The 144,179-nt window shown below is 41.9% G+C and overlaps 1 protein-coding gene across 2 annotated transcripts; it reads left to right on the top strand.

Annotated features, from left to right (window-relative positions):
* The first annotated feature begins 2,914 nt into the window (after window positions 1-2,914).
* On the top strand, window positions 2,915-62,015 carry LOC137299549 (mesoderm induction early response protein 2-like). Of its 2 annotated transcripts, XM_067968366.1 has the most exons (14): window positions 2,915-3,079; window positions 22,151-22,230; window positions 24,192-24,276; window positions 32,366-32,487; window positions 33,173-33,307; window positions 34,671-34,794; window positions 41,237-41,325; window positions 46,208-46,280; window positions 50,703-50,854; window positions 51,962-52,043; window positions 54,077-54,171; window positions 55,427-55,554; window positions 60,608-60,738; window positions 61,235-62,015. In XM_067968366.1, the coding sequence occupies exons 2-14, from the start codon at window positions 22,162-22,164 to the stop codon at window positions 61,702-61,704; spliced, it is 1,755 nt and encodes a 584-aa protein (XP_067824467.1). In that variant the 5' UTR covers window positions 2,915-3,079; window positions 22,151-22,161; the 3' UTR covers window positions 61,705-62,015. The 2 variants fall into 2 exon arrangements, with proteins under 2 accessions (XP_067824467.1, XP_067824468.1); XM_067968367.1 differs by lacking the exon at window positions 22,151-22,230.
* Window positions 62,016-144,179: the final 82,164 nt, after the last annotated feature.

Genomic DNA, 144,179 nt, shown 5'->3' on the forward strand with positions numbered 1-144,179 from the left:
AGATCGATAGAGTTTTGCTAGCCAAGGGTATTAAGGGACAGGGAGCCAAGGTGGGTGGATGGAGTTAGGATACAGGGCAGCCATGATCTCACTGAATGGTGGAACAGGCTCGAGGGGCTTAATGGCCTACTCCTGTTCCTATGTTCCTATTCTTTGCACTTTTGAATGCTCTTTCATTTAGTTTTATGTTATCTCTCACCTCTTTTGTCGACTAAGGGTGTTTTATTTGGTAAGTAGAGCTCTTGCCCCTTAGGGGTGCAGACTGGTCCTGTATTAAGCTTTATTATTTTTTGAACACCCCGCACTGTTCATCTGTAGTTTTACTCGATAACGGTTTTGACCAGTTTGCTGTAGTCAGTCTCTGACTCATCCCGTTAAAGTTACCAGAATCAAGAATCTTAGTAACTGTGTTACATTTCTCCTTTTCAAACCTAACATTGAATTTGATCATATTATGATCACTGTTAGATAAATGTTCCCTTATTGTTAGATTATTAATTAAGTCTGGCTCATTACTCATTACTAAATCTAGAATGGCCTCTTGTTGGTTCTAGAACATATTGCTCCAGAAAACTATCTTGAATACACTCAATAAATTCACTACCTTTCTGTCTTGAGTTACTCTGCTCTTCCCAATCTATATGAAAATTAAAGTCTCCCATTAAAACAAATCTGGTTTTAGCTACAAGCTGCTAATCGCTGAATTAATACATTCTGCCACTTCATTGCTGCTATCGGGAGAGATATATATCTCTCTCCCGGCCTTCAAAAATGTACTCGAAATCTATCTATTCGACCATGCTTTTGGTCACCTCTAACTTTTTTTGACTTGGCAACTGTGAAATGCCTTGGGATGCTTTATGACATTAAATGTGTTATACAAGTGCAAGTCATTGTCCTTCATATATCTTTTTCTAGGATGATTTTTAGCAGGCAAGGGAAACAAATATTGCCCTGTGTGTAGGACAAGTGTTGCACTCAGCTTTTTATCTTAAATATTCATAGTCAGTTAGCAAAGAAGCTTTTTTCTTACCATTGGGGATACCCATTAATTGTGGTTGGAATAAAAATATCATCTATATACCTCAAACCTTCAAAGAAAGATAAGTTATAAACAGATCTGTAAAGTCTCTCTTATGAAACTGGGAGTGACATTTGTTTTAATTTGATAACCTATTTGATGTATATCACTCTTTAAAAAATCTATTTGTTTAAATGGGTTACTGACATTTGTGATTGTTGCTTTGGTATTGTTAAAAAAAAACTTTATAAACAGTTTAAATAGATTTGCAACCTGTCTCCCTCTGTTATCATAATTTTACTCCCAGCATGTTGACATCTGTGTTATATTAACAGAGTTACAGTTTAAATGGATTTCTAGCATATATCATATTTCTTGCTTTGTCCCTTCAGAAAAGTAACATTTAAGTCTTCCTTTGTCAAAGTTGGCTTCCAACTTAAACTATGTGGAATCTTGGGTAAAGTTTCTAAAAGTGTATTTTGAATATTAAGAGTTTTGAGTTGTGTTGTTTCGACCACAGAGTTCCACAGCTCCTTCCTGGATGATTTAATATTTCTCTTATATCCTCCTCTTCAAATGTATATGAACTTGTATTTAAAGATGAATTTTACCAGAACATCTGGAGTTACTGGTTCTCATGTAAATAATCCTACATTACAGCAGTGACTACACTTCAAAACTACTTCACTGGTTGTAAAGAACTTTGGGTCCTGAGGTTGTGAAAGGCACTATTTCAATGCAAGTCTTTCTTTTGTGGAATGACCTCTAAAACTTATGGGGAATCAATGTTGCCCTTTGTTGGTATTGATTGTTGTATTGTTTATTAACTTGCTAAATTAAATGTTACAAAAAAGCATTGTCCATTTGATTCTGTGGAGTTTTTTTGAGTAAAAAAGATCAAAATAGTGGAACCAAAGTTGGGGTAGCGGGTTTGTCATTTGAAGCGAGCCACAATGTTTGGTTACAGAGTGACCTATTTTGATGCTCCTCGTCCTTAAACACAGTTTCGTTCTGATTGAGGGTTCCAATGAAATGTTAACCTCTCTTTTCAGGTGCTAACAGATTTGCTTCCAATATTTTTAATCTCCAGCCTTTCCAGTTTCTCTCTTCTAAACAAAAAAAAATCTTGATTGGGGATCACAAACCAATTGTATTGGTGGTTCTGAAAATAAATTGGGTCTCTCACGGTGAGGTGAGTTAGAAAAGGGGGGACACTTTTTTTGTTTGGTTTTTCGGATGGTGACACTGGGGCAACCCAGTGTCTCCTTATGGGTTATTTCAGGGAAAAAAATACTGATAATAGTAAAGATGATGTGGAGATGCCGGTGATGGACTGGGGTGGACAAATGTAAGGAGTCTTACAACACCAGGTTATAGTCCAACAGTATTATTTGAAATCACAAGCTTCCTCCGAAAGCTTGTGATTTCAAATAATACTGTTGGACTATAACCTGGTGTTGTAAGACTCTTTACATAATGTGGAGATGCCGGTGATGGACTGGGGTTGACAATTGTAAACAATTTTTCAACACCAAGTTATAGTCCAGCAATTTTATTTTAAATTCACAAGCTTTCGGAGGCTACCTCCTTCGTCAGGTGAACGATGTGAAAATTACATCATAGTAAAACAAAGCAACCCAAGTGGGTCCTGCTAAAGACTCGAGAGAAAGGAAGACAACTACACAGCAAGGAGGAGGAAAGGAGACTTGTCCGGTTGTCCCTTTAAACGCAATAAAGGCAAGTCCACCGCCCCAGTGACACACCCCCTCCAACCTCTGCTCCTCTCCTGTAATCCTCCAGCACTCCCTCCCACCGCCAGCAGCGGCGCTGTCCAGCAGCACACTACTTAACATCCGGGAACCGGCGTTCGGATTTCCCAGGCAGAGACAGAAACAATATGGCGGAGGTGAGGCGGCGAAAGAGCTGATTTTACCCTGATGTGATTTAATGACTGCGCCGCGTTTTTACTGGCTACCGAGCGGCCGGCTGTTGAGGTATAGATCGAGGTAGCGGCGCTTGAGCCGCTGGGGTTGGTGAATTTGGAGTCGGCGGGTGCAGGTATTAACGGCGAGTGATTTTTTTTTAAATTTTGTTTTGGGGGGGGGGGGGGGGGGTGTATGTGTGTGTGTGTATGTGTGTGTGTGTGCGCCCCGTGGGTGGGTGGGGTGTGAGGAGGGGGGCGGGGATGGGGGGTGGGTTTGAGCGCCTGTCCCGGCCCGGCTCAGCTCAACCTGACAGCTACCGGCGCCCACTGCGCCTGCGCGCCAGCGTACTCAGTTTTTGTAAACTTAGTGCCACATTGCCCCAGAGGCGCCGAGAAAGCAACTGTGCCGGAATTAGCCTCGGGGTTTCCATTTATTCCAACCTGGTGCATATCTGCACTCCTTTTTTTATTTGAGTGCACACCCTTGCAGAAGTGTAAGAAAGCTGAGGATTTCTCGATGGAACACAGAAAATGCTGGAAACACTCCGCAGGTCGGTGACCTGAAACGTTGCTTCCCTTGTTTCTCACTCCACATGCTGCCTGACCGGCTGAGTATTTCCAGCATTTTCTGTTTTTATTTCAGATTTCCAGCATTCTCACCGTATTTTGCTTTTTAAAATTTCTTGATCGATGTCTTTTTGCTAGTTTCTTATATTGGACGGCCACATATGTGGTATTCTCTTTCTCTTTCCCCATTGTGCATATGCAGAATGCAATCCAGTGGATGATCCAATGTACTCTGATGTGTTTATATATAAACACATGTATTTATTGCAATCATACTTAATTGCAAGGAGGGATTTTACTGTTGCAAAATTCAATTACAACAGGAGGAAAATTGAGCTGTCCAAACCCTTCTCCCAGTTCGTTTTCAGACCGTCGTACACCATCTCTAAACTGGCCGTATGGAGTCTACATTACAAGTCCATTGTGCATTGGCAGAAGTTGAAGCGTTGGTTGTCTTTTTAAAAATATATTTAATATGGTGTGTCTATTCGCCCAGAACTTCGAAACAGTTTTATAGTTTTGAAAACTCGGCAGGGCTGTCGGTTTGTGATTTGATCTGTTTTGATGGCTTTATTTCTGCCGCTAGATTCCACTATCGTATGCTGCTACAGTATGCAAAGCAATGCCAGCTTTGCCTGAGTCTGGTACAACGGCAGTGTAATATAGGACATTATTCCATCACAATTGTATGTGGTGAACTGTATCCAATGGTCGGGTAAATGACGTAATGTAAGTAAGATGGAAATGCTAGTTTAACTGAAATGAGTGCGTCAAACAGCTGAAATACACATCGAACGGAAGATTGTTGTTGAGTTTGAAAAACTCAGTTTTAAATAGACCAAAGTTTTTTTTAAAAAAGGGAGCGTTAGAACGGGAAGCTAGGAAGAAACTGGGAGGTGCGACTGAACGGCAAGCAATGCAGAAGCATATGAGAGCCGACTTTTGAAGGTGAAATAACTCTGCATTGCAAAGTAAGGATGAGAATAGTCTCAATTATTTTAATTAGCAAAATGGTAACAACCCCACATAGTCTCAGTTTATTATTTCCCAAAAGACTAACCATGTAGCTCTTATCAAAAACCGTGTCTTCATGGAATGTTACCTCCAAGCCAGCCATTCGTGTTAACGGGTAAAAGAAGCACTGGGTGCAATGAGGCATAGACCTGTTAGGAATTAAATATTCCTTTCAAAAATACAAATTGCAAGTTCCTACAAGGTGAGTGATCCCTGAATAATGGTTGCAGTTTCTCATGGAAAAAAAACTAAACAAATTCTCAACAGTGAAGACTATCCATGTGCATCGGTTTGAGTGCACATCCTTGCAGAAGTATAAGAAAGCTGAGAATTTCTTGATCGAGATCTATTAGTTAGTTTCTTACCAAATATTGGACAGCCACATATGTAGTAGTCTTTTTCTCTCCCTCCCCATTGTCCATATGCAGAATGTAATCCAGTGGATGATCCAATATACTCTGATCTTCAAAAGAAAACTGGAGCAGCCGATAGTTTACTGATGTCTTTTCAGAAATGTAGTGGATTCAGAACAAAAAGAAGCGCAATCAGTATGATTGTGTTGATGTACGATAACAAAGGGAGAATGATTAACACAAAGGAAGGATGCGACAAAATACAGGAAGACATTAATAAACTTGTAGAATGGGCATGTAAATGGCAAATGAATTTCAATATAGACAATTGTGAGTTGGTGCATTTTGGTAGAAAGAATAAGGAGGCCACATGCTGCTTGGATAATAAGAGTCTAAATGTAGTAGAGGAGCAGAGATCTAGGGGGACAGATACACAAATCACTAAAAGTAGCAACGCAGGTTAATAAGGCCATTAAAAAGTTAAACCAAGCAGTGGAGTTCATTTCTAGAGGAATAGAATTGAAAAGCTATGTTAAACTTGTACAGAACCTTGGTTAGATCACACTTGGAGTACTGTACACATTTCTAGTCTCATGTTTCTATATTTGTTAATGCTAAAGGGATCAAGGGATATGAGGAAAAAGTGGGAACAGGGTACTGAGTTAGACGATCAGCCATGATAATTTTGAATGGCGGAACAGGCCCAAAGGGCCGAATGGCCTACTCTTGCTCCTATTTTCTATGTTTCTATAAAAGGTGCAAAAAAAATTCACAAGGATGTTATCAACTGAGAGAATATACTTATCAGGAAACGCTTAACAGGCTGGGGCCTGAAAGAGAAGGCCGAGTGATGACCTGATAGAGGTCTTTAAAATAATGAAAGGGTGGCCATAGAGCAAATGTTTCCACTTGTGGGGGTGTCCAAAACTAGAGGTCATAAATAGAATATAGTCACTAATAAATCTAAGAGAATTCAGGAGAAACTACTTTACCCATAGACTGGTAAGAATGTGGAATGTACTACCATTAGGTGCAGTTGAGGCAAATAGCATAGATGCATTTAAGGGGAAGCTAGATAAGCACATGAGGGAGAAACGAATAGAAGGTTTTGCTGATAGTTAGATGAAGAGGGGAGGGAGGTGGAGCTTAAATGCTGGCAGAGACAAGTTGGGCCGAATGGCCTGTGCTGTAGACTCTATGTAAGAAAAATGCAGAGAACAGTCTGGAATTCTACTTAGACATTTGATAAAGTCGGCAGATTTTGATTGCAGAAATTGCAGTCCACGTATGGACGTCTGGAAAAGGTTATGCAGATTGTTCACCAACTACAAGAGTGTATACTTGAGAGATTGTGTGTAGATGATGTCCTTTCCAAATCATTTAACATCTTCAAAGAATCAAGCCGGTTGTGTTCTTATACTGAGCCTCTTTGGTCTCTTTACAGCAGTGATTAATGTCACAAAAGATTGGAATGCAGTCATTCACCAGGTTTCGTGCATCTGGAAAGCTCTTCAGTGAGCAGACTGCATGGTTTGACCAAGGTTAGTGAGGAGCACATTCATGGACTCCTGTTTGCTGATGACTGCAATTGAAGCACATACCCATGCACAGAATTGTAGCAGTAGTGAAGAATTATGGGCTTATCACAAATCAAAAGAAAACAGGTGATGTACCAACCTGCACCCAATAAATAACGGGCCAGAAATCGCAGTGGTGAGGCAATGCTCACTGCAGCTCCTGTGAATTTAATTAACGAAAATACTTACTGCGGGCTCTGTGGCGTCCAATTGCTTGAATTTGAACTTGAAACAAAATGTGCGGTGTGTGCTATCAACCCAGCCTCTGTGCAACGTGAGTTGCCGCCGGGCTGGAAACATCTGTGAGGAGAATTCACACTCACAAAATCTGTCAGAAAGAGAAGTCGCACCCACAGATTCAGGCTGCATTGCTCAAGCATGCAAGCAGACTTCATTCATTTAAAGTTAGTATTCTGGATGTCATTGTAAATTTAAAAAAAAAAAATTTTTTTAATAAAATACCAAAGAAATATTTGACTAAAATGAGAGAAGGAAAAAATGTTAATTTTTTTGACCAAAAACTATTAAGTATGGAGTGATATGAGACTCCACATTTTTAAAAGTTCATTTTTAATTGTTTGGCAGTCATTAAGATGAAATGCACTTTTAAAACTTGGTTTAGACCTTGTATTTTTATGTGTACCTGTTTAGTGGTGTAATTAGTTACTTTCCAGCTGGGCAGATAAGCAAGTTTGCACTTTTTCAATGATTTCTCTGATTGCAGCGAGTGATGTCCCTTTAATTCAAATGTAAGGAATCTTACAACATCAGGTTATCCACACTGGCATCTCCACATCATGGCCTTTAATTCAAAGCTGTCATACTGCCAGTGAACCAGTAGGAGCGAGTTCACGATTTCCGCATTTTACTGCGCATGTGCAAACGTGGGAACTTGCTCCTTCAATTCACCACTAAAAGGAGAACGCTGTTGAGCTTTACCATTAACTCTGGAGCGATTTCTGGCCCATTATGTCAAACCATCAACATCAACGATGCTGGACTGAATACAGTTAACAGAGTTTGTCTATCTGGGAAGTTTTCAGTTGAACACTGCTCTCACTGATCAGAAAGTGTTTTCACATCAAAAAGGACATTTGCTGTTTTCAGCCTGTCAAAGCAGAGAGGCTAGGCTCAGCATGGTATAACGTTAAACATCAAACTCAAAGTCTATTACAGAGTTCTGATCTCACCTTTGTTCTACCTGGTAATACTACTGTGACATCAAAGAATTCATCAAGTTTCAGCTGTGCCACCTCAGATCCCTTGTGCATATCAAATGGCAGGACCACATTGCCAGTTGTGAGGTGCTGAAATGTGGAAAATCAAGTAACATTGAGACGATGCTAGTAAGATCACAGCTGCACTAAGCAGGGCATCTTGTTTGGATGAATTGCAGCAGACTTCCCAAGGATGTTGTGCACAACCAGCTCAAACATGGCAAGTGTTCTTGGAGTTGGCAAAGGAAGCACAACTTGAAGCTGTAGGGCATACTTCTGCGACACCAACCAAGAAGGTGTTCACTGATACACACAGAACAAAAGATTCTTGAAATGGAGCAAGGGAAACAGCATCTACAGCAATGTGAGTAATAACCAGATGACCGAATCGGGACTTTGGTATGCACATGCTTTGGGAAGCTCTGTGCTTCACGGATTGGACTAAACAATGATGAAAAATGACTAACTCTTGACCAGCCATCTGTCGTTGAAGAAGTATCAACCACAGTCGATGAAAGTGAGTGGAACTTATCTTGAGATTGTATCCCTTTATCAAGTTTCAGCCAGGCTCAGTTACATGAAGTCTAAAGCACAGAAGCAGGCCATTCGGCCCAACTGGTCTATGCTGGCGTTAATGCACCACATGAGCCTCCTCCCTCCCTACTTCATCTAACCCTATCAGCATACCCTTCAATTCCTTTCTTCCTCGTGTGCTTATCTAGCTTCCCCTTAAGTGCATCTATGCTATTTGCCTCAATTACTCAACATTCTTACAACTCTTTGGGTAAAGAAATTTTGCCTGAATTCCCTATTCGATTTATTATCAATCTTATATTGATGACCTCTAGTTTTGGACTCCCCCACAAGTGGGAACATTTTCTCTCTGTCTACCCTTTCATTATCTTAAAGACTTCGATCAGGTCACCCCTCAGCCTTTTCTTTTCTGGAGAAAAGAGCCCCAGCCTGTATATTCTATACTCTTGAAAGGATATACCCCAGTATATCCTTTCAAGAGTATAGAAAGTACAGGGATGATGTAAAAAAGGAAATAAGGAAAGCAAAGAGGGCATGAAAAAATATTAGCTAGTAAGATTAAAGAAAACCCAAAGATGTTTTATCAGTACATTAAGAACAAGAGGATAACTAAGGAAAAGGTGGGATCTATCAGGGATGATAAGGGTGACTTGTGTGTAGAAGCAGAGGATGTGGGTAGGGTTTTAAATGAATATTTTGTCTCCGTATTCACAAAGGAAAGGGATGATCCGGACGTAGTAGTTAAAGAGGAGAGGTGTGAAATATTGGATAAGGTAAACATAACAAGAGAGGACGTCCTAGAGGGTCTGGAATCCTTGGAAGTTGATAAGTCACCAGGGCCAGATGGATTGTTTCCTAGGCTATTGTAGGAAGCCAGGGAGGAAATAGCGGATGCTCTGAGGATCATTTTCCAATCCTCGCTAGATACAGGGGAGGTACTGGAAGACTGCAAACGTAGTACCATTGTTTAAAAAGGGGTAGGAGGGAAAGGCCGAACAATTATAGGCCGGTCAGTCTTACGTCGGTGGTGGGCAAACTATTAGTCAATACTGAGAGATAGGATAAACTGTCACTTGGAATGGTTTAATCAGGGATAGTCAGCATGGATTTGTTCAGGGAAGGTCATGCCTTACAAATCTGATTGAATTCTTTGAGGAAGTGACCAGGAGGATTGATGAGGGTAGTGCAGTGGATGTTGTCCACATGGATTTTAGTAAGGCATTTGACAAGGACATGGTAGACGGGTCAGAAAGGTAAAAGCCCCTGGGATGCAGGGAAATGTGGCGAATTGGATCCAACATTGGCTCAGGAAACAAAGGGTAAAAGTCGATGGATGTCTTTGCGAATGGAAATCCGTTTCCAGTGGTGTGCCACAGGGCTCAAAGTTGGGTCCCTTGCTGTTTGTGGTATATATTAATGATATGGACTTGAATGTAGGGGGCATGATTGGCAAATTTGCAGATGACACAAAAATTGGCTGTGTAGTTGATAGTGAAGAGGATAGCTGTAGACTCCAAGAAGATAGCAATGTGTTGGTGGAGTGGGTGGAAAAGTGGCAAATAGAGTTCAACCCGGAGAAGTGTGAGGTAATGCACTTAGGGAGGGCAAACAGTAAAATGGAATATGCAGTAAACGGGAATATATTGCGAGAGGTAGAGGAAGTGAGAGACCTTGGAGTGCATGTGCACAGGTCCCTGAAGGTGGAGTATTGTGCGCAGTTCTGGTCACCACATTACATTACAGGAAGGACGTGATTGCTTTGGAGAGAGTGCAGAGAAGATTTACAAGAATGTTGCCAGGGCTTGAAAACTGCAGCTACGAGGAGAGATTGGATAAGCTGGGGTTGTTTTCCTTGGAGCAGAGGAGGCTGAGGGGAGACTTGATTGAGATGTACAAAATTATGAGGGGCCCAGATAGAGTAGACAGGAAGTACCTGTTTCCCCTAGCGGAGAGTTCAAGAACTAGAGCACATAGATTTAAGCTGATTGGTGGAAGGATTAGAGGGCACATGAGGAAAAGCTTTTTTACCCAGAGGGTGGTGGGTGTATGGAATTCGCTGCCCGAATTGGTGGTAGAGGCAGGGACCCTCAACTCTTTTTTAAAAAGTACCTGGACCTGCACGTAAAGTGCTGTAAGCTGAAGGGCTACGGACCAGGTGCTGGAAGGTGGGATTAGAATGGGCACCTGGTTGTTCTTCAAGCTGGCACGGATACGATGGGCCGAACGGCCCCCTTCTGTGCTGTGTTTTCTGTGGTTCTAATTCTGGTATCATCCTTGTGAATCTTTTTTGCACCTTCTCCAATGCCTCTATATCCTTTCTATAATATGGAGACCATAACTGTGCACAGTACTCCGTGGTCTAACCAAAGTTCTATATAAGTTTAACAACTTCTGTGCTTTTCAATTCTATCCCTCTATAAATGAACCCCAGTGCTTTGTTTGCCTTTTTATGACCTTGTTACCCTGCATCGTTACTTTTAGTGATTTGTGTATCTGTACCCCGAGATCCCTTTGCTCCTCTTTCCCATTTGGATTCTTATTATCCAAGCAATATGTGGCCTCCTGTTTCTTCCTACCAAAATGCACCACCTCACACTTATCTATATTGAAATTCATTTGCCAATTATACACCCATTCTGCAAGTTTGTTAATGTCTTCTTGCATTTTGACACATTCTTCCTTTTGTATTAACTAAACCCCACCCCCCGCCAAATTTCGTGTTGTCCACAAATTTTGAACATTTACTTCCGATTCCCGAGTCCAAATAATTAATGTAAATTGTGAACAATAGTGTTCCGGCACCGATCCCTGTGGAACAGCACTTCCCACCTTTTGCCAGTTAGTCGCTACCCTTAACCCCTACTCTATTTTCTGTTTAGTAGCCAGCTTGCTATCCATTCTGCTACCTGTCCCCTGACTCCAATTGCTCTGACCTTAGTCATGATTCTACAGTGCGGTACCTTATCAAAGGCCTTTTGACAATCTAAATGTGTTAGATCTACTGCATTACCCTTGTCTACTCTTTCTGTTACTTCTTCAAAGAATTCAGTAAGGTTGGTCAAGCATGACTTTCCCTTCTGAAATCCGTGCTGACTACTCTTATATTTTCATTTTCTCGATGTTTTTCAATTACATCTTTGAGTAAAGATTCCATTATTTTTCCTACCACCGACGTTAAGCTAATTGGTCTATTGTCCGCTGGACTGGTTCTATCTCCCTTTTTAAATATAGGAATCACATTAGCTGTCCGCCAGTCCTCTGGCACTATTCCCTTTTCTAATTAATTTTTATAAAAAGGTAATAGTGCCTCTGCTATCTCTTCCCTAACATCTTTTAGTATGTGCGGATGCAATCCATCTGGACCAGGGATTTTATCCTCAAGTTTGATTAGTTTATCAATTATCTCCCACCTTTCTATCTTAAATGTGTTTATATCTTTTTTTGATCTCTTCTTCTAATGTCATACCCACCTTGATGATCTCCCTGGTAAATACTGAGGCAAAGTAATTATTTAATATTTCTGCCATTTCGCTGTCATTACCTGTGAGTTTGTCTTGTGAATCCCTTGGTAGCCCTATCCCTGTCCTGATTTTTCTTTTGTTATGTGTCTGTAGAATATTTAATTTATTTTGATATTCCTTGATAATTTAATTTCATAGTTGCTCTTTGCTTTCCTAATTGTTTTTTTGACCTCCTTCCTAATCTCTTCGTATTCTGTTTTGTCATCCTCTCCTTTGTTGTCTGTGTGCTTAGAGTATGCCTTTTTCTTTAGTTTCAGTTTTACTCATCACTTTATTCATCCATGGTGTTTCATTATTGGCTAGTTTCCTCTTTTTTAGAGGAATATATTTCTCCTGAACTCTCTTGATTACAGTTTTAAATAGTTCCCACTGCTGTTCTATCTCTGTCTGTCAAAATGTTTTCCCAGTTTACCTTCCCTAGTTCCATTCTCATCCCCCCCAAAATGAGCTTTTTTCCAATCTATTACTTCGGTCTTTGCCTGTCTTTAATGTCTTTCTCGATCATTATTTTAAACCTTATTATGTTATGATCGCTACTACTTAGATGTTCCCAATGCTTACTTCTCTTACCTGTTCTGGTTGCTTTCCCATTACTAGGTCCAGTAGTGATTCCTCTCTTGTTGGGCTTCTCACATTCTGGGTAAGAAAGGAGTCCTGTATACACTGTAAAAACTCCATTCCCTTTGCTTACCTCTTGCCAGTTTATTTAGGGGTCGTTGAAATCGCCCATGATTATTATTCAATGTCTTTTACTCATTTCATAGATTTGCCTACATATTTCTTCCTCCACTTCCCTTCCACTATTAGGTGGTCTGTAGAATACCCCTATTAACGTGATTGATTCCTTCTTATCCTTTGTCTCAATCCGTATAGATTCTCTTTCTATCTTAATATTGCTTATGTCCCTTTTTTCTTTTGTCATTGTTATCTCTTATTAGTACAGCTACTCCACCCCCCTTCTCTCCTTATTCTTTCTAAACATGTTATATCTTGCAATATTTAATTGCTAGTCCTGTTCCTTATGTAGCCATGTTTTAGGTATCCCCACTACACCTGGCTCCTCGCTACAGATTATTGCCTTCAGTTTCCCCCGTTCTGTTTTGGATGCTGTGTACATTGCTGTACAAGCAATTTAATTTGTTTTTAATAATTGTTCCCCTCACTTTATTTTTTAACAATTGTTTTGTACTTATGTTCTATAACTCTGTTTGTGACCCTTGTTCCTTACCTTGGTCTGACTTTTGTGCTCATCTTCTATTTATTTAATCTTTAGACTTATGTTATTTTCACCAGGTCCCTCCCCGTCTTACTAGTTTAAAGCTCTATCCGCAGCCCTATTTATCTTTTCCGCTGGGACACTGGTCCCAGTTCGGTTCAGGTGGAGCCCGTCCCAGCAGTACAGCTCAATTCTTGTCCCAGTACTGGTACCAGTGTGCCACGAAATGGAACCCCTCCTTCCCACACCAGTCTTTCAGTCACACATTCACCTTCCTGGACTGCCTATCCTTATGCCAATTAGCACGTGGCTCGGGTAGTAATCCCGAAATTACCACTTGTGACATCCTGTTTTTTAATTTAATTCCTAATGTCTGATATTCATTTAGCAGAACCACCTCCCCTTTTTTCCCTATGTCATTGGTCCCAACGTGAACCATAATAACTGAATCTTCCCTCTCCCTTTTCAAGTTCCTCTCCAGTTGTTCCAAGATATCCTTTACCTTTGCACCAGGTAAGCAACACACCCTTCTGGACACAGTGGCGACTGCAGAGGATGCTATCTATCCCCCTAAATATTGAATCCTCTATGACTACAACCTTTCTATTCTGCTCTCTTTACTGCACCCCCGTACTGCCGCTTACACCACAATGTCATGGTTAGCATTCTGGCTGTCCACCCCACAACTTGCATCCTTATCCTCACAGGTGGCAAGTACATTGTACCTGTTGGATAGGACCAGTGTCTGCGGGACCTCCTTCTCCACCTCCCCTTGGTTCCCCTTACCCTACTGACTCACAGTCCCTTCCTGCACCTGTGCTGTATTCTGGAGAAAAATATCCAGATATTCCTCCCCCTCCCTTATCGGAGTGTCTCTAACTCGCACTCCAGCTCAATGACTCTGAGCTGGAGTGTCTCAAGGCAGAGACATTTCCTGCAGATGTGGCAATTTGGGATTGTCTCACTGCCTGCAAACTCCCACGTATCACCGTCCCGACACTGCCAGATTTGCACTTATTAAGCCGTTTATTGATGATAAACTGTAGCATTTCAGCACTTCAGAGTCAAATTAAAAAAAATATCTGGAGTAAGTGAGCTTAACAAAAGAGAATATTTTCAAGTATCACAGAATTCAGAGGCTTAAGCTTTGACTGAGGTATGCCAGCTAGTCCATGAAGACTGAGAAGAATGTCAACAAAACATTAGGTACAAACTGGTAAAAGGCAAGTCAGGGCTAATGTCAGGAAACACTTCTTCATGCAGGTTGACCAATAGCTGGAATTGTTTTTAGGTCGGATAGTTGATTGCTGTGATCAGGGAGATCAGAGGCTTCTATTGAAACAAGGGCGAGAAGGGTTGAATGGATTTTGTATGGGATAGTGGAAGCAAAAACTCCTGAATCATTCAAGAAACAGTCAAATAGTGTAATTGGGGAGGGATGTAAATGACTGTGAAAGGATGGGCTAGTTGGGCTGAATGACCTCCCTCAACTGCACTTACTTTTATGAAGGACTATACTACCCTCAACTTTAATATCACCAGGATATTTCAGGAAACCACGGGGACAACTTAAAAATTAGCAATTGCTCGTTTGGCTGTTGAAAAACGTAATGCATTATTGCCCATTTAGTGAAAGAATGACAGAATTCTGGATATGTTAAAAATTAATTTCATTTGTGTAGTTCTAGTGTTCCTTTTGCTGTCACATTTGCCCATTTAGTGTCATGAATTTCTCCATTTTGGTTGTAAATGTGCCCAACTACTAAATATTACTCTCAGTTGAGGAAGTAGCACTGGCAGTCAACAACACAACCAACCAGCAAGCTGCAGGGGATACAGAAGGTACACTACCTAAATCTGTGACTTATCCTGATGCATGAGCAGCCATGTCTGGAATCTGTAACTTGAATGCTATCTGGCTGATTATTTGCTGCTCCATGTGTGCAACTGGTGGAGGGCTTTCCTCATTCTGTCCACTGATCATTGTGACTTGTGAATGATCATATTCTCAGTGGCAGGCTGTGGTGCAGTAGACCACTGCTTCAAGTCACCACTCATGGGAGATTGCAGTGCAGATCTGGGTGTTGGACTCACTACCCAGACCAGCAACTGTTGTGTGCAATGAAGTAGGTAACCTTTGAAGTGCGGTGCTACTGCTTAACAGCATTGGCTTGACAACAGGCTACTAAGGTCTGTATCGTATTAGAGCTCTGCACGGGTACTCAGCATGCTGGGTGTCTACCCTGACCTCTCAAACAAACTCTGCTATATCTTTCTCACAAGTACTTGGTGCCTTACTTTAAGCTTTCTCCTCAACATTACTAGGACTTTTTCCATGGTTGTGTGTATCTCTAGTGGTGACGTTTGGTTCTCAGGTGTTTGGTGCTCTTCAGATGGTAGTCCTCTGTGTGTTCTTTTTGCTTTAAGATAGAGCAGATAGTGCTTGAAGCACACTTGTCCATTTTTGTATTATTTGATTACATGCACTATTATGTACGTGTGCAAAATCAATGGGTAAGGACATGTTAAAGTAGTTTGCATAATCTGCTGTATTCACTTCTAAAACATTATTCGCTATATCCCTGCTAAAATGCCTCTTTCAGTAAAGCAGTTTTTTTTTGTTTTACTTCCCTTGAAGAAGTGTAATGATACTTGTTTATGTTAAACTATTGTAGCAGGTTTTATTAAGGAACTGTGGACAATAGGCGTATCCTAATAGGAATTTCAATATCTCCCAGTCAACCTAGGATTGTTTGTAAAGTATTGCTGGTGTCTAATGCTTATTTCTTTTCTGGCAAAGTATCTAAAAGAAATTTTGAGTCAAATTTGTCACAATCTTCAGGCTCCCAGTAAAGGTGAATGGGAAATCTTTACCATGCCCAGATACAGTAATACAATCTGAAAGCAGAACCTGGAGAGGAAGTTGCTATAGAGTGAAATGGCAAAGGAACCCAATCGTTCTTTTAAAAAAGTATTCTTAGGATGTGGGTGACACTGGCAAGTCAGCATTTATTGTCCAACCCTAGTTACGCTGTGAAGTTGGTGGTGGGCCTTCTTGAAACGTTGCGGTCCTGTGCTCCCTGTATAACGTCAGGTAGCGAATTCCAGAATTTTGACCCAGTAACAATGAAGGAATAGCAGTATATGTCCAAGTAGCTTGGCGTATGACTTGGAGGTGACCTTGTATATTCTCCAATATCTAGAGTGACAATTGTAGAATTAGTACAATTTATTAAATGTACAAATGCAGACTGATCGTCACTGCACTTCAAAACTAATTCATTACTAGTGAAGTGCTTTGATACATTATATGATAATCATAGAATGGTTGCAGCACAGAAGGAGGCCATTCGGCTCATCGAGCCAACTCTTTGTAAGAGCAATCCAGTTAGTCCCATTCCCCCGCTCTTTCCCCATAACCCTGCGAATTTTTTCCCTTCAAGTATTTATCCAATTTCTTTTTGAAAGCCACGGTTGAATCTGCTTCCACCACTCTTTCAGGCAGCGCATTCCAGATCATAACCACCTGCTGCATAAAAAAGTTTTTTCTCATGTCGGCCTTGGTTCTTTTGCCACTCACCTTAAATCCGTGTCCTCCAGTTCCTGATCCCTCCGCCAATGGGAACAGCCTCCCTTCATCTACCCTATCCAAACCCTTCATGATTTTGAACATGTCTATCAAATCTCCTCTCAACCTTCTCTGTTCCAAAGAGAACAACCCCAGCTTATCCAGTCTATCCATGTAACTAAAGTTCCTCATCCCTTGAATCATTCCAGTAAACCTCTTCTGCAGCCCCTCTAAGGCCTTCACACCTCCCTAAAGAGCGGTGCCCAGAATTGGACACAATACTCCAGTTGTGGCCAAACCAGTGTTTTATCAAGGTTCAACATAACTTCGTTGCTTTTGTACTCTATGCCTCTATTTATAAAGCCCAGGATACTGTATGCTTTTTTAACTGCTTTCTCAACCTGTCCTGCCACCTTCAAAGATTTGTGCACATATACCCCCAGGTCTCCCTGTTCCTGCACCCCCTTTTAGAATTGTACCATTTAGTTTTTATTGCCGCTCCTCGTTTTTCCTGCCAAAATATATCACTTCCCACGTGCCCACCCATTCCACCAGCCTGCCTATGTCCTCTTGAAGTCTATCACTATCCTCCTCACTGTTTACTACACTTCCAAGCTTTGTGTCATCTGTAAATTTTGAAATTGTGCCTTATACGCCCAAGTCACTAATATATATCATAAAAAGCAGTGGTCCTAGTACTGACCCCTGGGGAACACCACTGTACACCTTCCTCCAGTCTGAAAAACAACTGTTCATTACTACTCTCTGTTTCCTGTCACTTAGCCAATTTTGTGTCCATGCTGCCACTACCCCTTTTATTCCTTGTGCTTCAATTTTGCTGCCAAGCCTATTAAGTGGCACTTTATCAAACGCCTTTTGAAAGTCCATACACACATCAGCCGCATTGCCCTCATCATCTCTCTCTGTTACTGTTGTTGCTGTTACCTCATCAAAAAACTCAATCAAGTTAGTTAAACACAATTTGCCTTTAACAAATCCGTGCTGGCTTTCCTTTATTAATCCACATTTGCCCAAGTGACTTTTAATTTTGTCCCGGATTATCATTTCTAAAAGCTTCCCCACCACTGAAGTTAAATTGACTGGCCTGTCGTTGCCGGGTTTATCCTTGCACCCTTTTTTGAACAAGGGTGTAACATTTGCAATTTTCTAGTCCTCTGACACCACCCCCCTATCTAAGGAGGATTGGAAGATTATGGCCAGCACCTCTCCAATTTCCACACTTACTTTCCTCAGCAACCTAGGATGTATCCCATCTGGACCATGTGACTTACCTGCTTTAAGTACAGCCAGCCTTTCCAGTACGTCCTCTTTATCAATTTTTAGTCCATCCAGTATCTCAACTACTTCCTCTTTTACTGTGACTTTGGCAGCATCTTCTTCCTTGGTAAAGACAGATGCAAAGTACTAATTTTGTACCCCAGCCATGCCTCCATGTCTAGATCTCCTTTTTGGTTCCTAATCGGCCCACCCCTCCTCTTACTACTTGTTTACTATTGCATTCTATAAATACAAGTTCCTTTTCTTTCTGCATGTTAACTATGGGATTACTGTAGGATCAAAATTGCAGTGTGCAATATGGTGAATCTTGAACAACCAATTTAGAAACATGGCTGTAATACTGAATTTGATTTGTTATGACTACCTTGCCATTCACAGCCCACTTTACGCATGACGAAGTTTGGACAGATGAACACAATGGCCACTTCAACCATTTTATTCAAAATATAATTTTTTAATTGTTCTCTAGTTGAAATTATCCTCCTCAACAGTGCAAGGATCGGAATAGCTCTTTGGTTTTTATACAGCATGCCTTTAATCAGTCATATAATGAAAGGTGTGATAATATGATGGTTAGACTTCCTGTCATAGACATAGAGACATTAGCTAATATACCATGTCATACAAGTCATTATTTGTAGAGTTAGTGTTAAACTGTCATCGAATCATAAAATCTTGCAGCACAGTATGAGGCCATTCGGCCCATCATGCATGTGCTGACTCTTTGGAAAAAGTTATCCTATTAGTCCTACTTCCCTGCTCTTTCCCCATAGCCGTGCAAAATTTTCCTTTTCATGTATATGTCCAATTCTCTTTTTGAAAGTTACTATTGAATCTGCTTCCACCACCCCATCAGTCATATCCTATAATGCACTTGTATGTTTTATAAACTTTTTCTTTTACTCTGGTATTTATAGTCAATCAAAAGCAGGCAGTCAAGTTTTATTTTCATTTTTGATTTAAAATATTTCATATTTACCCCCAATCGGTTCTGCCTTTGGGGCATTTGAGGTGATAAATGTCATAGGCTGACTATCGTTGCTGACTGGGGAACAAGGTCAGACAGCAGATGATGGAAACAAGCAGCCCTGAGCTACTTGGCCTGCTTATGTGCAAATTGATAGCCCTGGCAGGGTAGAAACACCATTCCATAAAGGCCAACTGACAGGCATTTTTGGGATGAATGTGCTTTACTGACCTGAGGAACTAGAGTTTTCCTATCATAAACTTCCCAATCCCCTGAGGAGGTGGGGGGTGTGGAGAGGGAGATAAATGATGGGCCCGATATTACCGTGGCGGGGGGTCGATTGGGTGCGTGGGTAACGCGCCCGGTGAAATCAGTCTGTCCCGCATGCAATCGCAGGCTGATTGGATCCACTTACCTGTTCTTCCGGGTTCCCCGCTGCTAAGCTGCACGGTGGGCGGACTGCGCATGCGCAGTAAGGTCTGTCAGCTGGAGGAGCTCAATTTAAAGGGGCAGTCCTCCACTGACTGATGCTGCAATAAATAGGAAAAGTTACAGCATGGAGCAGCCCAGGGGGAAGGCTGCTGCTCCCAGGTTAATGATGCCTCACTCCAGCTGTTAATGGATGGGGTGAGGAGGAGGGGGAGGACAGAGATCTTCCCCGCCCCCCCGGTGGGCGAGAGGAAGCGGCCTGCCTCTGCCACCAAGAAGGCCTGGCTTGAGGTGGCAGAGGAGCTCATCTGCACCACCAACGTATCGCGCACCTGCATACAGTGCAGGAGGCGCTGCAGTGACCTGAGTAGGTCAGCCAAAGTGAGTACACTTACTCATTCCCCTACACTCCGTCTGCCACATCACCGCCCCCACCCCACATCTCCTTCTGCACAGCCCACACTACTGTCACATCACTCCTCACACCCACTCAAACCTCATCCTCATCTTACCTGCTCTTACTCACCTCGCCAGTACTCATCCCGCCACTACCACTCAACCCAATCCTCATACAATCTCATAGCTCTATCTCATACTCACCCTCTCGTGCATCTCTTTCACAGTCAGCCTCACTCAACCTGCCACTACCTGTGCTGCAGCCACAGGGCATGCATCACATATGTACAGTAGGAAGCGTAAGGCAAACGTGTTGTGCGCATGAAGGGGATGCACAAGGGTGTTTGAGCGTTTGTCATGGTTTTTACTTATATTTGATTTCTGATCAACTCACATTACATATTATATTGTCACCACTACTGCCACGTCATTGCGAATCTTGTCTGTTTTGTGCAATAATGCCCTTTCCTGAGGATCGCTATGAAGACCCACAACTGGTGCCACCCATTGTGTCACTGCAGAGTGGGTGTAGATGTACTTGCAGGGCTCTTTTGTGCAGATGACTGAGACGTCGGCGATGTCCCCGGTGGTACCCTGGAAGGATGCGGAGGAGAAGTTGTTGAGGGCAGTGGTGACTTTGACAGCGACAGGTAAGAAGATGGTGCTCGGGCCAGCCGGGAGCAGCTCGGCATGAAGGAGGCTGCAGATGTCCACGACTGCATGTCGAGTGACTCTGAGCCTCCATGTACACTCCTGCTCAGAGAGGTCCAGGAAGCTGAGCCTCGGTCTGTGGATTCTGTGACGAGGGTAGTGCCCTCTGCATCGCATCTCTCTCTGCGGTTGCCCTCCCTCCTGCTGTGCAGGTGGATGTGTCACAGCACTGTGTTGTGGAGCTCCACATGTCAGAGGTAGATGGCGTGGCCGGCGAGGCTGGTGATGCTGTTCGCCCTCCGAGGAGGTCATGACTGCAGCTACAGCGGCCCCCATCCGGAAGATGTACATCTGAGGGGGTCTGCAAGGTAGGTACATGTGTCTAGACACCGGGGTAAGTGTGCAAGTTGGTGAATTTTATTGTTAGGAGGAGGGTGGTGGAGGCCAAACTTTGTCCCAAGTGACAGAGTGGCCTCCTGCAATGAGTGTCTCTCCCCCCTGTCAAATGGACCTTTGCAGCTGCCACAGGCTGATGGCTGCAACACGTCCATTTCAACTGGGAGTGTTTCCCCCAGTACGGGAAACAGTCACAGTTGTTTGCAAAATCCCACCCCTCCTAAAATATCATGTTCATCGGGTCTCTAAACGACCTGAAATACCTAAATAAATACCTTAAGTGGCACCCCGCCGGCTTTAATTGCTGGCGGGAGTCCCACATCCGGGGGCTGCGCGCACATGAGTGCGTCAGTGGGAAACCCGGAAGTGGGTGGGTTGGAGCCGGGCTCCCGACCCACCCCGGGAATCCCCGATTTTCGTGGACCCAGCCACCAACGCACCCGATCGCGGGTGCTAAAATCGAGCCCAAAAGATGTTTCTTTGGCCTTCAAGATGAGGTGACTGGCAACAGAAGTTCAAACTAAGTCCTGTGGCAGACTCAGTAACCCAGTATGCACACCAGGCAGGTCTGTAGTACTCCAGGGCACATTGATTGACCAATTAGTCAGGCCTACTAATAGGACCTGGAGGATAAACATGTTACTGAAGCTGGGATTCTTACCAGTCTGCTCCAGATTCTTTAAAAACCAGTGCCCCAACGGGTAAGGTGTCTTATCGGGATAAGCAGTAGGAAGCATGCCATGTTTTCATTTGGTAATCTATATGGTATTAGCAGTTAACCATACACGCACTTTGGTCGGGGAGGGGGAGGGGGGAGCGGTGGTGGAGATGGTAGATGGGATGTATCCCTAATAGGTGTCTATATTAGGCAAACAGAAATTTCTCAGCTTGCTTCAGAGACTCAAAAACATGGTGATGGGTTGCCACATATGTCAGATACTTAGCTGACCTTAAAACAAAAGGCATTCCTCAGCTCTGCGAAACACATTTGCCAGCCATTTTATGCTCGAGAGGTCCTTGACCAATCCTGCTGTGTTCAGAACAAATCTCGGCAGGTACCAATTTTCAGAATGAGGGTGGTGTTCCCAATTGTCTGATGACAGACTGGAACTGAAAACTGCAAGTGATGTGCACCATAGGGAACTCTTTGCTTGATGTCAGTGGATATCTTTTCTGCCACAAAATGCTGGTTATTTGAGATCTTTGTGGAACAATTACTCTGCAAAGGTAGACCAGTGTTTGAACCTAACACTGCTGGACAGCTATGGGGTAAGTACTTCTCTTTACAGTTTCTTTCCCTCTAATTTGCTATTTATGTGGCCGTATTTTATTCCCTGCTGGTAACTGTACAAAGTTGGCTCCAAATTCACAGCATGCTGCACACTTCAGCTTGAGAATTTCATTGTGTAGAATAACTGTCTTAAAATTATTTCAATCTTGTTTAAATGGACCATATTAATAGTGAGTAAAATAGTTAAAATCCTAACTTTTTTTCAGCAGGTATGCAATAAATGTATTGTCAGGCCATGTGTTCAGATATGCTTTTAACAGCCGAGGGCTTAGCGACAGCTGTTCAAGATGTACGTATGGGTTCACTTTGATTTGTGCAACTTCTAACTTTGTAAAAGTACTGACTTATTAATCCTGCTGGTTCCACATTAACCTCTTAACATGCAGGGAATGCAAAAATTTGTTTCTTTAAGCCTTTCAAAGTGGTCAAACAAAAACCCACCAAACTCTTAACTTCTCAGCAGTTCCTGCAATAGTTGATTCCTCTGACATTTTAAAACCTGTTCTTTACAATTTCTTTTACAATTTGTAGTTATGTCTTTGTGCTATAGTAGGATAGGGAGACAGAAGGTAGATTAGAAAATGGGCCACTAGTGTGGCTCATTGACTATTTCTTTACCAATTTGTGTTTGATTTAAAAATGATGGGCTACTACAATTAAAATTATCAGATTAATGACTGTGACTTTTTGAGTTCATGATCTGCCACAAATAGAGTCGCAGATATTTAATACATAAGTTGTCGGTCATGAGTGGCATTAAGTGGGGTGGGGCGGGGCGGGGAGAGGGGTGGTAAACGATTTCAACCCATTGAGATGTGTGGAGCTTACATTATGAGCAGCAGCTCATAGCCCTCTTGTTATAAGTTGGTGTGCTGTGTAACCAAGTAACCAAACGCTGCATCTATCTCCAAGATTCTAAATTTTAAAACTGAAGCACTTTGTTTACCCGCTGTGGTGGGTGCTAGCTGGCTTCTGGATAACTTGTAGAAATTGCATGCCTCCCAGACCAAAGAGTGCCCCGGGGGGGGGGGGGGGATTTGTGGGCGCCAAACCCGGATGGGAAGTAGGCGAGTTGCGCAACCCTAATGAGGCCAGTTGAAGCCTCTTCCGGGTTTGGCGTCCGGCAGTCAGCCTGATTTACTCTGGGTCAAACGCGGAAGTTGGACCAAGACAATGCGCTCAATTTTAAAAGCCAAGTCTGGGGGTGGCGGTGGGGGGGGGGGGGGCGGGGGGCAAAGAAAATCGGAGAAATCCGGAGCGGGAGCGAATCCCGGCTCCAACCTGCCGACTTCCGCGTTTGACCCAGAGTCATCTGGGTGCACGCGCCATTCCAGAACCCGGAAGTCCCGCCAGCAGTTAAAGCCGCAGTACGATATTTAAAACAGCAAAAATAAACTACCTTAAGTACCTCCGGTAGATTTTTTTTGCCTTTTGGGCAGTTAAAACTATTTTGAACTTAGCGGGGGGCTTTTCCACAGCTTCCGATTCATGAGGCGTAAAGGGCCGGATCGGTGAAAAATAAATTAAATAAAATTATATTTCACATTGTAAACAAAAATAAACACACCTTCCAAAAATGTCATCTGCAACCCCCCCCCACCGTGTCCAATGTCTCTTTCTCTCCCAACGGCCGATGAGGTCACCTTTTTTTCACACCCCCCCCCCCCCCCCCCCCCCAGATGTGCAGTTCCTGTCGGCAGCCAGCCTGTCAATCAGGAAGAGGCTTTAATTCGCCTCATTAGGGTTGCGCAACTCGCCTACTTCTCATCAGGTTTGGCGCCCACAAATCCCCCCCCAGGGCACTCTTTCCACCGGCCTTTCAAAATTGAGCACAATAAACTTCACAGAGTGGACAATTTAAGTGACATGCAACTAAGAGATACAAGAGTCATTACTTTTATATCATGCATGCTGAAAAACCAAGGACAGGTTGCTATTGAAGGTTTAGGGGTATCTTGGCTAAGTCAGGTTTTCTAATTGGAGGGAGTTCTCTCCAAGTTGAGGCACATTTCTTTCAATCTTCGCTCCTACACTATGGAGCTGCTCAGTTGATTGTTTTATTGTGCTTGTGACTTTGGTAGTGTTAAGATTACTGTTAAATGTGGAAGGTCTCTTCCTCAATTCTGCTATAAATGTATTGCAAACTAGTCCTTCAATATCTGATGTATTTAGCAACAATTTTTTATAATACATTGAAAATTTGAGATATAAAATGGATAAAGCTAATTGTTTCTCATTTTATTTCTTTAGGCCTCTGTTGGTAGACAGAGTCCACGAGTGTTATATCGAACACAGAATCTATGTTCCTTAGAAAACGGGCTTCAGTCTGGAGGAGGTATAGTATACTAATAGTTTGAGATCAGTTGTGACTTATTAAAGGTTATTGAATTTCACTTTTTGTTCAAAGAATTTTCCTTTTAGCCAAAAAAACCACACTTTTGCTGACAGTGATTCTCGAATAGGCTTTCCCTCCCTGGCAGGCTGTTCTGGTGATATCAATTCTGGAGAATGTCTCCATTGTAAACATACGGGTTGAAACATCTGCTAGCCTGGGAATAACTTTGGAGTTATTCAGCCTCTGGAATCTACATTAAATGGCAAATGAAGAAGGTTCACTCTGAGGGATAGTAATTGGTGGAGTCTGTCATGCTCTTTATGGTCTCCCACTGTTTGAGTTATTCATGAGCAATATGATGATCAGTATTCTTGCAGTGTTATAACTTTTGCTAATAATAAGCAATTTTTCCAGGTGATGAGAAAAAAAAATTCTGAAATTTTAGTTAAAATGCTCAGATTGTGCCCCAAAATCTGTAGAAACCCTCAGATGCTGTGACTATGGTGGATGGTGCTGTCGTTCACTCCGAAGGAGGGCATTCATCTGCTTCTAGACTGAATCTATTTTCCCGCCCATCTTGGAGTCATCTGTCTCCAATTCTTGATCTGTCAAGCTGCATGTCACTCTCTATCCCAGCCCCATGCAAACTGGCCCTCCCTGCTCCTGCCCAGATGAAAATTTGAGTCTGGGGATGACAAAGTTATGGATATCGGTTTCAGTAGCGGAAGAGTGAGATGGCACAGAGGTGGGTGACACTATTGAGGTGGAAGTAGGTAGTCTTGGTGAAGGGTATGATGTGCGAAGTTAAGCTCTGCTTTTGGTTGACATGGATGTCAAGGTTTGTTACTGTCTGGTTCAGCCTGAGCAGGTAGCTGGGAGAGGGCTGGAGCCAATGACCAGGGAATGGTGGGAGCTGAAAATCATGGCTTCGATCTTCCATGACTTGGAGGAAATTTTGACTGATCCACAAATTGATGTTGATTAGGCAGACTGTTAGAACAGAAATGGTTGTGGGGCCAAGGGAAATAGGGGAAAAGTAGAGCTGGGTGTCAAGAATAACGCGCGTGGAAGCTGACCTCTGACACCGAGTGATATCATATAAAGGAGGGGACTGCGGAGGTGATGGGTTGTAGGAAAGAGAAGCCATTGCTGGAGCTGCACTGCCTGCATTAAAATAGGGTGAAAATGGAACCACCCAAAGCAGCCCCACGCATCCGGACAGTGGAGGAGAGGCAATGGAGGAGAATAGAGTAGTCGACTGTATGGAGTGCTGTGGATAGGTTGAAGAAGACAAAGAATCACCACAGTCAGAAATTGTTGTTCATTACTTTGACCAGAGTGGTCTTGGTGCTCAGAATAGTGGTAGGGAGAATCTCTAATTATGGATTATTGTACTCCATATAGCATGCTGTAAACACATCATCTCTGATTCCTCAAGGCAGCAATTAGTGGACTAGAAGGTGAAGCTCCATAGTTCTATAAGATCAACATTACACCTTCAAAGAAAGATGTAGCTAGGCTAATAATTATGGAAGTGGAGATGGTGTCAGCAACTGTGGAATAGTGTCATTTTGATTGTCCATCAGATGACTAATGGCAAGAAATAGTTGGTGCTCAATCTGCTCACTTGGGACTGCTAGTGAGACAAGGCAGTGAATGTTTTGTTACATTGATGAGGTTAGGAGATTAGCAATTTGTATTTGTAGAATGTCCTCAAGTAGGAGAATATTGCAGGATGCTTAATAATGAAGAGAAAGTGGACCAAGTGGCAATGAGAGAGAATGTGGGAGGTGGAACCCAAAAGTAGAAATTGAAGGGAAAGGTTTTTGAGAAACTTTTGAAGGAAGTGAGTGATATGACAAGGGAGAGTGATTTCGGAAGAGAATTCCAAAGGGCACACGCGTGATTTTTGAAAAATGAGCCACCCATGGTAGAGAGAGTAGGAAACAAACAATAAATGAGAGGAGAGCAGGATGCATGGTAGAACTTGTGGTTGGAGATGATCATTTTGCTAAGAAGGAGCAAGGCAATGTAAGGATTTGTAAATGTAGACAAGGAATTTGACATCAGTGCTAGGAAAGAGTAAAGCCATGGAAGGATTTGCAAATGAGGGCAAGGATCTTGGCATAATTACGCTAGGGAACAGGGAACTAGTAGAGTTTGGCAAGGACAGTGGTAATGGGAATGCACCAAAAGACGTGAGCCACAGAGTTTTGGCTTATTTGCCACCATACCCTATCAGCAACTTTAGAAATGTTATGGGGTAATGCTTTAATGTCATGTTAAGAATAGAATCACTTTCTTGTCCTTTAAATATGAGAGCACAACTGTTTATTTGCACAAAAGTGAGATTTCTGATTATACATCATCAACAGTAGAAGATGAAAAAAACATACCGGAAATAGTGGGGAACCAAGGGTCTAATGAGAGTGAAGAATTTAAAGTAATTAAGATTAGTAAAGAAGCAGCACTGGAGAAATTAATGGGACTAAAAGCCAACAAATCCCCAGGACCTGATGGCCTACGTCCTAGGGTTTCAAAAGAGGTGGCTGCAAAGATAGTGGATGCATTGGTTTTGATCTTCCAGAATTCCCTATATTCTTGAACGATCCCCATAGCTTGGAAGGAAGCAAATGTAACTCCGCTATTCAAGAAAGGAGGGAGAGAGCAAACAGGAAACGACAGGCCAGTTAGCCTGACATCAGAAGTAGGGAGAATGTTAGAATCTATTACTAAAGATGTAGTAACAGGGCATTTAGAAAATCATAATATGATTAGGCAGAGTCAACACGTTTTTATGAAAGGGAAATCGTGTTTGATCAATTTTTTTTTGAGGGTGTAGCAACGGGTAGATAAGGGGGAACCAGTGGATGTAGTAAATTTGGATTTTCAAAAGGCATTCGATAGGGTGCCACACAAGGTTGTTACACAAGATTAGGGCTCATGGGATTAGGGGTAATATATTAGCATGGATTGAGGATTGGTTAATGGACAGAAAACAGAGTAGGAATAAACAGGTCATTTTTGGGTTGGCAGGTTGTAACTTGTGGGGTGCCGCAAGGATCTGTGCTTGGGTCTCAGCTATTTACAACATATATCAATGACTTAGATGAGGGGACCAAGTGTAATGTATCCAAGTTTGCTGCTGATGCAAAGCTGTGAGGAGGACGCAGAGACTGCAAAGGGATACAGACAGGCTAAGTGAGTGGGCGAGAAGGTGGCAGATGGAGTATAATGTGGGGAAATATGAAATTATCCACTTTGGTAGAAAGAATAAAAAAGCAGAATATTTTTTAAAAGATGAGATACTGAGAAATATTGGTAGTCAGAGGGATTTGGGTGTCCTTGTGCACGAATCACAGAAAGTTAACATGCAAGCAATTAGGAAAGCATATAGTATGTTGGCCTTTATTGAAAGGGGTTTGGAGTATAAGAGTATGGAGGTCTTGCTGCAATTATATAGGGCTCTGGTGAGACCACACCTGGAGTACTGTGTACAGTTTTGGCCTCCTTACCTAAGGAAGGATATACTTGCCTTAGAGGCGGTGCAATGAAGGTTCACTGGATTGATTCCTGGGATGAGAGGGTTGTCCGAAGAGGAGAGATTAAGTAGAATGTGCCTATATTCTCTGGAGTTTAAAAGAATGAGAGGTGATCTCATTGAAACGTATAAGATTCTGAGAGGGCTTGACAAGGTAAATGCTGAGAGGCTGTTTCCCCTGGCAAGAGAGTCTAGAACTAGGGGTCATAGCATCAAGATAAGGGGTCGGCCATTTAGGACCGAGATGAGGAGGAATTTCTTCACATAGAGGGTTGTGAATCATGGGAATTCTCTACCCCAGAGGGCTGTGGATGCTCAGTCGTTGAGTATATTCAAGACTGAGCCTGATAAATTCTTGGACACTAAATGAATCAAGGAATGTAGCAGCAGAAATTGAGATGTTTGACGAACAGGGACACGGGCCTAACTTTGATCGGTGTGTTATTTGCAGTCTTCCACTTGGAGGAAATATGCAAGACTTTTGATTTTTCTCAATTTCAATTGTGATTCATGTAATTCACGAGTAATTTCTTGCGTGCGTGTGTGAGTATATAATCTTTTTCCTTTCTTGGGTGGACTAGGGAATAAGGAAATTTTCATAAAATCATAGAATCATGGAATGATACAACATAGAAGGAGATGATTCAGCCCATCATGCCTATGCCGACTCTTTGAAAGAGCTATCCAATTAGTCCCACTCCCCTGCTCTTTCCCTATAACCCTGCAAATTTTTCCCTTCCAAGTACTTCTGAAAGTTATTATTGAATCTGCTTCCACCACCCTTTCATGATGTGGAGATGCCGGTGATGGACTGGGGTGGACAAATGTAAGGAGTCTTACAATACCAGGTTATAGTCCAACAGCTTTATTTGAAATCACAAGCTTTTGGAGGCTTCCTCCTTCGACTCACGTGACGAAGGAGGAAGCCTCCGAAAGCTTGTGATTTCAAATAAAGCTGTTGGACTATAACCTGGTGTTGTAAGACTCCTTACATTTGACCACCCTTTCAGGCAGTGCATTCCAGATTATAACAACTCTGTGTAAAATTTTTTTCCTCACGTCATCTCTGGTTCTTTTGCCAATTATCTTAAATCAGTGCCTTCTGGTTAGTGACCCTTCTGCCACTGGAAACAGTTTCTCCTTATTTACTCTACTCTATTTACTCCCTTTATGATTTTGAACACCTCTATCAAATCTCCCTTTTACCTTCTCTGCTCTAAGGAGAACAACCCCAGTTTCTCTAGTCTGTCCATGTAGCTGAAGTCTTTCATCCCTGGTCATGGTGTGGAGATGCCGGTGATGGACTGGGGTTGACAATTGTAAACAATTTTACAACACCAAGTTATAGTCCAGCAATTTTATTTTAAATTCACAAGCTTTCGGAGGCTTCCTCCTTCCTCGGGTGAACGTTGTTGGAAATGAAATCCTCGAAATGAAATCGCATTTATAAATCACAGAACAATGCTTGGTGATTACAGACAGTTTTTTCAACTGCCCGTTGCCAAGGCAATCAGTGTGCAGACAGACAGGTGTAACCTGCAAGGTCTCCGAATATACAAATCACCAAAAAAAAGAGATAGAGAGGTAGAAATATAGAAAAGACAGCAACTGACCCGTTATATTAAAAACAGATAACATTTGTTCGCTGGTGGGGTAACGTGTAGCGTGACATGAACCCAAGATCCCGGTTGAGGCCGTCCTCATGGGTGCGGAACTTGGCTATCAATTTCTGCTCGACGATTTTGCGTTGTCGTGTGTCTCGAAGGCCGCCTTGGAGTACGCTTACCCGAAGGTCGGTGGATGAATGTCCATGACTGCTGAAGTGTTCCCCGACTGGGAGGGAACCCTCCTGTTTGGTGATTGTTGCGCGGTGTCCGTTCATCCGTTGTCGCAGGGTCTGCATGGTCTCGCCAATGTACCATGCTCTGGGGCATCCTTTCCTGCAACGTATTAGGTAGACAACGTTGGCCGAGTCACATGAGTATGAACCATGCACCTGGTGGGTGGTGTCCTCTCGTGTGATGGTGGTATCTGTGTCGATGATCTGGCATGTCTTGCACAGGTTACCGTGGCAGGGTTGTGTGGTGTCGTGAACACCTCGCTATGGCCATCCCCACACCTCCACTACTCGCCTTTAAACAGCCACCCAACCTCAAACAGACCATCGTTCGCAGCAAACTACCTAGCTTTCAGGAGAACAGCGTCCACGACACCACACAACCCTGCCACGGTAACCTCTGCAAGACATGCCAGATCATCGACACAGATACCACCATCACACGAGAGGACACCACCCACCAGGTGCATGGTTCATACTCCTGTGACTCGGCCAACGTTGTCTACCTCATACGTTGCAGGAAAGGATGCCCCAGAGCATGGTACATTGGCGAGACCATGCAGACCCTGCGACAACGGATGAACGGACACCGCGCAACAATCGCCAAACAGGAGGGTTCCCTCCCAGTCGGAGAACACTTCAGCAGTCAAGGACATTCAGCCACCGACCTTCGGGTAAGCGTACTCCAAGGCGGCCTTCGAGACACACGACAACGTAAAATCGTCGAGCAGAAATTGATAGCCAAGTTCCGCACCCATGAGGACGGCCTCAACCGGGATCTTGGGTTCATGTCACGCTACACGTTACCCCACCAGCGAACAAATGTTATCTGTTTTTAATATAACGGGTCAGTTGCTGTCTTTTCTATGTTTCTACCTCTCTATCTCTTTTCTTTGGTGATTTGTATATTCGGAGACCTTGTAGGTAACACCTGTCTGTCTGCACACTGATTGCCTTGGCAACGGGCAGTTGAAAAAACTGTCTGTAATCACCAAGCATTGTTCTGTGATTTATAAAATGCGATTTCATTTCGAGGATTTCATTTCCACAACGTTCACCTGAGGAAGGAGGAAGCCTCCGAAAGCTTGTGAATTTAAAATAAAATTGCTGGACTATAGCTTGGTGTTGTAAAATTGTTTACAATTGTCATCCCTGGTCATATTCTAGTAATTCTCCTCTGCATCCTTCCCAAAGTGTGGTGCCCAGAATTGGCCACAATGCTCTAGCTGGGGCCTAACTAGTGTTTTGTAAAGGTTTAACATAACTTCCTTGCTTTTGTACTCTATGCCTTTATTTATAAAGCCAAGGATCCTGTATGCCTTTTTAACAGCCTTTTCAACTTGTCCTGCTACCTTCAAAGATGTACACCCCCAGTTCTCTGCCTCCACCCCCTTAAAAATTGTATCAGTTTGTTTATACTGTTACCAGAATGAATCACTTCACACTTCTGAGGTAAATTTCATCTGCCATGTGTCTGCTGATTTCACCAGTCTGTCTATGTCCTCATGACGTCTGTTACTATCTTCTTCACTGTTTACTACATTTCAGAGTTTTGTGTCATCGGCAAACTTTGAAATTATGCCCTGTGCACCCAAGCCCAGGTAATCAAGATATATATCAAAAAGAGCAATGGTCCCAACACCGATCCCTGGGGACACCACTGCACACTTCCCTCCAGTCTGAAAAACAACCATTTACCACTACACTGCTTTCTGTCCCTTAGGAACATAGGAATAGTAGTAGACTATTTAGCCCCTCCAGCCTGTTCTGCTAATTTCGTATCCCCACAGCCACTGCCCCTTTAATCCCATGGGCTTCAATTTTGCTAACAAGTCTATTATTTGGTACTTTATCAAATGCCTTTTGAAAGTCCATATACACAACGTCAACCGCACTACCCTCATCAACCCTTTCCATTACTAGAGATGAGATTTCTGTCAGTGCTGCTCTCTCATATTTCTCTGTGCAGCTGCAATATTATGAAGTACTTTCACAATCTTAATTTGTTTGCTCCACTTCGGCATGTTTATTCTTGCTGGCATGTATCCTTTTAGAAGCATCTAGCTTTTGCAGTCGGTTTTCCTCACGGCCACTATTGCAAATGCAACCCTATTTACCGATCTACTGAATTTTAGTCCCTGTTGGAGGGAAGCAGTGCTAATGTTTAAGGAATCCTGAACTGTTCTATATAAATTTTGGTTCTAGCATGTCACACTTCAGATAGAACATTAACTGAACACAAATGAACACTTTTAACTGTCAGATAAACTGGCCTCTTCCCAAGTTGAGGAGCTATGCAGCTACCAATTGAGAACACTGTCCAAAAGTAATTAACCTGTAATTTACTTCAGCATGTGCTGTGCACCTCAGCATTCGCCTTAAAGGGGCACACCAGGGTAGTAGCTAAACGCCTCAAGTGTGCTCCAAATCATAGACTACCTTTGTACATTGTAGTGAGAGAAAGGTTATTGCTAGAAATATAAGATTACATTTCTAAAAATCAGCTTTTACATTATCAATCTTATAACTACCAAAATGTACATGTTGAGAATGTGTTTTTAAAAAAAATTGAAGATCAGTTAACCAATTTTTGCATATTACTGCTTTATATCCATTAGTTCCTAACTCGGATTGAATTGTGTATTTCTTTTTAGGCTGTACTAATGTGTACAAGAGAATATGTAACTGTTAAATTTGTTTTGGTCTTTTAGCTGGCTCAATGGGCTCAGCAGATCACAGATTCAATTTGGCCGATATCCTGTCTCACAATTACAGTCCTCAGGAAGAAGAGGAGACACCTGAGGCAGATAAATCATTTGAGGATCTGGAAAGGGTAAATTCATCATTAAGAATTTTTAAACTTTTAAATTCTGAATGCCGTACAAGTATAAGCCTAATTTTGATCAGTAGCTAGATCTGAATGAATATCAACCATATGACTCTGAAAAATGTTGGTGTATGCTATGATCTGTTACTCGTTTCACTTTTGTTTCCACTCTCCTACCACTCCCTCAGTCTGAGCAATGAAAATCATTTGTGCATGGTTATGCATCATAGCAACAAGATATATTTGAAAAAGATAGTTAAACTACTGGATTCTTTGAATGTATTTCTTTGACAATTGAAGGCAGGTAGAAGAGTTCACTCGATGTTCAGCACTTCAGTAACTCGATCCAATTGTTCACAGACAACTATAGTGTACTCTGAATAACTGTCTTTTTTGCACTTAAAAATGGAATCATCCAATAACTTGAATTAATTAACATGATAGCACAGCAAAGTGGGAATTCAGAGCTAAAAAGTAGTTAACAGATCATTTGAATTAAGTATAGACCGTATTTTGCAAAATTGTTAAGTAAAGACTAGAAATGTGATTTCATCCAGTCTTGTGGGGTTTCACTCCTCTTGTGTCATATGTTCTTTTAAAGTTGTGGTGTATTATTTGCATTCAAAAGCCTTGAAACGGTGGGAAATAAGGAATCATGGTTCATGAATATTTATTTTTATCTCTTATGAAGGAAAGTGATGTGCCTCTCGAAGAACTTCTAGCACTTTATGGCTATGAAGCATCCGATCCAATCTCGGAGCATGAAAGTGAGGGCAGCTCTCCCAGCGAGCTTGCTGATAACTTGCCGGATATGACCCTGGATAAGGTCAGCATTTCTTGTTCTGTTGAGAGTTAAGATGATCTGACCTTTTTTAAGCAATCAACCAATCGTTACTGATGTTTGCTTTCACTTTTATAATAAGCTAGTGGTTCTCCCTTGATATTGCTCATTAATGAAAAAAGGAAAACTTAGAAGTTCGCAAGAGATCTGGTGCGAGGAGTGATGGAAGTGGATGGTGAAGTGTTTTTCGATGTGTTACTGAAAAATCTGAATCACTGATCACAAAGTGACTTTTTTTGTGCTATGGGCACATTTAAAGTTTGTATGCTATGATCAAGACTCTAAGTATAGGTAGTAGATTGCAATGTTCATGCCTGATTAAATGTGGAATAATGTTTGTTGGTAAAGATGCTGACTGCATCTGAATCTACACCTTTACACAAAGGAATGTGCAGCTTCTATGCCACTTTCTCTCGTCTAACAACTCTGATGCAGTCTTAGCATCAAATTTAATGTAATCCCAATGGTTTCTTTTTGAACCTGCAGTGGGAATGCAAAAAACATTGCTTGGCAATTTTCACCATTTTTTTTACTTTTTTAGCAGCACCAATTAAAATATTTCTGAGTCTGTCTATATGCGTAAAATGCTGGATAGTCATTTCTCAGCTACCTTGTCAGTTGAAAATACCAACCAACAGTTTAAATTTAACATGCAAGTAAAATGTTTTTTTTTAAAAAAAACAAATGCTAGAAATCTGAGGGAGGGTAAGGAAATGTTGAAAATAAACAGCAGGTTGAGCAGTTCTTATGGGCCACACCTGAAACATTAACCTGTCTTTCTCTTTCAGGTGTTGATTGACCTGTTGTGCATTTGCAGCAGTTCTATTTTAAGACATGTAAAATGTACTTTTTTTAATCAAAACAAGAAGGCTTAAGTGCTTCATGCCTGGCAGTGAGTTTGAACCGCTGTCTCTTAATCTTGTGATTAACATTCAATAAACCACATGCGCTTTGTTCTTGTGGCTTAACTGCCTTATGCTTCCTTGAATTGCTGTCTTGTAGTTTGACTCCAGCAATCTATTGGCCTATATGAGACAAGACTCTCTAAATTTATTGCATAATTGGTTATCAAGCTCAATAAATTCTATTAAATTGATCTTGCCAACAGAGTCTTTCAATGCATATCTTATTTATAAAGAGTGTTCCATTTCAAGTAATCGAGGAAAAATGTATGGTGGTGGTTTGTTTTCATCATTAGTCACAGCAATAGATAATGTAAGTTTGTAAATTGCAATAGGAACTCCAGCCCTGAATATGAAGACTTGGCTTTATTCAGTGAATATAAGCAAACTGCTGAAACATAAGTAACTAAATACATAAATAATAAACCTCTGCCTTTTGTTGACAGGAGCAAATAGCTAAAGATCTTCTTTCTGGAGAAGAGGAGGAAGAAACCCAGTCTTCAGCAGATGATTTGACTCCATCAGTCACTTCCCATGAGGCATCTGATCTCTTTCCTCACCCTCTGAGATGTAAGTTGTGTAACGTGATAGTTCACAAGATCCGTATGGATGGGGAAGGCCATTCAACCCATCTTAATTCATCCATCCAGAACAACTCTATACTCTTTCTCCCCCCACACCCCCCACTTCTCTCCATTGCTGCATCTAATTGTTTCTTAAATGATTCCATGGTTTAGCTTCCACCACTCTGCCAGGAAGTCCATTCTAAGTGTTGACCACTTGGCATAAAAGAGAGCCTCTGATATCATTCTTAAAGTTACCTTTTAGTAGTTTGAACCTGTGTCCCCATAACCAAAACTTTTCCTTTTCCATTACCTCAAGTCATTTGAGTTGGAATGAATTAAATTTGACCTATAACAGTTTGCATACCAAGAAAAGAGGGAGAAAGCCAGAATGATGTCCTAGTAAAAATAATTTAGGAAAAACTCCTTACAACCTACATTATTTAACCCTGACTGGTTATATTCCACGTGTCACCTTTGACTTTAACAACACAAGAACCACTTGGGTAACAGTCTTCTCTACCTGAAATATATCAGTCCATCTCCCTTGCCCATTGTAATTTTTACTTTCTTTCTCATTTTCCAGTAAGATGTTAATAACAGTGAATCCTTTTCAGATCCCAGGAGCCTGTCTTTCACATTTTGAAACCCCATTAAAATTTTCTGTTCAACTGCCTGTGCTGATTTTTGTTCCATATGTTGATCACCCTTTGCTAAAGAACATTTATCTTGAATCTATGCAGCCTGGTTCTGAAGTTCTGTATAAATCAGAAAAATGGGTCAATTTCCAACTTTTTAAACCCCTAATGGGGTAGATGTTGAGAGGCTGTTTGCTCTAGCTGGAGAGTCTAGAACTAGGGGGCATAGTTTCAGGATAAGGGAGTCAGTCATTTAGGACTGAGATGTGGAGAAATGTCTTCATTCAGAGGATTGTGAATCTTTGGAATTCTCTACCCCAGAGGGCTGTGGATGCTCAGTCACTGAGTAAATTCAATTGTAAACAATTTTACAACACCAAGTTATAGTCCAGCAATTTTATTTTAAATTCACAAGCTTTCGGAGGCTACCTCCTTCCTCAGGTGAACGATGCGGAAATGAAGTCCTCGAAATGAAGTCGCATTTATAATTCACAGAACAATGCTGGTGATAACAGACAGTTTTTTCAACTGCCCGTTGCCAAGGCAATCAGTGTGCAGACAGACAGGTGTTACCTGCCAGGTCTCAGAATATACAAATCACCAAAAAAAACAACAAACAAAAAAAAACAGAGATAGAGAGGTAGAAACATAGAAAAGACAGCAACTGACCCGTTATATTAAAAACAGATAACATTTGTTCGCTGGTGGGGTAACGTGTAGCGTGACATGAACCCAAGATCCCGGTTGAGGCCGTCCTCATGGGTGCGGAACTTGGCTATCAATTTCTGCTCGAAATCTATCTATCTCAAGGCTGAGATAGATAGATTTTTGGACTTTAAGGGAATCAAGGGATTTGGGGATCGGGTGGGAAAGTGGAGTTGAGGTCAAAGATCAGCCATGATTTTATTGAATGGTGGAGCAGGCTCGAGGGGCCCACGGCCTACTCCTGCTCCTATTTCTTATGTTCTTCCTAATCCAGAAAAATTCTATTAATTTTCGGCTTAATCTTGTCTCCTGGAGAAAGAAATGTTCCAGCAGTTGGTCTTCACAACTCAGCCCTCTAAGTACTGGTATTGTGGTCCTCGTTGCATGCCCTCAGATTATCATAATATCTGTTCTGAAGTAGGACACCAAACTGGTCACAGTATTCCAGATGTAGTCTTAATAAGGCCTTGTACAATTTTCAAATCACTTCTTTCAATTTATGTCATATCCTTATAAATTTAAAACAATTGAGTTGGTTAATATCCATCCAGTTTGACTGACCGACTGTCCAATTTGAGTGATGTGATTGGTCTGTGGTTGCAGCATGGCCATTAAATCTGAGCTTTCATTGGTTACAATATCCTCTTTGGTGCTGCTAAACATATACTTGGCAGTAACCAGCAAAATGTGAGATTCAATACCTTTTGACCACCATCTTCCTCCAAATACTTATTCTGAACTCTTTCTCAGCCCCTTCTGACTTACATCCACGAGTCCTGTGTGGTCTTTTCACTATATTTTTACCCTTTTTTTAAAAAAAAGAATGAGTAGCTTTGGGTCGGACTAAATGTGAAAATCATAAGAGGGGCCTAACCAGGTCAATAGAGCTTAGAGCAGGTTCATGAAAAAAAATGGAAAACATTTGAGTGTGTGATTGATTAGCTATGGGAGGGTTCTTGCAGGAAGCAAGTTTTTAAAAAACCAAGTAGGAAAGAATGTAAAGAAAAAATGTGAGAGGAGAAAGAGGAAGTGACTGGGAAGAGAAGGAAGAATCTCCAAAAATATACTGTGACCCTAGGTTATTGGGTAGGGGTTCTCAAATGAGAAACGCAGGATAAGGTTTCTGAGTACGAAACCCTTTTACTAGTTGCATTATTCAAGAATATCAATCATGTGAGCATTCAAATTTTTAGGAACAGGAAACTCCCATTATGCCCAACAAGTTCATCCCTTTCTTCTAGATCAGTCCCATCTAAATCACCATATTCCTCATTCGTTGCTTTTTCCAGAAACTCATCTAATTTAGAAAAGTGCACATTTTTTAATGTTGAGTGACAGCAGATCACTTACTGTGATGCCCTAATAATCAAATAACCTCCCAGCAGTCACTGTCAACATTTGCACATGAATGGCATTTGGGAAAGAAGGTAATGATAGAATCATAGAAAGTTACGGCACAGAAGGCGGCTATTCGGCCCATCGTGTCCATGTCAGCAGAAAAAGAGCTATCCAGCTTAATCCCACTTTCCAGCACTTGGTTCATAGCCCTGTCGGTTACAGCACTTCAAGTGATCATCCAAGTACTTTTTAAATGAGTTGAGAGTTTCTGCCTCTACCACCCTTTCAGGCAGTGAGTTCCAGACCCTCACCACCTTCTGGGTGAAAAAATTTCTCCTCAGCTCCCCTCTAATCATTCTACCAATTACTTTAAATCTCTGCCCCCTGATCACTGACCCCTCTCCTAAGGGAAATAGGTTCTCCCTATCTATAGAAAATAGGAGCAGGAGCAGGCCATTAGACCCTTTGAGCCTGCTCCACCATTCAGTATGATCATGGCTGATCTTCTATCTCAATACCATATTTCCACTCTCTCCCCATACCCCTTGATGCCGTTTGTGTCTAGAAATCTATCTATCTCCTTAAATATATTCAGTGACTTGGCCTCCACAGCCTTCTGTGGTAGGAAATTCCACAGGTTCACCACCCTCTGAATGAAGACGATCCACTCTATCTAGTCCCGTCATAATTTTATATACCTCAATTAAATCTCCCTTCAGCCTCCTTTGTTCCAAAGAAAACAACCCCAGCCTATCCAATCTTTTCTCATAGCTAAAATTCTCCAGCCCTAGCAACATGCTCGTAAATTTCCTCTGCACCCTCTCTAGTGCAATCACATCTTTCCTGTACTATGGTGACCAGAACTGTACGCAGTACTCAAGCTGTGGCCTAACAGTGTTTTATACAGTTCTAGTATAACCTTCCTGCTCTTATATTCCATGCCTCATGGAACCATGCTGCAGAATGAGGAACCACCTCCAGGAGATGAGTGAAATTTTGAAGCTGGGTTGAACCTATTCTCATGGAGGGAAGGGGGTAAAAACTTTAAGCATGAAATTCGTGATTTAAGCAGGAAAATGTTTCTTCGAAACCACATGTTTTAAGGCTGCCCACACCTTTGTTAGTGGACTATTAAATTAGGGTTCTTTCCCTGCATAATTTTCATTAGAGGAATTTCCCCCAATATTGGTAGTCTTAATTTAATATTGTCCTTTAGTTCTGTGGTCACATTAAAACACTGAAAGGCAGCTAATAATGTGAGCAGGTTATTTGACTTCCTCAATTATCTTTTTCTTTGGTGAAAAACAGAGTAGACCTCTGAACTTCTCTTCAAACTGAATTTTAAGTCCTTATGTCATATTACTTTGGGTTATTTCATCTGTAGATGATTAACATTTTAATACTCTTAATAAAATGTATTTTCACCTCATATATGTAGCATAATTTTAGTAGAAGATGCCTCAAGCACAATACAAGTAAATATACTTCATGTGTATATTTAGTTAAACATCTACCATTGTTCAGTGCAAAACTTTGCAGTTTTTTCCCTTTCACCAAAGTTTGGAATTCTGGCATGAGTTTATTAGAGGCGGCACATCTTCGTGTAGCTTCTAGGTTTTTGTCCAGCAGTTGCAAGCGGTACTTTGACGTCTGTTGGAGCTGCTCGTTATTGGTTGGGCTTGTTTTTTCCTGCTGGCCTGGATTGGTTACTCTGGTCAAACTAACCACGTGTCAGCTTCCCTCGCCATACAGTGTTGCAGACACCGCTCCTTCTAGCCCTAAATCTAAATCATTGATCAGCAACATGAACAGAACCCTTTTACTCACTTCCATCCACTCTGAGAAAGTGGCCTTAACTCCTACTCTTTGTTTTCTTCCTTCTAATTAGCTTTTAATCCCATTTTCTACCCTTCCCCTAATTCCACGCTCCTTAATTTTTGCCAATTGTCTCCTGTGTGGTACCTTGTCAAAGGCTTTCTAAAAGTCCATGTACACCACATCCACTGCATTTCCCTCATCCACCATATCCATCACCTCCTCAAAGAATTCTGTCAGGCTTGTCGCTTATAATTATTTTCTCTATTTGGCTATTTAGTAATTTCATTAGAGATTCTAAAATTTTCCCCACCACAAATTTCAAACTAACTGTCCTATAATTACTGGGGTTGCGCTGTCTTCCTTGTTGAAAATGGATATTACTTGGCCACTCTCCAGCTTTCACTAAATAGAACCCTGAAATATAATTTCTAGGGCCTCTGTTATTTCTTCCCATGTTTGAGTATTTTTTATTTTTATAAAAATTTCTCCCCTCCCATTTCCTCCTAAAGGCATTGATCCCTTGCTATGAAGTGGTTCCACTTGTGCCTGTCAGCCTCTGATATCGCTCTAAGTGATCATTGTTCATGTGCAAATCTAAACAGTGAATGTCGTTTTGGTAGTCAACTGCAGAGGGCATCATAGCTGATATCAGTGGGCATTGCTATATAATGATCAGGAACGTGAAACCTGGCTGATTTCACCCCCCCCCCCCCCCCCACAAACCCCTGATCCAGGGGAACTGTGACCAATTGTAATGTCCTTATGCCACCTCCCAGCTGAGATCAGCTACCTCAGAGCTACCAAGAAATAAACGTGGCAACTTGCTGGATTGTGTGGCCTAGAACCAAACGAAAGGAAAGATTTTTTGGGGGGTGGAAGAAAAAGGGAATATTTGATGATTTAACTGTACCCATTCAATTGTCAGAGGCGGTACTTCTCTAGTTAATCTGGATTGGATTCAAGCCCAGATCATGGAAGTCAAGACCAAGGTATAACTTGCACTGCTACCCAGCTTACTTAAGCTGTCTTCAGCTTTTGAGTTCTTTTCCTGACCTTGGCATGAGCTGAAAATTCAGCTTCAAGTTTAGAGAGGCAAAACTGCAGTTTCAAGAAAACCTCCCTTCATCCAAGAGTTATTAGGTTTTCACTAAATATAATGATTGACTTCTTGAATTATTTTTTAAATGGCCAGTATTGATCTTGATGCAGATTTTTTTTAGGGAGTGGGGGAGACTGAGTGGAGAAGAAATTTTAGGGTGAGAACATCAAGATTTAGAAAAAAGCAATCACAGCTTAAATTGCGATCGTTAAGCTGGGTATAATAAACCAATTAATAATACGCAGTATTCACCGGTCACAGGTTGTATGGAAAGGAAATCCCAGTAGTCCCTTGCACACCTTACAAATGTCAGTCTAATGTCCATTAATGGAAAGATACCAGTTACTACTGATTCCCCTTAACTTTGGAAACCTGTTTCTATGACTTTTAGCCCACATTAAGTGTGTGTGTTTTGTTTGGAATCACACCTTATGAAACAGTCCACAGCTTGCATCTTGGTTCAGCAATTAATTTTTTTTAAAACAAGAAGCCTTGATTGATGAACCATTGCTGGTTGGTTAAGAATAGTCTGAGTGATTTCTGAAGCCTTCAATGAAGTATGTGAGGATGGAGGAAGATGACAAATGCTCAGTTCAGTTTGTGTCTAAATGAGTAATACATATTGCTTTAACTATAAAACATCGAAATGCTGTTTGTATTATTTATACATTACAACATGAAAGTTCTCAGGATCAAAAAAAATTCTTGTTCAGAAAAGTTACTGCGTTTCCAGAAATGAATTTTTACACCAGTGAATTACTCAGCTGCATGTAATCAAAATTTATAATTGTTACATCTCTAATTAAATATTTAGTTCAATGTATAAATGATTAGCTTTATTTTGTTTCCAGCTAATTCTATTGAGGATGATAAGGAACTGTCATTATCGGAAGAGGACTCTGAAGAAGATGATTCCATTTTGTCAAATGACTGTAAAAAGGTTAGTGCCTATAGACCAGTTGTAGTTTATCTATCCCTCCCTTCATCATCTGAAAACTTGTCATTGCATAGGTCCAGATAGGTTACCACCAGTGGAGGACAGCTGTCACAGTATAGCTTTAAGTACTGAGTTATGTTTATTTTAAAAACCTGCTTTTTCTTTTTTTCTTGCCACAAACTTTCCATTTTGCTTTATTGTTTCACTTTCATCTCCTTTCTCTCTGTCCACTTTTGCTGTCTCTTGATAACATGGACAAGTTCCACTTACAGCGTTCTGTATCAAGTCTACTTTATACACGTACAGCTTGCTATTAAGTGCCACAGATCGCAGACAAGACTTTGCTGTTAAAATAACGGTGAGGCTAATGGCGCTTGCCATTATTTATGCGTAAATGATACAACAACTTCAGGCGAGGAGCAGATGCTGGGTTAAACGTGAATATCCAAAAGTTGCTGTCCGAGTTACGCTGCTCCGCCGTTAGCTTCGTGAAAACGGCATTTCACTGTCTGCCTCACCATTGACATGCATTGAATGTCATGAAGTTGTTACATTTACATGGTAGATACGAACTAAACTCACTACAGAAAGTTAAGTCTTGTCATTACAAACGTAAGTTCCCTTTTAATGACATAATTGTTAATTACTGCCAATCAACCTCTCTGTCACTGAAAATTAACTTTTACAAGTGTGGAGTCTCATTCCTTCAGGTATTAATTGTTGGAGATTTTAAAAATGTCATTTAAAAAAAATTTAAACTTTTCCTGTTTATTTTCTCAATCCAATCTTTCTTTACCTCTCTCCTTCTGTACCTGATTTGACATTGAACTCACCCACTCTAATTTACACTTCCTTCTCCGTACTTCCGCTGTTTATTTCTCAGTCCTTCAATCTCATTAGTTAAGGAGATATACAGTTGGTTGCCCTGTTCACTCAGGTCCCTGATGCCCTGTTTCCCTCGCAGCGCCGTTATCAGCTCGCACTTTCAGCAACTTAGTGGGCAAAAAATATTTTGAGCTGAAGGATGCAGGGGCAAGTCTAACTAACGGCAGATACCGTTCGATGCCCTGCTGTAGCAAAATCTGGCCCCACGTTAATTTCCAGCCTGTCATTAACAATTAGTCTGTACCCCTCCTGATGTTGCACTTGGTTAAGACAGTGTGTAGCTGAGTTATACAGATCGGAAAATCTCTGGTTCAATTCCTAGTATGTGCTGAGTTAACTAATCCCAACTGGGATGTCAGTAGGGGCATCGCAATTGGCCTAAGTGACCCTGGGCTAAGTAGAGGAAAATCAGCCAACTTCCCTCTTGGTTGCTGTCCAGTGACCTCTGCTGGAAAGGGCACTTGAGTCTATTGAATGATGACCGGATTGGTCTTGGCTGTGATGTCTCCTTTTCCCATGGATGGATAGCCTGCCGAAATTGACTATTTAGTCATGGACATGAAAAATGGTTATTTGGTGAGGCATTGGAGGATGCCCTCTGCCTGTTGAATTGTACCCCAAAAGGAGCCAGCAAGTCCATTTGGGAGGCGGCGGTGGGGGGGATGGATATTGAGCCAATAGAGAAAGTATAGCGCAAGTTCACTAAGATGGTGCCTGGTATGAGAAAATACAAATACAAAGAAAGACTTCAAAAATTGGGCCTTTTTTCGTTAGAACAGAAGAGATTACTGGCTTATTTGATAGAAGTGTTTACAATTATGGAGATGTGACAGAGTAGATTGAAACAAACTATTTCCAGAGGTTGAGGGGTCTAGGACAAAAGGACATAGATACAACATTAAATGTAAGGGATTTAGGACAGAAAGGATGAGAATTTTTTTTTTTTTTAAAAGAGTTGAGACTGGAATGCACTAGGAATTAGTGATTGAAGCAGAGACCGTGTCAACATTTAAGAATATGTTGGATAGGTGGTTGAAGGAAAGGAGGAAAAAGGGATATGAGATTAAGACGACTTACTGCTCGTGTGGAGGATAAACACCAACGCGGACTAGTTAGGCCAAACGGCCTGTTTCCATGTTGTAATTCTATGGAACAGACCTGCAGAGAAGTTAGGACTTGTTTTATTGCTGAGTTATGACATAGCAGCTATAGGAAGGGTGTATGCAGCAAAAGAGAAAAAGGTTAAAATAATGTTGTTAGAACTAAGTAATGGTAAGAGTGGCAAGTTATTCATTGGTAACCGATGTTAGGGAGCTCTATAAATCAGAAAGGAGGTGTGTGGAACATAACAATGTACTACCCTCAACATTTCAAAAACCCACCGGTTGAGTGAACAAATTGAAGGGGCAAATTGAAGAGTGGAATTAGAATACAGAACAAATTCCCTGAGGTAGTCAAGGATGGTTTCCTCACACAAATAAGGCAAGCTACTAGAGCAGAAGCTGTGGTGGATTAGTGTTTAGCCATTTACCAGAACTGGTTATTACCCAGGAGGTTGATGACCATTAATACATTAGATTTTATATTTCTGACAAAGCTAGTGGCAAAAAAGCAATTTAGTGGTACAGAAATTTCAAAATTCAAGTTTTGGGGTTATAAGATACAATCTTTATTTATTGGGAAACCGGACTTCAAAATAGAAGAGAAGAAAAATATTTAAGGCTATTATTCAGGATGAGGAAAGAATTTTTTTTCTTTTTTAAAAAAATTAAAAATAGGTATGGCAAGACTTGCATCACAGGAGGTTAGAAGGAACATTATAGAAGTAAAAATGCTTCAAATATACCAGGAAATATTTCTATAAAATTAGGAGGTTTGGGGTTTTTAGAAAACGTAACCGAGAATGGCTAGAGTCCTCAAGGAATTAAAGATTTAGTGATGCCTGGGCTGATATTTTTCAGAGCTCCATTAATGAGGATAATAAATATATTTTAAAAAGTAGTTATTACAAACTTATTAGCCTAATGCCCAAAATGGGAAGCAGATACTTGAGAACATTCTACAGGCGCTCTATAAATGAGCTTTTAAGGAACACTGGTATGATAATATAGTTTGCTTGGATTTTCAAAAATGTTTGAAACTTTCCTCAGCATCTAAGGTGGGTAATATTTTTACTTCATTGTGATATATTGCTCCAGTAAATGTGCTTTATTACAGCAACGGGTCTCTTTTAGGCTGCAGCAGGACACAATAAACATCAAAAACCAAATTCCTGGTACCAGACTACTCATGAGCAAAGAATTCCTAGACTATGCACATGTTCTCTAAACCTAACAGTGCATGGTTCATTTTGCCTATGCAGCAGGTATTTATGGTATAAGTTGATAGAAAAAGTTTATTTCTTCAGTAACAATGTAAATCTTTAAGTTAAATCTGATTATCAGGGTTCTCCTGTGAGGAGAGATTGAGTAGAATGGACCTATACTCTCTGGAGTTTAGAAGAATGAGAGGTGATTTCATCGAAATATATAAGATTCTGAGAGGGCTTTACAGGGTGAGGCTGTATCCCCTGGCGGGAGAGTCCAGAATTAGGGGACATAGTCTCAGGACAAGGGGTTGACTATTTAGGACTGAGATGAGGAGAAATTTCTTCACTCAGAGGGTTGTGAATCTTTGGAATTCTCTACCCCTGAGGGCTGTGGATGCTCTGTCGGTGAGTATATTCAAGGTTGAGATCGATAGATATTTGGACTCTAAAGGAATCAAGGGATATGGGGATCGGACGGGAAAGTGGAATTGAAGTCTAAGATCAGCCATGATCTTATTGAATGGCGGGGTAGTTTCAAGGGGCTGTATGGTCTACTCCTGCTCCTATTTCTTATGTACTTATCTTTGTATCCTTGTAGGACAAGGACCTGTGTGGTTTTTGTTTATACTTTCACAACCACAAATCCCATGTTACAGGTTGGGATCTGTCATCAATATCTTCTCGGGTTCAGTAGTGTCAGTCACTACCATAAGCTGTGCGAGTGTCTTACTTTCATGGGAGTTGACTTGCACTGCAGCATATCTGCAGCCTACTTTTTTTTTCTCTTAATCTCTCCTCTCTTCACAGACAGATAGGGATCAAAGAACTGTCCAACACTATGGATGTGAGGTGTTATTTATTATTTAGAAGGCTAACCAATTTCTTGCTGTTTAATCTCTGGGAAAAACAGATCCTGTGTAGCATATTAACCACCTTTCAACTAGGTGCCCTTCTTTAGACTTGTGAGAATATACTTTGCTTAAAAAAAAAATTATTAAAAGTAAGGATTTGAAAAAAAAACTCTGTGGAAAAATGGGCAAAATGCCTAGAAACACGACACAATTGTTACGATGAAATGAAGTCACTTATGGAAATAGTGTCACTTAGCATAATAACCCTGTTCATATAATTAACTCTTTTTTCAAATGGCATTTGTTCAAATAGAATTTAGTAATGAAAATGCAGAAACACTTATGCCTTTGGTCCACAGGGAAATAAAAATGGTAACCTTGTTGAAATGATGTGTAGCTGTAATGTCTGCCAAGAGTATTTTTTAAATTGATCAAGGTATACAACTTTAATTTGGCTGATTGTATTCTTAAAATATGATCCCATTGGGAAGAATTGTTATTTATTATGAGATCGAGATCATTGGAGTAAGTTGTGCTTTAGATGTGTGGATATCGTACAGCTGAACATACTGCTGTGGAAACTATCCTACAATATAGAAGAGGGTGGTTTCTCCAATGGGACTAGGAGCCAGCATTGAAGAAAAAAAGCTCGAGTGATTGCAACTTGCCCCTATGTATACTGCTGCGTCAAAGTATAAACTTGCTCTTGATGAAGATTCTTAATGGTGTAATTGGCTTTGGTCAAAAATTGTTGCAATTTAGATCTTTAGGTTGAGACTTGAGAATGTAGTTTACACCTTGAAGGATAACTTGCCAAAATTTGTACTTTGGTTTCTTTCAGGAGATTATGGTTGGACCTCAGTATCAAGCCCCTATTCCACCACTTATCAGCAGATATAGGCAAAATGAAAAAGGTAAGGACAAGAGAGAGTATACAAGTTCACCCTTACTGGCATTTTCTCACATCCCTTTCATAGTCCTCTAGACTTAAATGTCTAATCCTCCCTTTATGTAATGCATTGTTTGAAATATATACATCCACATTGATCCGCAGTAGTTTAGTTGAATATTCTATCAGAATTATCAAAGTTTTAACAAAAATCTAGGTCTTTGTATAAGTTTCTGACTTGTGTGTTTTCCATATCTCGCAGGGCAGTATATTAGGGTCATACTGAATAATCTCAGTTTGTAAAGATTATGTTTTAATGTCAGTACATAATATGTGATGTGCAGTATATTAAAAATACAATTTAATGCTTTGCTATCACAGTAGGGCCAACAGATTTCAGTACTCTCCAGTTGCCTTTCTGATATGATGTCTTGCATGAATCAAAATTTCTTTCAACTCAATGTTGAGAAAACAGAAGACTCCTGTCAACTCGTACATACCGCTCCTCAACTCCACCAACTTCCTTAATTGCCAGCTCAAGCTATGTTCAGTGATGCAGAAACTTGGCATATTGCCTGCATTGAGAACTTAGCTTCCTTGCCCACATCAGTTCTGTTAACAACACCATCTTCTCCCACCTTCGAAATATCACCCATTTCCGCCACTGCCTCTTCCCACAGTGCCGTTGAGGCTCGAACCATCTTGAGGTGTGATTACTGATACTCACCTAGCTGGCCCCAACGTTTCCACCTTCCAATCCTTCACATTGTTACAAACCCTCGTTCTTGCCTGCAGTGAGCCGCTTACTTTCATCACTCTGTTTCTTGCCACGCTCCGCTTGCTCCCTGAGCCCTCTATTGATTTCTAAATTTCCATTCTTCAAATATCTCCACAGCCTCGCCCACCCTACCTCAACGATCTCCTTCAGACCTATGTTGTTGCTTGCACTATTCACTCCTCTGACACTGATCTACTTTGTTCTCTGTCCTCTACATTCACCATTGGTAGCCACTCTTTAGGCCACCATGCCTCTGCCTTCTGTAATTTCCTCCTTAAATCCTTCTGCATTACCTCCTGCCTTCCTGCTTTCAAAAACGTTCTCAAAATATTCGTCTTCAGCCAATCTTTCAGTGGCATCGCTTAGTTCCATCTACTGGTTCTTCTCTCTCGTTCGGTGTCCATTTGTCTCTTCGCACAATAAAGCATTCTGAAACGTCTTTCCAATGTGAAAAATGTTTTATGAATGAATGTTTCTGTTGTTGAATGACCAAATTGAATGCTTAGAATTGCCACGCCAATTGGTTTGATGGTTCGTTTATTATTTTTCTGCTGAAAATATCTGGGTTTAGTGCTATACTGCATGTGTGTAAAGAATTTTGATTAACCGTCAAAAGATGTATGAATGTCTGCATGGAAATATTGCTTTACAAGTTTGTTCAGGCAGCCATTCATATAGTTGAATGAGCTAGAGATTTAACCTAGGCCTTTATGTTAAAATGGAGTACAATTTCTTTAAGTCTGTGCCTTTTTACATAACAAAAATCCTGTTTTGTTGAGTTAGTAATAAGATCTAAGAAGCCAAAAGGGCATGTTGAATAAACATTTTACAGCCATTACATTTCATTTGGCCAAGCTCAATAGTTACAATATTGCTAAGTGCCTGTTAGTGGTGATGGTAAGCTTTCAGATCTTGCTGTGGTTGTACACTGCCAGCACACACTGATACTAAAGTATCATTCTCATTTTATTTTGTGTGCCTCTACATAACTTCAACACTTCAAAAATGACTGTTACATAAATGACCCATTATTCAAAACATTATTAGCATTCTGTGGCTCATGATAGCATTTTAGACTTTTTAACTTTCCTTTTTATTCCAATTCATACAATTGTATTTAGAAGTATGATGCTTGTTCATATTCATTTTTAATTCTGTTGTAATAATTTGGTGCAGTCTTTCTGAAACTAAATACTTGACTCAGTAGAATAATTCTTGATGTCTCTTTTTGCACAGACACAAGTGGGCCGAAATGACCTCCCTTCTGTAAACTGGTTTGCAGTTTAAGCTGTAAATTTCTTTGGTTCTAACACTAGCCCTAGATGCAGAAAGTTACAATCACCAAAATTCCTTATTCTTCCACTGCATGAGGTTATGCACATGGCTGAGATTTAATCTGACATCAGTTGAGATTGTGTATCAATTTTTGCAGTACAGTTAATAGGCTGTATGTTGACTTCTTACTTTCATCCACTGGGTGGTAGCAATTAGTCAGTTTCTGTACAAAATGTAAATTTCACAGCAGAAAAAGAAAATTTTAACATCCAATGAGTAGGCTTTGCAGTTTTAATGTGGCAGTGAACATTTACTTTGACCAGAAGAGTCTCCAGAGAGCGGTGACATTGTTTCTGCAGTTAGCATGCTGCTTTGTAGTGTACAGTATACATCTACACTGACTCTACATTACATTTTTCTCCTTTTTTTCAGCCTTGCTGGTGTCCTGCACAGTGGGTGTTGTTGGCCCTTATCTAGGTTTCTCAAAATAAATGAAATGCCAGAGGTTTCCCCCCCCCCCTCTCCTAAATAGTCATCCTACAGGAGAGAAGAGAAAACAACTGGGAAAGGGAAAACAATTTCTAAAAATATAAGCCTGGTTGCTGTAACAATACATCCCAAGCAGGAAGCAACAACATTAGTAGTCAGACCAACAGTTTTCTATTTTGATCAGATATGGCCTCTAAATTATGGGTAGTGAAACATGGTAGATACAGGGCAGTGGAGTCAACTTCTGTTGAAGCAGGCCACTGAACCCAAAATGATATCTGCCCCAAACTTGATTTGTAACAGGGATTTTCCTGATTCAATTTACTCAGTACCAAATAGGCATTGAATTTGCCCACTGAACAATTGGGAGAGCTCTGAAACATGCATTTACTCTCCAAGTGACAACAGTAAAAGTCTTGACTAGCTTGCTGACTCGTGGATTTCTTTTTAGATAGGATTCTAAATACGAATGGGAACTAAATAAAGGTGATTTTTTTTTATATATACCGTAGGCTAAAATAACCAACATCAAGTATATTGTTACTTGTTTGTACTGAATAACTTGCGGACATACTAATTTTAGTTAAAGCAAGTCAGTCATGTTATTTAACCTGTTGCTCACTCTTTGCCTCAGCTCTGGGGAGATAATTAGCAGATTTTTCTAAACACTTTCCATTCTTTTGAATGTTTTCGAATGGCTACACAAATTTAAGCAAAACCCCTATGTTTTGAATGCACCAAGAAAGTCCTGTAAATCCTACTAATTTCTTCATGGTTGATTTTCAAGATGGTGGCCACTCGCTTCTAAATATTGTTTAAAGGTGACTATCTGACTTTTGCAAAATGCCAAGTAATTGAATAGTGCTGCTTAGCAGTAGATTGGCTCTTCCTCACTTGTGGAATATGAAAGTTCCCTGTTGAGAATCATCAAAATGTGTTTGTTTGTTCTGCTCATCTGCTCATGATCCTCTTGAGCCTGTGGATATAGTATAGCATAGTATATTGACCTGGCTCTACAGCTTCTGTGGAAGACTGTTTTCAATTGTTGTAATGTTAACAAACTTTTACTCCTTTGCTGGAAAATTTAATTTAAACAAACTGCTCACTGATAACACTTGCAGTAAGCACACTGGCCCAAGTAAGGCACTTCAGATGCTGACTCACTTGCGTGTCTCCACTGTTTCCTGCATGAGTCATACTTATCTGCAGACACATTAGCGCCCTAAGTTTTGAAGGAAACTGGAGTGCCAGCAGTGTACCAGCAACACAGAGTTGAGTCTCTTCACTTGTCTGGGGTGGGTTGGAGGCAGAAACGTAACATTGTACAATGGATTGGTTTCTGAAACATTGGGCTGGCTTCTAACGATTATACTGATGCAACACTATTATACTTTAGCATCGGGCCACCTATTTGGTGCCTGTTACTGGCACAGTTTTTTTGGACAAGACATTAAATGGAGGTTCTGTCTTGGGTGTACATAAAAGATCTAATGGCACTATTTGAACAAGAGGGAGGGAGTTCTTCTCCTGGCCAACATTTATCACTAAACCAAGATCACCAAAAAAAGATGAACTGGTCATTTAGCTCATTGGTGTTTAATGGGGCCCTGCTGTGCAAATTGGCTGTCATCTTTGCCTTCAAAACAACAATGACTATGTTTCAAAAGTAATTCATTGGCTGTAAAACGCTTTGGAACATATTGAGGATGTGAATGGTACTACATAAATGCAGGCTCTCTCAGTTAAGTGCTGTATTTGAAATATCAAACTCTGCTTCTCCATTTTATTAGGTGAAGAATTTGCTATTCTTCAATTAGGCTGTTAATAACATTGATTCAGTGCTTAATGATCTGTGTATTTTGTATTATGACTCACATTGCATCTGCCCTTTTTCCATACTTATAGTTTATGACAATGAGGACCAGTTGCTTTGGGATCCCTACGTTCTTCCAGAAAGACAAGTTGAAGAGTTTCTATACAAAGCAGTAAAGAGAGCGAGAGAGGAGAAAATGAATGAGAGTTTACCTGAAGGAATGCTTGTTAAAGATAGTGAACAGGTGACTAACCAGTCTATACAGATTAATTTCTATGGCAAGTTGAACTGTTCTCCATATATTTCTTTACACTATCAATCTAAGTTTCATGCAGACCTGACAGCAGCTTAAATCCAGCCTATGATTCCAGATTATACGCTACCAAATTAATCCTGGAGTAAATGTTATCCCAGGACCAATTCAGAGGTAATATATTGCAAAAGGGTTTTCTTACTTATCATAGCACTTACTCTTACGTTCCACTTGATGTATTGAGGAGGGAGAGAAAAAGAGTATCAGCAACATACACATTCCCAAAATCTACACACAAGTAAATGCTATGGAGGTACCTCAGATAGAGTTGGCACTGTTAAAAGGACATTTCCATTCAATCCATCATTGCAGATTTGACCACTGAGCCTGGATTAAAATAACTCTGGACAATTGCTTCAAACTAAACTATGACAGTAGGACAAGAGGGTACTTGTTCAAACTAGCGTATGGCAAATTTATGACTGATATCAGGAAGTTCTTCACTCACAATGATCAACACATGGAGTGGACGTCTGGGTAGAGTAGTAGAGATGAAAAGCCTGGAATCATTTAAACAGTTGGATGCTACGATGGGGGGACTGTGTGGTCTTTCTGGATGGATGTTAAGAAAAACCAAGTGGCCTTCCTCATCCAAATTTATCTTGAGTGGAATCGCTGACTAAATGTACATTGGATACTTTTAACAAGAAACTGAAGATTCTGGAAATCTGAAATAAAAACAGTAATTGCTTGAAATACTCAGCAGGTCAGGCAACATCTGTGGATAAAACAGATAAGCTGATGTGTCAGATGTGGACCCTGAACACATTTCTACCTAAAAGGAGAAAAAAATATTTTTGGTTAAAGTGCACACTTGAATTACCAACTTGTCTGTTCTCTCCACAGATGCTACCTGTCCTACTGAGTGTTTTCAGCACTTTCTGGGTTTTTAAATATTTTTTAATTGCTTTATGCTTTAGGACATTAGTCATTTCAGTGATGAATTAGTCCTCATTTTTGTCTATATAGCCATCACCTATTTTCAGACGAGAGTTTCTTTCCTATATCATTTTTCAATCTCTATGTTTAACTCCATAGGCCTTGTACGAACTCGTAAAATGCAACTTCAATGCAGAGGAAGCCCTCAGAAGACTGAGATTTAATGTCAAAGTGGTACAAGGTAAGCAACCATTTTTGATGCCTTTCTATATCTAATCAATAAGACTGCACAGCTGTTCAAGTTGGGATGAGACCTCTATTCTGTCAACAGTACTTCCCAAGTGGCATGTTGCTCGTTAGTGCTAAATGTATTTGAGTTATGAGGAATTGACTGACTTAATCATACTCCTCTTGCTGCAGTTTCTTGCTTACTTTAATTATAATGATGTGGAGATGCCGGTGATGGACTGTGGTTGACAATTGTAAACAATTTTACAACACCAAGTTATAGTCCAGCAATTTTATTTAGGGACCAAATTCGCACCCCAATACGCCAACATTTTCATGCACAAGTTCAAGCAGGACTTCTTCACTGCACAGGACCTCCAACCAACACTATACACCAGATACATCGACGACATTTTCTTTCTATGGACCTACGGCGAGGAATCACTAAAGAGACTACACGATAACATCAACAAGTTCCATCCCACCATCAAGCTCACCATGGACTACTCCTCAGAATCAGTTTCTTTCTTGGACACACGAATCTCCATCAAAGACGGGCACCTCAGCACCTCACTACGGCAAGCCAACGGACAACCTCACGATGCTCCACTTTTCCAGCTTCCACCCTAACCACGTCAAAGAGGCCATCCCCTATGGACAGGCCCTGCGAATACACAGGGTCTGCTCAGACGAGGAGGAACGCGATGGACACCTACAGACGCTGAAAGACGCCCTAGTAAGAACGGGATATGACGCTCGACTCATCGATCGACAGTTCCGACGGGCCACAGCAAAAAATCGCATAGACCTCCTCAGGAGACTAACACGGGACGCAACCAACAGAGTACCCTTTGTCGTCCAGTACTTCCCCGGAGCGGAGAAACTACGCCATATTCTCCGCAGCCTTCAACATGTCATCAATGACGACGAACACCTCGCTATGGCCATCCCCACACCTCCACTACTCGCCTTCAAACAGCCACCCAACCTCAAACAGACCATCGTTCACAGCAAATTACCTAGCTTTCAAGAGAACAGCGTCCACGACACCACACAACCCTGCCACAGTAACCTCTGCAAGACATGCCAGATCATCGACACAGATACCACCATCACACGAGAGGACACCACCCACCAGGTGCATGGTTCATACTCCTGTGACTCGGCCAACGTTGTCTACCTCATACGTTGCAGGAAAGGATGCCCCAGAGCATGGTACATTGGCGAGACCATGCAGACGCTGCGATAACGGATGAACGGACACCGCGCAACAATCACCAAACAGGAGGGTTCCCTCCCAGTCGGGGAACACTTCAGCAGTCAAGGACATTCATCCACCGACCTTCGGGTAAGCGTACTCCAAGGCGGCCTTCGAGACACAAGACAACGCAAAATCGTCGAGCAGAAATTGATAGCCAAGTTCCGCACCCATGAGGACGGCCTCAACCGGGATCTTGGGTTCATGTCACGCTACACGTTACCCCACCAGCGAACAAATGTTATCTGTTTTTAATATAACGGGTCAGTTGCTGTCTTTTCTATGTTTCTACCTCTCTATCTCTTTTTTGTGTTTTTTTGGTGATTTGTATATTCGGAGACCTTGCAGGCAACACCTGTCTGTCTGCACACTGATTGCCTTGGCAACGGGCAGTTGAAAAAACTGTCTGTAATCACCAAGCATTGTTCTGTGATTTATAAATGCGATTTCATTTCGAGGATTTCATTTCCAACAACGTTCACCTGAGGAAGGAGGAAGCCTCCGAAAGCTTGTGAATTTAAAATAAAATTGCTGGACTATAACTTGGTGTTGTAAAATTGTTTACAATTAATTATAATGGAAAGGCTTTCTGAAATTTCTTTCAGTTATAACTTACTGTAGTCTAATAGTAAGCTATTAGAAAGTAACTAGTTAGTGCTGTAAATTGTTACTCGTCTATTAATTGCAATATAATCTTTCCTTTGGAACTTAAATTGTTTTATACATGTCCTGAAAAATCACGTGACTGTATACTGCAGTAGTGATGGGCCACATTTTTTCACTTGTAGATGAACTATGTGCCTGGAGTGAGGAGGAATGCAGAAATTTTGAACATGGACTTCGAGTTCATGGCAAAAACTTCCATCTCATACAAGCAAATAAGGTAAAATGAAATGTCTTGTTTTACAAATTAATTATGTAAATAGAAAATGTATTTTTTTACTTATCGATCTCCAATGGTGTTGCACAGGGAATCAAGACCAAGCGTCGTCTTCTGGTGAAGCTGGGTTAAACATTGGGGGATAATTTAGACCAGGGTGTGCAGACGTAATTTAGTCCTCATTTTAAAGTCATACATTCTGTATATTTCCATTCTAAATTCTTATGTCCACATTTATAATGGAAAAATTTGATAGAAGTGCCTATGGACGCAAGAGTTTTATTATAGTATATAGATGTATTATGGTCTTGCTACGTTGCTTCCTCTCTAGTCACTCAGCTCTACAAAAGCTTACCCATGATCTCAAGTTTCCCTTTTGAACGCTGTCTGTTTGCCAAATGAGCTTTGCAGATCCACAGGAAAAAGTGATTTACCCACAGTTGATATGCTGTTAACAGTCTGGCTAATAGTGAAAGTTATTCCGTTTGTATACGTGGAATGGGTATTGTCGGAAATGACCTCCGTTCATGTTCAGGCAACTGTGTACAAAGACAGAAAAAATTGAATACTATTTATGTGAAATATAATTGCCATCTTGGCCTTTTTCAGCTTTACAATTTTGTTGGCCAGTTTCAAACATGCTTAGCCACTGCTTCTGAATAGGTAAAGAATCCGGAGCATCAATTTGCACTAGAATTCTCAGAAGTAGCTGTAGAATTTGGTACTTTGGTCTCTAAATAACCAGGTTACACAAAAGGCATAAGCATGTTGAGGTATGCAAGTGAGTGATAATCCTATTACCCACTTGGCTTATTTCGCATATGTAAAAACCCAAATTTAACGCCCATGAAATAACACTAATAGGAGCACATAATGTTTCAGAATTGAATAGGGTAGATCCAGCCAAGCAGCTCACAGAAAGTGGCTTGGCAGGATGCAGGTGACACAATCTCTGTGGCAGAGGCATGTGTCCAGGTGGACTGAATGAAGAAAGTGGATAACTTATCCTGCAAATAGGGGTTAGTTTAAAAAGAAAAATGAACTTTCCGTAATAAAAGTAATCTGATATCTAAATTTTACTGGCCATGAAATTTGTACAGAAATATGTAGTTTTAGAATAAATCCCGTTGGTAATTTCAAATTGATTGGATTGTGTTGTTGTGCAATAAGAATATTGTTGACATTAAAATTGTAGATTTGCTACTACTGTAATGATCCACAGCATTGGAGCATTCTTAAACCCATGTTATATGTCTAGGTAAGAACGCGTTCTGTTGGCGAGTGTGTTGCGTATTATTATATGTGGAAGAAATCCGAACGTTATGACTATTTTGCTCAGCAAACCAAATTTGGAAAGAAAAAGTACAGCCTTCACCCAGGTGTCCTGTAAGTATTATTGTGGATATTTAATTCGTGGGGTGTTTTTTAATTTTGTGGTAAAACCAGTGTGGCTGTTAACTGTAGTTATTAATAGAGTAAAGCGAATGCAGGCCAGGAAGTTCAATTCTCATTCTTCTGATCTCACTCTTGCATCCTCCTGCTTGCATGACCTCTGCTCTCTTGTCTGACCATAGAAAATTAATTCAGGGCTATTTCTGGTGCCCAAATTTGCATTATAGACTGTTTCTATATAATACACTATTACTAATCTTTCACTGTTTCAGCTGATTTGAGTCCATTACTGAACTTCTTGAAATGTATTCCCCTTTCCAGGATACAGCACAATTAGTGGTATTATTTACCAGTGCTTTCATTTAGTTACTAAGAATTTTTTTTTTTTTGAAGCTTAACGCTTTACAAATTATTTACGAATAAGGAAGGCAATTTGGCCCATCTTAGTTCGTCCATTTGGAAAGGATCTAACGTTCCCCCATTGCAACATCTTAAATGATTCCAGGGTTTTCACCTCCAATACTCTATCCAGATGTCCATTCCAAGTGATAAACTTCCTGATATCAGTCCTAAAATTGACTTTTACTAATATAAACCTGTAGCTCCTTGTTCTGCTGCAGTTTAATTTCAAGTAATATTCCGGGTTTACCTTTTTCATACAGTGTGGGCTTTTTCATACTGTTATATAGTTCTATAAGATTCATTTTCAGATGCCTCCTTTCCGGGCTGAAAAGGAGAGATCTGTCTAATCTTTTCTTATAACTCCAACACTAGGGATCATCTCTTTGCACAGCCTCCGGTACATGAATGTCTCGCTTGTTTCTAGGTGACCAGAACTGTCCTGTCTGACCAGAGCACTGTACAGCTTGATCATAACTTCCTTTGACTTGTATTCTACTGTTTAGGCTGTATATTCAGCATTCTATTGACTTTATAGATTGCTAGTCTACATTGGTTTGATATGTTGAGCGTTGAGTCTTCTAACCCTCTCGGGTTCCTAGCTATATCTGCACCATATATGTGTTCATTTTTACTTCCAATGTGCAATACTTTTCACTTGTCTGTATTAAATCTCATCTGCCCTGTCCGGCTAATTCTATAATTTCTGAGATGCCTCCTCCAATTTTACTGCCCTTTTTGGCTTAGTATCATCTGCAAATTTGATAAATCTGGTCTGTTTTTGTGCTATAGATGCGATTGTAAATGTTACCAATTTGCATTAGGTTTCTGAGTCCAATTCATCGATGTAAATTTGAAACAGTGGCCCAGTGATCCCTGGGGTACCAAACCCAGTACCACCACCCTGCCAATATAACTGCTCCTAACTTTTTACATTGCTATTTTTCTCACCGGGGTTCATATCTGCCCTAGAATCAATTGAAGCTTTCAGCTTCTAAAACTTTCACATTAACAAATGATTCTTCTGTCTTGTCTGCTTCAGGCTCTTTTATATAGAACTTGTGAACTCCTGTATTCATTGTACACCTCTCACCTATATGTCTGTGCCGAGTCACACATTAATGATTGAGTTGGAGATGCCATCTTTAAATGCAACTTTAAACTGGGGTCCTGCCTACCTCTTTAGGTGGATGTAAAATATTCCATAACGCTTTTTTGACGAACCGTGTCCTGTCCAACATTCAACTCTCAACCAACCCCCCCACCAAATAAAAGATTGATTAGTTATTCATCTCATTGCTGTTTTTGAGACCTTACTGTGTGCAAAACTTGCTGCCATATAAAACAATAGTGACTACACTTCAAAAGTAATTCATCGCCTGTAAATCTATTTGGGTTATCCTAAGGACATGAAAGACGTTATGTAAATGCAGATTTTTTAAAAAGCTGAGAGGTTGAGAAGGATACGGCTGCATGTTCTGATCTTGCCCCATACTCAATGTTAGTATCTTGATTTTGTTGCTGTGCTTTTTATGTTCAATTCCTTTCATTATATCCTGGTTAGTTTTATTCAGTTGGCCTTGATGGCTTCTGATATTGTCATTTCCTGCCAGCAACTTGTACTTTGGCACCTGTGACTTTCATCATTTTCTCTTTGAGCATTATAATTTCTGTTTCATTGGAGCACATTCTCAAACTGAAACCTATAACTTTTTTCATACCTTGATTGTAGGCATTATAGTTGTGTGAATACTTATCCCTTATTCTTTGTTGGAAGTTTTAATAACTGTCCCTTCCACGTGCAATAATTCAGGTACCCTGGTTGGTTGGTTGTGCTATTTCTAGTTTCAAATATGTCTTGTGTAGTCTTTTTTGCGCATTATATGTTTCAACTCTCTTTTCAACATCCTCTCAAATTCCCTTCTCCTGCTCTGGCCCTCCACCCACCTCAGCACAGCTTGCTCACGGAATGCTTTCTCTAAATCACTCTGCTTTGCTACCTCACTTGAGATGTCAGCCATAGTGTGAAATGGGGAACAAGCCAGATGTCATTAGGGTAGAATTAAACATATGCACATGGATGTTGTACAACAGACCTGCTAGAATCAACTTCCATTCTTGTAATTTATCCTTTCAAAAGCTGCCCTCTTTGATCTCCCACCATTGCTCAGCATCCAATTATATTCACCTCTGTGAAGCATTTGGGACATTTTATTCCATTGAAGGTACTACATAAGTGCAAATTGTTGTTAGACTTTTTGTCCAGAATCTCTTTCATGGGAAAGTTGTTTTTCTTTTTAACTCATTCTCATGTAGTACAGAACAGTGCAGCATCACGATACGTACAATGGAGTCTCCTATAGAAGTCTTTGGGATTTTCATTTCCATTCTGTTGCATAGAAAGTGCTGTCCAAACCACACTAGGGAATCCATGAAATTACTTTTTTTTTAAAAACACACTGCATAATTTCTCATTGTTACTGCACTTTGTGATCTTGCATATACATTTGCACTTATGTGCTGATGGCAAGCAACAGAAATAATAAATGTATCTAATCGGGCACAGAACTTGCATTGTTTCGGTGTCCCCTAAACACCATTTGTAAAGCAATTAACCTACAATGTCAGGCTAGCACAGCTCCTAAAGAGCTATTGGCAGATCTGTAAAAGATGCTTGACACAAAGTAATGAATCTACATGTGTCAAATGTCAGTTATTCCACAGTACCCGACACTGACCCCTTTTTTTGATTTCAGTGACTGTTGTAGGATGAACTAGGACAGTAGGACAAATTAAGGAGGTACAGAGTAGACTGTAAAAGTGCATAGTGTAAAATGTAGCTTGAGATGTCAGCCATAGTGTGAAATGGGAAACAAGCCAGACATCATTAGGGTAGAATTAAGCATATGTACATGGATATTATACAACAGGCCTGCTAGAATCAACTTACATTCTTATAATTTATCCTGAATTACTATTGTTAATTTCGTTTTTTGGAGAACCAAGAATAAACAGCTTATATAGTTAACTGGTTTAAATAGGCATGTGTTGTTAACCTACAAGTATAGATTTTGTACAGATTTTAAAAGCCTCATGTTTCTCTGAATTGGACATTTAGAAAATGTATTTACTGCACATTTAAGAAGCAGAAAATAAACAGTGCATTAGTAATACATACTAATGTATGGGGATGCTAATGTATAATAATGCTTGTCTCATGGAAACTGTACTATATTGTAGTACAGATCTGTAACTTGTATTACCTGTGATCCTCATACACTCTGGTCTGCTTTCAGTAGATCAATCTGTTCTCTTGATGAAAGTACTGATGTGTGTTTTGAACTGGGGATATATGCTGGGTGCATAATGGAGGCATCTCACTGAAGTGTGTCAATAACATCAAATGTAATCAGGTTAAAATAGCAGAATTTGCAAATGATTTACAATCTGTGCTGATAGGAATGACAGGGCTAGACCTGTAGTTGAAGCTAAAAGGAGTTGAGAGGGGGCTTCAACCAGCCCCACCCGATGGAGAAAGTTTACAATTTTTCTGTAACGTTATCACTAATTTATCTATTAGATTTGTTGTGTGTCATGCACTTGTTATTTGGACATCACCATTCTGTGACACAGTTATACTTGCAGTTGTACAATTCTACCACCAGATGGAACTTCATAAACTGCAGATCCCCATACCTATAACTACACTCACTAATGTACTGAGAGGGAAATAGGCTTCGTCCTGACTTTCCATGGGCAAAGCTACGGGAAATCCACTAGGATATAGAATATCTGCAATGTGCTTCATCCTTTTATTTTCTGGAAACTATAAACTGCTGTTAATCCATTTTTTAAAAAAATGTGGGTTATTTTACTGTAATTTCTTTTAACTGGTACCCTGCCCCACTCACTCATTGACACCTGCTGCATCTGTGCATTATGTTCACCCTTTGTGATCTGCTGTCAGATGGTAAATCATCTGCTGTGCAATATTTTGTCAGGACTGAATTTTGGAGGGGAGGAATGCCTTGTATATGTTGTGCCAAAAGGATGGTAATCTAATAATGAATTACAGTTAGACACAGAGTTACGTGACAGCTTGTCATGCTGCCCAAACTAACTGAAGACCCCTTGTGTCCATAAATTATCCATGACCATTGTATATCTCCTTGCTACAATGTAGCCTCACTATTCTGTGGTTTCATGAGGCAACATTATAATATATGAAGGTTATTGTCACTTTTAAGGTCTGGGTTTATGTGGTTTATATCTGTGTTTAAAAATTTTAAAACAAATAAGGGCAGATTTTCCTCTTCTGCACTTGGGCATAAGTAACTGTTAGGGTGGTGTACGTAGAGGAAATATGGGCAGGGAGGATCACATGGCTGTAATGGAGCCTGCCTGATTTGCCTTTATGAACTCAAACCAGGGGATTATTTACACTCGAGTAAAACAGGAACACCTAATCTGTCACCCTGTTTGCCATGTGTTTATCTGAGGCCATGTTGAAAACTGAAGAGCTGAATTTTCACAAATGATGTTTAATTTCTCCTTTTCTGGCATAAGTGTTGATGTCAGTTCCATTCTTGCTTAGAAGAACATGTTATATTTAAGTAGCACTAACATTTTTTGTCTCCCTTTTTGAAAGAGATTACATGGACCAGGAGTTGGATGGTATCGAGGGTGAGAGTTGCAGTCGAGCTCCAAGCTCTCCACCCATCTCCTCCACTACCAGCAGATTAGACTCTGAGCAGGATCCACTAGTTCTTCAGAACTCAGGTAATCATTTCTCTATGCCCAGAGGTAACATAAATACTTGTATTTAAAACATTTTATCACTCTAAAACGTCAGAAAAAAATTACATTTTTAACATGCATGGATTGTTACACATGCTATCTTTGTTTTTCATTCTCTTTTGGTTTAAATGTAATGGTTGGGATTTCCCCCCTCTGCACTCCTGCACTCGCGGTCTGTGATTTGCCGTTCATATGCAAAATCCTAGCCAGTATCTTCAAAATCGGGTTAGTCATTTGCTGCAGGCTTTAAGTTTAGGAGCTGCACTTCTCTCGATGTTTTTTTTCCCCAAATGGGTTTTTCCACTCCATGGCTAATTATAATAGTAGTAGCTCATGGGCAGTTATTTTTCATTTGGTTATATGTAGAATAAAATCATCTACATAGGAGATGATCAAATGTATATGACATGTCAAATTATTGAATTATTTTGTTTTTAATACTTCCCAACCCCCCCCCCCCACTACCATTTTGTTACAGAACAGCAAGATGTTGAAATTGCAGTTTGCACCATGAGTGCAAACAGCCAGATGTTTGAGTACTGCAGTCCTCCAGTGAACCGATCTGAAACAAATTGTTCGCTGGATCCCATCTGTGGCCAAGGAAGAGTTACACCCACACATGACTGTGATACTGTTACCTTAAGTCAAGCAGAATCTGGGTTTTTCCAGCTGGAACTGGATCAAGTCATTCTGGACAGACCAGCGTTGGAGATGTCCGCAAAAAAATTGAAGATGGATTTCTCACTGCCCAAAACATTCAATGACGGACTACCAGACAATCCCAGCAATGTGGATTTTGAAAACCATACTTCACACATTGCTCAAGCAAAAATGTCTGTTGCCGTGACGGATTTTGGAAGTATTGATGTTGGAGATGTGAACAGCTTACTCAGTGCTCACACATTGCACCACCCTGCAACTATTCAGTCAGAATCTTTATCTCAGTGAGAGCTAGGAGTCTCAGAATATTTTATTTATATTTTACTTTAAAAGTTACTGGAAAACTAATTTTTGGCATGACATCAATGATGTCTTCTATTTATTTACAGTGCGTATTTGTTTCTCGAGGAAAGAACCATTTATTTTTGGGCCCAGATACATGGATGGGATCTAAACTTTGGATGTTACATGGAGGGGAGACTTTCCCCACACTTTACAGAACAACCTTTTCACCTGTTCGGTTTTTGTATTCATCTTGTCTGTGAAATTTGGATTCATAACGCTATCACCAACAAGACCCATTCATGGCATTTATTCTAGTCATAAACGTTATAATTTTTTTTATTGTGCATGGTGTTTTAAAGTCCAACTCTGGTCATTTCCTGCATCTCTAAGAAACTAATCAGTGTTCTTTTTGGACAAGGATGTGTGCATTTTGTGTGTGACAAATTTCTAGTAGTACCTGGATTAACCAAACCACCTGATTGGTGGGGGAAGCTACTTTCATGGCTAAGAAAGAGAAACATGGAATAGCTGTACCTATGGTTTGGGCAAATATGAGCTTTTCAATTTAAGGAAACCCCATTTCATATCAACTGTTCATCTGTCCCCTTTTTGGATCTAGCCAATAGAGGTGAGCCAACCTTGAACCATTCTGAACTGGTACAAAACAATGATCTGGGTGCCAGGAGAGGGCACCTATTATCCAATCACTAGAACCAAGATAGTACTAGGGATTGATGAAATTGAGTCCCAGGGACTCCCTATACCAAAATGTGAGCCAGTTGCTGTGTTGAATTTATGCCACTAGATGATGGTTTGTGGTAAATACTTTGCTGTACATCTAGTGTTAATAAAAGGGTACTGCATGGTCCAGAAAGGATTTGTATTTCCATGAACATGAGGGTTGTAGAAGTTTGGAATTTATTTTAAATAAAACCCTTGCAGCTCTTTCCCACTCTCCCCCCCCCCCCCCCCCCCCCCACCGGCCCGCCACCCCAAAAAAAAGTGCAATTCCTGTTTGATAGCTGCTAAATCTCTTTTTAAAAGAAGCCAGTGCATGTCACATAGGTATCCAAGCTACGGTCCGATTGGAATTTATTCATTGGTTATACCTGCCTTGCTGCTGGCCTGTTAATTGGTCATTAAGTTAAACATTTATAACTGCCTCCTTTCTAGAAACATATTTAGTTTATCACAGATGCTAATCCTGCATATCTGAAAGACTAGGCTGTCAGTAGTCTAAAATTTATACTCATCTCTGGGAAATGATGATTAACCCAGCATGCTTTTGGGTTTGAAATCCTCCTCCATGAAATAAAGTTGAAGCACATTTTTAAATTATTAAACTGCACTGTCCTTTGTAGAGCACTGCAGTGTAGAGAAGCGATTCCCCATGTGCTATGGTTAAGTTACATCTTAATTTAGACAGTGACGCAACACTGTATGGGTGGCCAGGTGCTGCAGTAAACTTTTCCTTCCAGCAAATATATAAAATCAAAACTTTAATAATCTTGCACTGAAAATATTCTGTGCACTCAACATTACTTACTTTCTCTTGTACCACATCACTGTGCTACATTAAAATCAATCCCCATGCGTTAGGAAAGCAGGTATGCTAACTGTCTCCAAGATTGTAATAGAGACTCGTGCACAAATGATAGATTTGAAGCCAATTGTGCTGTACATTTTTAAAAATTATGCTGAAAATCTTAATGGTTTTCAGATCACCTTGCCCTCTTCTCTTCCCCACTCCCCCGACCACCTAGCTGATGACTGGTGACATTGTAATCTGCTGTGCACTTTCCCTGCTAAAAGTTGATCCTATGGCCCCACTTAATATTAAAATAACTCTTCAAAATTAACATAGTATCACTTACTATTCAATATTTTAGACTGTCCTGTCACTGTGTAACTCATTTTACTTTAAAGTTAATACCCACTCAGATGTTAAACTGATCAACATTCAGCACTCTTGATGTTTGCGGTGGTTTTCTTATAGAAAGGAGCTTCCTCAATTCCATTTATTTTATTTTTTAAAACCGACTCTACATTTCCTTTTTCATCAAAGTGTACTGTTTGAATATTTACCCCATCAAAGCTGACCATTATCCATGTGAGCATGACCAGGATTACTTGGTTTGAATGTCGATAGCCTGTAGTGCTCTATCAGAGTCATATGGCTCCGAGGGCTATAACGATAAATGCATGCAGTAAACATTAAATCCTTGGTAATTAACCCTGTGAGTACTGAAAGTACCTATTAAGTTTGCAAATCTCCATTTTTTTCTTTCATATAATGATGTCAGCCTTGGCTCAGTGATAGCGCACTGGCCTCCGAGTCAGGGTTCAAACTCCATTCTAGGCCTTGAGCACACAACTAGGCTGACGTCAGTGCTATACTAAGGGAGTGCTGTACTGTTAGAGGTGCCGTCTTTCAGGTGAGAGGTTAAACCGAGGCTCCGTTTGCCCTTTCAGGTGGACGTAAATGATCCCGTGACACTAGTCCAAAAAGAGCAGTTGAGTTCTCCCCGGTGTCCTGGCCAATATTTGTCCCTCAACCAACATCACTAAAACAGATTATCTGGTCATTAGTTGTTCATTTGTTCTTTTTGAAAAATAATATAGAATGCTATGATTAGTTAGTAGGAGATGGACTGAAAATTTCATTGTATCTGACTTACCAAGTGCCAGATTTTGTCGTATTTCATCTCTCTCTTCATGTGTAAAGATGAAGAGAATGTTTGCAGTTGCATCAAACTCCAAGTTCACTGCCTTTAAGCTGTGGTTTACTTTAAATTCTGCAGTGCTCCAAGTGTACAGTCTGTCATTTGCAATTGTCTTACCCCTTCAAAAAAAGACATTTAGTTCTTAAAATTTAGATTTTGCAATGTAGTAAAATTTGCTGTAAATTTGTGCTGCTATTTTACAGTAGCCTTTTTCAGTATTAATTTTTTTATGAATCATATAATTTAAATCCTGGTCAAATACTGAGGGGGCACAAACCTGCATGAAACCCTATATCATGTCTATGCCAAAGTACATTCCAAACCTCCTCCTACAATGTTCTTTTTCATGCTTAATTCTCTGCAGAGAACACACCGTCATTCTAGGACAGCTGTTTCCACCTGCAAACTCCACATTCTGCCATTAAGGGCACACATTTAAGGCTCTTACCACAATAAAAACCGATCTGATGAGAGTAAATCAGAGAGGATGAATTTGTTCCAATTATTGCATGTGAAAAATTCATGTTATGGTTTTAAATATTGAAAAAAAAAATTCCACATGCCACCCATTGACCAAAGTTTCTGATCATGGCAGCTGACATCAAAATTAAACGGGAAATGTTCACATAATAAATTTACAATGGGGAAAAGTTACAACACTATAAACCAACTTGGTGTGAGTTGAGTTATAAAAGCCTTTCAACAAGAACCTTGGATTCCCCTAGTGAGTTCCATCACGTTTATTGGAAGAGGAGGCCAATTGACTTCTAGGAGCAAATCAAACTAAACCAAAGTTCTGCAGTTACATTAGAAATGTTCTTTAACCAAATCCTCCTGTAGTAGTGAAAAAGCACGAGATCACCCAGTAATGACAAACAAATTTTGAAGGAAAGTTCTTCAAATCCTAAGTTGTGCTGCAGTTTAATACTTACGGTCACATCTGTGGACAATTGAATCATTGATGCATGTATAAAATACGAAGAGTGTAGAATTAGAATGTTCTCAGGGTCGTTCTTTTTTGTTATATAGGACAAGTCTCATAACTGTTGAAAATGTCCATATTCTAACAGCCATTTATTTCAAGCAGTATTCTAATGAATTTAAACTTGCACTGTTACTACATAGGTGAGGAGTGGCATCTGTTAAAATATGGTGTGGATATGAGGACTAGGCAAACCAAAAATTCTCAAGTTGAACAGTGCATGTTGCATATCACCAGTGTCCAAATCTACCACTTACTGGCACATTGGGGGCACATTTAAAATTTCAAAGGTCATTGGAGGGCAGACTATGTTTCATGTCTGTTATACAAGTCTATTTTCTGTCCTGATGAGTAGCATTTGCTGATAGAATGAATGTTGAAGCTTTCTGTATGGCATGATTTCTTTTTAATTCTTTCTCCCTTCCTCGCCAGCATCTGAATAATGTTCTTTTAATATCTATAAACTTGAACTCCTTGAACAAATCTGATCTTCACTGGTTTTCGTGAAACACAAAGTATCAATAGTCAGAACTGCTGAGTTTCTTGTATATAACCTTTGTAACGAGCCACTTGCACAGTACGTCAGTAGTCTCTTTGGGTGAAATTCCTCTTTTATCCAGAAACTGAAGAATGCCTGTTCTCTGTATTTAACTACTCGTTAACAAAATCGCAGGGAGGTGCAGTGTTGAAATGTGCAATTTCATTAGCAGGTCATTAATTACATAGAAAAGACGACATTCTCTTGCTTTTTGTCGTTGCCTTTGCTTATACGTTTGTGAATGTAATGTTTCTTGCTGCCAAAGGAGGGAGGAAGAATTTTTTTTCCCTGTCCAGGAAGAACCACTAGGCGCACACATCTGTCCACTCTTCAGATTTATGCTTAAAACTCTGGGAAAAGTTATGAATTTAATAAATAATCCCGTTCTGCATACTTGTGTAATTCACATACTTAGAATAGACTGAAGCGTTGATCTGACTTTGCCGCTTATTTTCCCCTCCCAAGCTGTTTTTAGACCTGCTTTAAAGTTGATGAAATTGTGAAGTGGTGTGGCCCTAAAGCAAATTATATTAAAAGACTTCCCATCTCAGTCAAGACAGGACTATGTATTCGTACACTGGCTGTTTTATGTGTCTCACCATTTATATTATTTATTCATGCACTTTGTATGTGTACATTCCTTCTTGAAACCTTTCATTCACCATTGCCCCTTGTTACCTCTTGTTTTCTACTTGTGCCGTGGACTCCCCCTCTGCATCTACTTAACACTTTCACCCAGTTATGATGAAAACGTCTGGTTTCCCAAAAACTTTAATAAGGCGATTATGAATTTTTAAAAAATAAATCTTGCAGCAAGATGGCCATATTGCTAAAATAATTTTGTTCAACTTAATTTATTTTTGGAGGTTGGGGGTGAAAAAGAATAAATAAGAGCAGGGAGTGAACATGTTCACATCTTAATCACATTGTACCCAGCACAAAGGTTTTTCCATTTGTTATGGAGATGCAATCATAACTACATCACTGTCGGTCCATAATGGCAGTTAAATAAGCAACAAATCTGATTAACATTGGGGAGCCTTACTGAAAGTCAAAGGTCCGCTCCACAAGGCCAGCGGAAGTGCTGAACTGAATGGGGAGAAAAAATGTGTGTTGTTGGGAGATCACAAAAGCTGTATGTATGTACTACTACCCAGGGAATTGGCCAGGCTTGCAAAATACAAAAAAGTTAATGCTATTGAGTTAGATTGGCTTAATTGCCTGCAACCCTTGCCAAGTTTGTATTTCTGAACCTAATAATGGACGTTTACAGTTGCCACAAACTTCAAATACTCTATGTAAAAAGAAAAATTTTAAAAATTCAACAGTTCTATTAATAAAGCTGTAGGTGTTCATGCAGTGGTTAGAGGCAGCAATAAGTCACAGTTCCATGGTGTATTATAATGAGAGAAAATGGAAACTCTATTCTTGTTCTGTGTAGTATAACCTGAACTGATAACAGATGTATTTTTGTGAGACTATCCTACCGGAATGTAGAGTTCAATTGCAATAAAACCCTACAATATTGTGGCATTGAAATGATTTCTAATGGCACAATAACTGGGTATTTGGGTGGTTGCTGCCTTGTGTTTCTGTTGTACAGCGACCTGATCCTCCTTGTCATTGATAGACTGATTATATGATTAGAAGTAAGTGTAGTATGTATATTTGTACACTTTGTCATGTATTTTAATCCATGCAAGCCTTTATATTTGAATGACATTTAACCTCTTCACTGGCCTGATGAATTTTAATAGACATAACACCAGCCTAAGTGCATCTGGTTCAAATCTAAATTTGTTTTAAGCCAGTGAAAGGGTTGGAGTTCCCTAGATTTCAGTAATCTGTACATTTTATATCGGTCAGGCTTCAAATGGATTAAACAAAAGTTGCGCGTCAATTCAGTAGACAAAAACAAGGAAGTTCATACTGTTACAATGGACATTATGAAGAGCAACCTATTAGCTTAGTTGCAAAGATACTACACTCAGGTGTTTGGCTCTTACTGGCTGATGATCCAACTCCCCATCAGTGTTTTCTTTAACATTAGTTAGGGCTCCAAGGTAGAATCAGCCATGGAGGGAGCCAGCAATTTGGAGACAGGTGTGCAGTTCAGGGGGTTAGAAAGGAGTGTGCTTCAGAAAAATGTGAGGTGTTGATATTTTCCTTCTCATTGCATCTTGGGCCATTCTTGGATGTTGTACCCAGGAACACATAGAGAAGTCATGTATGTTGCAAAACATGTGGTGCATTGTAAACTTTTGCACTTATTTTATATTTGTACTAATTGAAACAAAAGTGCTGTCTTACAGATGGAACTAATGAGAATAAGTGTGGTGTGTGTTTTAAAAGAAAACAATCTGTCATGCTGCTGCTACTGTTTCAGCGTCTTTGTTTCTTTGCCTTGTGTGCAATCCCTTTGCTATCTTTCCTTAATGCTTCATAATTGGGTGTCACAGAAAACTTTACTTCACAAGATGAGCACAAAGTAAACCTAAAATCCACTCAAGTCTTGTGATTTTTTTTTTGGTTTTACAAAAAAAAACTCAATTATATTTGGAAGTTTTGCTGATTTTTCACTTGTACTTTTGATATATATATATGTGTGTGTGTATTTAAATGTTCCTTTTTAAAAAAATTTCAGGTGTTGGCATCAATCTTTTGGCACTTGGTCCAGCTCAGAGTAGTTAAATGAACCAAAGACCAAGGCTGGTTGGATTATTCCCACTCCAACTGTTTCAAGTGCAATTTTGGGTAGAAATGTGTTTAAAATAATCATTATGGAAACCAGTTACGTCCCTGTACTAACTGCCATATCATGCATATGCATTAATTTAAGGTCCCTTTTGTGCCATGATCTGTATGCACGTAAACAAATGCACATAACCCATTCAAATGTGCTCTTGACAGAAGGAGAATAAGACTTGAACTTAACAAGATTATTGTCAATTAAAAATTGACGTGTGACTCCCCTGATGGCGTAGCAAATTGATCCAGCGAGTGAACCAAACAGATCAGGAGGATACCAGGCTCAGTACTCAGTCTGTACTCAGCTGATCTCAAGCAGGGTGGCATTAGAGGGTAAGTGCCCCTGGGTTAGGAGGGCAAAATTAGTTATGGTTTCTACTTCTGATTTCTATCCATTGACCCCTGCTGGAAGTACAAATGTTGGGTGAGAACATGATTGGGCCAAGCTGTGATGCCTCCCACAATCAAATAGCGTACTCACTGTCTAGGTTTACACATCCTCACTTGGGTGAGGCACCCGATGGCAACTGAAAACTGTGAAACTACCTAGCAAGGGGTCAACACTCAGTAGGGATGGAGGGCGTACAGTTCCATAGGGTTTTTAATTTTTACCTTTTTTTAAACGTACATTTTTCAGAGGCATTTAAACCATGCATGTATATTTTAAAAATGGCATTCAGTGCTCATAGGGTTAATAGTCATATTATTCCTGATAAAGATCAACTTTTTAAAAATGTGTAAGTTTTCTTTCCTGATATTTTAACGAACAAAATTTGTGCATTGAGGAAGACAAGTGACATGTATGCCTTCTCCAACCCATGTTTCAGGCAAAGTGTGACTGGGTTAAATGTGTTTGCTATACAATAGGTACATTCTTTATGTTGAAGTTGAAAATAAGCCTAACTGCTATTTGCGCAGATCTGTTGTCTCGTATGAATCCAAATATGCCTTTTTATATGTTAACTAGACTGGAGAAAGTGTATATGTATCCCTCATGTATGTGACTTCATATGGGATAGAATAAGGACCCAGTATTTGGATAGCCAGTTGCACATTTGTAAATTGCAACATTCCTTGTATGTGACTGCCCTCTATTACGCCCGGACTGTGGCTTCACCTACAGCTTGGCACTAAAAGTCTGACATGCATAAGAAATTCCTGTTGTAAAGAAGAAAAATAGTGGTAAAATATTTTTGATGTTTCTTTGTAAATATAAGTTATAAGACTGTAAGATGCTGTAATAATGTTAAAATTCCTGTAGTTTGTATGTTGTAGATTTCCTAGACTGCCTAGATTGTCAGAATGGAGCAGTCTGCCGCAACCTAGGAAGTAACCACTAGATGGTGAAATATATTTATTTTTTGTGGTCCTTTAGCTGGCGAAGTCTACACTACACTTTATAAGGTGGTAATGGATAACAACATTCTGTGCCTGTAAGATTTTATATTCAGGACTTTAAAGAACTAGCAAGGACATTCACCTTTTGCAAATCCGCACAGGCTGTTTTTCCAGAACTCCGTTTTATACTGCACAGTATTTTATAATTCCATTGGGAATAATTTGTCCATCAGCCACTCTTCATAACAAGAGAAATGCCTCTTTGTTACATGTACATTTTGTCAGGATCTGTATTAGTGGCACTTCTCTGTTTTGGGTGGATGTGTACAATAACATCTGTTCTTCATCACAGTATAATCCCAATTGTCTCAAATCTGACATTTTTCAATATTTCAGATTTTGAGATAATTAAAATGAGAAATTTGCTGCATGATGTAATTTGAGCCACCTACTTTAAGGAGACTGCAAAACATTTTATTCCACTTTGCGCTATTAGAGGGTCCACCTCATTCAGAAAACAATTCTGTTGAACATTCCAACAGACATTATCCCCTTCATATAATACATGTTTCACTGTACTGTAACTATCATTTTGATCTGTTGTAATGTCTATTATATTGTAAACTACTTTGAAAATAAGATAGTTATCAATATAGTTATGTTTTGCACAGTTATCACTTGGTCCAACATGTTTAGATTACTATGTTACATATTAATGCCCTTTTAAAACCTTCAAAAAAGTTGGAAATGTTGAGAATTTTGTGCAAATGCAGAAAAATCGGTCATTGTGACTGTCAATTCCAGCCTGCACAGGTCTGTAATAATGTGTCTACAATATTGTGCTCAAAATCTTAAGTGAAAATCCAGTACAGTGATGAAAACAGACACTTAACAAGTATTTAATATCTTCATTATTGCCTTATGCTGGATTTTATCTTATGGTCTTGGCACTCAAGTACTGACCATTGGTTTGAAAGATCCTCAGCCCATTGCCATGGCACTCTGTGAAAGAGAAAACTGAGTATTTTTACTAGCCATAACTAGAAGTGTTTGGAATTTATTAACTTATTGAAAATTATTGCAGTGTTAGGTTGTATGAGAGACCATTTCATTTTTCAGATGTAGTTATTTTTAAAACAGTGGTGCTCTTGTAACGGTTTTAGTAGAAACTTTGTTTTCGGAGAGGGCGTAACTGATTTAAATATCAAATTGTGTGCATGAATTGAGAAAAGTGAGGAGAACATGGAGTCATCTGAAAGTAGAGTAACTTATGGCCAGGTTCCATAAGTTCATGAATATGCTGTGCTCAACTATTCTGTTCATTCATTGCAAATATTCCTTTTTGTTTTTGAATGAGTAGCACAGCTGATAGAGGGGATGTGTGAGCAGCTTCTTGAACACAGATCAATCAAAGGAAAATCTGAAAAGATTTGTCTACCTAATAGCTGAAACCACTTTGAGTAAAAGTGGCAAATGTGAAGATAACTGAAAAAATGTTTCACCTATGTATATTTGTGTGCATTTGGAATTATGAAACTTTGGGCTGTGAAATCTTTACTAATACCCATAGAATAATGCATTTTTGAAATTGCCATTGGTGGCATTGTTTTCAGTACTGCTGAACTTAACCACTACATACTACCCTCTAAACTAGAATGGAACATGAGGGTGTGAAAGTGAACATAGGTCATTTTTAATAGCTGGTTGTACAGTGACACTGGTAGGGGTCAGGATGAATGTAGTTTTGGGGTGGGGGGGAAACAGAAAATCTTTTTTATAAAAAAATTTATACCAGTGATTTTGCACTCACATTTTTCAGTTGTGTAAAAATGTTTTAACAACTCATTGGCACCTAATGATGGTCATCATTTTCAGAAGTAAAGGTCTTAGCTTCAGGTGATGAGGTGGTTCTCCACTTTTAAAGATGCTTTTTTAAACCTCCTTGCTTTCATGTTCTGTCATCTGCCAAAGTAATGTGAGGTTTTGAAAGAATGTTGGAAATATGAAAAAGCTATACTGAGATCCTTGCTTATAAACGTTTGACTTCTGAAAAGGTGCACTACATAAAATACTTCCCCTCCCCAATGAAGTTTCTGAAAAACTCTTCTAATTCCAGAAATTGAAGTATGTTTGCATTGACTGCAAACCAAATGATGTATTATGTGACATTTTAATGTTTATATACAGCCAACCACAGCAAAAGTGCATGTACTGTAATTGCATCCTTAAGTTTCATATACAGGTTGCAAAAGGCTAGCGACACAATAACTGGCTGCTTATGTATAAAATGTGGAACCACCCTGGATGTTAAATTGATTTGGGCCACATCCTGTTGATGTGAAATTACAGTACACAGCTAATCTGATTTGATCCTTAACATGGTACCTCAGTAATCTTGCTTCATTATACCAGTTTCTCTACAGTTTTCCTTTTATATGGGAATATTTGTATTTAACATTTCTTAGTGTACTTTTGAAATTTTTCTTGATTTGGTTGAAATAATTAAAAGTAATGTAGACTTCCCTCTCAAACTGTGACCAGTTTAGTATTGTTTGTCTAGTGTGAAAAGCCTATGTTTGTCATTTTGTACTATACAATAAAACCTTGATAAATAAAATCACCTTCCTAGCTTATTTGACTTGGTGATGAATAGATTTCCCTTTTCCATTCCTGATCTCCCTTTAAAAAAAATTGAGGCATTGAAGTAGACCTGGGGGAGAAAAATGAATACACATAACTGTTCCCACATTAGTGCAATACTCAATAATTCATTGCTGAACCAGTTAACTCTAGAAACAGCTGTCTTTATTAAACTGTATCTCATTGTCTGTTCTCTTCCATTGATGAAAAACCTGTTGCACAAGCTTTTAATACTAAAATTATCCCTAACTTTCTTCCTCCTGTCCTCCACAGTTAGTTGCTCTCTCTTTATCCTGCGTGGCTGACATTTTTATTTATATATATATAAAATAAAAAATACTTTCCTTATCTCTAGCTGGTGGGTCATTTGGACCCTTATTCTAATTTCACTATCCAGTTTGTCAGTCTTCCAACCCTACTACCCAAACCACCACTTAAACCTCATAACTACTGTTTTCGAGAGATTTTCAGAATGTTTGGTTTTGCACTCCAAAGACCACTCCTTCCAGCAGGTCTGCATCAGTCTGTCCCATCAATGTAGACATGGCAGAAACCCATTTTTTTCCAACTCTAGCACCCAGCACCCAGGGTGGAGCAGTTTTAAAATGAAAAGGTTCAATGCTAGGCAAAAAAGCCTCACCTATGACTGGCAGTAGCAAGATTAATGCATTAGATCCACAAAAGTGTCTGAGGTTTCAAGAGCACCTGGAATTACATAGAATGAGATAGAATGTACAGCACAGAAACAGGACATTCGGTCCAACAGGTCAATGCCAGTGTTTATGCTCCACATGAGCCTCCTCCTTCCCTACTTCATCTAACCCTATCAGCATATCCTTCTACTCCTTTCTCCCTCATATGTTTATCTAGCTTCCCCTTAAATGCTAGTTGCCTCAACTACTCTTTGTGGTAGTGAATTCCACATTCCAACCATTCTCTGGGTAAAGAAGTTTCTCCTGAATTCCCTATTGGATTTATTAGTGACTATCTTATATTTATGGCCCCTAGTTCTGGTCTCCCCCAAAAGTGGAAACATCACCATGTCTACCCTATAAAACACTTAAAGGCCTCTATCAGGTCACAACTCAGCCTTCTCTTCTAAAGAGCCCCAGCATGCTCAATCTTTACTGATAGGTATAACCTCCCAGTTCTGGTATCATATCAGTAAATCTTTTTTGCACCTTCTCCGGTGTTTCTATATCCTTTTTATAAAATGGAGACCAGAACTGTTCACAGTACTTCAAATGTGGTCTAACCAAGGTTCAATTCAGATTTAACCCAACTTCTCTGCTTTTCAATTCTATTCCTCTAGAAATGAACGCCAGTGCTTGGTGTGCATTTTAATGGCCTTATTAACCTGCATTGCTGCTTTTAGTGATTTGTGTATATATACTCCCAGATCCCTCTGCTCCTCTACCCCATTTAGACTCTTATTATCCAAACATAATGTGGCCCCCTTATTCTTCCTACCAAAATGTAATATGTCACACATCTATATTGAAATTCATTTGTCAATTACACATCCATTCTGCAAGTTTATTAATGTCCCTGTGTTTTGTCGCATTTCTCCTTGGTACTAACTATACCCACCCCCCCACACCCACCCGCCATTTGGTGTTGTCCGCAAATTTTGAAATTGTACTTCTGATTCCCAAGTCTAAATCATTTACGTAAATGGTAAACAACAGTCGTCCCACCACTGATCCTTCCCACCTTTTGCCAGTCCGGTTTTAGACTCCCCAGCCAGGGGAAACACCCTGTTGGGTCATGTAAGAATTTAACCCCTACTCTCTCTCTTCTGATTTGTAGCTAGCTTGCTATCCATTCTGCTACTTGTCCCGACGCCGCATGCGTAGTCATGAGTCTACGATGCGGTACTTTATCGAAGGCCTTTTGAAAATCCAAATATATCACATCCACTACATTACCCTTGTCTACCCTTTCTGTTACTTTAAAGAATTCAATAAAGTTGGTTAAGTATGACCTTCCCTTTTGAAATCCGTGCTGACTATTCCTTATTACATTTTCGGTTTCTAGATGTTTTTCTATTACATCTTTGAGTGAGGATTCCATTATCTTTCCTACCACCAATGCTAAGCTAATTGGTCTATAGTTCCCTGGACTGGTTCTATCTCCCTTTTTAAACATAGGAATTACAGTAGCTGTCCACCAGTCCTCTGGCACTATTCTCTTTTCTAATTAATCTTTTTATTTATATTTTTTATATATAATATAGTTTCTGTTATCTCTTCCCTAACTTTTAATATGCGTGGATGCAATGCATCTGGACCAGGGGTTTTATTCTCTCTAAGTTTGATTTGTTTATCAATGATCTCCTCCCTTTCTATCTTAAACGTCTCTATCTTTTTGATCTCTTCTAATATCATACCCACCATATTTGCCTCAGTATTTATCAGAGTCTAAGTGATTATTTAATGTTTCTGCCATTTCGCTGTCATTACCTATGAGTTTATTCTGTGTATTCCTTAGTGGCCCTATCCCTATTCTGATTTTTCTTTTGTTATTTATGTGTCTGTAGAATACTTTACTATTTCTTTTGGTATTCCTTGATAATTTAATTTTGTCGTTTCTCTTAGCCTTCCTAATTGTTTTTTTAATTTCTTTCCTAACCTTTTGGTATTCCCCATTGTCATCCTCTCCTTTGTTGTCTATGTACTTAGTGTTTGCCTTTTTCTTTAGTTTCAACTTTGCCCTTATTTCTTAATTCATCCATGGTGCATTATTACTGGCTAGTTTGTTCTTGCTTTTAAGAATATGAAAAATAGGAGCAGGAGTAGGCCATCCGAACCCTCAAGCCTGCTCCGCCATTCAACAAGATCATAGCTGATCTTCTGGCTCAATGCCATATTCCTGCACTATCCCCATATCCCTTGATGCCTTTAATATCTAGACATATATCGATCTCTGTTTTGAATGTACTCAGACTAAGCCTCCACAGCCCTCTGGGGTAGAGAATTCCAAAGTTTCGCCACCCTCTGAGTGAGGAAATTTCTCCTCATCTCAGTCCTAAATGGCCTACCTCTTATTCTGGAGACTCCCCAGCCAGGGGAAACACCCTCCCTGCATCTACCCTGTTGGGTCATGTAAGAATTTTGTATGTTTCAATGAGATCACCCCTCACTCTTCTAAACTCTAGAGAATACAGGCCTAGTCTACTCAATCTCTCCTCATGCAACAATCCTGACATCCCAGGAATCAGTCTGGTGAACCTTCGTTGCACTCCCTCTATGGCAAGTATATCCTTTCTTGGGTAAGGAGACTAAAATTGTACACAACACTCCAGGTGTGGTCTCACCAAGGCCCTATATAATTGCAGTAAGACATCTTTACTCTTATATTCAAATCATCTTGTAATAAAGGCCAACATACCATTTGCTGCACCTGCATGTTAGCTTTCAGTGACTCATGTACAAGGACACCCAGGTCCCTTTGAACATCAACATTTTCCAATCTCACACCATTTTAAAAAATACTCTGCATTTCTGTTTTTCCTACCAAAGTGGATAACTTCACTTTTTCCACATTCTATTCCATCTGCCATGTTCTTGCCCACTCACTCACTCAGCCTGACTATATCCCCTTGAAGCCTCTTTGCATCCCCCTCACAACTCACATTCCCACCTGGTCTCCTCATCCAAATCATTTATATAGATTGTGAATAGCTGGGGCCCAAGCACCAATCCCTGCGGTACCCCACTAGTCACAGTCTGCCAACCTGAAAAAGACCTGTTTATTCCTACTCTGTTTTCTGTTTGTTAGCCAATTCTCAATCCATGCCAGTATATTACCCCCAATTCCAAGTGCTCTAACTTTGTTTGCCAACCTCCTGTGTGGGACCTTATCGAAAGCCTTCTGAAAATCCCAAATCACCACATCCACTGGTTCCCCCTTATCTATTCTGCTAGTTACATCCTCAAAGAACTCCAATAGGTTTGTCAGACATGATTTCCCTTTCATAAATCCATGTTGACTCTGCCAAATCCTGTTATTATTTTCTAAGTGTCCTGTTATCACATCCTTTATAATAGATTCTAGCATTTTCCCTATATATTTCTCCTGGACTCAATTGGTCACTGTTTTAAATGTTTCCCACTGCTGTTCTATTTCTTTGTTTATCAATCATTTTTTCAGTTTATTTTCCCTAGTTCCATTCACATCCCCTGAAAATCAGCTTTTTTTTCCAATTTATTACATTGATCTTTGTCTTATGTCCTTCTCATATCTTTATCTTAAACCTTCTTATGTTCATTTCTCTTACCTGTTCTAGTTCATTTCCCATTACTAGATCTAGCAGTGCTTCCTTGCTTGGGCTTTTTACATACTGGGTAAGGAAGGAATCCTGCACACAGTGTAAAAATTCCATTACCTGTACCCCTTTACCTACCTCTTGCCAGTTTATTTGGGGATAGTTAAAATCTCCCATGATGATTATTCTATGTCCTTAACTCATTTCACATATTTGCATACATATATGTTCCTCCACCTCCATTCCACCATTAGGGGTATACTACAGACCACCTATTAGCGTGATTGATCATTATTGTTTATTTCAATCCATAGGGATTGTTTCTATCCTTCTGTTAGTTATGTCCATTTTTTTCTACTGCCATTATATTATCACTAAATAATACAGCTACTCCACTCCCTTTCTTCCTTCCCTATCCTTTCTGATTATGTTATAGCCTGCAATATTTAGTTGCCAGTCCTGTTTTTTATGTAGCCATGTTTCAGTTATTCTTACTACATCTGGTTCCTCACTACAGATTATTGCCTCCGGTTCCTCCATTTTATTTTGGATGCTGTGTACATTGCTGTACAAGCAGTTTAATTCATCTTTAATAATTGTTCCTTTTACTTTATATTTAAGTCTTTTTACACTTCTGTTTTATAACACTTTTTTCCTTGACCGTTTGTTATCTTTATTCCTTACTCTGGTCTGACCTTTACATTCACCTCCTGTTCCTTTTATCTTTATGCTTTTGTTATTGCCACCAGATCCCACCCCCCCCCCTTCTCCACCTTGCTAGTTTTAAGCCTTGTGCCCTATTTATCCTTTCTGCTAGGACTCTGGTCCCATTCTGGTTCAGGTGGAGCCTGTGGCAGTGGTGCAGCTCCTTCATGTCCCAGTACTGGTGCCAGTGACCCATGAAATGGAACCCCTCCTTTCCACACCACTCTTTTAGCCACGCATTCACCTTTCTGATCTGTCTACCCCTATGCCAATTAACACGTGGCTCGGGTAGTAAACCTGAGGTTACCACCCGTGAGGTCCTACTTTTTAATTTAGATCTCCTCCCTGTTCTTCCCTATATCATTGGAGCCGACATAGACCATGACAACTGGATCCTCCCCCTCCCTTTCCAAGTTCCTCTCCAGTTGCTCCGAGATGTCCTTTATCCTTGCATCAGGTAGGCAACGCGCACCCTCTTGGACTCTCGGTCGTGACTGCAGAGGACACTATCCAGAATCCCCCATGACTATGGAGCCATGGTTAGCGTTCCTTATCCTCACAGGTATCAAATACCTCGCATCTGTTGGATAGGATCAGTGTCTGCGGGACCTCTTTCTCTACCACCCCCTCCCTTATGTTTCGGAGTGTCACTAACTCCCACTCCAGCTCAAAGACGCTGAGCCCGAGTGTCTCAAGCCAAAGCCATTTTACTGCAGATGTGGTAATCCGGCTCAGTCTCGTTGTCCACAAACTCCCACATATTAGTCCTGACATACAGCCCATACTGCCATCTCTAGTTTTTAATTATTTAATCAAATTATTTCTAGGACTAATAGAATCACTTGAGATCTAGTTTATATTTAGTAAATGGATTTGGCTTGATGGGAGGACCCTAGGCAAGACAAAGGGTCAGAGGGATCTTGGTGTGCAAGTTCACAGATCCCTGAAGGCGGCGGAACAGGTAGATAAGGTGGTAAAGAAGGCATATGGGATACTTGCCTTTATCAGCCGAGGCATAGAATATAAGAGCAAGGAGGTTATGATGGAGCTGTATAAAACACTGGTTAGGCCACAGCTGGAGTACTGTGTGCAGTTCTGGTCGCCACACTGCAGGAAGGATGTGATCGCTTTGGAGAGGGTGCAGAGGAGATTCACCAGGATGTTACCAGGGCTGGAGCGCTTCAGCTATGAAGAGAGACTGGGAAGATTGGGTTTGTTTTCCTTGGAGCAGAGGAGGCTGAGGGGGGACATGATTGAGGTGTACAAAATTATGAGGGGCACAGATAGGATGGATACTAAGGAGCTTTTTCCCTTCATTGAGGGTTCTATAACAAGGGGACATAGATTCAAGGTAAAAGGTGGGAGGTTTAGAGGGGATTTGAGAAAGAACTTTTTCACCCAGAGGGTGGTTGGAGTCTGGAACTCACTGCCTGAAAGGGTTGTGGAGGCAGGAACCCTCACAACATTCAAGAAGCATTTGGATGAGCACTTGAAATGCCATAGCATACAAGGCTACGGACCAAATGCTGGAATATGGGATTAGAGTAGACAGGGCTGATGGCCGGCGCGGACACGATGGGCCGAAGGGCCTCTATCCGTGCTGTATAACTCTATGACTCTATGATTTTAAAATAATTAATAGTTAATTAGTCTTTTTAAATTTATGTATTTTTATTTAAGTTTTAAGAGTTAATAGATTAGTTTATAGTCCTTTGGTTTAAATCGCTTAGCACCTCCTTCCCCCTCTGCACCTAATTCCCACGCTCACCTAACTTCCCAATTGAAAGTCCTCGCTCAGTTAGCAATTCACTCTGTAGAGGTTCACTCTGTCTTTACCAACCTCTTGAAACTACAGGAAATGCCTCAATAATTTGTAGCCAATGCTAAAAAATTTAAGTTGAGCACAGAACATTTGCATTAGGAGACCCAGATTCTAAATTTTACATTACACTTTATGAATCTGTCTCTAATAATTCAGAATTTATAGTCTTACAATTACATATTGTGCTTTTCTGCTGTGTGCAGAATTTAAACACAAGGGGTCATATTTATAAATGAAGGACAATAAAAGAAAATAGGAAATGCAGGAGGAACTTTTTAACCAAAAGAGTGGTAAGTATGTGGAACAGAATACCAGCATGTGTGGTGGAATAAGAAACCATTGGGTTTCAAGAAGGAACCAGACAGGTTGTTGTCAACAAATAAGATTCAGCGTTTTTAGAATTAGACCATGGGCGTATTGCGGAGAGTTGAGCTCAATGGACTGAAGGTCTTCTGCTTGAAACTGTTACTATGCAAGACATTCCCAATCAAGTTACTTCAATGTAAAACTTACATTCCAAATAACTTGGAATTACCACTTAAATAATTCTTCCGTTATCTACTCCCTTCTTTTAATTTTTCAGGTATAAAATATGAACAACTTGCATTTCTAGTGTGTTTCCCATGTACAGGAAGGTACCTGAAAGTTCCTTAAAAGTAGGAGGTAAAACAGATAGTGAGCAGGAGGAAAAGTGGAGAAGGGCTAAAGGGAAAAGCAAAGCCATAGTTGGGGAGGTTTATAAAAGCAGAGAGGGAGTCAGCAAGATCTCAGAAGGGAGCTCCAGGGGGCAAGTGCATTGTGGCTAAAAGAGTGACCACTAACGGTGGAGCAGGGAACAAGGAATAAATCAGTGTCAAAGGAATGGAGGGAATATTGGCTGAAAGAATAAAGTAAGATGGGGCAAGGCCATATGGGGATGTAAAAGTGAGGCTGAGGATAATAGCATATTTCATATGAGCTATTTCCCACTTGTAGTCAATCAGATTACCAAACAACGATATGGGAACAAAGAACTTAGACGTTTTGTGCATTTTAAATCTTTTTCCTTTCAGCAGAGTGCAGAATAGCCATTAAGACACTGAAGCACTAATACCCGACTCATCACTAGCAAAATATATTTTCATGGAATTCCTAATTTAAGAAACAGCTTCCATGGGGTCAATTTTAGGATTGCCGAGTGAGTGTGTTCGTGGCGGGCAGGGGGGGGTTCCTAAAATTGGGGAATCCCAGAGCAGGTCCGAAGCCCGGCTCCAACCGTCTGCACGCAGCCCCTGCAGGACGGACTCCCACCAGCAATTAAAGCCGGCGGGATGACAGTTTAGGTAGTTCGGGAGGTACCTGAGGTCATTGACAGACCTCATTGGGAAGAGATTTTAGCAGGGATGTGATTTTGGACTCTCCTCAGTGCATTTCCCATGCTGTGGGAAGCACTTCCTGTTGTTGCAGATGTGTTTCAGTCAGCAGCCATTGGGAGATGCAGAGGATTCCTTGACAGTTGTGGGGAATATCTCATTCATTGCAGCAGGGCACTCTGTCACCTCAGACAGAGTTTTGACTGCCATACCATTGTCTCCACACTCAAAATTATTACATCATACCCTAAAATCCGCTGTCCAAACACATTTACCTACTTTATGGACCCCCTCACACTTACACTGTCAGGATGGTGGGTGGGGGGGGGTCCATTGTTGCATTCATCACTCCATTGGAGGACGAGCATCATCACCAGCCTCGACAGGCACGCCGTCCACCTCCGCCACATGGAGCTACACAACACAGTGCTGCATAACAGGCACCTGCACAAAGTAGTTGTGCAACCACACATACACCCACTGTAGGGTGACCCAATGGTGGCATCAAGGGTGTTCATGGAGAACCTCATGAAAGGGCCTTATTGCACAAGCCAGTCAAGAATGGCCATGACATGGCAGTAGTGGTGACAACATAATATGTAATGTGAGTTGATCAGAAATCAAATATAAGTTAAAAACCATGACAAACCCTCAAACACCCTTGTGCATCCCCTTCATGCTCACGACACATTTGCCTTACGCTTCCTACTACACATACGTGATGCATGCCCTGTGGCTGCAGCACAGGTAGTGGCAGGTGGGGTGAGGTTGACCGTGAAAGAGATGCATGAGAGGATGAGTATGAGACAGAGCCATGAGGATTGGGTTGAGTGGTAATGCTGGGATGAGTACTGGGGAGGTGAGGAAGTGCAGATAAGATGCGGATGAGGGTTCTGTGGTGTGAGGAGTGATGTGATAAAGTAGTGTTGGCAGTGCAGAAGGAGATGTGGGGGTGGGGGCGGTGATGTGCAGACGGAGTGTAGGGGAATGAGTAAGTGTACTCACTTCGGCTGACCTGGTTAGGTTATTTAAGCGCCTCCTGCACTGTATGCAGGTGCGTGATATGTTGGTGGTGCTGGTGACCTCCTCTGCCACCTCCGCCGAGTGGAAGATCTCCCTCTTCCTCCTCCTCCTCCTCCTCCTACTCAACCCATCCAGTAAGACCTGGAGTGAGGCATATTAAGCCTGGGAGCAGCCTTCCCCCTGGGCAGCTCCATGCTGTAATTTTGACTATTTTCTGCAGCATCAGTCAGTGGAGGACTACCCCTTTAAATAGGGCTCCTCCAGCTGACCGCCTATGATGCGGGTGCGCAGTCCGCCCGCTGCGCAGCTTTCCAGCGTGAAACCCAGAAGCCAAGGTAAGTGGCTTCAATTTACTTACAACTGCGTGCTAAACCCACCGATTTCACTGGGCACGTTACCCACACTGCCAACCCGCCTCCCTCCTAATATCAGGCCCCATGTGCTAACATTTCCAGTTCTCTGTGCATTTTGGCAAACATTATAAAATGCTGTCAATGGTGTCTATTAAAAACAATTAAATTATGCTACTAAGTAACTGAAAGATACTGTCTTTAAAATTATGTAAACAGAAAAACAACACATCAGAGTTTGAAACATATCACTAGTGCAAGATGTATATTGACTGATAAGTATCTGGGACCTATGGATTTCATTTAACCACTTCAAGTTAAGCAGTAGGAGTTAGTGAAAAGCAATAAATCCTCAAAGTTACCATTTATAGGAACTCAATCTTGTATTGTATGGTTTTTTTAAAAATCTTAGTATTGTGAACAACCTCTGCTATAGTGCAAAGAAGACTGCTTTTAGGTTTAGTCATGGTTGGGAATTAAATGACTTGATTTTGACTAATTGCTTGCACATGTCAAAACTTACAATGCAGTGACGACTTCATTACTAATGGGAAAAAATAGTTCACAGGATTCTGTGAATTATTAACATGAAAGAAAGTAACCAACACAGACAAAATAATGATTAACAACTGGGATGTGCAGAAGTTTCAGGTTGCCCTTTTTTCTCCCTGCAGCCAATATTCTCCCGAAACATGAGAGCTGTACCTAAGGTCTGCAGGTTAGTAAATATTCTCCTGAAACCATCTACACATAATTTGAAGTCACTCAATTCAAAGTGTCTGTTATTTCAATTTAAGCTCAAAATGCCTCTTGTGCTATTTTAATTAAATTGCTTACTTCAAATTATAATTTGAATTTTTTCTAAGCCAAAAAAAACTAATTAACATGAGTAGAAAATATTCAAAAAATTAGAAATTTTAGATGATTTAGCTAATAGACTATTTTATCTCAAAATGCCTGACAGCAGTATATGGAATGATAGAATCATAGAAGTTACAACATGGAAACAGGCCCTTCGGCCCAACATGTCCATGTCGCCCAGTTTATACCACTAAGCTAGTCCCAATTGCCTGCACTTGGCCCATATCCCTCTATACCCATCTTACCCATGTAACTGTCCAAATGCTTTTTAAAAGACAAAATTGTACCCGCCTCTACTACTGCCTCTGGCAGCTCGTTCCAGACAAACACCACCGTTTGAGTGAAAAAATTGCCCCTCTAGACCCTTTTGTATCTCTCCCCTCTCACCTTAAATCTATGTCCCCTCGTTATAGACTCCCCTACCTTTGGGAAAAGATTTTGACTATCTACCTTATCTATGCCCCTCATTATTTTATAGACTTCTATAAGATCACCCCTTAACCTCCTACTCTCCAGGGAAAAAAGTCCCAGTCTATCCAACCTCTCCCTATAAGTCAAACCATCAAGTCCCGGTAGCATCCTAGTAAATCTTTTCTGCACTCTTTCTAGTTTAATATGGGGAGCGGGCAGGAAATTGGACATGAAGCTGAGTTCGGATCGGTCAATGCCCTGTGGGTGGCGGAGAGGGCCCAGGGGCTATGTGGCCGGGTCCTGCTCCGACTTCTTGTGTTCTTTAGATTTGTGGTTGGGATCAGATCAGCCATGATCTTATTGAATGGTGGAGCAGGCTCGAGGGGCCGATTGGCCTACTCCTGCTCCAATTTCTTATGTTCTTATGTTCTTATAATATCCTTTCTATAATAGGGTGACCAGAACTGTACACAGTATTCCAAGTGTGGCCTAACTAATGTCTTGTACAACTTCAACAAGACATCCCAACTCCTGTATTCAATGTTCTGACCAATGAAACCAAGCATGCTGAATGCCTTCTTCACCACCCTATCCACCTGTGACTCCACTTTCAAGGAGCTATGAACCTGTACTCCTAGATCGCTAGCAATGCTCATCTAAAGAAAACAGGTGCCATGAATTTGTGCCTTGTTAATCTATTGTAATTCTTTGAGGTGATAACGAAACCAGCAGTAAGGGATATAATTTCCTTGGATTTCAGATGGGATTTGTTTCACCTGTGAGACTTTTAAAGAAGGTCACAGCTCATTATTTGATGCCAGATTAGACAGCTAGATTGAACAAAAAGCAAAATACTGCAGATACTAAAAATCTGAAACAAAATCAGAAAATGCTGGAAAATACTTGTCAATCTGGGGAGAGAAGTGGCAAGTTAATGTTTTGGATATAAACCTTCATCAGAACGAGAAGATATTACAGATGAACAGCTTATGAAAAGGAGCAGAGTGAAGGAAGGGGGGGTGGGGGAGAAATGCATTCACAAGAAAAGAAATTGCATGAGCTGTAAAGTGATTAGGTGGAGAACAGGAGATGGTTAACTGACAGAGTGACAATGTAAGACAAATGGAGGCACGATTAGAGAAATAAAAGACATATACGAGACCCAGAATATGTAAATAGTTAAAGCAGGTTAGCTAAGATGGAGAGGGGAAGCATGAAAACCTGGCAAAGTGGAGCAGGCTCCAGTGGCCCAGGGGTCTGGTGGAAGGAATAGGTAAATCCGCACCAGGGGTACAGATGACTCCGCCAGTAGTGTACTAATGGAGAACCTCATCACGAGCACCAATATAAGCTGGTGTACGCTGTTTCTGCTTCCTAATAGACTGAATATTTATAATTCTATATAAACTCCAGTATGAAATTTATGTAGTTGAGGTAAATGTGCAAGGATATTTTTTTTCCCTCAATCTTTTTTCCTGCTCTTTAATGGGTGTCCACAACCCTGTAGGTTTAAGGGTGGGAGGAACAAGGAAAGGTTGCTGCATGATCTCCATGGATGTTTCCAGATCAGCATCCTTTCCTCAGCCATTTAGCTCGGACCACAAAAAACTTTCTATACATGAGGGATCTAATTCACATTGCAGTCTCAGCCAGGATAGTAGTGGAATCCTGGCTCAATGCTGGTGAGCAAATAACAGTGCATCACTGTTACTTAAATACAGAATTTATGTCGCAATAATATGAATTGACTCAACATAAATAAATGGGCAGAGTTAACAACAACAACAACAACAACAACAACAAAGTGGTAAACATCCCAAGGCGCTTCACAGAAGCGATTATCAAACAAAATTTGACACCGAGCCACATCAGGAGATATTAGGACAGGTGACCAAATGCTTGGTCAAAGAGGTAGCTTTTATGGAGCGACTTAAAGGAAAAGAGAGAGAGGAGGAGAGGTTTGGGGAGGGAATCCCAGAGCTTGGAGCCTAGGCAGCTGAAGACACGGCCAATGGTGGAGCGAAGAATATCGGGGCTGTGCCGGAGGCCAGAATTGGAGGAGCGCAGAGATCTCGGCAGGCTGGAGGAGGTGACAGAGATAGGAAGGGGCAAGGCCATGAAAGAATTAGAAAACAAGGATGAGAATTTTAAAATCGAGGCGCTGCCAAACCAGGAGCCAATGTAGGTCAGCAAGCACAGGGGTGATGGGTGAACGGGACTTGGGTGCGAGATAGGATATGGGCAGCAGAATTTTGGATGAGCTCAAGTTTACAGAGGGTGGAAGGTAGGAGACCGGCCAGGAGAGTATTAAAATAGTCGAGTCTAGAGGTAACAAAGGCATGGATGAGGGTTTCAGCAGCAGATGAGCGGAGGCAGGGACGGAGAACGGGCGATGTTACGGAGGTGGACATAGGCGGTGTTGGTGATGAGAGGATATTGGGTCGGAAGTTCAGCTCAAGGTCAAATAGGGTGCCAAGATTGCGAACGGTCTAATTCAGCCTCAAGCAGTGGCCAAGGAGAGAGAGAGTCGGTGGCTAGGGACTGGAGTTAAAAAGAAAAACCAGGAATCTGAAGAACTTGAAATAAAACCAGAAAATACTGGAAATGTAGGATCCACTGCGCATTTTCCATTTTAATTTTAAATACATTGACAACTGTATTTCTGGGTTACCTATCAGAATAAGAGTCATTTCTTATTAATATAACTTTCGCAACTCCACAATTTACAAAATTGCCACAAACATTTTGAGAACACAATAATACGAAGCTCGTAACAAAATTAGGACTCTATACCAATGAGATTTCACTGTGGGTCTGTTCAGAAAGTATACAAGAATCCAAACAAAGCAATTGTTTTTGTCTTGAGTTTTTTTCTTTTGAAAACCACAAGAGATAAATCTTGAAGCCAGATTTGCTAAAGTCTTTGGCATGCAAACATGTTGGTTGGAGAACCTAATAGTTCCCTGGATATGTGACAAATAAAATGGTTCCAGAGAAATATTCTAAATTCAGCTTTTAATCATTTAAATAGTAAGTGGCCTTTTCATTTCTCACAGTATACACTTGATTTGTATTCCATAACATCTGCCAAACTCACAAATGTCTAGTGCTGAATTTTATAATCAGATTGAGCGCAATAGGAAATTTCTATCTAATATCAGAAGTAATCAGAGCTTCCCTGTGGTTTTGTGAGTAAACGTTTTGTCCAATCTGATACTGAGCCATGCAGACCAGGAAGGTCCCAATTTTGATTTTGGTTTGCGCTGAGTTCATTAGTCTCAGCTGGGGTAGCAGTTGGTCATTACAAATGGCTTTAGTGCCTCTGGGTTAAGGAGGGGGGGATAACATCAGACAAGGTTGCTGCCTTTGATTGCTACTCATTGGTGGAAAATGTGCTTGTTGAACAGAATTGGGCCCTGTGTGAAGTGATGACCCTGTGAAACATAGAAAATAGGAGCAGGAGTAGGCCATTCAGCCCTTCGAGCCTGCTGCCCCATTCAATATGATCATGGCTGATCCTCTATCTCAATACCATATTCCCGCGCTCTCCCCATACCCCTTGATACCTTTTGTGTCTAGAAATCTATCGAGCTCCTTCTTAAATATATTCAATGACTTGGCCTCCACAGCCTTCTGTGGTAGAGAATTCCACAGGTTCACCACCCTCTGAGTGAAGAAATTTCTCCTCATCTCAGTCCTAAATGTCCTACCCCGTATCCTGAGACTGTGACCCCTCGTTCTGGATCCCCCCAGCCAGGGGAAACATCCTCTCTGCATCCAGTCTGTCTGGCCCTGTCAGAATTTTATATGTTTCAATTAGATCCCCTCTCATTCTTCTAAACTTGAGTGAATATAGGCCAAGTCAACCCAATCTCTCCTCATACGACAGTCCTGTCATCCCAGGAATCAGTCTGGTGAACCTTCGCTGCACTCCCTCTATGGCAAGTATATCCTTTCTTGGGTAAGGAGACCAAAACTGCACACAATACTCCAGGTGTGGTCTCACCAAGGCCCTGTATAACTGCAGTAAGACATTCTTGCTCCTGTACTCAAATCCTCTTGCAATGAAGGCCAACGTATCATTTGCCTTCCTAACTGCTTGCTGCACCTGCATGTTTGATAAAATAAAAAGTTTGTTAAGACTCACAAGAATGCCCAGTTGAATGAGGTACTAGATGACATGTTGGAACAGTTTTCCAATGCATGGCTCAACAACAGTCAAAAAGATATTCCTATCAAATAAGTAGTCAAAACTGTTTTGTATAAAATCCGAAACAGGGAAATACTTTATTCTCAGTACAGTGCAATGCAATAGAATGCAGATGTAATAAGGACCAACTTTATTTAACAAAATTAGGTGATGTAATAGTACTGAGAATGAAGATCCCTTTTCATTCCAAGTCCTTTGCGATTTGCTTCTTCTAAAATCAGTGTGTTTTAAGGCAAACATATTCCCAACGCATCAGCTCCATAAATGTTATTGTTTTCACTGTTCCCAACTGTAGAAATGTATTTTAGTACTCTTCACTTGTTAGTGATTTTATACATCTTACAGCTGTCTCTAACCTGAACAAGATTGTTTCTGTCATGCTAACAAATTTCTAATAAAAGATTTGTGCAAAACTTGGACTAAATTCAAACTCAGTCATTATTGTGCCCAACTGTACAAATTTCCTGTTTTTCCAAACTGTTATGCAACCTTTAGGCTGTAACAATAGAACAGAAGTAAAATCATAAAGAAATTAGTTGTTGAGTAAAACGATTGTATTTTTTGGCAACTGAATTAAACTTAGAATACAGCGGAGATGATCAGTTGGTTGCTGCTGGTTGTGCTTGTGTATAACCAGTTCGGTGGGGGGGGGTTTGAAAAATTCGGGGAGAGTTGTTGCCCTGCAGTAGATTTGTATCAGGTTGCCAGGCAATGCTTTATGGCATGTGATCTTGGGCTATGTAGCCGATTGATGATACTGTCAAATTGTGTTTGACAGTATCATCAAAAGATGGTCAAGCAGTAAATTTGTAAAATATATAAAGAATATTGAATCCGGAATCCAGGAGGTGATCAATATTAGTCAAAGGATATTAAACAAACCTTTTCACTTTTTCCCAACACATGCAAATTACACAGTTGGGTTAGAATTTACCATTAATGTCTAAGATTCAAAAGATGCCTAAATTAACTTGCCTTTGGACCATCTTACATTGCATTGAATTGCTTACAATGTATTGCACAGAAACAGGCCATTCGGCCCAATAGGTCTATCTAGGTGTTAATACTCCACACGAGCCTCCTCCCCCCCCCCCAATTTCATCTAACCCTATCAGCATATCCTTCTATTCCTTTCTCCCTCATGTGTTTATCCAGCTTCCCCTTAAATGCATCGATGTTATTCGCCTCACCTACTCCTTGTGGAGGCAAGTTCCACATTCTAACCACTCTCTGGGTAAAGAAGTTTCTCCTGAATTCCCTATTGGATTTATTGGAGACTATCTTATGTTTATGGTCCCTATTTCTGGTCTCCCCTACAAGTGGAAACATCTTCTCTAAGTTTACCCTATCAAACCCTTTCATAATCTTAAAAACCTCTATCAGGTCACCACTCAGTCTTCTCTTTTCTAAAGAAAAGAGCCCCAGTCTGCTCAATCTTTCCTGATAGGTATAACCTCTCAGTTCTGGTATCAACCTAGTAAATCTTTTTTGTACCATCTTCAGTGCTTCTATAACCTTTTCATAATATGGAGACCAGAACTGTTCACAGTACACTAAGTGTGAACTAACCAAGGTTCTATACAAGTTTAACATAACTTCTCTGCTTTTCAATTCTGTCCCTCTAGAAATGAACCCCAGTGCTTGGTTTGCTTTTTTATGGCCTTATTAACTTGCGTTACTACTTTTAGTGATTTGTGTATCTGTACCCCCATATCCCTCTGTTCCTCTACCCCATTTAGACTCTTATTATCTAAGCATTATGTGGCCCCCTTATTCTTCCTACCAAAATGTAATACATCTATATTGAAATTCATTTGCCAATTGCACGCCCATTCTGCAAGTTTATTAATGTCTTCCTGTATTTTGTCGCAGTCCTCCTCAGTATTAACTATACTCCCCTCCAAAAGGCATTTGATAAAAACTACCACATAATAGACTTGTTAGCAAAATTAAAGCCCATGGGATTAAAGGGACAGTGGCAGCATGGATACAAAATTGACTAAGGGATAAAAAGCCCTTAGAAAAAGTAGTGGTGAACGGTTGTTTTTTAGACTGGAGGAAAGTTTACAGTGGTGTTCCTCAGGGGTCGGTATTAGGCCCATTGCTGTTTTTGATATATATTAATGACCTGCGCTTGCATATAGAGGGTATAATTTCAGAGTTTGCAGATGGCACAAAACTCGGAAATGCTTTTTACATACTGGGTAATAAAGGAATCCTACACACAGTGTAAAAACTCCATTCCCTGTACCCTTTTACCTACCTCTTCTTTCTAGTTTATTTGGGGATAGTTAAAATCTCCCATGATTATTATTCTATCTCCTTTACTCATTTCACATATTTGCTTACATATTTCTTCCTCCACCTCCTTTCCACTATTAGGTGGTCTGTAGTATACCCCTATTAGCGTGATCAATTCCTTCTTATTGTTTATTTCAATCTGTATGGTTTCCGTTTCTATCCTTCTGTTAGTTATGTCCCTTTTTTCTACTGCCATTATATTACCTCTGAATAATACAGCTACTCCACCCCTCTTCTTTCTTCCCTATCCTTTCTGATTATGTTATAGCCTGCAATATTTAGTTGCCAGTCCTGTTCTTTATGTAGCCATGTTTCAGTTATTTCTACTACATCTGGTTCCTCACTACGGATTATTGCCTCCAGTTCCTCTATTTTATTTTGGAAGCTGTGTACATTGCTGTACAGGCAATTTAATTCATCTTTAATAGTTGTTTCTTTTACTTTATTTTTAATGAGCCTTTTATACTTCTGTTTTATAACTGTTTTATAAAGCCTTATGCATCACCCTATTTATTCTTTCCACTTGGACTCTGGTCCTATTCCAGTTCTGGGGGAGCCTGTCTCAGCAGTTCTGGGGGAGCAGTACAGCTCCTTCCTGTCCCAGTTTTGTTGCCAGTGACCCATGAAATACATAACCCAGTGCAAGTTATATTAACAGTAACATAAGCTAAAGGGTTACAATATAATAGAGTGAAATTAATAACTCCTCTTTGCCAACATTATCAATGATGTTGCCGGATGCAGTGATGCACTAACTAACACTAACCAGCTTATCTGACACCTATGATAACACAGTTAATAGCATCACAAGGTTTAAGCACTGAACAACCAATAAAATAATTATATATTTATTCATTGAGAATCTACATCATAGTAGGTACAAACATAGTTTGAGCATATCACAGCATCTAAGGGTTAGTCGGGTTTTTCTTTCTGGATATAACTTAGTTATAAAATATAATGTCCAAAATTATTGGCCATACATGGCCTAATATTTGCAAGGTTAACTTTACAGTTTACATTCAACGCATCTGATACATTCCTGGGCTACTGGCCTTAATGGCAGGAAAATTCTGTTCTCGTCAGGAAATTGGCAATGTGTCTAGAACGTATGCCTGAAGACGGAGGCCTGAGGCTCTCTCCAAATTGTGCCTTGGGCCTGATCTCCATAATACCGGAAAGCTGAAGATGCCAATTGGGCATCCCAATGTAACCTAACGGTTGGGGCATTCCCAAAATTGGCAGGCTTAGATGCTGAGCCGGTCCCGCCCGTAAGTCTTTGGGGGACGGGGGAGCAAACAAGAACAGGTCCGTCACAGGCCAGCAGCAGCTATAGAGCTAGTAGGAGCACTCCTGCACCTCCTAGGTCCACACTAAGGCAAATGAAAAAAGAAACACTTACCTCTTCTTTGACGTCCTCCAGCGGCTTCTTTAAGGATTGCTGGTTAGGCCCAGAAAAACTGAGAGGCGCGCGCATGGCACACGCTGTGACCATCCAGTTTTTGCTGAATTTGACATTGGGGTCCTGAAACAAGCAGTAGGCCCTTGATCATCTCATTTAAGGCGCCTAGCACCTGTTTTAGGCTGGTGCCCAAACACCCTGAAGTCACTGGCTGCTAAATTGGCAGCTGGCGCACTTCTGGGACGAATCAGGCATGAGTGATAGCACTCGGAAATTGATCCCCTGCACTGAATTTCGTGCCCAAAACACAGGCATGACAGAGACCAATTTCTCTCCCATAATCTACCCATGCTACCAACAGTGCTCTGTGGTTGCAGTATGCAGTACTTACAGGATGCACTGTTAGCTTATTTGAACCTTACAATCTCTATCACCAAGAAGAACAAAAGCAGCAGAATCACAGAAACACCAGCACCTCTGTCACAGCCCATCCTAACTTGGACATATATTACTATTCCTTTGCCGTCTGCTGAGACAGTCACCTTTCTGATCCTGCAAGTAGTCCAAGGGTTAGATATTCTAATCAGATGGGTTTATTATTCTTAGACTCGTGGATCAAATTTATCATTTGCAAGTATGAAATCCAAAAGTATTGTGCTGCATAATTGAATAAAATGCTCTTTAGAAACCCAGAATCAATTTACAGTGACCTTCATTCACTTTATTTAGTCTTTGGTAGAAATCAAGCCATTGTCATGGCTGTATACTTGTTATAGAAGTTTCTTTTCCTGTGTCGTCACTGAGTTTTCCAATTCATCTTCAATTACAATGTGACTCTGACCTCACAATGCAGAGATTTGTTCAGCTCTCTTTTCCTATTTTTAAATGTTGGAACTTATTAAAGAAACAAAAGGAGGTATTGTACATTGTCCCCCAGAACATAGTGGATACAAAGGTAATACTTTGTCATGCAACCATGTGAAAGGAGATAAAAAGTGAAGAATAACTTCCTCTCCACCATAAGAAGTCAAGAAATTAAATATACAAGCTGTCTGAAAAGAACAGATCCATGGATGTATCATTCAGGTAAAGGATTAATTAAAGCAATTGTTTAATAATACCTTTGAGATTTATGCTAATCAAAATGTTTAACTCTGAAGTGCAAGAGCTCAAAGTTAGCTAACCACCTTGTGTGAAATTTTTCTCATCTCAAACATTTTAGAACAATATAATCAGCCATATTTTCCTGCCTAGGCCTCACAGAGTAGTATCATAAAGGGCGAGTTTAACTTGAGACGCACAACGAGCAAAATTCTCATCATGTTCAAATCCCTCCATGGCCTTACCCCTCCCTTTTTCTGTAATCTCCTCCAGCCTACAATCCTCCAAAATCTCTGTGTTCCTCCAATTCTGGCCTCTTGTGCATTCCCCACTTTCTTCACCCCGCCATTGGCAGCCATGCCTTCAGCCGTCCAGGTTCTAAGCTTTGGAATTCCCTCCCTAAACCTCTCCGCCTCTCCACCTCTCCACCTTTAAGACACTCCTTAAAACCTACCTCTTTGACCAAGCTTTTGGTCACCTGTCCTAACATCTCCTTCTTTGGCTCAGTGTCAATTTTTGTCTAATTAGGCTCCTGTGAAGCGCCTTCGATGTTTTACTACATTAAAGGCGCTATATAAATGCAAGTTGTTGTCGAGCCATTTTTACATGCAGCTGGCAAGAAGTAGGCATCCTGCTGCAACTTACTGGTTGTAGGAGAACGGGAAGTTGTCTGGCTCCCACGCTGAGCCGACCGATAGTTGGACCCTGGGAGGAAAGAGATACGATCCCACGAGAAGCCTCGCGTGGGTCAGCCGTGGGGTAGAGCTGTTTGTGGGCTCAGGAAGGGCACTGCAGCCTCCAGCAGCCCCTTAAAGGAACAATATTTAGGCATTTCAATGCCTGGTACAAATGGACACAGCATGAGGTTGTGAAAAGCGCTATATAAATGCACGTTATTTCTTTCTTTAGAATTGGGCCAACACTGGATACTGTAAATTAATTTAATAGTCACATTTTTCATGAACTGATTGATTAACATGGAAAACATGTTTTGTTATAGTAATATTGTAGGATGTACCAACTCTCATTGTTAAACCATTAACACAAAGTAATTCTTTATAGCATTGCATTCCATTCATTAACCTGCAATATTTTCATGTGGTGCCAGCTGAATGTGAGTTTTTATATACTCAAAGATTTATTGTTATGTGATATACAGTTAGAAAAATATTTTGGTGCAGAAACTTACAATTAGTTTATTCAGAGCCTTGGACTGTTAAAGGCAACTTTAGTCAGCAGTTGTAGGCATCAAGAGCTCATTATTTCATCGCACTGATATTATTGTTCAGTTGTGACTCCTGGCAGATGTCAGCATACCCCAGCACGGTAGTCCAATGTTTATATATGAAACCACTGTGAAAATAATTCAAAGTATGAATTGCACAGGAATAAATTTATCTTTCTCAGCCAACCCTTTAAAAAATGTTTTCAGGTCCCTTAATTTCAGCTCAATAAGTTTTAAATTACTTTCTTCATTTTGTTTAGTGCTGAAAATTCCTAATTTACTGCAAGCAACAGTGCTTATGAATAACTCAAGTGGATATACTTTTATATGGCAAAAGGGAAAACGCTTTGTTACAATTCATGGATGTTTATTGCTTATTAGCATTTGTTCAGTTGTGCAAAGAAAACATAATGAGAAACAGTGGGATGTAATCATTTTTACCATGTGTGTTGATTAAATCTGTGATCATTTATCTTGTTGTAGATAAATATGACATAATATTTATCAAACTTTCTGTAATTTACATGTAAGAAATCTTTGTTCTGATGTTGAGTTTATCCCATACCATACGGATCAGCAGGGTCTCTGAGGGCCACAGGTGACAAGTAACTAGATTTATAAATGGGCCCCATTTTACACTATGAGTATCACTGGATTAAAGCCATTTTCCAACACCAAACACTTTGTGATATTTGCAGCGTGAAGCATGAGTCACACACAACTGTTGATTCAGACCCACCTACCTTAACACAGCAGCTAAATTCTTAAGGTGTGCATTTTGTGGAAAAAGCATTAATATTCAGAATGGGTCCATCAGTAAAGAGCCAACTGGTAAGAAGTAAGTGCCCCTATTGGTGGCCAAATAAAATTTAACTGGCCCATTTGGAGGCACTAGGAAGGAAAACTGTAACAAAAATGATAAATTTGTAAAGGTCTGTTTTGCTTTCCAGACATACTTTGGCTTCCTGAGACAGCGGTGGAGCAAATGTTTGGTTCTTCAGCTTAAAATTGTCCTCAGCACTCTCTCAAATCTTGAAAACGATGCTGAGTCCCTCTCCAGTGATGCAAGCTGAAGCTTTTGCTTTGGTGCTCATTATGCAAATTAGGTCAGGCAGGATTCGATGGCTGATTGTAGGGAGTTAGAAAAGCACGACGGAACTGGGGGAGCGTTTTAATGGCGTAAATTGAATAAAAACACCTTCCGCCAGATTTTCCTGCCTGAAAAAATGTTCTGCATCATTTATGCACCGCTAATGTGCTGAAAATGGCAAGGGCATTCACTCTCTCCATGTCTGCATTGTACACTGAAAACCAATGTGCATAATTTGTTTGATCTAACACAAAAAAAGACATGAAGCAGATTAGGCTAAGATTTCAGTGAATAAGGTCAGCCTGTCACAGAGATCAGACAGACAAGGCCTAAAATGGAAATGTAGCCAACCAGTATTCAAACTGAGCACCCTGTTGAACTCTTTCAAGCCAACACAAGTCAAAGTTCAATCGTAGCTCTTGACTTGCATGCATGTTGAGGTATTGGTCATCAGCATAACACAGCAATATACAGAGGAACAACTGTAACCTAGTGTGTGCATCTGGTTCTTGTATCATGTGATGAGTTTATTCCTGCATTGGAGATGTTGGCTTATACCAGCACCTTTGTCCAACTGCTGTCCTCCAACCTAGTTCCAATTACTTTCAGAACTTCTATTTCTGTGTGAAATACACCTAGTTCTCTCTCTGATCACTTTTACTGTACTTCTTTTGCTAATACAGAGAGTAGCTGGTCAAATGTTAGAACAGGAACCTGACCTGGGTTGAGAAGGTTTCAGCATTAGGTGCAACTTTTCAGCCATAAGAAACTCCATTTGTTTTGCTTCATTGGATAACTATAACATTCGTTTTCAATTACAATTTAAGTCCGTTTTTGATTTATTAGCATCATTTTCCGATTAGTATGCATTAAGTGTTCAACTTGAACAAGATCACTCTGACCGTTTCCAAGCACCATGGACTACTCACACGATGATCCCAGATCTAAAAATGTTCAGTACCTGGTAAAGTATTATTGTGCTAAGTCTCTTTTTTTTTTGCACTTGTGTAATTTGGACTTATTATGGACCTTAACCACTGGACCTGTCTGGTGTTATTTCTAAGCTTGAAATACTAACATTGAATTAAATGTTCACACCTGGATCGGTAGCAGTTATCTTGCTGATATCAAAGATAAGTCATTTCAGATAACTAGATTCACACTCACGCTCATTACTGCAGGAAAACTGTGGTCATGTTTTTGCGTTTACCAGTTTAAAGAATTTATCCTTGGGTATTCCGGCCATTTCTAATTTTACCTTTTGTGATTGTTGTATTCCTTTGTTTTTCCCAATATTTCTTTCTGTGTCTGAGTGCCAGCTCTGTAATAGCAACCGTTGTTCTGAAGTTACTGCCAAAAACATGTTTCCTTTCGGTTGCCAGATTTCTAGCAGCCTTTTTTGACTAGAACTAGTTATGTAGTAGCTAGATGAAGTTATATCAGGAACACTATTTTAATTTTGTAATAACTTTTTCTTGATAGGATTTAAACACAGTCACAGAGATGATTTATGACTATGAAGTTCATCACTTTGCTGAATCGTTTACAAGCAGAGAAATAGTTTACAGGTTGAATTTTCTTATCCAAGAATCGGAGTGGGTGTGGCATTTTGCTGCTCCGGCTTTGAAAGGTTATTATGATTTTTACATATTATTTTCTGTTTTTAATTAATTCTCAGTTACAACCATGCAATAATAAACTGCCCAGTAAAAGAGCCCTTGGTATCTTTTTGTCTAACTTATTTTTAAATCCTTTGCATTCATTCTTCTTGCTATTTTTCCCTCCAGTGCCTTGCTCAAGTGGCCATCATTTTTGTGTGAGTCTTGGTAGGTTGTATAGGAAGGCTATTCAACAGGAACGTGAACATAGCCAAGCCAAATCCTGGTAATCAAGTGAAGTAGGAGTGCCCAGAAAGTCACTTTGATGCACCCCACAGGAAACATATAAAGTTTAAATCAATGTTCTGTTAATTTGCAAATATCTCAATCCAGCAACAGATCTTGGTGTTCAGACTTTGGATCTTTTCACTAATGAGAGATCATTGCCAACAGCAGTCATTTCCAAGCCACCAGGGCCGCAAAATTCAAACAGGACAAACCAGCAGAGTAAAAAACCTACGCAAGATAGAAACTGAATTGCAGACGCAGCATTAGCCAGACAGCCAGGTCACGTAGGACACATATGGCTCACAGGCTGTAATTTGGATACCCCAAAGGTAGAAACATCACAGTGCAACACATCAACTAGTTGCTATTGTTTGCTGCTTAATGTTTCTCCTTTGAGATTGATTGGCAGTCAACTGTTCCTGGAAGAAACAGACACCATTATTTAGAGAGAGGCATTTTCATGGGAATCAGTCTGAAAGGAGAAACGCAGCACCCAGTCAGCTCTTAAGGAGCACATTATGTGTTAATCATTGGCTGAATGTGCTCTGCCAGTATCCAGTATCCAATGCCTTGTACCATAAAATATGTTCCCATCATGTCTGCTTCCCTGAATTGTCTGCCACACTCTACAATGAATGATGAGTTGTAGTGACACACTGACTCTATAGTACTCCTCTTCTTCAAGGAATATATTTAAAAGTTTATGTTAAAATAGGATGTTTCTCATTTAATGAATATACTCTAAATATAGATGAAATTATCAGAATCATGAAATCTGTTATTTTAATAATGCCACTGTATACAACTCTGATATAAGAATAATATCTGCAAAATGATATGCATAAGAAACCCATTTGGGTAAATAAATTATTTTAAATTAATTTAAAAGTCATAAGTCGCAGATTACACAGAGGAACATCTTTATTTTTAATTGTGTGATGACAAATGCTGCCCATAGCATGGTGCGGCTTTAATTAATAATTATGGCGCATTATTATAAATAATTCCAGCCAGTGCTTTTCACTTCATGCATAATTGGCCTGAATTTTCAAAATACAGTCAACATTCATTTGAGAGCACATGGATAACTATGTGGTTTTATGCTCAATCAAAGCTACTACTCACAAATTAGTGCTGATGTATTCCTTTAAGTGCGATATTGAATTAGAACAACATTTTATTGAGTTTGATCTCCATTCCCACTTATTTCCCTATGTGGCTACTCAGTACATTAGCTCTTTTTTCACATATCCAAATGTGCAGTCATCAGTTCCTCAAGAGGATCAAACATTGAAAATGAAAAATGAAAAGCAATAATGAATGGATTTGTTGCAAGCTTCATGCAGCTCATAGAAATGATTTTATATGTTTTCTTTAAGTTTAATTTTCATGCTCCAATTTTAAATTAATATCTTCATCTGCCTAGGTACTCCTGTACTATGCAATGTACCAAGTCCACAAGGACAACTGGGCTCATGCTCTGTAATCAATTGCAAGAGGTGCACAAAGACTTTCCCATGTGGTTTTTGCCTCTTCCCCTGGCAAAGCACTTGCTACATGCTCAAGAATTCTTCAGTCAACTTGGCTCCGATTGGTACATGCATCATGACTATAAATCAAAAGCATATCAGTGCCTCAATGTACTGTGCCATTATGTTGTTTTATATATTGAAGAACGTTGGTGCTAGGGAATGGAATATTTTTCTACCTTTTGGAATCCAGTGTCAGAACTAAGCACCCTTAAGTCAGATCTAAAATGGATTAAATGCAGAGTCAATACCTTTTCACTCTGCCCCCAAAGATTTCTTTAACTCCAATCTCAGATGAGCACCTCCCACTGCACTAGTGTGACACTTCAAATCATCTCGAACCTGTGTGGCTGCTCTGAGTGAAACTGCCTTTCTATGATCATTGGGATTTGGATTAAGACTTCTCAAAATCATTTCATTTAGGACCATGTAGCCGTCAGAAAAGGAGGCATGCATCAATTAGTTTCTGCTGTATTTGAACTCATATTCTAATTGGCTGAAATTGAGTTTATTGCTGAGTTATTTTTTGTAATCTGCCAGGGGCTATTTATACTGGCATTTTTTCACAAGAGTGCAAAGACTATTCTTTCACTTATCTCCTCTCTTCCCGCAAAAGCAGACGAAAAAAATAAAACTTGATCATCATTTTTATATGTATAAGGGGTAATTTTGACTTTGGGAGAAACTTGGGCTTTTCAGACTCGCAAGGGAGTGACTAAAAGGGCATCTCACTGAAAGATTCAGGGAAGTAAATGATTCAGTCGCCCATTATACACATCTCCCGATTTTCATTTGCATTGAAGTCAATTGATATTGCCCGTGTTTCACTATCACCCAAAGTCAAAATCACCCCCATAGAGTGGTAGCCCCCTATCTCCCAGAGTACTTTTTGTGCTCTTAGGAAAATTATGACAGTTAAAGTTATCACAATCATTATGATGTTTTCCCAAGAATTGTACATTTTCAATGACTGGATTGCTCATGCAATTGAATTTTCACTTATCTCCTCATGATGTGCTAGAAACAGCAATCAATTGTTTTTGCACATTCACATAACCTGTCCTATTGTGTATGAATGGGCTGTGAGTGATCTGCTGCTCAATCATTCACAATTTTGTGTTGATCATTCTGTGAAGAACTTCCTGACATCAAAGTGAATTTTGCCTTTTAGCTAGTTTGAACCTGTGCCTCTTTGACCTACTGTTACAGCTTAACTTGAAATATTGTTCTGGATTTACCTTTCCTATGCCATTTACTTCCTTGAATCTTTCAGTGAGGTGCCCTTTTAGTCACTCTCTCGTGAGTCTGAAAAGCCCAAGTTTCTCCTGCCTTTCCTCACAACTTGCTCCTCCAACATTAGGAATCAGCTTCATGACTCTTCTTTGTACTGACTGCAGAGCTTCAATGTTCCCCTAGTGTCTCGGTGGCCAGACCTGGGCACAGTAATCAAAAAGGAATGAATTTCGAAAGCAGACAAGTTAACTTTGTTCTTACTAATTTTACTCGAGCATAAACCTGTGTATAAAGTGAAAATCTATCTATAATAATGTAATAAATTTTCTGAGATCCACCAATAAGACCTTGCACACAGCAAGGAGCTTACTGGAAAATAGTTCTATTCATTGAAATCAGCACATGGAAAATTGTGGGCTGTACAACTGGGATTTTCCATTAAGTCAGCCATCATGTGCAAGGGCCTCCTATTTGTGGGGGGTCTTGGTGGATTGACCCCTAAAAGCTTTGTTTGTAGCATGCACTTCCTGTAACACTATCTTGTCATACCTTTTCCATCAAACTAATCTGCCACTCTGAAAAACTTACCTATTTATTATACTTAATCTCTGATTGATTCCTCCAAGGTAGGCTGTGCAAGGGCACGGTCCTCCAATGTGTCACCTCCCTTCATGCTGTCAAAATTGGATCTCTTCTTGATGCAAACTCCTAACTTTGCCTGCTTCTTTCTTCTGCCTTTCTTGTTGCTAAACCTCTCTCTGCTCCAGCCTTCCATCCAAAATGAGCAACTGTGTCTTCCCCTCCTCTCCCACTCCTTGCAATCAGTGCAGTTTCCCTCTAATTTGACAGTCATCTTTAACTGCTCCTGAATTTGATTATTGAAATTTTCTACTGACTTTTAACAGTGTGGCAAATTTTGTAATAAAAAATTGTACTAGACTTTACAGTTCTAAAGGGGGTGCAGGAACAGAGAGACCTGGGGGTACATGTGCCCAAATCTTTAAAGGTGGCATGACAGGTTGAGAAAGTGGTTAAAAAAAGGGATCCTGGGCTTTATAAATAGAGGCATAGAGTACAAAAGCAAGGAAGCTATGTTGAACCTTTATAGAACACTGATTCGGCCACAACTGGAGTATTGTGTCCAATTCTGGGCACTGCACTTTAGGAAGGATGTGAAGGCCTTAGAGAGGGTGCAGAAAAAATTTACTAGAATGGTTCCAGGGATGAAGGACTTCAGTTATGTGGATGGACTGGAAAAGTTGGGTTCATTCTCCTTAGAGCAGAGAAGATTAAGAAGAGATTTGATAGAAGTGTTCAAAATCATGACGGGTTTAGATAAAATAAATAAAGAGAATCTGTTCCCATTGGTGGAAGGGTCGAGAACCAGAGGACACAGATTTAAGGTGATTGGCAAAAGAACCAAAGGCGACGTGAGGAAAAACTTTTTTACTCAGCGAGTAGCTATGATCTTGAAGGGTTCTCAAAATTCCCACATTTTTCATATCATCAACGAGGATATGACTTTTGGACTTTTATGGCAGAAGACCCAACTGCTGGGTTAAAAATGGATCCCTGCAGACATGCCTGGGCTTGTTGGGACAGTGTGCATTGTTCCTGAAAACCAGACAATGAGAGTAGCCCTTTAAAACAATCAACCCAGAGAAAGACTTCAGCTTACACAAAACTAAAGCCCATCAAAACCTTGCATAAATCAATCAATGCAATTATGCAAACCCATCAATACAATGGCTTTCAGTTCAAGCCTAGTTATGTGGACAGGAAACCAACAATCACCGGAAGAAGCCCACCATAATCAGACAAAGAATTAACCTTGTTTTGGGAATCAGATAAGAAATTCGAAAAACAGTATAACTGGGGACCAGTTACAAAGCAGGAAGGTTGGTTTTGGCGCAGGTTCTAAGCAGTTCAGTTTTAAACAGCAGTTTTGGAACAGCAACAAGGCAACCGCAGCCCTACACGAAGATCGTCCACCCGCAACTGTGCCTTACCGCACCAACAGACTCTATCCAACAGAAGAACCTTCGCAGATTCCATAGACCAGAACCACGTGGGGACGGCAGGGCCCAGAGGACACAAAGAGCGTACCCCGAAACTGCAACCGGCTTACCTGGCTGGATTTCAAACTGTCAAGGAACCCTGGTTTGGTGAGCATGATTCCTGACCTCTCCTAGTTCAATTTAGTTAGGTTTTGGGGGTGGGACAAGGGTAAGGGGATTAGTAGGGTGATTTTCCCTCGTTATGCCTTGTGTTCCCCATTCTTATATCCAAATGTTATAAGTTCATTTGTGACTTCAATAAACCCAGTTTCTTTTCTTGTACCAAAACCAGTTGTCTGCTGCATTTTTTTGTCACAACCCCCAAATAAGTCCAAGGTCTAGAACCCAGGGAGTGGGAGCGATTCGGACCGCTCAGAAGTCAGAGGTGAAGCTGACACACATCACCACCCCCTACAAATGGCGACCCAGATGGGACATTGGCAAAAGGGATGTGACACAGTGGACACTGATTTGGAAGAGAGAACTGTAATGGAAGAGAGGATTTCAGATTATGTGTTCAGTAAGGTGAATATGAAAAAAAAATGGTTCACTAATCTGTTAAAGGCTGGGCGCCCGGTAGATGCTGCAGCTAAATGGACGGAAGGGAAAGATCATAAAAAATCCATAGAAAAGGCAATCTGGCTGATGTGCTTCAAGAAACAGATCCAGCTTTTGGACAGGCTCGTTGAAGCACAGGCAGCTGAGATCCGGCAGTCAGCCGTTGAAGTCCAAACGAAGGCCCTAGCAGGGGAGAAGTTACTGTTAGCATTGCAGACTCTGAACCAGGAAAGGGTGCAGTTAGTGGGGGAGCATAAGACCCAGCAGGAATATTTACAGTGTCAGGTCACTGAGGCCAAGAACAACGAGCTGAGGTTGCGGGAAAAGAATGCCCGCCTGGCAAGTCAAGTAAGAGAGCAGGAAGAGAAAGTAAAAGGCTTACAGGCAGCCTATAAGATAATGAGCGCACTGAGGTTTGAAGATGCAGACCATGGCCCCTGCCAGAAGCAGATAGAGAGTCTGAACCTTGCTCTAAGGACGGCAAAAGGCATGGTATGCCTCATAAGCCCCAGTGCAGCCCAGGTCGACTTCACAGGGAACCTGGGGAGAACGGTTCAGACACCACAGGTAGTGCCAAGGGACGACCCGGTTGAGGAGCAGGAGGGCCCACGACCACCACCCATAGCGCCAAGCTTTAGTGAAATCTGGCAGGAGAGGGGGGTGGAATTAGGGGCAGAAGCTGAGGAGGAAAACCCCCAGCAAGAGAGGCTGGGACCGGGGCCGATGTGCCCGGCCCAGCAGCAAAGGTTCGGCCCGCCCGCTGATAACGGGGATGAGGGACCCGTCCAAAACCAGATCGTAGTTCCCCACGGCACCCAACAGCTTAGGGCCATGGTAAGCCATTTAACTAAACTTGCTGCAAATGGGGACCCCTCAGTCCACTTCAGGGAAGTGGAACAAGCAGCAAGCATCAACGAGTGCAGTGATGCTGAACAGGCCAAAATGCTGCTATTCTCCCTGGAGAGTAAGCTCTTCCAGTCCCTCTCTGACCAATGTAAGATGGGACAGTGTGATTATGGGGAGCTCAAGGAGGAAGTTCTTGAGGCCATGGGGATGAATGAGGGAAGTCCTTTCTCCCAGGTGGAAAAAACAGTGCAGCTCATAGGAGAAACCCCACAGGCTTTTGCAGACAGGTTGTGGCCGGTGTATAGGAGCGCATGCAGTGGGACGCCTAACCGAGCTAACCTGGACCAGGATCAGCGGGCCCACTGGCTCCGTTGCCTGGTGGCAAACAGCTTGCCACAGGTCAGGGCCGCGGCAGGAATGTGGTTTGACCCAAAGAATCCCCTGACTACCGAACTCACAGTGGTCAGACAATTGACCATAGCTTACCGTAATAGTAAAGGAACCGATGCACACCCACCAAAAGGGAAAGTGCATGAAATGAAACCCGGCCAGGGTAGGAAGGAGTGGCATCAGGAAGGGAATAACCCTTCCAGCACAAAGCTCAACTGTTATGGGTGTGGGAAGGATGGACACTGGAGGAAGGAGTGTAAGAATCCTTGGAAAGATAACAAGGGAAAGAATTCCTCAACCCCAGCCCAAAAGGCAGAGACAGCAATCCCTCCCGCCACGGTCGAGTCATTTTTGGACGCTATGAGAACCCTATTGACTGGCCCAGGGAAGGTAGCAGCCACCACCGGCACTCTGACCCCATCAGCCCCATCTAACCCACAACCCTGACTAGAGCCAGCGCAGCCTGTTTACCTGTGTTCCCTTACCTACGACTTATGGAAGAGACCCCTCGTTGAGATGGAGGTAGAAGAGGTAAAGGGGACCTATCTGTTGGACACGGGAGCATCATGTACCATGATCCATTCAGCTAACCCCACCACCTCACCTCTATCTAACGGGGTCCCATACAGTCTGTCGGGATTCACAGGTAAAGAACAGGCGGGCTCATTTTCCATCCCGCTGACCATTCGTTTAGGAACACTCCGCTGTAAGTGGACCTGTGTCCTAATGAAGTGTGAAGTGGAGGGTGGAAAAGGGATCCTGGGAGCCGACTTTATTGTAGGCCACGGGATCCTAGTGGATTTGAGGAATCACTGCCTGTGGGGAGCAAATACAGGAAAGGAAGGCGGAGTAGTAGTCACCCCAGGGAAACAGGGGAAGGGGACCCTGTGCACCATGAAGCCTAAAGAGGGTTATAACCTCGAACTCATGGTCAGCAATACCCCAAGGGAGTTCCAGGCCTTTGTGTGAGCCCACCTAGCCACATTTGCCACACACAAACACGACTGTGGGAGGGTCAACGGGTTCGAGGTCAGTGTAGATGGGGACCCTATGGCCCAACCACAAAAGCAATATAACTTCCCCAGGGAAGCGGAGCCAGACATGGAAGCAGCCATGTCCTCTTTAGTGCAACGGGGCGTCCTGAGACCGATAGCCACCCACGTGAACTCTCCACTGTGGCCGGTTAGAAAACCGGACAACTCCTGGAGGGCCACAGTGGACTATCGGGTGCTCAACAGTAACATCCCAGCCTGTGCACCCACGGTAGCAGCAGTTGCCGACCTGATAGGAAGTATCCCAGCATCCGCGACCACTTTCACGGTGCTGGATATCTCCAACGGGTTTTGGTCCATCCCTTTAAGGAGAGAGGATCAGTACAAGTTTGCCTTTACCTTTAAAGGGCAACAGTACACCTGGAACTGTCTGCCTCAGGGCTTCCACAATAGCCCCAGCATTTTCCACCAATGCATGGCAAACAGTTTAAAGGGCTTCAGCCAGCCCAGGCAGCTGGTACAATACGTGGATGACCTGCTCCTATTCACCGATTCGAGAGAGGAGCATGGCCCACTTCTGGCCGAACTGCTGGAACTGCTCGGACAGGAAGGTTTTAAAGTGAACCCAAAGAAAGCACAGATTGGCCAGCAGGAGGTGAAATTCCTGGGCCTGACAATACGCGCTGGGGAAAGGGCCAGGAATAAGGTGGTCGCAAGACTCGACTATGCTTTACCCAAGAGAGCGAGTCTGTTCGGGACCTGGCTATATGCTCTTATGTCTCCCTACAGAAGAGATTTCGATAGGATGGGGGGCATACTCCTACTCGCCCTGATAGGAATGGCCGCTGGGAGACGAGGTGACGTGGAGGACTCCCACATTTTTGGGTGCTCAGGGGAGAGAGCACCGGTTGTGACTGCGGGGGGGCAGCGAAGGTAACGTGGAGGAGATCACCACCTATTCCCATGAGGGAAGATGGCCAGGGTGGCTGGGATCTAACTCCACCCGATACTCCAGTCAGACCGGGTTCATCTACGGGGAGGCCTCCCTCCCCTGCCCCAGCATACAGGTTGTGGCCTCACAGGTCGGGGTCACTGAGGGGAAACCCGGGTGCCTGACCTGCAGAGGACAGATTCCCCTGGGAAGGTGGTGGTGGCTCAGGAAGCTGAGCAGAGACATGGGGGACCGTACAGCTGACTGGGAGCGACTGGGGAACGACACCCATCGGACCATTACAGGGAACCATGGGGGGGTAAGCGTGTGCTGGGACAGGTGGTGGAAATCGGAACAGGGTATCTATGTCTGCATGTGGGGGTCACGGAAGATCTGCCCCATGGGCATATCCATTATCTTTTCCGCAGCATGGCTGGACAAGGGGAAGGGGGTGGAATGGGATTCCCACCTACACACTTGCATAACCCCATCCTCTCCAGCCTCAGTTAAGGCCACTCAACTCGTGGCTCGCGCCCGAAAGGCCCTGCCCACGGCTCCGACAGTAAGGACACATATGGAGAAGTGCTCTGCCACCACCAAGGGACCAGGGAATGGAACTAGTGCCGACCGAAAAGGTGCTATACCAGGGGGTACACTACGCGGTAGCTTCGGTGATTCTAAACCTCACAGAGGTACACTTACCTGAGTGGTGCCCCAAGGAGACAGAACAGCTTTACCAGGCCCTGTTAAGAGAAATGTTAAATTCTACGAGTTCGATTTTGCCAATGTGGACAAAACAGAACTGTACACTACCTACACTGAGTACTTTAGCAATGCGGGGAGACAAAGAAGGGGAACCTGGAATGATGTTCTCACAGCGTATAATACAGGATCCTCTGTGATAAACAGTCTGGATGACATAGAATTGCAGACACAAATAAACGGTTTAAAAACACAATTACGAAAAATCTTAACAGAGGAAAACACAGTGGTAGGCTCAGAGCTACACGAGGACCAGGCCATGACGGTCCATTTAAAGGAGATTATTGCTGAGTTGGAAAGGCACGCCAAAACAGTGAATGCACTCATTCGAGAGGATAGGAATGCATAAGACCAGGCTGCACAGAATGAGGTGTGCGTGCTGTACGGGGCATGGTTGCTGGGCGAGGGCCGCAGCAACCTGGAGGATTTAAAGCAGGGTTTAGTCCCCTCCTGGATCAGCAACAAGCACCTCGCAGCCCTCCACCCATTTGAGAATTCACTAAGCCCGTGTCAGTTCCGCCTAGCCTCTGAAGCATACCCTTTCCCAGTAGATTGTGGGCGCTCCAACCACACCATCATGGGTATCGTAGTGAGGATGCCGGTCATGGGTGGGACAGCCCGACCTGCACCGATATATAGGGTGGAGAACATTGGAGTCATTCAAGGGGGTGTACACGTCCGTTTTGCAGCGGTCCCACCTTACGTCATAAAGTGGGAGCACATGATGACAAGTACAGACCTCTCTGGGTGCCGGAGCCGGGGTTCACACATAGTACTGTGTCCCCAGCACTTGAATGCCTATTCTAGACCACAGTGCGGGTTTAAAACTGCTGGTGCACGACCTATAAACTGTACTATGGAGGTAATGGCACAAGGCCATGTTCCCCCACAGGTAGCATATATAGGGGGTGGGACATATTGTGTCACCACAAGTGTGCCCCACTACCAGCTTGGACAGCACACCTGGTGTCCGGTGAGTGACAGCAGTTTTTGTTTTAAACCCGAGGCAGAAGTTCAAGTGGCCCAGGAACGGATTGTCCCCATTCCTGAACCCTCCACTGTTCACCTCACTGTTAGGGAAAACATTACCAACCTGCAGAGCTATGTCACACATTTCGGTTACGAAATTCCCCCTCTACCAGAACATCTTACTAAACTACTAAAAGCTGTAGAGTTATCACAAAAGCATTTCTATACTTTGGAACAGAAAACATACGAGATAGAGGGAGAGATTCAAGATATCACAGTCCCGCCCTGGTGGGACATTTTCGAAAACATAGAGGTCCCTTCATGGGTCAGAATGGCTTCCCACATCCTCGTGGTTTGCCAGCTGGGAATAGTGTTGTACTTGTTGTGCTCTCAGTGCAAGGGAAAAGGCAAAATCCTAGAGTTCCAAAACGAAAGGACCTGGAACAAGCATTATGCTAAGGTGGAGAGAGACACATCTGTTTGAACTTTTTTTTGTGTTCCTGAATAAAGATTGTTGTTTTTTTTTGTGTTCGGTTATTTTTAAGAAAGACTTTTACGTGTTATTTTCTTTTAATAAAGATGTATGTGCACCAAGTGGGGTGTTGGACCACCTCCATGTTTGGATGTATGTAAATAACTGTATTTTGCTTTTGCTGCTTACGTATCCCACATTTTTATAGAATGGGGAATGTATGTGTCATGAGATCTTAGATAGGTAATTACAGGGGAAGATTGACTATGGAGTATTGGGAATTTTGCTCACCTTTTTCCAGTATGACACTTGAAGCAAGGTTTAAGTATCACAGGGGGGACTGAAGGGTTCTCAAAATTCCCACATTTTTCATATCATCAACGAGGATATGATTTTTGGACTTTTATGGCAGAAGACCCAACTGCTGGGTTAAAAATGGATCCCTGCAGACATGCCTGGGCTTGTTGGGACAGTGTGGATTGTTCCTGAAAACCAGACAATGAGAGTAGCCCTTTAAAACAATCAACCCAGAGAAAGACTTCAGCTTATACGAAACTAAAGCCCATCAAAACCTTGCATAAATCAATCAATGCAATTATGCAAACCCATCAATACAATGGCTTTCAGTTCAAGCCTAGTTATGTGGACAGGAAACCAACAATCACCGGAAGAAGCCCACCATAATCAGACAAAGAACTAACCTTGTTTTGGGAATCAGATAAGAAATTCGAAAAACAGTATAACTGGGGACCAGTTACAAAGCAGGAAGATTGGTTTTGGAGCAGGTTCTAAGCAGTTCAGTTTTAAACAGCAGTTTTGGAACAGCAACAAGGCAACCGCAGCCCTACACAAAGATCGTCCACCCACAACTGTGCCTTACCACACCAACAGACTCTATCCAACAGAAGAACCTTCGCAGATTCCACAGACCAGAACCATGTGGGGACGGCAGGGCCCAGAGGACACAAAGAGCGTACCCCGAAACTGCAACCGGCTTACCTGGCTGGATTTCAAACTGTCAAGGAATCCTGGTTTGGTGAGCATGATTCCTGAACTCTCCTAGTTCAATTTAGTTAGGTTTTGGGGGTGGGACAAGGGTAAGGGGATTAGTAGGGTGATTTTCCCTCATTATGCCGTGTGTTCCCCATTCTTAACTAAGTGTACTTTGTATCTCAGTGTTATCCTAATGTTATAAGTTCATTTGTGACTTCAATAAACCCAGTTTCTTTCCTTGTACCAAAACCAGTTGTCTGCTGCATTTTTTTGTCACAACCCCCAAATAAGTCCAAGGTCTAGAACCCAGGGAGTGGGAGCGATTCGGACCGCTCAGAAGTCAGAGGTGAAGCTGACACACACCACCACCCCCTACAATCTGGAATGCACTACCTGAAAGGGTGGTGGATGCAGAGTCAATCGTGGCTTTCAAAAAGGAATTGGATAAATATTTGAAGGGAAAAAAATTGCAGGGTTATGGGGAAAGAGTGGGGGAATGGGACTAACTGGATAGCTCTTATGAAGAGCAGACACAAGCTCGATGGGACAAATGGCCTCCTTCTGTGCTGTAATGATTCTATGATAGCTTGCGTGAACCAGATACCTGATTCATTGAACGTATTGGATTAATAATTTTCTTAACAACATGGCACTTTTCTAGTTATCATAGAATCATAGATTGATACAGCACAGAAGGAGGCCATTCGGCCCATCATGCCTGTGCCGGCTCTTTGAAAGCACTATACAATTAGTCCCACTCTCCTGCTTTTTCACTATAGCCCTATAAATTTTTCCCCTTCAAGTATTTATCCAATTCCCTTTTGAAAGTTATCATTGAATATGCTTCCACCACCCTTTCAGGCAGTGCATTCTAGATCATAACTATTCGCTACGTTAAAAAAAATTTTCCTCATGTCGCCTCTGGTTCTTTTACCAATTACCTTAAATCTGTGTCCTCTGGTTACTGGCATTTCTGCCACTGGAAACAGTTTCTCCTTATTTACTCTTATCAAAACCGTTCATGATTTTGAACACCTCTATCAAATCTCCCTTTAACCTTCTCTGCCCTAAGGAGATCAACCCCAGTTTCTCCAGTCTCTCCATGTAACTGAAGTCCCTCATCCCTGGTACCATTTTAGTAAATCTCCTCTGCACACTCTCTAAGGCCTTGACATTCTTCCTAAAGTGTGGTGCCCAGAATTGGACACAAAACTCCAGCTGTGGCCTAACCAGTATTTTATAAAGGTTTAGCATAACTTCCTTGTTTTTGTACTCTATGGCTCTCTTTATAAAACCAATGTTCCCGTATGCCTTTTCAACAGCCTTCTCAACTTGTCATGACGCCTTCAAAGACTTGTATACGTACACCCCCACATCTCTCTGTTCCTGCACCCACTTTAAAATCGTAAAGTTGTTTAATTTGATCTTCTAAGTTAGTAATAAATTTAGTATTCAGAAAATGCCCACATTTCTTTTGTGAATGAAGAGACTTTTATGACATTTGATTAAATTCTAAGCTGCAATTTGGAACCCACTCTATGTTGTAGTCTGACTCACAGTGTACATCCTGCACTATTATTTCTCCTCTTCTAAATTCTTTGAGTGTTTAATTATCTATCTACTTGAGAACCTAGAATTATTTCATTGCCGTACATCTACAAAAGTTACAATTTTATACAGTTGTTCGAACCCAAAATGTTGTTCCAAGGCAAGATGAGTCAGACTGCTCTTACAGGCCTCTTAGTGGTCAATTATAGAGTGGCAGCAGTGCAGAGCTGAAAGGTGTTTATTGTTGCACTTGATTGGGATGTGGTACAAAAACTTGCAGAAACAGATGGTATAATTAACTGTGAGATCAAAGCTCTCTGAACACTTGGAAAACACGTTCCTATATGTATTATTCTATATATTATACAGAAATACAGTCCCCACCACTTACACCGTCCCTGCTTATATCGGGCAAATGGCGCTAACCATTTACCATTATCATAGATGCAATTAAGGGGAAGCTAGATAAATGCATGAGGTGAAAGGAATAGAAGGTTATGCTGATAGGGTTAGAAGGAAAAGGGTGGAAGGAGGCTCATGTGGAGCACAAACACCGGCATGGACTAGCTGGGTGGAATGGCCTGTTTCTGTGCTATTCATTCCATGTAATAGGCGTCAATTACAAAGACGCCACTTAAACCGTATTAAGGCATAAATTATTTCAGGCAGTTCAAGCAGCTGTTCACACCTCATTAAAGTGTGATTACCTGTCATTAAGTTCTAACACCCCCACACCCCGCCCTGTGGCCTCGAGAACACCTGCCGCTGCTGCGAGCCTTTCTTGGCGGCTTGCTGAGCTGGACACCCTCTGGCTCCCTTTTAAACTTTGTAAAGAGTTTACATAGACCAAACTTTTTTCTCAATGAAAAAAATTGGGGTTAAGTTAGATCCAACTTAAAAATAATAAAGAATTGAGGTGACACATTCCAGCTCCGTTTTAAGATGAGAGAGCGCACCCGCCTCGTATAACTCACCCTCCTACACACACCTGACAGTTCCAGGGCTTTAATCTCAGCAAAGTGGAGAGATTTATCGGTTGTCAATGCAGACTTCTGAATCTCCCTCTGTATGTGCTGTACAGAATTATCCCAAGTTCTTTTATGCCTCTGCTAATTCACACCATCATTTATTTGTTACACCAGCCACCGTGTATAGCAAGCAAATTGGGTTGACACCAACGTGCCCCCCTATAAGCAATGGGGACTGTACTTGCCATCTAATGGAAATCAGTGGCAGAGTTAAATGGTTGGTTGCCTGTCAATACACAATGGCCATATTGCATTATTGCAAATGTTAGTAACATCAAATCACTTGAGCGGAATGTTACTGTAACAAGTGATGTTGTATCTACTGCATCACCTTTCTTCCAATAGTGATGTGATCTTTTAACTGAAAAAAAATAGAAAGTGCTGGAAATGGACAGCAAGTCCATTAGCATCTGAAAGAAAAAAGACAGGTTAATGTTTCAGGTGCAGACACTCTGTTACCCTATTTTTTTCTCTTTCGATGCAGGCAGACCTGTTGTGCATTCCCAGCATTTTCTCTTTGCTATCATTTGTAGTTTTCTGCGTTTTTATTTTGCTGGGAGCTAGCTTACCTGCTGCATGTTATAACATTTCTTCACTTGGAAAATGTATTATTAGAGACAATAGAGAGCTTAAAGGCAAAAAAAATGTGATCTTAATTTTTGGGTAGATATGGGTTCTCTGTTCCAAATATGGGCAATTATACCTTTGTGGAATATGCACACTCCTCAACAAAGTGCCTGTAACAAAACATATCCGTGATTTTGAATTAAATTACAGCAGGCCTGTTAAAATAATATTTCCAGTGTATGAACTGCTCCTGCAGTATGACTCAGAGTAAGTTGGCAGTATAACGGTAGTACATTGTACAATATTGCCTTAGACATTGTCACACTTTTCCAAAAAGCAACTGCAAGTCAGGAACCAGGAAAAGGTGCATGTGAATTAAGTCCAGGCTAGGGAGGGAAGTGTTCAGGACACAGGGGCACTGTTGCTCGATCACATGTCAGCATATGCATAAACATGGCCTTAGAGGCCAAGGCTGCCCACAATCATCAAGACAGTCAGGGGGGCTGACCAGCCTAATTCAAGCAGCTGATAGGAAATGAGGAAATGGTACTCGTCCAATGTTGAAGCTGTAGTGAAGAAGGGTTTTGGAGAGGCTGAATTTGAAGTCGCAGTGCCTCCATCCAATAAGTTTTTTCCATTTGTTGTGATCCTTCATACTATGACTGTTGTGGCATATCATTACAACAGGACCTACATTTGTTTCCTTTATCTTTCCTTTATCAGGCAGGTGCTGCTGGCCACAGCATTAGTGTATGTGACACCAGTTGCTACAGGGACATTGCATGACCATGGACATAAGATTCTAAGTCACAACCATCCCTATAGGGTCACAGCTCTCTATAACAACCTGCCACTACTTTGTTAAGGAGTAGGACAAGCACACCCTGGGCATTGGGTTTGGAGCACTGGCCGGTATGTGAAAAGCCCCTAATAAATTCACATCTTTTTATTTCCCATTTGTATGTTTTTTATGCAGGGTGTTTGAAAGGCTATGTTAGTATGAGACAGGACCAGGTTGAGTAGGTGGAATGTATGGGGGTTACAACATGTGTCCTTTCATTGACATCCCACAACTGCACAGTGGCAAAAGGTGTCATTACTTAGCAATCATGAAGCTTACCTGCATGACAGCTTCTTCCAAACTTGCCTCCTTTTTGTCCTCTTCCTGGGATTCTACAGGCCTCTGATCCTCCTGGGCAACTGCATATTCATAAGAACATAAGAACATAAGAAATAGGAGCAGGAGTAGGCCAATCGGCCCCTCGAGCCATTCAATAAGATCATGGCTGATCTGATCCTAACCTCAAATCTAAAGAACACAAGAAGTAGGAACAGGACCCGGCCACTCAGCCCCTGGGCCCGCTCCGCCACCCACAGGGCCTTGACCGATCCGATCTCAGCTTTATGTCCAATTTCCTGCCCGCTCCCCTTAACCCCTAATTCCCTTTACTTCCAGGAAACTGTCTCACACCTCTTCTTCTCATGAAATTGTGAAGTATACAGCGAATGGTGATGACCTTGCTCACCTTGTTTGGACTTTTCAGCAGAACCCTCCTGAATAGTCCAAATAGTGGATATGTTACATCAGTGTGTCCATGTTATGCTCAACCAGTAATGGTTTGGGCTCAATTGTATCACTGCCCTATTGCTATGTGGGGGTTCCTGATTGGTGTCATGAGCCAGAGCTGCAAAGAGTAGCCCTGGTCACTCAAAAGCCAACCATTTGTTCTTTGGAATGCTTAAATTGTTGCAGTACGGAGGACTGTTGCAGAATTTTTTTAAAATGACTTTTTCTGGGAACTGGCCATTGACGTGCAGGATGGTATTTCTGTCATCATCACTCACCTGCACGTTTATGGAATCCTCTCTGGTTCTCATGTGAAGCCCTGATGGCTCCTTGGGTTCCATCAGTGACACCCTGCCCTTGTGGAAGCCCTGTCAATTGGAACATGTTCCATGCCTTCTCAATTGCTGGATCCTTTCCACTCAGAGAGTGATGGATATACTGTGTCAGACAAAACATAGTGATTGTCACGCGCAGTACATCTATGTACACCTGACTGGCGAATTTGGCTAATATCTCCTGCAGCAAGTGGCATGGCTCAATAACTGCTTCTCTGCTGAAGTAGAGACTCCAAAGACCATACATTATCAGGTATGACTGATGTGATTTGTGTGTACATAGCCTCAGAGGTGCACTTTGTTCCTGAAAATGGTGTGCCCTCATAAATTCATCATCTCCATCTGGGTGGTGTAGTATGATTTGAATCCTCAAAGGCATTCAAATCTTTCCACTTGGGACAGTAGCAGTAACAGTGAAAACTGCAGGCAAATGTGTCTTGCAGAAATTCCTAAAATGGCCAAAAATGGAGATTTCATACAATGATTAAGATGCAGCTATATTAAAAGGCTCAGTCAAAAAAAATCTCTCTGAAGTCATTACAGAGAAAACAGCAGGAAGGCAGTTTTAAAAGCACGCAAGGCCAGTTTCAGACAGATAAACTCATTTTATATGGGCGAGAAGCCCATTGTGGATGGAACGCTGTCCAAATTGAAAAATCTGGCATGGGACTTTAGCATGGAAACATTAGACAGACCGAAGGGCTGCTTACATTTTGGCAGGGGAAACAGCCATTGGAAATCGGACACATGTGATAGTGGCACAGATGGTTGGTGGCCTGATTTTCTGAACCCACATGGATTCTAATGAAGTTCTATTCTTTGTGCAAACCCTCAAAATATTTACCATATTAGTCAATCTCCTTTGGCACTGTACACAGGGAATACACAAGTATAGTATTCAGGTCAAGCAGTGTTAAAAGGCAGAGGAATAATTGGAACAGGGAAAGGGGGAGACAAGGAGATAGATGGGAGGGAAAGAGGGCAAGGTGGAAGATAGAGGAGGTCAGAGAGAGCAGGGAGGCCAGAGGTAGGGGGAGGGGGAAGTGGAAAAGGGACAGGGAGAGAAGGGCAGAAGAGGGGAAATCAGAAAGTAGAGAGGGAGAAGAAAGAAGGGCAGGGAGGGGGAGAAAGAAGAGAGAGGTGGAGGGGAGGGGTAGGAAAGGTGGAGGAGAGGGGTAGGAAAGGTGGAGGGGAGGGGAAAGGAGGAGGATTGGGAAGCGGATGGGGACAGGGGTAAAGGAAGGGGGTAGGGGTCGAGGGAAACGGGATGGGGATGGAAGGCTATGATTAGAATAACGACAGGGATGGAGGACTGGAGAAGGGAGATGAGAAAGTGGGTGATGGGGAGAGGGGATAGGGAGAGGTACAGAGGATAAGGAAGAAGGGGGGAACGTGGAAAAGGAGGGGTATAAGGAGAAGGAGGGGTAAAGAGAGGACAACTGGGGAGAGGGAGAGGCTGGGGAGCAAAGGCAAGGAAACTAATTTAGGGGGATAAGCTCCCTTTTCCTCAGCAGACCGAGATCTCTATCTCAGCAGGCCCCAAATTTGGTCTCAATGGGGAAGAATCAGGCCAGTGAGAGAGAGTAGGATAACTGGTTGTAGAAGAGTTTAAAAAATGAGCATCAAGTGATTTGTTAATGCACCATAACTAAAATATTGTAATTGCAACAAACACTTTTACTGAACTATTGGGATTCAACACATCCATTAATGTGAGCCATCCAAATTCCAGTTTGTGGAATACATTCCATTCTAGAATAACCAGAAAACAATTGCAGCGCTTTTGAAAGCCAATAGCATTATCTGTCCTGTGGGGTGATTTGATAGAGATATTTGAAATGATGACAGGATGGAACAGAATGGCTAGAAACAGACTGTTTCCAGTGATTGAGGAGTTTAGAACAAGGGGATAGAAATAAATTCCATGTAAGAGATTTAGAATGGAGAGCAGGAGAAACTTTTTTACACCGGGGGCTGTGAGGCTGTGGAATGCATTATTGGATTTAATGATTGAAGCATAGACCATGTCAACATTTAAGAATAAGTTAGATGGGTGGTTGAAGGAAAGGGGAATAAAAGGATATGGGAACAGGGCAGGCACATAGGATAAGGACGACTGCTTGCGTGGAGGATAAACACCAACATGGATTGGTTGGGTCAAACAGTCTGTTACTGTTTATAATTTTATTTCATTCTATGTCCTATTACATTTTACCTATCACAGTGCTACCTACAGGTACAACAAATATTATGTAGTATTCTATGACCATTTGAAAGAAAACTTTTGAAATGTAGTCACTGTTGTAATGTAGGAAATGTGGCAGCCAATTGGCGCACAGCAAGGTCCCACAAACAGCAATGTGATAATGACCAAATAACTTGTTTTAGTGATGTTGGTTGAGGGATAAATATTGGCGAAATCTCCAGCTCCTCTTTGAAATAGTGCCTTGGGATCTTTTACGTCCACCTAAGAGGGTAGGCAGCGTCTCAGTTTAACGTCTCATCTGAAAGACAGCACCTCCGACAGTGCAGCGCTCCCTCAGTACTACACTGAAGTGTCAGCCTAGATTTTGTGCTCAAGTCTTTGGAGTGGAACTTGAATCCACTACCTTCTGACTCAGAGGCGAGTGTGCTACCCACTGAGCCATGGCCATGGTACACACCTCTACAGCTCATAAGGACAAACATCTTGGACATCCCTGGCCCATTGGAAGTGGTCGGTACAGATACTTCCTGAGAGGTCTTTGACGGGGTTGTTTACTATCTTGCTCACTGCCCACCTCTATGCATTTTGGACCCAGATAGTTCTACCTGTATAGCAAGAGTAGCATGTCCTATTCCGGCTCCAGGGTCTGCTTGCTTTACAGTGCTTCTCTTGCCACTTGCCTAGAGACAGGTGCTAGCAAAGGAGTGAAGACAACTTGAGAGCCAGCTGCCTATTCCCATTTTCTGCTTGCAAGCCGCTGCTGGTAACTAAGTCCTCGACAGCAGCGACTGATTTCTGTGAGCAGAGAATGTTGTATTTCTGCATTCCTCCCTGTTGGTTATCCTGACTCTGTTTCCAAATGTATTGCATCTGGCTTTTATCCATCTTGGATTGTAGAGTTTAACACTTTAACATTACTGGGAGGATTCCTGAGAGATGCACTGACTGTGGTTGTCGCCTGTGCGACTGTGATAGATGTTGCAACATCAAACCAGCCTGCGTTATCTCATGCAATGAGACAAATGATTTTCTCCCCAGTACAAAGTTCAGCACCCTACCTCAGTCTCAGATCACTATTATGATCACCTCATAAAATGTAAGGAAAATCACTTCTTGTATGCCACCTCCAGTCCTCTTCCAGTGGGACCTGTTAAAGGTTGCTTTCTTCTGCAAATAAAAGACCCATATGCAATGAATGAGAAAAAATGTGGCAGAGGCAAGGAAAGCCTGCACACTATTTTTATGCCGAGAATAAATGTCAAATGCCTTTCTAGCTGCAGTTAGAAAAACAGAGTAACTACTTTAAGATGTGGTGGGTGGTGTTCACTCTTCCCTCCCACCATATGATCACCTTTCATATTTGCTGGACCCTTGCTAGCTCACAGATTGCCCTTCAGAACCATTTGTCTTTCCCTATGTACATAGAATTAGATACATAGAATCTACAGCACAGAAGGAGGCTGTTTGGCTATGCTGGTGTTTATACACCACACAAGTCTCCTCCCACTCTGATTACCCTTTCCCACCTTGCTTCCGTATCCCTTTATTCCCTTCTCCCTCATGTGTACACATGCTTCCCCTTAAATATGTCAATGCTATCTGCTTCAACCACTCCATGTGGCAACGAGTTCTAGATTCTCTGCGTAAAGAAATTCCGCCTAAATTCTTTATTTGATCCGTTAATAGCTTTCTTATATTTATGCCTCCTTGTTCTGGACTTACCTATAAGTCGAAACAGTTTCTCCATGTCCACCCTATCAAACTCCTTCATAATTTTAAGGACCTCTATCAGGCCTCCTCTTAGTCTCTTTTCCAGAGAAAAGAGCCACAACTTGCTTCCTCTTTCCTGATAATTGCATTTGCTCAATTATGGTAACATCCTTGTAAATCTTTTCTGTATTTATCCCAGTGCTTCATTATCCTTTTGGAGTATGGAGAGGATAGGATAGAGGGAATGGCAGAAAGGGAAAGAGGAGGGGAGAGGGTGAAGACAGGGGTAGGAGGACTGGGGATAGGGTGAGGGGTAGAGGAAGGGAGAGGAGAGGAGGAAGAGAAGAAAGGTAGAGGGGAAGAAGGAGGAGGAGAATGGGGAAGGGGAAATGAGATCGGAGGGGGATGGAGATGATGGGAAGAACAGAAGGGGAGGAGGGTGAGGCATGGAGAGTGAGAGGGCGAGGGGAGAGGAGGAGAGGAGAGGAAGGGGAGGAGGAAAGGGGAATGAGGCAGCATGGAAAGGGAAAGGAGGGGAAGTGGAGAGGAGTGGAGAGGATGGAGTGGCACAGAGGGGGAAAGAAGGACAGGAGGAGATTTTCGAATGCCTCATTCATCCATGGTTGGCTATGGTGCCTTTCATGTAATTTTTTGACTATGTTTAGCATTTTATATTATTGTTTTAGGTTCTCTGTGTTTTTTTACATACCTTTCTTAAAAAATTTCTTTAACTTTCTATATTGTTCCTAAGGTGGTTTAATTATACTTACTTTATGTGGCCCTGTCATGTAATGTTATGTTACGTAACATTATGCTCACAACACTATCTGCAGGTGCAATATCGTTGCAATGTTGCAATTATATGTTGTTAATTTCATATATACATAAAATATATCATCAACTACAAGTAAATAAATGAATATTTTAGTCACCCTTGCATACCAAAGTTACACAAATAAATGAGCCTGTTCATGTAATATGGTATAGTTACCTAAAGAAATAATCGTTGGTATATCAAAACAAAAGCAAAATACTGCAGATGCTGGAAATCTGAAATAAAAACAGAAAATGCTGGAAGCACTCAACAGGTCAAGCAGCATCTGTGGAGTGAGAAACAGAGCTAATGTTTCAGGATTATGACCCTTCATCATTTCCAATGATAGGTCATTAACCTGAAACGTTAATCCTTGGGATATAGTTGCCTCAAATAAAGTTCAAAAGTTCATGTTTTATTTTGATTTTATGTATTCACAGAAAAATACCAAATTCACAGTAACCTTCTCAATATTCACTGGTCCTAATAATTGCTTCCTGGTTTTTCGTGCTGTCAGATCTTTTCTACTGCTGGTGTGGGGAGTGAGTGGTGGACTTTCAAATATCAAGTCCTGGTACAACCTGTGACTGACCAGTCTTAATGTCAATCATAAAAAAAATCTCACATGTTCCTGATGCTAAAATGTGATGGTGTCCTTTAGATTGAGAAGGAAGGACCATTGATTGGATCCTGGGAGTTGTATTGTACAGGGTGTTTGATAGTTTGACAGGGTGCATTCTGGGGGGCTGTAGCCTGTTAGTTGGTCCAGCATGTTCATTCAGCTGAGGGTGTGGGATGTGCAATGAAGCCAAGCTTATCGGGGGCGGGGGGGGGGGGGGTGCAGAATTCCAGTGGAAATACTAACCATACAGACCAGGAAGCTTCTAGGTTGGATGTCCGGTATGTGCTCCGTTAGCTGATATGAGTTAGGACAGCTATGCAGGCACTGCAGTTGTCCTCGATGGTTCTGGATTAAGGAGGGGATAAAGGTACAAACATCTGGCTCCTTCTGGCAGTGGGTGCCAGATGACTCTGTGTGGAGAGGTGGGGGAGTGTTAGGCAAGGGTAGAATGGTGTACAGCTCTTTTCAGGGTCATATATAGACACACATCCGTCTTTCAGATAAGATGTTAAACTGAGGCTCTCTCAGGTGGACGTAAAAGATCCCATGGCACTATTTCAAAGAAGAGCAGGGGAGTTCTCCCCGATTGTCCTGGTCAATATTTATCCCTCAATGGGGTACGGTAGCATAGTGGTTATGTTACTGGGCTAGTATTCTGGAGACATAAGTTCAAATCCTGCCACAGCAGCTGGGGAATTTAAATTCAATTAATTAAATATCAGTAATGATGGCCATGAAACTACCAGATTGTCGTAAAAACCCATCTGATTCACTATTGCCCTTTAGGGAAGGAAACCTGCTGTCCTTACCTGGTCTGGCCTATATGTGACTCCAGACCCACAGCAATGTGGTTGATTCTTAAACGCCCTCTGAGCAAGCCACTCAGTTGTTCAAGAAGGCAGCTCACCACCACCTTTTCAAGGGCAATTAGGGATGGGCAATAAATGCTGGCCATGCCAGTGATGCCCACATCCCATGAACAAATAAAAAAAACCAACACCACTAAAAAAATCATAGAACCTGGTCATTTATCTCATTGCTGTTTATGGGACCTTGCTGTGCATCAATCAGCTGCCGCATTTCCTACATTACAACAGTGACTATGCTTCAAAAGTACTTTATTTGATGTAAAGCTCTTTGGGGAGTCCTGAGGTCCTGAAAGGTGCTATATAAATCCAAGTTCTCTTTTCTTTCACACTTGAAAATCAGCCACTTGGAAAGCTGTTGGTGCCAGTAGAACGGTACCCCAGCATAAATCAGAGCCTTCAACAATAGATGATGTAGTGATATTGAAACAGTCTGTACAGATCCAGTGCAGACAGCATCAATCCTCCGAATGCATGACATTCTGCTCCTTAACAGTGCAATTAAATGATTGGTGAAATAACACCGGGATTCTCCCTTCCTCGATTTTTCATTGGTTTTCTGTGTTGCCAATCATGCAGAGACCGCATCGAGAAGGTATAATTTCCACACATCGTGGTTGGCAGAAAAAATATTCCCAAACATTGGCAAGAAGTCGTTTTTTAAGAAATTCCTTGGTCGTTGTGTTTTGACCAAGAAATTGCATGTTCGGCACAGTTGAAGGTAAGTTATTATGTTATAAATGAAAGTTCTTTCTTTTTAGCTTTTATTTGCTGCATTGTTGCGAGATACTTTGTATAAGCCAAAAATGTATTCAGGGTCGAAATGTTTACATTTTTAGGGGATGGGGATTTAAAGCAATGCCGTAACCTTTTTGTAAAGAATAGATTTGAACCCGAATCTGAAGTAATCTGGGTTTAACGTTGTGCACGTTTTCTGAGCCGGCGCCGGCTTCTGTATCAACTAAGTTAGTTAGTTTCAAAATAGCAAGATGCATGTCTGTCACCTCCATCTGAAACTTTCAGAATTGTGGACTCAAGTTTATCTCTCACAGGTTGCTGAAACGATCTGAACGTGTTGTATTTCAACATAAGTAACGTGTGCACATAAGTAAGGTATGTTTTATTTAAATATAATGGGATGGTTATTGATTTGCCTTCAAATTTCTTTTCAGGATTTAGAAGTTCTGGTAAAATTCTGTAAATTTTAAAAGTTTTTTTAAAAAATAGTTCAAAGTTTTTTACCCATCAAAGCCAGTTTGAAATAGCCGGAAAAGATTAATTGCACTCTGAGGTGATCTTTACAAGAATTGTTGTTACTCTCACTGTCCTCAATACCTGATTGTACTTCACTTGACCTTTTTAAATCATACTTTGTATGTACAGAGAAAAATTACAGCAATAATAGGCACACGGTGGTTTGTAGAATTGTGTTTTATGTTAGGTGGCGATGTCAGAGCAAATAAATAAAACAAAGTTAAGATTGTTCTGGGGAAATAAATGGAATGCCTGCTCCATTTCTCAGGGTTGGCATTGATGCTGGGTAGAGAAAATTCAGAATTTAATTTAAATTTATTGAAAATGTAGAGAATATTGGATACACTGAACAGGTTAAGAATCCATAGCTTAGTTTAAGAATTCACATCAACACATGGTTAAGGTTGAAGTCTCAAACTAGTACTATTCTGTCACACGTGGAAGATAATCTGATGGTAAACCACTAAATCTGGGGGGTTGAACAATTCACAAGTGACATAAGTGTAAGATGTGTGTTTCAACCACGAGGGGGCTAAGTTCTGCATTCACCAGTTTACCATTGTATCTCTGTATGAGTGTGACATAACATTTGGGTAAATTGTTATTTGTTTAGACAGTTGTTAGTGTGAAGAGTGTCTCAACATATGAACATAAGAACATTAGAAATAGGAGCAGGAGTAGGCCAATCGGCCCCACGAGCCTGCTCCGCCATTCAATAAGATCATGGCTGATCTGATCCTAACCTCAAATCTAAATTCATGTCCAATTTCCTGCCCGCTCCCCGTAACCCCTAATTCCCTTTACTTCTAGGAAACTGTCTATTTCTGTTTTAAATTTATTTAATGATGTAGCTTCCACAGCTTCCTGGGGCAGCAAATTCCACAGACCCACCATCCTCATCTCCTCATCTCAGTTTTGAAAGAGCAGCCCCTTATAACATCTCCCAGAACTTTATGTGAAGCAGCTTTCAATTCTTTCTGGAAGATTTGTGGGGATTGAAATTTATAAACTGTAGAAAGGTTGACAGCTAATTTCAGTGGCTCAGTGTGGAAGTGAGATATTCAGATCATAAAGATCCCATATTCAATCCTGGGTCTATGCTGAGAAAGCTGATCTCAGGTTGGGGGGGGGGGAGTCAGTAAAAGGCCTTAGTGCACCTATGGAGGAGAAATCATAGAATCATGGAATGATTACAGCACAGGAGGAGGCCATTTGGCCCATTGAGCCCGTGCTGACTCTTTGTAAGAGCAATCCAGTCCCACAATCTTTCCCCGTAGCCCTGCAAATTTCTTCCCTTCAAATATTTATCCAGTTCCTTTTTGAAAGCTACAATCCACCACCCTTTCAGGCAACGCATTCCAGATCATACCTACTCGCTGCATAAAACTTTTTTCCTCATGTCACCGTGGGCTCTTTTGGCAGTCACCTTCAATCAGTGTCTTCTGGTTCTCAACCCTTCCGCCAATGGGAACAGTTTCTCTTTATTTACTTTACCTAAACCCTTCATGATTTTGAATACCTCTATCAAGTCTCCTCTCAACCTGCTCTAAGGAGAACAACCCCAGCTTCTCCAGTCTGTCCATGTAACTGAAGTCCCTCACCCCTGGAACCAAATGGCAGACAGGATACCTGCTGTTGCTGCTGTAAATGTACATTTGTGGATGTAGGGTGAACCTGAGCTGAGGGACTGTTGAATAATCTGCCGTGCTTGCTGTCTGTGCTCACACATGAAGAACGGCCACTTGAGTAAGGTATGAGAAGGTTGCTTATGCCTGTTGAACTATACAAGGCAATAGGAGAAAAGAACTTGGAAAGACAAAAAAATTGCAGGTGAGCATTGTCTCAACAACTGTATGTATTGATAATTTGTCAACACCTACCCATTATTTACCTTAAAACAAACTTAAGCAGCAAACTGCCCTTACATTTTGTTTTCTTCTGAATGGCAAGAGGTGACTTAAGACTGCAACTGGGACAATCAGTAGAGTACTCAGTGGTAGGACGGGAGGCTAGCAAGGAGCTCTGCCCAGTTTGAGCAAGCATGCATGGAACTGTCACGATTTCACTCTGTAGTAGGTAATGTTGCTGTTTCACAAATGATTTTTTTTTGCAAATTTGACAATGATTTGCATGGGGATAGTCGACATAGCAAAAGATATGCAAATTTGGAAACAGATTATTACACTGTCTTACTGTAAGGAGAATCAGGTTTGTCTGATGTTTCAATAGGCTGGAGATGTTCAACATTTGGTTTATGTATGAATGCAAAATTGGAATTCAAAGATAGGAAGGCTGATATTCTGAATGCACATTACAAGTGGGGAGCCTCACCCACCAGCCCACGCAGATCAGGAAATTGTGAATGCACTGTCCACAATGTTTCATTGAAGCCTGTAATTGTGCTACTGGTGGTCAAGGCACCCCACTGGTAACGTGCATTCACAAAATTGGCCCGAGTAAGTAACGATTAGCAAACACCTGTTTGTTTTTTTACCCCGGGACAAGGTTAAACTTTCAGTTCTTTTCAGCCACACAGTAGCCTCTCTTATGTTCTTAATTCTTTATTTCCTTTTTGGAGTAACACCACTTTGTCAGCCAATGAGTTGGAGGCAGGACGGGACTTGTGGTTTTAATTTACAGGAATCTCCGAACTGATAACCAAAACTACAGCAAACAGAGTCTCCCGAGTACAGCGGGATTATTTCTCCAGCATAATGCAGTGAGTGGAGGATAGTTACATAATACAAATTATGTGCGTGAAATCAGTCCCAGTTACTTATAGCAGTGCGGTCTCCAGGCATGATTGGCAGGGGGGAATTTTTTTTAATTTGTTCATGGGATGTGGGCGTCACTGGCGAAGCCAGCTTTTATTGCCAATCCCTAATTGCCCTTGAGAAGGTGGTGGTGAGTCGCCTTCTTGAACCGCTGCAGTCCGTGTGGTGAAGGTTCTCCCACAGTGCTGTTAGGAAGGGAGTTCCAGAATTTTGACCCAGCGACAATGAGGGAACAGCGATATGTTTCCAAGTCGGGATGGTGTGTGACTTGGAGGGGAACGTGCAGGTGGTGTTGTTCCCATGTGCCTGCTGCCCTTGTCTTTCCAGGTGGTAGAGGTCGCGGGTTTGGGAGGTGCTGTCGAAGAAGCCTTGGCGAGTTGCTGCAGTGCATTCTGTGGATGGTTCACACTGCAGCCACTGTGCGCTGGTGGTGAAGGGAGTTAATGTTTAGGGTAGTGGATGGGGTGCCAATCAAGTGGGCTGCTTTGTCCTGGATGGTGTCGAGCTTCTTAAGTGCTATTGGAGCTGCACTCATCCAGGCAAGCGGAGAGTATTCCATCACACTCCTGACTTGTGCCTTATAGATGGTGGAAAGGCTTTGGGGAGTCAGGAGGTAAGTCACTTGCCGCAGAATACCCAGCCTCTGACCTGCTCTTGTAGCCACAAGTATTTATGTGGCTGGTCCAGTTATGTTTCTGGTCAATGGTGACCCCCAAGATGTTGATGGTGGGGGATTCGGTGATGGTAATGCCGTTGAATGTCAAGGGGAGGTGGTTAGACTCTCTCTTGTTGGAGATGATTGTAAACAATTTTACAACACCAAGTTATAGTCCCAACAAATTTATTTTAAATTCCACAAGCTTTCGGAGGCTTCCTCCTTCGTCAGGTGAACGGTGTGGAAATGAAATTTTCGAATCCTTCGCATTTTAAAATCACAGAACAATGCTTGGTGATTACTGCCCGTTGCCAAGGCAATCACAGTGAGCAGACAGAAAGGTGTCACCTAAAAAGGCCACCGAATATACAAACCCCCAAAAAAAGAGAGAGAGAGAGAGAGAGAGAAGGAAGACAGTCAATGACCCGTTATATTAAAAACAGATAACATTTGTTCGCTGGTGGGGTTACGTGTAGTGTGACATGAACCCAAGATCCCGGTTGAGGCCGTCCTCATGGGTGCGGAACTTGGCTATCAATTTCTGCTCAACGATTTTGCGTTGTCGTGTGTCTCGAAGGCCTCCTTGGAGTATGTTTACCCGAAGGTCGGTGGCTGAATGTCCATGACTGCTGAAGTGTTCCCCGACAGGGAGAGAACCCTCCTGTTTGGCGATTGTTGCGCGGTGTCCGTTCATCCGTTGTCGCAGTATCTGCATGGTCTCGCCAATGTACCATGCTCTGGGGCATCCTTTCCTGCAACGTATGAGGTAGACAACGTTGGCCGAGTCACAGGAGTATGAACCGTGCACCTGGTGGGTGGTGTCCTCTCGTGTGATGGTGGTATCTGTGTCGATGATCTGGCATGTCTTGCAGAGGTTACCGTGGCAGGGTTGTGTGGTGTCGTGGATGCTGTTCTCCTGAAGGCTGGGTAATTTGCTGCGAGCGATGGTTTGTTTGAGGTTGGGTGGCTGTTTAAAGGCGAGTAGTGGAGGTGTGGGGATGGCCATAGCGAGGTGTTCGTCATCATTGATGACATGTTGAAGGCTGCGGAGAACATGGCGTAGTTTCTCCGCTCCGGGGAAGTACTGGACGACGAAGGGTACTCTGTTGGTTGCGTCCCGTGTTAGTCTTCTGAGGAGGTCTACGCGATTTTTCGCTGTGGCCCGTCGGAACTGTCGATCGATGAGTCGAGCATCATATCCCGTTCTTACTAGGGCGTCTTTCAGCGTCTGTAGGTGTCCATCGCGTTCCTCCTCGTCTGAGCAGACCCTGTGTATTCGCAGGGCCTGTCCATAGGGGATGGCCTCTTTGACGTTCCAACCTCAAATAAACCATCATTCGCAGCAAATTACCCAGCCTTCAGGAGAACAGCGTCCACGACACCACACAACCCTGCCACGGTAACCTCTGCAAGACATGCCAGATCATCGACACAGATACCACCATCACACGAGAGGACACCACCCACCAGGTGCACGGTTCATACTCCTGTGACTCGGCCAACGTTGTCTACCTCATACGTTGCAGGAAAGGATGCCCCAGAGCATGGTACATTGGCGAGACCATGCAGACGCTGCGACAACGGATGAACGGACACCGCGCAACAATCGCCAAACAGGAGGGTTCTCTCCCTGTTGGGGAACACTTCAGCAGTCATGGACATTCAGCCACCGACCTTCGGGTAAACATACTCCAAGGCGGCCTTCGAGACACACGACAACGCAAAATCGTTGAGCAGAAATTGATAGCCAAGTTCCGCACCCATGAGGACGGCCTCAACCGGGATCTTGGGTTCATGTCACACTACACGTAACCCCACCAGCGAACAAATGTTATCTGTTTTTAATATAACGGGTCATTGACTGTCTTCCTTCTCTCTCTCTCTCTCTCTTTTTTTGGGGGTTTGTATATTCGGTGGCCTTTTTAGGTGACACCTTTCTGTCTGCTCACTGTGATTGCCTTGGCAACGGGCAGTAATCACCAGGCATTGTTCTGTGATTTTAAAATGCGAAGGATTCGAAAATTTCATTTCCACACCGTTCACCTGACGAAGGAGGAAGCCTCCGAAAGCTTGTGGAATTTAAAATAAATTTGTTGGACTATAACTTGGTGTTGTAAAATTGTTTACAATTGTCAACGCCAGTCCATCACCGGCATCTCCACATTGTTGGAGATGGTCATTGCCTGGCACTTGTCTGGCGCGAATGTTACTTGCCACTTATCAGCACAAGCCTGGATGTTGTCCAGGTCTTGCTGCATGCCAGCACAGACTACTTCATTATCTGAGGGGTTGTGAATGGAACTGAACACTGTGCAATCATCAGCGAACATCCCCATTTCTGACCTTATGATGGAGGGAAGGTCGTTGATGAAGCAGCTGAAGATGGTTGGGCCTAGGACACTGTCCTGAGGAACTCCTGCAGCAGTGTCCTGGAGCTGAGATGATTGGCCTCCAACAACCACTACCATCTTCCTTTGTGCTCGGTATGACTCCAGCCACTGGAGAGTTTTCCCCCTGATTCCCATTGACTTCAATTTTACTCGGGCTCCTTGGTGCCACACTCGGTCAAATGCTGCCTTGATGTCAAGGGCAGTCACTCTCACCTCACCTCTGGAATTCAGCTCTTTTGTCCATGTTTGTACCAAGACTGTAATGAGGTTTGGAGCCAAGCGGTCCTGGTGGAACTCAAACTGAGCATCGGTGAGTCGGTTATTGGTGAGTAAGTGCCACTTCATAGCACTGTCGACGACACCTTCAATCACTTTGCTGATGATTGAGAGTACGCTGATGGGACGGTAATTGGCTGGATTGGATTTGTCCTGCTTTTTGTGGACAGGGCATACCTGGGCAATTTTCCACATTGTCGGGTAGATGCCAGTGTTGTAGCTGTATTAGAACAGTTTGGCTAGAGGCGCAGTAGTTCTGGAGCACAAGACTTCAGCACTACAGATGGGATGTTGTCGGGGCCCATAGCCTTTGCTGTATCCAGTGCACTCAGCCGTTTCCTGATATCACGTGGAGTGAATCGAATTGGCTGAAGACTGGCTTCTGTGATGGTGGGGATGTCGGGAGGAGGCCGAGATGGATCATCCACTCGGCACTTCTGGCTGAAGATGGTTGCAAATGCTTCAGCCTTGTCTTTTTCACTCATGTGCTGGACCCCGCCATCATTGAGGATGGGGATGTTTACAGAGCTTCCTCCTCCTGTTAGTTGTTTAATTGTCCACCACCATTCATGACTGGATGTAGCAGGACTGCAAAGCTTTGATCTGATCCGTTGGTTGTGGAAACGCTTAGCTCTGTCTATAACATGTTGCTTCCGCTGTTTAGCATGCATGTAGTCCTGAGTTTTAGCTTCACCAGGTTGGCACCTCATTTTTCGGTACACCTGGTGCTGCTCCTGGCATGCCCTTCTACACTCCTCATTGAACCAGGGTTGATCCCCTGGCTTGTTGGTAATGGTAGATGGGTAATGGTAATGGCTTGTTGGTAATTGTTGGTAATTACCCAATCATCTCCGTTCTGGCCGGAACTTTTGGTATCACTAAAAGCAGCCTTCATTTTTTGCTTGTCTCAGCTACCTTTGTTTCCATGCCCTAAAACTATTCCTTTGTTTTAGATACAAAGACCTCTGAACCAATTAAGCAGATGCATGACTGAACAACAGGTGGGCCTTCATGTGAGTAAATGTACACAAATACATAATAGATCAGGACTTGTGCCTCACACAATGCAGTGCTGTATCTGTTAACAAAGGATTTTGTTGTGACTATTGTTACAAGTTTACAGTTAATGTGAAGCTGGAATCAGGAAGAGCAATTAAGTATTAAGATGCACCTCAAGGGTACTTCATTATAAGTCAAAATAAGTTATTCTAAACTTGTGTAGATCATTAGTTGAAGTATTGGAGTAAATTTATGAATTTGCTCCCAGTGCAGTGCTTTGCATCCTGTGAGTATATATTGAGAATTTGGGTCCATTCCGCCCCCACTTTTCATGCAAATTTTCATGGAAAATTGTGGCAGTGTGCAACCAAATTCCTGATGCGGATTCTAGGCGCGCACATTAAGCCTTTCTTTATGTTCATTTGTGCTTTTATTAAGGTCAGAAAGCTTTTTCCACACTTCCTGCCAAATCTCCTTGGTATGCAAAACTGCATTTGTTCCTGCTATTCCTTCCCTTGTATGACATCAGTGATTATTGATTGCCCCACAAAGATACTGCACCATCATAGTCCACAAAAACTTCTCTAAAATGGACCTTTCTTTGCCTCCTCCACTACAACAGAATATCACACACTCCACTGTTGGATTTACAAACTGTGTGTTTTTTTACCAGCTAATGGGTTTGTTTGAAGAGTGGCTCTACTGCCTCATCGCAGTAGTGTTTTGATTGGTTTAACAGCTTTAATTTATGTGTTCATGTATCCTGGATGAGAAAAGGTCATCGGCCTCTCCTTGCTTGCGCCATCCTTGGGCTAATTTCATCCTCGTGCACCAACCATCATTTCTCCCCACCTCCTGGAGCACTTATAGTCAATTCTGGAGTCCTCTGTCAGAAATTCCTCTCCAACCCCCTCATGGGTGATCATTGAGCCTCAGGAAGTCCCAAACCCACAAATTTACTCTTACTATCCATGTGATGTGATGATCTTGTTTCCCAGCAATCCATCTTTTTGAAGAACTGTAAAAGATCAATCTTCACCACCTACTCTGGTATCCTGTTCAACAGGTCAATTATCCTACTGGAAAAATAAAGCTTCTGGACATCCAGCTGCTTCCTCAGTTTGTAATGCTGGCTCCTAATTCAATCTGATTCCATCACCTCACACGGGTTATCTGTTTTTATGACGTCCATGCTTTTAAAAATCTTAAAGACCTGAACTAGATCCCTTTCAAGGTATGCATGCAGTCTAGCAAAACTAAACACTGCTTTAATATTTTCCAAGTGCAAAGAGGAATTTCACTAAAATTGAAGCAAGTTTGTTGAAGACTAAGACAAAATAGAGATTTTAGTAAATGTCAAACACTATGGGATCGATGTTACCAGGGCTGCGGGTTCGCGGCGGGAGGCTATTGGTGAAATTAGTCTGCCCCCCGCGCGATCGCAGCCTAATTGGATCCACTTACCTGGTCTTCCGGGTTCCCCACTGCTGATCTGCACGTTGGGCGGACTGCGCATGCGCAGTAAGGTCTGTCAGCTGGAGGAGCTCTATTTAAAGGGGCAGTCCTCCACCGACAGATGCTGCAACAAATAGAAAAAATTACAGCATGGAGCAGCTCGGGGAAGGCTGCTCCCAGGTTTAATGATGCCTCACTCCAGGTAAGTTTAGATGGGGTGAGGAGGAGAGGGAGGACAGAGATCTTCCCCCCGGCGGGCGGGAGAAAGCGGCCTGCCTCTGCCACCAGGAAGGCCTGGCTCGAGGTGGCAGAGGAGGTCACCTGCACCACCAACATATCGCCCACCTGCATACAGTGCAGGAGGTGCTCCAATGACCTCAGTAGGTCAGCCAAAGTGAGTACACTTACTCATTCCCCTACACTCCGTCTGCCACATCACCGCCCCCACCCCACATCTCCTTCTGCACTGCCAACACTACTCTGTCACATCACCCCTCATACCCACTCAAAGCTCATCCTCATCTTACCTGCACTTACTCACCTCGCCAGTACTCATCCCGCCACTACCACTCAACCCAATCCTCATACAATCTCATGGCTCTATCTCATACTCAACCTCTCGTGCATCTCTTTCACAGTCAGCCTCACTCAACCTGCCACTACCTGTGCTGCAGCCACAGGGCATGCATCACATATGTGTAGTAGGCAGCGTAAGGCAAACGTGTCGTGAGCATGAAGGGGATGCACAAGGGTGTTTGAGGGTTTGTCATGGTTTTTACTTACATTGAATTTCTGACCAACTCACATTACATATTATATTGGCACCACTACTGCCACGTCTTTGCGAATCTTGTCTGGTTTGTGCAATAATGCCCTTTCCTGAGGATCACAATGAAGACCCACAACTGATGACACCCATTGTGTCACTGCAGAGTGGTGTGGGTGTATTTGCAGGGCTCTTTTGTGAAGACGTCGGCGATGTCCCCGGTGGTACCCTGGAAGGATGCGGAGGAGAAGTTGTTGAGGGCAGTGGTGACTTTGACAGCGACAGGTAAAAAGATGGTGCTCGGGCCAACCGGGAGCAGCTCGGCATGAAGGAGGCTGCAGATGTCCACGACTACATGTCGAGTGACTCTGAGCCTCCGTGTGCACTGCTGCTCAGAGAGGACCAGGAAGCTGAGCCTTGGTCTGTGGACCCTGTGGCGAGGGTAGTGCCCTCTGCGACGCATCTCTCTCTGCGGTTGCCCTCCCTCCTGCTGTGCAGGTGGATGTGTCACAGCACTCTGTTGTGGAGCTCCACGTGTCAGAGGTGGACGGCGTGGACGGCGAGGCTGGTGATGCTGTTCGCCCTCCGAGGAGGTCATGACTGCAGCTACGGCGGCCCCCATCCGGAAGATGTACATCTGAGGGGGTCTGCAAGGTAGGTACATGTCTCTGGACCCCGGGGTAAGTTTGCAGGTTGGTGAATTTTCTTGTCAGGAGGAGGATGGTGGAGGCCAAACTTTGTCCCAAGTGACAGAGTGGCCTCCTGCAATGAGTGAGGGTCTCCCCCCCCACCTGTCAAATGGACCTTTGCAGCTGCCACAGGCTGATGGCTGCAACACGTCCAATTCAACTGGGAGTGTTTCCCGCAGTATGGGAAACAGTCCCAGTTTTCTATAAAATCCCACCCCTCCTCACATATTCACTTAATCAGGTCAGTTAATGACCTGAAATACCTACGTAAATACTTTTAAGTGGCATCCCGCTGGCTTTAATTGCCTGCGGGATCCCCACCTGCGGGGGCTGCGCGTGCACGCCGGCGCGTCTATGAGGAACCCGGAAGTGGGCGGGTTGGAGCCGGGCTCCCGACCCGCTTTGGGATTCCCCGATTTTCGGAGCCCCCCCCCGCCAGGAACGCACCCGATAGCGGGTGCTAAAATGAAGCCCTATGTGTGAACTAAAATTGGAAACATTTCTATACTCTATGGGATTAGATATCTATTATAGAGTGGATTACAGGATGCTGGGTGATTTTCAGGATATTGCAAAGCAGGGTGATCTGTGCAACCATTTTAGGAGATATAAATAATAGAGAAGAAAGGAAGATATTTAATTGCAGGAACTGACTTGAACAAGTGAGGGAAACCAGAGTCAGGTGACTGCAGTGTAAGTAACCCGTGGAACAAATCAGTTCGAGTCTTAAACCAGTTCAATTACTGAATATTCAAATAATTCATTGTTCGATAGTACTCAATTCGAAGAGGAAAAATCTAAAGTGAAACGAGAGTATGGTTCAGCCCTCTGAAACTCACTGTCAAAGCTCATGGATGAAATGACAAGTTAGATGTTTTGTGTGCCCTTTAACCGCAAGATACCTGCATGCTGCGAATGTGCATCAAAATATCGTGAACACTACTGCCAAAGACTCAGAAAATCTACCCTCATGAGTTCAAACGGAGCATCATATCAGGAATTTACTGCCTTATACCATGATCATCCCATGCAGAACCTTTCCCCATATTTGGATGCAAGCATGGGAAATTGACTGATGAACAATTCTTAAAATGAACCTTTTTTTGGTGATCTTGTTGGCCGTACTCTCTGCATTACACTTTTAATCTCAAAGTTAAAAGTGGTGGAAAAAAAGGTTTGTATTACCTTGCTGAACTAATTAAATCAATAACAAAAAATGTATATATTTCTATTTGCTTATCGGAAATTGTGAAAGATGTTTTCAACATGTATGTCCAGTTCCACATGTTGCATGCGGCATCAATCAGGAGTTGTTGACAATTGTCCATGTGGTTGTGCGAGTTTCTCAGCAAATGTTTAGTATCACTGAAAATTAATCGATGGTGCCATGGATATTGGCCAGGACCTTCTGCCCTCCTTCCGCCGATTTATGGGCAGAGTTGGGTAGACAATAAATGATGATGAGCTTTGCCACATTCCTGCCCATTGGATTTCCCATCGTAACTGATCGGTGACATGCAGTACATCCACTAATATATGGGCAGGCATATTGAAATGGTGTTCAAATGAGGGAAATGCACCACCTAATGTATTTTCTGTCATTTGACCCATAGCTGTGCTGGGCACAAGGGATGTATGTTCATCCCTGGTACCCAGTGTTGCTGTGGGCCGTTTAACAACAACTTGCATTTATACAGCACTTTTAGAGAAACACCTCGTTGTGCTTCACAGAAGCATAATGAAACAAAAGTGGACACCAAGGAGGAGATATTGGGAGGCATGACCAAAAGCTTGGTCAAAAAGGTGGATTTTAAGGAGGGTCTAAAAGGAAGAGAGGAAATGGAGTTGCAGAGAGGATTAGCGAGGGAATTCCAGAGCATAGGGCCTAGTCAGCAGAAGGTACAGGCAGCAATGGTGTGGCGAAGGGAGGAGGGATGTATAAGAGTCAGAGGAACGCACAATGGGATTTAAACACAAGGCTGAGAATTTTAAATTGGAAGTGTTGGGGACTCAGGAGCCAATATAAGTAAGCAATGACAGGGTGATGGGTGAGCGAGACTTTGTACGGAATAAGATACGGCAGCAAAGTTTTGGATGAACTGAAGTTTTTAGGAGGCTGGCCAGTAAAGCATTGGCATAGTCGTGTCTGGAGGTGACAAAGGCATGAATGAAGGTTTCAGCAGAAGGTGGGCTGAGCTGGAGGGGGGAGGTGGGTGGTTGTTATGGGGGTGCTAGCGGGTGATCTTTGTGATGAAGAGGATGTCAGGATGTATTTTGTAATAATATAGACAGGTTGCAGTTCCATGTACAAAGAAAGAGTTTGAGTCACTGGGTCAAACACTTGCACATTTATTAAGGGTTTAATGAACATATACTCACAGCCAACACTGAGAATACAAGAAATGCTTTGCTGTAGAAGAATGCACGTTACAATCAGTTGAGCCCAACCTTCTATCCTCTCTCTCCTAACTTCACATTACAATGTTGCCACTTTTATATCTTTCTAACTACATTATTTCACATGATCTTGACGCACTTTACACCAGTTCTCTTGTCTTTATGAAAATGTTCCAGGCTCTTTAAACATCTTATCACCCAAGGCTTCCTTTCTGATGTTTCTATTCCCATGGATGGCACTCATTTATGTTTTAGTAAAGCATTGATTTTATTAGATTTTGGCTTCGCTAAAGATAACTTAGTCTCTATTCATACAGAAACAATGATAGAATTAGGCGTATATGTAAACATATGTAGCCTGACCTAGAAAGCAGGCTGATCCTGACCTCTGTGCAGAGACTGCAAAGTTCTGTGGGCTATTAACTTTTAGATCTTAATATAAGACAGATTCTTTTCCAAAATGGATTCTGTTACTAGCTCTTGATATTGAGCTCTAACAATGACATGCGGTCAGAAGCTCAGCACAGGGTCGTAGAGGACACCGAAATTTCAAAGTCTGGTTTAGCCTGAGACAATGGTCGGGGAGGGGTTTGGAGGATGGAGTCAGTGGAAAGGGTATGGAGTTACTGGCGGGAGCCGAAGACGATGGCTTCGAGCTTCACAGTGTAGAACTGGAAGACATTATAGCTCATCCAAGACTGGATTTTGGACAGGCAGTCTGACTACACGGAGGAGGAATCGAGAGAGGTGGTGGAGAGGTAGAGCTGGGTGTCATCAGCATACATGTGGAAGCTAACCCCATGAGGTAAATTTTAACCCCCGAGAACGGGTGGGTTGGGGACGGGTGGGGAGTAAAAATACTCCGTTTTCAGAGCGGTTTGTCTGCGTGTGGAGAGCAGACACCAGGAAGTCCCGCCCCCACTTAAAGCCGGCGGGCCAATACTTAATAGGGCAATGTATCTCACTGAGTTACTTGAGATACTTAATATTTTGTTCGGGTTTCCCATCGCTTCCGATTCACGTCAAGTGAAAGCAGACGTGAAGGGCTGGATCCATGAGATGAGTGTCTTTATTGCACTGCTTGAGGGCCTGGAGGAGGAGGAGTGCTTCATTCAGGCCCAACAAGCTCATCTGGCCGACAGGACCCCTGCAATCGGCCGACCCCCTCACCCCCAAAGGTGGACCCCCACCTACTTCCGACTCCACCCGACCTCTGATCTTCTTCTCAGCCCCCCAATCATCTCAGCCCGCCTCCGATCTCCCCCTCCACCCCCACTCCCCGGTCCTCCTCCGATCTCCCGGACCCCCCTCCCCGATCTCCCCGGCCCCAGTCTCCCTCCGATTCCCCTGGCCCACCCCACCTCCCCGATTTCCCTGCCCCTCCCCCCAATCTTCTCCCCACCCCATCCCCGATCATCTCTCCGATCTTCTCCCCGGCACCCCCCATCTCCCCGGCCCCGATCTTCTTCCCGGCCTATAATCCCTCCCTCCCTCCTTCTGATCCCTGGCTGCAGCCTGCTGTAGCAGGCCTTCCCAGCCAGCCTGTCAACCGGGCTGGAAGTTAAAATTTACCCCAATGTCTTTGCATGATGTTACCAAGTGTAGCATGTAGATGAGGAAGAGGAGGGGACCAAGGATAGATCCTTGGGGGGCTTGAGAGGTAACGGTGAAGGGGTGGGGAGAGAAGCCATTGCTGGAGATATTCTGGCTATGATTGGATAGATAAGAGTCGAATCAATCGAGGGCAGTCCCACTCAGCTGGACAACGGAGGAGAGGTGATAGAGGAGAATGATGTGGTCGATCATGTCAAAGGCTGAGGAAAGGATGAGGAGGGATAATGCACAATGATCACAGTCACAGAGGATGTCATTTGTGATTTTGGTTAGGGCTATTTTGCTGCTATGGCAGGGACAGAGACTTGATTGCAAGGATTCTCACGTGAAATTCTGGGATTTGGGAGGAAACAACACATTCAGGAGAGGAAAAGGAGGTTGGAGATGAGGTGTTTGTTTGCATGGACAGAAGGCTCAAGGCTGGGTTTCAAGGAGGGAGGTGATGAAGGTGTTTTTGAAAGGGAGGGGGACAGTACTTGAGTAGAGGGATCCATTAACAATGTCAGCGAGCATGGGAGCCAGGAAGAGAAATTGAGTGATCAGCAGTTTAGTGGGAATGAGGTCATGGGGGGTAGGAGGTGGGCCTTGTAGACAAGATCAGTTTGGAGTCAGATTGAGGGGAGATAGGAAAAAAATAGAGGATGGCATAGGTTCAGGACTAGTGCAGGGGGGAGCCTGGAGCGGGATGATTTGGCTTGGTGGGCAAAGAGAAAGGGAGGTGGGGGGAAGCAACAGAGGCAGCTGCATGAATGGTCTCAATCTTAGTGACAAAGAAGTCCATGAGCTCCTTGCACTTGTTGGAGGTGAGGGTGGAGGGGCAGGGGAGAGGGTCTAAAGAGACAATTGGTAGCGGAGAAAAGAAGCTGAGGCTTACCTTTGCTTTCTAAGATGATACTGGAGTAGTGGGCAGTTTTGGCAGAAGTGAGTGATGTAGGGGGTGGTGGTGTGTGTCAGCTTCACCTCTGACTTCTGAGCGGTCCGAATCGCTCCCACTCCCTGGGTTCTAGACCTTGGACTTATTTGGGAGTTGTGACAAAGTGCAGCAGACAACTGGTTTTGGTGCAAGAAACTTTGACCTTTATTCAAGAGAGAAAATACAACACAACAATCTTAACACTCTAATAAAATGGGGAACACTACAATACACGCGAGGGAAATTACAGTAGAAGGATACCTCACCCCTCCCAATCCCACTGTACTAGCTAGGTTGGACTCTAAAGGACCAGGGATAATGCTCACCAAACGAAACCTTGACAGTAATTCCCCAGAGGTAAGTCAGAAATAGATTGTAGAGTGGAAACTTTGCGGATCTTCGGTTTTCTCCTGAGTTGGCTTTCTTTGGTCGCGGTGGCTCAATATCACCCGGTTGGTTGGTGGTAATATTCGGTTGGTTGTTTCGTAAGGCCCTTGTTTCCGCGAGGTGTCTGATGGTCACTGGGACTGTTGCTCTGGTCTCTTCTTGTGTGTCGGCCTGCTTCTAGAGCTGTTGTCCTTCCCTGTCGAACTGCTTTCCTTGTTGTCTGCTGGAAACTGCAAACTGCTCTTCTTTCCAGACACAGGCAGAACCAACACAAGCAGCCCACCAGAGCCAGCAAGCCAGAGAGAGAGCGAGAGAGAGAGCTTTCGCCTTGTGGCTGTCTCTCCTACAATGGTCTGTTTAAACAGTTCTTACAAAGTTCTTTGATGGCCTTTTGATGGTCCCAATCATATTGCAAATTGCTTCTCCCAATGTGTCATTGTTTTAATTCTGATTTAGAGCTTGTCACATAAGGCTTCCTTTTGCATCCAACGTCCTAGCTGTTGATAGGTTTTGCATTAAAACAAAAGCATGGCCCCACCAGTCTGGAAAACGTTGCCTCTTTCAATGGGAGTGATTGTCGACCCCCTGCGGTCGGTTTTGCATGAAAACAGAGACATGTCTGAAGCAGTTATTCTCCCACCTTCCACGTGTGGGTTGTGGATTTCGTCTGGTGACCTCTCAACTATCCTTCCATTTTAGGATTATAGTCAATGGCCAAAGTTTTCCCATACTCAGGGTAAAGGTGAATTTCTTCAGGGTTTTTCTCTGAGTTTTTGGGGGATCTGTGAATTTTTGAGAATCTTACAGTGAGGCCCAATACTTGATGTGGTCTAACCGGATCTGGTGATGGATGGCTAAGCCAATTCTCCCCAGAACTCTGCACCTATATCCCCATCCTGTACTCAGCGCCCCACGCCCCCCCCCACTCCCCCATTTATCACCCTTTCAGCTCACCAATCTCCATTGACACCCAATTCCCAGTGTGTTGATTTTACAATCCTCATATTCACAGATTCTTCGATGACCTGCCTACTCCCTGCTTCTGGAATCTCTTCCAAGGTCCAAGGGCCATGCTCACACCGTTCACTTTTCTGACTTTGGTCATGTGTATGTTTCTTTCCTTCAGCGCTCTGGAATTTTCTTCCCAAACCCCATCATCTTTCTACAACTCTCTTTATTTTCAAAAGTCCCCTTAAAACTTGCCTTCTGAATCATTCCTTTGGTCGCCTCCCAAACTGTTTTCCTAATTCCTGCTAAGTGAGCCTCTCTTTGCCCTGCTTTAAAGCATGTTGAGATGTATCCCTCAGTTACAGGCACTGTACGAATTCATGTTGGTTGTGGTTTAAAGTGCACATTAGCAGTCAGACTGGGGAAATCTTAGTTAGGCCAAAGTAAGTAAGCAAGCCAAGAGAACGTGTTTCCATGATGGTGATCAGTGAAATAATGCAACAGATTGATGGAATAAGGGCTCATGAAATTTTCCCATGCAATATTTATGCCTTTGATACCTATAGTCATTGAGGCTACTGATAGATTCTGGGATACTGCACTCCCCTGTCTCTCATAGATACAGCTACCTGGTAGGTGGATGGAGGGTGGGGAGATGGAATTGATCATCATCACAGAGGTAAAGAGTGAATGAGGTTTAGTGCAGGGCAGAATGCAGAGTTTTGGACAACCTGGAGTTTATGCAGGTTGGAGGTCTTTAGATGTTCATTGAACCATTACGTAGCCATGGTCTTTTCTGTTAAGTGTACAAACTAAAAAATGAGATTGAAAATATATACATGGTACTGTGTTTATTATACAATAAAACAGAGATACCTTGCATATTCCTTCTGTAAATCTTTATTATATTTCTGTTCCCAGCTTGCCCTTGTAGCTTCCAGATGAAGTATCAAAATATTTATAAATTGATTGCCTGGGGTGCAATTTCTTGCTGTAATAATTTAACAGTATGAGAAACCAACAGCACTCTTATTAAAAAAAACTATCTCTTAATCACTATTATATGAAACATTATATAAAATCTCTGCAACAAGCGATAGTTTAAATTTTCTGAATGATGGGGCTAGATACCACTTATCTCCAGAATGCTGAAAGCAGTGCAACGAAGTCTGTTGGATTTATTGAGCATGGCCTGATTCATGTAAAATGAGACCTTGCATTTATACAGCACGTTTCACAACCACAGGACATTGACTTTACAGCCAAGTGAAGTTTAGTCACTGTTATAATGTAGGGAAATGTGACAGCCAATTTGTACACAGCAAGATACAACAAACGGCAATGAGATAATGACCAGATAATCTGATTTAGTGGTGTTGTCAAGGAATAAATACTGGCCAGGACACCGGGAGAACTTCCCTGCTCTTCTTTGAAATAGTGCCATGGGATCTTTTACATCCACTTAAGAGGGCAGACAAGACCTTGGTTTAACATCTCATCCGAAAGGCGGCATCTCTGACAGCGCAGCACTCCCACAATACTGCACTGAAGTATCAGCCTGGATTATGTGCTCAAGTCTCTGGAGTGGGAATTGCTCCCACGACGTTCTGACTCAGAATCGAGAGTGCTATCACTGAGCCAAGACTGACGTCAAGAACTAACGTGTTCTCCAGTAGTACATTGTGGATATTTTAAAGGTGTAATTTGTGGTGAGTCATTTTATCACTGCTCTTTTTTACACAACAGTCTTTGAAATTATGCTGTGTGAATAGTAACATGCAACCATTTAACTTGTTCATAATAGAAATCTTTTCCCACTATTTTAATGGAAATGATTTAAAATAAACAGTCCAATGCTCAGTTAAAATAGCAAAGAATTTGGGTATGGTTCAGTTTCTTATATTCCGATTGTTTCAGTGAAATTGTTAGATGTATTTTAAAATATATTCATTTTTCAAGGTTATTCACTTTAAAGCTGAATGAGTGATTTCAGCAGAAATGGCGCAGGGATTCCTCTGCTGTTGTGGGACATTGTGCATCAAGAATAGCGAGCTGACCTTATACTCATAACATGGCCTGTGCGCTGATTAGATTAATAATAACCTTTGCGATTTCCTTTAGGTCAAATAGCTTTTTGCAGATGTGATTTTATGTCCACGTGATTCCTCACTGATGATCCCAGTAATCGCTTCCCATGCTTGTTTACTCACCTCATATTGAGCAACACTTGTCCATCCCATGGTTATGTTGTGCTGTTCCTTGACAAGAGTCTCTCGGGCTTTGACATTAAAATATGCTTTCTGCTGCCAGCTCCGCTTCATTTCTCCACAAATTTGATCCAGCAATAGTTGGCTTTAAAGCCCATCTGCTAATTATAGCAGATCACTGGTTACTTTCCTTATTATTAAAGAGTGCATATACAGCATTATTGTAGATGCAATAAAATTGGTTGTTGAGTTGTGCATCCATTAATATGCATCTAAGCGTGCATGAGTCAAAAAGTGTAAAATAGCATGTTCCAGTATGGGAAATATAGACCACAAAGATGAAAATTAACTCATTATTTACTTGTATTTAGCGCACAGAGGAAATTCTAGCTGTGCATAATTTAGATAACACAGGAAAGATTTCCTCTGTTTGTAGTTTGTAGTGAAGTCGAAATTGCATTATGAACAGAGGAAATCTTCTATGTTGTATTTTACAGAAAGAATGCTATATTTTAATAAGGGGTAGGAAAATATTATTGATTTGTCCTTTGCTGGAACAATGTATTAATTACACTTTATTTTCTCAACAAATTAATACATTGTTATATGGATGCAACAGATGGGAAACCTGGATTAATTTTTTTAAAACACCTTTGGACAAACGTGGGGGAAATGTCAAATGCTGGCCGACCCATCAACTTTGGTGTCCAGCTCCTTTTTAAAAAAAATCTTACATAGGGATTCTAAGAACAAGATTTACTGCCTGTTTACTGCCCGTTTTATAGCAGATTCTGGGCACACACTGGAGGACAAAGGAGCAGAGGATTCCCATCAGTCCAAAACTCCATTTCAATTTTCTCCTGCCCTCAAAATGGACGCTGTGCAGCGTCTTCCACATTTTAAGCCGGCGCATGAAAGGTGCTAAATAAATGCAAGCCTTTCTTTCTAACTTTGCTCTTTTTCAGAGGCTTTCCCCCACCTTGCCCTGTATCTGTACATATCCTGTCAGTGCTAAAAACATTTGAATGAAAACAAATCAGTGTGGCCTCCTACTGTTTTTTGCTACCCTTGGTGCCTACAATGGAACTTCCTATGTCTCCTCAGTGCTCTCTCAGTGGCAGGAGGTTCTGAGGTGGATGGCTGTAAATCTCATACTAGCATCCGCAACATGGTTCTCCCTCATTGATAAATTATGCACTTTTAGCTAAATGCATCAAGTACTTCTCTTTATAAGTGACCTACAAAATAGTCACTAATAAATCCAATAGGGATATCTTTACCCAAAGAGTGGTAAGAATGTGGAATGCACTACCACATGGAGTAGTTGAGGTAAATAGCATAGATGCATTTAAGGGGAAACTAGAAAAGCACATGAGGGAGAAAGGAATAGAAGGGTATGCTGATGGGGTTAGATTAAGTAGGGAGGGAGGAGGCTCGTGTCAAGCATAAACGCCGGCATAGACCAGTTGGGCCAAATGGCCTGTTTCTGGACTGTAGTTTTGATGTAACTCTTCAGTTATCTGAAGACACTTGGGGTGAATTTCCACACAGTGAGTTGTGCTGCTGTTATGTCAGGGTTTCCTGGGTTAGCTCATTTGCATACTAGTTGGAGTAAATCGTGTGTAAAATTGGTGTAAGCTGCTGGAGTACACGGTAATTGAAGTGTAGTCTTTACAAAGATATTTCAGTCTGCACACTTATACAGCAGACCAGCAGACAACCAGATAAGGACGGAGCAGTGTTCAGCTAACTCACGTGACTCACTGATCCCTTCACTGCATGTCTCGTTAATCTTTTTATGATACTTTGCAAGAATGTCTACAGCAGGACCCTCTGGAGCAAGCAGCCAAACATAGGCAGCAGGGCATGACATCCAGGCACATAAGATACTCCCACAATGCTGTTAGGTAGGGAATTCCATGATTTTGGCCTAGCGATGATGAAGGAATGGCGATATATGTCCAAGTTGGGATGGTGTGTGACTTGGAGGGGACCTTGGGGGTGATGATGTTCCCGTGTACCTGCTGCCCTTATCCTTCTAGGTGGCGGAGGTTGTGGGTTTGGGAGGTTCTGCCAAAGAAGGCTTGATAACTTGCTGCATTGCATTCTGTGGATAGTGCACACTGTAGGCACGATACGCCAGTGGGGGAAGGAGTGGATGTTTAAGATGAATGGGTAATCAATCAAGCGGACTGCTTTGTCCTATGAAAAGTATTCCGTCACAATCCTGATTTGTGCCTTGTTGGTGGTGGAGAGGCTTTGTGGAGTCAGGAGGTGAGCCACTCACTGCAGAATAACCAGCGTCTGGCCTGCTCTTGTAGACACGACATTTGTGTGGCTGGTCCAGTTGAGTTTTTGATGAATGGTGACCCCCAGGATGTTGATGGTGGGGAACTTGGTGATGGCAGTGCCATTGAATGTCAAGGAGAGATGGTTAGGCTCTCTGTTGTTGGAGATGTTCACTGCTTGACGCTTGTGTGGCGCGAATGTTACTTGCCAGTTATCAGCCCAAGCCTGGTTGTTGTCCAGATCTTGCTGCAAGTGGACATGGACTGCCTCATTATCTGAGAAGTTTTGAGTGGAGCTGAACGCTGTACAATCTTCAGCAAATAGCCCCATTTCTGACCTTATGATGAAGGGAAAGTCATTGATAAAGCAGTTGGAGATAGTTGGGCCTAGGAAACTGCCCTGAGGAACTCCTACAGCAATATCCTGGGGCTGAGATGATTGGCCTCCAAGAACCAAACCATAATTGTGACCAGATGAACCCCCACAGACCCTGTTAAATAAGAAACCAATCCAAAAGGCTCCTTTCCATACCCATACGGAACATTAAACTGTACTGCACGTATGTTTTTAATCATGTTTATACTTTGAATGTAATGACTTGGAGATGAGTGATGCATGTTCTAAGACAAGTTTTGAAAGCATATGCAGCATTCTGTGGTGACCTTTGAAAAAGTTGCCAAAATTAGGACATTTTTCTACTTAAAAAGATGAAGTCTGGTTAACACATGAGCTGCAAAGTTTAGAACCAGTCAAATGTTTCCGTTGTTTCATGTTCTTAATTGAGAACAATTGACAAGATGGAGATTTGGTTATAATACTAGACAACAAGCCAGAGGTGTTGGCCCCGATATTTACGGGGAGTCGGGGAGGGTGCGGGGGAGAGTGGTAACGTGTCTAAAACCCGGAAAGCCCAGGGACGCGGAGGTCCTGCCGATATTAACGGCAGGCCCTCATTAACATTTCCTCCTTCCATTTCCCGCCCAGCAGCCGGCCAGATTGACAGGCTGGCTGGCTGCCAGGCGGGAAAACCAGCGGCAGGAGGCCGCAGCCGGGGACCTTTGGGGACGGTCCCCGGAAACCGGGAGAGGTCGGGGCTTGAGATCAGGGTTTGGTAGGAGGAGGAGGGGATCAGAGCCCGGCAGGAGGCTCGGGATCGGAGCTTGGTGGGGGCGGGGGTCACTGATTGTGACAGCGAGGAGGGGCAGTGATCGGCAGAAGAGAGGCCGATGGTTTCCTTGAGGGGCCTGGGGTAGCACTCCTGCACCTTCTGGCCCGCAAAGAGTGCTCTAAAAAAAAACTAACCTGCTGCAGCCTGCAGCTGTTGCCTTCATTTCACTGCCGGGTTTCCTGAACCCTGGGAAACCCGGCTAGCAGCTGTTAAATTTAAATCAGGCTCCCAATTGCCAACTGTGGGAGCCTGATTTAAATAAGATGATGAAGTATCCTGCCTCTCCAAGATGGATACTCGCGCGGCGTGCAATCCGCCTCCATAAAAATGGCGGCAGGCGCGTACGTGGTGGGTTGGGGGCGCGTTCCCTGATTTTTCATTTTTAACACCCCCTGCCCCGCCTGATCCTCTCCCGCCTATCGTGGGGGGGGTTGCTTAATATCAAGGCCGTTGAGTTCAATTTCCACCATGGCAAGCTGTGAATTGAATTCAATAAATCTGGTCATTTTGGTCTAGCATCAGAAAAAGATAACCATGAAAGCTTTCAGATTGTCATAAAAACGCAGCTGGTTCACTAATGTCCTTCAGAGAAGGGAGTCTGCCATCTCTGCCCAGCCTAGTCTACAGGTGACTACAGTCTCAGAGAATATTTTTTAAAAGGTGAGAGACTAAGTAATGTTGGTAGTCAGATGGATTTGGGTATCCTTATACATGAATCAAAGAAAGGTAAAATGCAGGTACAGCAAGCAAATAGGAAGGCTAATGGTTTGTTAGCCCTTATTGCAAAGGGTTTGGAGTCTTAAGAGTAGGGATGTCTTGCTGCAATTATATAGGGCTCTGGTGAGACCACACTTTGAGTATTGTGTACACTTTTGGTCTCTTTACCTAAGGAAAGATATACTTGCCTTAGAGAGGGTGCAGTGAAGGTTCACTAGATTGATTCCTGGGATGAGAGGGTTGTCATATGAGGAGAGATTGAGTAGAATGGGCCTATATTCTCTGGAGTTTAGAAGAATGAGAGGTGATCTCATTGAAATGTATAAAATTCTTAGAGGGCTTGACGGGGTAGATGGTGAGAGGCTGTTTCCCCTGCCTAGAGAGTGTAGAACTAGGGGGCATAGTCTCGATAAGGGGTCGGCCATTTAGGACTGAGATGAGGAAAAATTTCTTCGCTCAGAGGGTTGTAAATCTTTGGAATTCTCTACCGCAGAGGGCTGTGGATGCTCAGTCGTTGAATATATTCAAGACTGAGATCGATAGATTTTTGGACACTAAGGGAATCAAGGGAATCGGGGATAGTGGAGTTGAGGTCGAGGATCAGCCATGA

Source organism: Heptranchias perlo, chromosome 29 (genome assembly GCF_035084215.1).
Source record: "Heptranchias perlo isolate sHepPer1 chromosome 29, sHepPer1.hap1, whole genome shotgun sequence".
Taxonomy (NCBI): Eukaryota; Metazoa; Chordata; class Chondrichthyes; order Hexanchiformes; family Hexanchidae; genus Heptranchias; species Heptranchias perlo.

Bases quoted from the DNA above. Each gene is read 5' to 3' on its own strand.
- LOC137299549 (XM_067968366.1), top strand. From the start codon at position 22,162: ATGTATTGTCAGGCCATGTGTTCAGATATGCTTTTAACAGCCGAGGGC. The intron at 55,555-60,607 runs GTAAGTATTATT...CCTTTTTGAAAG, and splicing joins AGCCTTCACCCAGGTGTCCT to AGATTACATGGACCAGGAGT. The intron at 60,739-61,234 runs GTAATCATTTCT...ATTTTGTTACAG, and splicing joins ACTAGTTCTTCAGAACTCAG to AACAGCAAGATGTTGAAATT.